Here is a 144,179-nt window from a genome sequence, read left to right on the forward strand (position 1 = left end):
GGAAGCAGTATGCTCCCTCCCATATTTGGGTATACCAGGCACTTTGACAAAACACACACACACGTACTTACACACACACACACACATACACACACACACACACACACACACACACACCAGTATATTTAAAAAAGGTTGCTTCAGCAAGTTCATCTATCCCAGGAATGAGTCATTCTGTACAGTATGAGCCTCTCTGTATATTATTAATTATAGGACAGCAGGGCTGTCTTAACACATGGGCCTGATGGGCACTTGCCCATGGGCCCCACAAGTACAGGGGCCCCATACTAATCAGTGTATGTCAACCCTTCAATGCCCCTTGTATCATATAAATACAGCATCGTATTTATTTCATTTTACTGCATTTTCAAATTAATACTAACATGCCAATAAAATGTTATTCAGAGGTATTTCACAAGAAGAATCCTCCACTCCTCTACTCACCATGGAATCCCTTATGCCACCAGGCTTGAAATTTTGGGCTTGGACAACCTGAAACTACACAGCCTGCAGTCCAATCTAAGCATAGTACACAAAATTGTCTGTAACAACATCCTACTTGCCAACGACTATTTCAGCTTCAATAATACACGGGGAAAACATTGATACAAACTCAAGGTAAACCACTCCAAACTCGATTGCAGAAAATGCGATTTCAGCAACAGAGGGGTCAACACCTGGAATGCTCTACCTGACTCTGTTGTTACATCCTCAACCCCCTACCCAACAGCTTCAATCTCAAACTGTCTACCGTGGACCTTACCCCTTTCCTGTAGGCACACCAGTGTGCCTACACTCCCTGTCCTACTGTCCCCATTTATCTTTATTTACTTCCTTTGTTCATGTTTATGTTCCTACCTCTACTTGTTATCTTGTACATGTTTGACAAACAAACAAACAAACAAATAAAATATGTTTAATTTTATCGACAATTTACATTTTTATTCCTGTGAGTTGTTGTTGTAGGGGTACACAGCTTTTGCCAGAGCCCATAATGCTGTCAAGACACACCTGTAGGCCAGGAGTGTGAACCATAATTTCTCTAACGGAGGGGAGGAAGAAGGAAAAAAAAGACCATCTCTGTTATTTATATAGGATGTTGCCAACATTCAACATCTAGGAAAGGAAGTGAAATTGTTGCATGGCAATTCTGCACTTTTGTATTGGTGCAAACAAGCTTTTCCTTCTCATTCAAGTGGTGATTACTCTTGTGATACACAAAAAAATAACACAGCAACCAGTGGGCTCTTATTATGTCCTCCTCCCACTCAAAAGCCTTACCAGTGCTCTTTGTATTGGGAAAATGTGTCGTTGAAGCACCAAAAGGGGGGAAAAAAACATTGGCTGCTGTGAAGAATCACAGGAAGAGCTAGATTTGGGTGGAAAAAGCACTTTTGAAGTCTGTGAAGGATGGGATGGGTGATTCATCACTTTTGGAGCTGGAAAGATTTGGTTGACGGTGGAAAGAAATAAGAGAATAGAATGGAATAGGAGTTAGAGTTTAGAATGGAAAGGAAAGGAATGGAACGGAACAGAACAAAACTGAACAGAACAGAACATAATAGAATAAGAGTTAGAGTTTGGAATGGAATGGAATAGAATGGAGCCTATCCATTCTGGTCATAACTCATGATCGTTGTAAAATGGGTCACCCATGTGACCGACCCAATTTTGTAAGCTTTTTGCAGCAGTCATTAAGTGAATACCCTGGTTATTAAGCAAACCAATGGCTTGCTATGGGTTGATTTTGCCTAAAACCAGGAAGTAAATGCTACTTTGGGGCAAAAATGTCATATAGAGTAGTTACGTGACCGTGAGATGTGCAAATGTTATATGTGTGGGCCAGTTGCCAAGTGACCAACATGTGGGCCATGGTGATGTGTTCTAACCCTCCTCGCCCCACACCAAAGCACGCCGAGCCAAAGATACTTTACGGAATTTATTAACAGACAGACAGGTCCTTGGCAGCAATCCAGCACAGACAAGCCTTGGCAGCAATCCAGCCTGCCAAGCTAACATTACAGTTCTCCAACATTAGTTAATGCATTGACTTCTGCAAAAGGGGCTTGTGCACAAGCATTCCTTTTATAGTCTGGAGAGGAACCTAATTACCACCAGATGAGTGCAATTACCTGCTGTAACTGCACAACTGTTCCTTACGCCTATTAGCTCTCCGGTGCCAGGCAACCAGGAAAAACTCCCTTGTCTCCTCCCCACTGGTCCAAGGCTCAAGCGCCTCCTGGTGGCCAACCAGCCTCTCTGCGCCCTGCTCGGAGTCAGAACCCTGTCCAGGGTCCTCCACATCCTCCAAAGCCGACTCATAGGGCCTCTCGCTGTTGGAGTCTGGTGGCAGCTCCAACAGCTCCTGCTGGGCCACAACAGTGATGTAAGGAAATGACCAGGCTGAGCTGGAGGGAGGGGTCAAAAACATCATCAGTTTGGAATTGCTTAGCTCCCACAAGAGACCTAGATCCAGATCTCCCTTGAATTGACCCTCTAGCATCAATCTGCCTTGACCATTAAAATAGATCAGAGTCTTGTGCATATGTAGTAGCCAGCAGAATTAGCATGCAATACTGCATTCTAACCACTGAGCCACCATGGCTCTTACTTAGCAGCACAGAAGATTTCTTCAGGTCTGCACACAAGAATATAGTTCAGTACTAAATTGTCACCAGATAACGGTCAACAGATTGAAGGATGGATTGGGCTTGGCCATTTGTGGCAATGTAATGACTCTGAACTGATGGTGCACTTAACTCCACACCCCAGTTCCACTTGCTCTTTTCCTGTGTACAGCAAGAATTCCTTAACTAAGGTAGAAATTTACCCTGGTTGAGATAAGTACAAATTGCTGGAAGAAGAAAAAGTGAACTCAAGCAAGGAGGTAGAACTTTGAGAAATATGACTGAATTTAAATTCTCTATATGGAAAGTTTTAATTTAATTTAACCATTGCCGTGTTAATAGCTTCCAGTTCCTATTGTATAAATACCATTGTACTTGCCTATTATTTGCATTCTAAATGTCACAAAGCAATGAAAAACAGAAAAGATGACAGCATTTGAAATAATTATACAAAATCCTGATCACTGACTAGGAAATACATACAAACTGTTATTGAAGGAAAACAATGAAGTGAAATAAATTAAAAACATCATGATATAGTGAATGTAAAATGAAAAATAATTACAGTACAGTAGCAGAAAAGAATTATAGAAAAATCATTAAAATGCAGTATGTTTTAATGATGTTTCTATAGTTTTTTGCCCACTGCTATACTGTAATTATTTTTGTTTTACATCCACTTTATCATAACGTTTTTAATTTATTCCACTTTATTGTTCTCCTTCAATAACAATTTGTATGAATGTCCTACATAAGCTGGGTTTTGTAAAAGCATTTCAAATGCTTATACAAAACATTTTTCAAAGCAATTTTCTCTGACTTACAGCTTGCAGTATAATTCAGAGACAATTGCTATAAAATGTTTTTTATTAAATGGTATATACCTCTCACCATCATTACTAGAATAGACGAATCATACAACAATAAGTGTTGGAAAATTTTGACCGTAATATATTGTATGAACTATAAGCCACCCGGAGTCATTGACTCATATGGGTGGCCATAGATATTGAACAAATGAATAAATGAGAAATGTTAAGACTGGTTCTAACATTGGGCAGAATCCAGATGTTGACTCTAGGAGATGACTCCAGGCACTGGGAACCTTCTGGAGGAACTAGAAAATGGATGTCTATGGAGATTCTCTGACATCCAGGTCATGGTTGTCCCCAAAGTATTTTTTTTTTACAGGCAACTGGACTTTCTGGTTGTTTTTTTCTTTGAAGATGTTTTGCTTCTCATCTGAAGAAGCTTCTTGGATGAAAATGTCTTCAGAGACAAACCAGAAAGTCCAGTTGTCTCTTGGGAAAAAAAACTTTAGAAAATGGATGGCCAGTAGTGAAATTGGCGCTGTCCACTTGCCAGTGCTGAAATGAAAGGAGGGACATTTTCTGGGCTCAGTAACTAACCAGGGTTGGGTCTATTGATCTATTCATTTGATTTATAAAGGAAGAGCAACTCTGGGGGAATGACTGCCTTTAAAATCACAATATGAACAACCTCAATCTATGTGTGAGCAACCCAACTAATCTCAATATTATCTTAATATTCCTATTCTATTCTACTCTATTCTTTCCTGTCCTGTTCTATTCTGTTCTCCTCTGCTCTATTCTACTCTACTATTTTCATATTCTCTGTTTCCCTATTCTATTCTATTCTATTCTATATTCTATTTCCATATTCTACTCTACTCTATTCCTATTCCATTTCCATATTCTATTCTACTCCTCTATTCTTATTCTATATTCTGTTTCCATATTCTATTCTATTCTACTCTATTCCTATATTTGATTTCCATATTCTATTCTACTCTATTCCTGATTATCCTATTCTGTTCTATTCTATTATTTTCTTTCCTGTTCTGTTCTATTCTATTCTGTTCTCCTCTGCTCTGCTCTATTCTATTCTACTCTACTCCATTCCTATTCTGTTTCCATATTCTATTCTATTCTATTCTATTTTATTCCTGTTCTTTTCTGTTCTGTTCTCCTCTACTCTATTCTATTCTACTCTACTATTTTCCTGTTCTCTGTTTCCATATTCTATTCTATTTCCATATTCTATTCTATTCAATTCTACTCTTCTCTATTCTTATTCTATATTGTTTCCATATTCTATTCTATTTTATTCTACTCTATTCCTATTCTACATTCTATTTCCATATTCTATTCTATTCTATTCTATTCTATTCCTATTCTATATTCTGTTTCCATATTCCATTCCATTCCATTCTATTCCTATTCCATATTCTATTCTATTCTATTCTATTCTATTCTATTCTATTCTATTCTACTCTATTCTCAAGTCAACCAAATGGACTTCAACAAATCACGTACCCAGTGACACGCTCAGGTCAAGCTGGGGCAGGATCAGAGCCACCTTAATCTCAGGAATAATGCTGTTTCAGATGACTGTCTTCATATTCCAAGTTCTTTTCTATTTTGCTTTGTTTTGTTTTATTGCCTCTGCTTTCGGCGCGTCTTTAAAAACACTCCCATTAAACGCCTGGGCAGCGTAGATCCCACTCCAGCAAGCGCCCCCTTCTTCCTCGATTCCCATTTGCTTCCCCGCCCGCAGGGCGTTCGACGCCGCGGCTCCGCCTTCCGCATCGCTTGAGCCCCGCCGCTCGCCGTCGCCCCCGTTGCTATGGCTACGTAAGCAGCGCGGCCTACTCTGCCGCGAAGCCTGGTTGAAGTTTACTCGACGAACCGAATCGGCCGACGGACTTGCAGCACGTCATTATGTCTTTCCGCGATCTCCGGAGTGAGTCGAACGGGGGGATGGGGGTGGGACGCTCCGATGTAGAATCCCAAGCGAGCCCCCTCTAATTTATTCCGTTATTTAATCACCCGAGCGGGGCGCTATGATTCCCACACCCACCCCATTACCAAAGACCTGAGGGCAGCGTATGTGACTGCCCCTCCCTCCGTTTTGATCCACACAACAACCCTGGCAGGTGGGAGTCCCAGGAGGGCAAGCTACCATAACCGGCCTGCAAGAATCATCCCGACCACAGATGGCAGCAAAGAAGCGCGAGGCAAATCCGCTTCACTGCTGCCATCTATGGGTCACCTGCAGGCATCCAGAATAACGAAAGGTGTTTTTCCCCTTGAAGCTTAAAGATAATGCCGAGTCCCATAGTCCCCAGCCAGCATGGTTGTCTGTGTGTGTGTGTGAGAGAGAGAGGGGGGGGGCAGAGAGATAGAAAGAGACAGAGAGGGGGGGGAGAGAAAGAGACAGACAGACAGACAGAGAAAGAGACAGAGAGAAAGAGAGAGGGAGAGGCAGACAGAGAGAGAGAGTATGGTCTCTAAAAGTATCCATAATAATGTGTAGAGTAGAGTAGAGTAAATAGAATAGAATAAAATTCTTAATTGGCCAAATGTGATTGGACACACAATAAAGATTGGTTATAGTGGCTTGCATCTGGACAAACAGAAATTCAGCAGATACATGGATGGGGTGGGATTTAATGCTAAGCTTAATATCGATCATTGCAACAACATAATTTTCTTCTGTGAAAGGACATCTCCTTGGGCCTGTCCATCAAAAAAAAAAAAAAAGCTGATTTGGTGGCTGGGTTTTTATAGCAGCAGTTAGACTTATATACCGCTTCATAGGGCTTTCAGCCCTCTCTAAGCGGTTTACAGAGTCAGCATATTGCCCCCAACAACAATCCGGGTCCTCACTTTACCCACCTCGGAAGGATGGAAGGCTGAGTCAACCCTGAGCCGGTGAGATTTGAACAGCCGAACTGCTGAACTGCAGTCAGCTGAAGTAGCCTGCAGTGATGCATTTAACCACTGCGCCACCTCGGCTCTTCTCTTTAACACATCATGTCAGATCTTGGTGTTTTGAATAAAATGACAAACCAGAACATGAATTCACTAACTGTGGTAAACTGTGGTTTATACCAATCATCAAAGCTGGAAACGAACAAGGCAGTAAAGGCAAAAAGGAAACAAACCACATTATGGATTAGTGTAGTGCGTGAACTCTGGGAAGACAGAACGGGAGGTAATGAACCTATAAAGGGATTTTCCCCCAAGGAAAGAGCAAAAGACACTTGATGAGGGCAGCAGCAGAGGCTTCACAGCATAAATCAGTCTTCATGCTATGCTTTGAAGCGGCATGCCAACAAATGGAAACGAAGTGAAGATAGCAGCAGGCTGGCGGCTGAATTCTGTATAATGAAAATAGAGTTTGTTAGAAAAGGTGACTCAGAATTAGTCATAAGCTTCAGCTTGAGTACCAGGAGTATGAAAAATAATACAGTGTGATGTGCTGTGGGCAGTTTTTGCCCATTTATGAAAAGCAGAATTATGTCAGCCTTTCGTTATGTTGTCTTAAGATGTGGATCATAAAATGTGGGCTGTGAAAGTATCTACAGACCCCTCACATCCTGGACATGAATTGTTTCAACTTCTACCCTCAAAACGATAAGGCACTGCACACCAGAACAACTAGACACAATGAGTTTTTCCCTTGAATGCCATCACTCTGCTAAACAACTAATCCCCACAACACTGTCAATAATTTACTGTATTATTGTATTACTGTATTACTATTATTCTCTTCCTTCCTAGTATCTAACTCTACCCACTTATGACTATAACCATGTTGCTTGTATCTATCAATTTATATTGTTTTTATTTGTTTCCTAGTACGATTTGATATTTGTTTCCTAGTACGATTTGATATCTTAGTAATCTTGACTATCACTAAGTGTTGCATCTTTCATTCTTGATGAATGTATCTTATTTTTCTTATGTACACTGTTAGCATAAGACAAATTCCTTGTGTGTCCAATGGTTCCACCACAAATCCGCAAAGCCCTTATCCGCGGAGACATAAGCGCGAAGACTAATTCGCGCTGTTCGAAGTGCTATGGAAAAACGCGACCCTACCGCGATGACATAATCGCGGAGGGCAAATCCGCGCATTCCCAAGCACTCAGCATCCTAAACCTAACCCTAAACCTAACCCTAAACCTAACCCTAACCCTAACCCTAAACCTAAACCTAACCCTAAAACAAACCCCTAAACCTAATCCTAACCCTTACCTTAATTTAAATCCGCTTTCTGTCGCCGCGCTGTTTTAAAGCGCCCTTCTGTCGCCGCGCTTTGTCGCGGCGGTGATGACACACGGTGATGACGTTGCGGCTTTAGCGACGTGATTTTATCACCGCTATTTTGACAAGCGCGGTTTTGTCGTGCCACGGTGTCCAATCACATACTAAAATATAAAACAAATAACATACAAGTAACCTCCTGGCGTTATCTCTGCCAAACACACTAAAATATAAAACAAACAACATACAAGTAACATTGTCTTCATACATTACTAATTATATATTCTTATTTTACCTAATATATTCATTTATATTCCCATATATTACAACACATTCTGTGTTCACAGATCCTAGTTATTTCTTGTTCCAACTCCCACCTCTTGTTTCCAACCACTGGTAAAACCTATTCCATATATCATAATATTCTGACTCTCCTTTGTTTTTTAATTCTAGTGCCAATTTATCCATTTCTGCGCAAACAAATATTTTCTTTATTATCTCCCTTTCCAAAGGTATATTTTGATTTTTCCATTGTTGAGTGTATACCATTCTCACTGCCATTACGATGTGTAGTATTAAATATACTGATCCTTTACTATAGTCTTCTGTTATGATTTCTAGTAAAAATAGTTCTGGTTTAAATTCTAATCTTTGTCCAATAATCAATAACTATAACCAGTCTTGAATAGACAAAGCCAATAACTTTACTGTCTACCGCCTACATTACAGAAGGGTGGTCGCTTGGATGGTTAGGACACTGGTTTGGAAGTTAGGAAACCCACGTTCGAGACCCAAGTGATGCTGACCGAATGAGCTCCCATCATTTGTTCCAGCTCCTTGAGGGGGATATGGAAGGAGTCACCCCGGGTGTCCCCCGGGCAATGGTGATGTTACTGACTAAGCCTTTCAACCCATAAACACTTAAAATGGTGTCCCCAACATGAAAAGCATGGTATTTATATTACAAAAATCTTTCAGAGTGCTTGTCTTCCCCTGGGAGATAAGACTTCATGGATCTTGGGGGAGGTCAAATTTATGTCGCTTGCAGCTATGCATTGATTCCAAGCTAGGCCCTCGTTTGATTCCTTCTTCCAAGCTACTGTGTTTCCCCGAAAATAAGCGGGTCTTATTTTCTTTTGACCCTCGAAATAAGCACTTGGCCTTACTTTCGGGGAGGTCTTATTATTTTTGAGGTGCAGGTGCAGTAGTGGGTTTCCATTTTTTTACTATCGGTTTGCTTGTGCGCGCGTGCAGCACTTCTGCGCGTGTGCAGAAGCATCCAAGTGGGCAGGCGGAGCCTCCCACTGCCGCACTACCATTTTGCCCAATCTGGCTGGAACGGGCAGAAATCCACCTCTGTGCAGGAGGTGGCGAGCGTGGTCACCCCATGGCTGCTGCCATATTTGGGGGAAGGGCTTATTTTTGGGGGAGGGCTTATTTTAGCACATGCACTCCAAAGTCTTAATTGGGCTTATTATCCGGGGAGGTCTTATTTTCAGGGAAACAGGGTAGTTGGCAGTTTCCAAGCATATGTGTGAATTTATTTATAGGTTTGTAGTCCATCTTTTTGTGTACATGTTCGTCCAGTGACCATTTGAAGATGCAACAGCACTGAAAAAAGTGACCTAGGGCTGTTTTGCACAGTTGTGACTGTTGCAGCATCTCCCCAGTTTCATAATCAAAATTTGGACGCTTGGTAATTGGCTCTTATTTATGACAATTGCAGCATCCTGGGGTCATCAAATAATCACTATTTGCAACCTTCTGACAAGCAAAATCATGGGGAAGCCAGATTCTCTTAACAACCGTGTTATTAACTTACAAACTGAAGTGATTCACTTAACAACTCTGGCAAGAAAGGATGTAAAATGGAGTGAAACTCACTTAACAACCATCTTGTTTTGCAATGGAATTTTTGGCCTCCATTGTGGTCGTAAGTCAAGGACTATCTGTACACTTCCTGAATATCTCTTAGTAGCAGAATATCAAGTGCAATTTTCCTATTCCAGCATAGAAGAAAGTTAAGATGTAATGTACTTGAATTTATTAAACGTTTTCTATTTATTTATTTTTTGCCAAAGATTTTACTGAGATGATGAGGGCACTGGGCTATCCACGGCTTATCTCAATGGAAAATTTTCGGACTCCAAATTTCATGCTGGTTTCAGAAATACTCCTTTGGCTGGTGAAAAGGTTGGTACTTAGTTTTAATTTGAAAATAAATATCAGCAACTGCACTCACAGTTCTGGTGAAATGCTTGGAGCTTTCTGAAAGAGCTTAAAATGGAAATGGAAGTATTCTGGAAGGTTTCCAGTTGGGGAGAAAAAAGGTTGCAACCAAAATATATTCAATGCTTTAAAAAATATTGATGCTTGATTGTCAGTTTAAACCATCTGTTATTTCTCTGTGGTAGTTCAAACATATTTTTGAGATTAAAATATCGTTCAATTTGTTTTGCATTTGAAATTAAACATCAGAGGAATTTTCCTCTAATAGATTAAAAAGACTTCGGTAAGATATATTGGGGGGAAAAAATCAGGGATCCTCAAACTACGGCCCTTGGGCCGGATACATGCAATGAATGCTTGTATTGCTGCAGAGTCTCCCCCTTTGGGGTCTTTTTGTGTGGGTCAGAGGGGGGCAGATATTTCGACTTGATGTCTGCTTCGGCATCCTGGTATGGGGCTTTGGGCGAAGGCTGGAGGGAAGCACTGCTGGTGGCGAAGAGCCGGAGGGCCTCATTCCAGTGGGACTGCATCATGGCCTGGAGCTGGCTGACCATTTCAGCCCACTGAGCCTCCAGGCGCCGGTACCTGGCCTTGCACTCCCGCAGGTCTTCCCTCTGCTTGGAAAGCCTCTGCTCGTAGTCCTCATTGAAGTGCTTCTGCTGAGCCTTCTTCTCGGTCAGATACAATTTGAACTGAGCTGTTTTGCCAATTCTTTCTCATAGTGGTTGCTTAGTTCCAACAACTGATTCCTATTGGGGCCCTAAGGAGCCCGGGTGGGCAGGCGAGGAGTGGCTGAGAAGGGAGGGGCGAGTAGAGGCTGGCGAGGCACCGCTCGATGTGAGTGACATTGAGTTGGCTACACCCACCCACTCACATGACCACCTAGCCATGCCCACCCACCTGGTCATTACTCACCACTAATATGTGGTCCGCGGGATTTAAAATCTATTAATTTAGTGGTCCCTGAGGTCCGAAAGGTTGGGGACCCCTGCTCCAAACCGCTTAAAGAGGGCTGTAAAGCACTGTGAAGTGGCATGTACGTCCAAGGGTTATTGCTATCACACCACTCAAAATCCAGTTGTGATCCTCAGCCCATAAAAAGTTGTATACTTCTGCCTTGAAGATTAAGCAAAAGAGTTTACTATGATTCAGCTTGGGAATTGTTCCAGTAAGAACTCAAAAATATGTCAAAAGAATTAGCTTTCTTTTAGAAAGACCTGTATTTTTTTTTTTGAAGAGCCAAGATAGTTTTGTGCTTTATTCAGTTCTGAGTTTAAAATAGTCTTCAGGTGACTGTTTCCTCCTGCCCCTCTGCGGTGATATTAAAGGTTATCATGAAAGTCTAAACTAAATATTAATAATAACATTAAACAATGAGTAATTAGATAATGAAAGAATATATTTCAACATAAGCATGTGTATTAAAAGTAGAATTACATGAATTGGATGAATGGAAGGAATATGAATAGATCTACACGCGGTGGCTCAGTGGCTAAGATGCTGAGCTTGTCAATCAGAAAGGTCGGCAGTTTGGCGGTTCAAATCCCTAGCACCACGTAACGTAGTGAGCTCCTGTTACTTGTTGCAGCTTCTGCCAACCTAGCAGTTCGAAAGCATGTAAAAATGCAAGTAGAAAAATAGGAACCATCTTTGGTGGGAAGGTAACAGCATTCCGTGCGCCTTCGGTGTTTAGTCATGCCGGCCACATGACCACAGAGACCTCTTCAGACAGCACTGGCTCTTTGGCTTTGAAACGGAGATAAGCACCTTCCCCTAGAGTTGGGAATTACTAGCACATATGTGCGAAGGGAACCTTTACATTTACTTATATGTTCAAATGATACTGTGATTTATATTAGAATTGTATATTGAAACACTGAACAATGAAAGAATGAAGGATGAAACTATACAGATGTGAAGAGTTAAATAAGGGAAATATGAATAATAAAGCAGGTGAAAGATGGAAGACAGAAATGAAACATCTTTGAATACAATGGTGACATGAATAAAAGTTAGAATAGAAATAGAAACAAGAGGGGAACAACAATATATATATGTATTCTAATATAACAAGATATTTATAATAATAAGAGGGAGGTTCAGAGATTGAATGGTGGTAGTATTAGATATGTTTAAACAATATGAAATGAAAATGAAATGTAATAACTATGAGTAATAATATTATGTTTATGAGTACTAGAATGTATGATACCCCAACAATCTGGATCCTCATTTTACCCACCTCTGAAGGATGGAAGGCTGAGTCCACCTTCAGTCAATCAGAATCGAACTGGAGTGAGCAGTGAGTTAGGATGCAATACTGCATTCTAATTACTGGGCCATCTTATATAGCATACAAAGAAAATACAAAAGTAAATCGTAGGGAAGGGAAAAGAGAAGGGGAGAGTGGGGGGAAGCAAGGGGAAAACAGAAAAAAAAAAAAAGAAATTGACTTCCGATGCAGCAAATTCACTTTTGTGCAGCAGAATATGGCATTAACATCCAACCTCAACTTTTTACTTTTACATAATGTTATAAACTAGCCATTCCTGTAACAACAAATCTATCAAATTGGTAAAACCCAAAACGCTTAGTTCTGTGTCTTATTTCCTTTTGCAGATATGAGCCTCAGACTGATATCCCTTCCGATGTTGAAACAGAGCAGGACCGAGTTTTTTTCATTAAGGCTGTTGCTCAGTTTATGGTGAGTTTTATTTATTTAATGTCCCTGAAGGGTCAAATACAGAATGTGAAATTTAATACCAGGGTACTCTCCAGTTAATTTTTGAATGAAAACACTTCAGATACACACGCACACAAACACACCCACACACATACACGGGAGGAGGGAGGAGAGGGAGGGAATTAAAATAGCCCTGTGGTTTGAAAATTGGATCTCAGTTCTCTGGCTGAAACGGAAGCTGATGATAAGCCCTGGGACTAATAATGCTGAAGAGTCTCTTAGTATAAGATGAGTTACATGGGAAGAGATGCAACGGATGTGTTGAATCTCTGATGACTGTCTGCTTGGGGTAGAGATTACATTCATCATCGCTCAGATAGGTAGGCTGGTAAATAGTACTGGGGAGAAGGAACATTTTCACCTCCTTCCCTATTGGCTTTTCCCAGGGATGTACATTCCTTGTTTAATTTCCAAAATATATTAGAAGTTTTAGTAATATATATAAAACCAACCTGAAGATGACAAATGAGACTTCATCGAAACATCGCCAAGACACTTCCAATTTTACGCGGGAGAAAACCCGAATAACCAAAGACCTACATACAAACACCCACGAAAACCTCAGAAAACACACACACACACATACACACACACACACACACACACACATACACACACACACACAGACATATATATGCCTTCAGAGTCAGACATCAGCGAGGCAGATGAACAGCTGGAGCGTGCCCCCAGTGTGCACATGCACAGAGTTGCCAGACAAAGGGAACAGCTAAAGAACAGGGGTTGGTGGACGATGAATGGCCCCTCCCAGAGGAAATAAAAGAGGAGCGAGAGGGGATTGGAGTTTGCAGGAGACAATTAGTTCGCTTATATATACTAGCTGATAAGCCAGCGTTGTCCGGGTTATTTATTTATAGGGGGGAAATGTCCAGACCAAACATAATTTGTAATGTTGGATTTTCCCCCTTACCAGAGGGAGCCCCCTTGTGGAGTACTATGGAGCCATTACCATGGCAACTCACTGCCCTGTATAGTAGAAGCCATTTTACGGTAGCACAGTTGAAGCCATTTGAAGGCACAACAGGTTGTATCGTAACAGAACACACACTCCGAAGGGTGTTAGGGGTGTCCTACTCCCACAGTATTTGTTTCCAGAGAACAAGTCATCTGTGTACCAGGTTTGGTTGAAATTGCTCGAGCCGTTCCAGAGTTATGCTGGAACATACATGTAGCTGTAGCTATAGCTATAGCTATAGCTATAGATATAGAAGAAAGAGACATTACGATCTCCGGAACTTTTAAAATATATTGCTCACTGAGCTTTTGTTAGCCACTGCTAACATCATCAGAGTGTAAAAGCCACTAAAGCGATACCTGCCTTTATACAATGTTAATCAATTTGACCATTGCGCGTGTGATAGGCCCATCCACCCGCTTCCCACCTGTAATTAGCTTTGTTGTTTTTACATCAGGCATGTGAATTGATGCTCCTATTCCTTCTTCCCTTATCAAACACAGCTTGGGCTCCTCGTCCCCATACATATAGACATAGATATAGATACACACACACCGGGGGGGGGGGGGGAGATGTTTGATTGGATTGACCTATGCCTTATAAACCAGGGAGTAAAACCCAAATAGAATAATCACACTTCAATGGATCTGGGTTGCATTGTGGATCTTGTAAGAGCTTTTGAAACAGCATAATCCTTTTCAAACAAGTGATCCCATTAACAACAAGAGTGCTGCAGGAAGCCACATGGTATGGGCAAAATTGATGTGCCAATTAACTGAAGATCTGATCAGCTGTAAATTTCACCCTTAGTGAACTAGAGCACTAAAGTTCCTCTGCAGAATTTCTGTTCTGGTTAATTAGGAACTGGCTGGTCCAGACGGCGTTTGCTAAGTTGGGATGAATCATTGCTCAAGCATGCTTTTTCTTGCCTGTGTTACTCTATTACAATTATAGGATCCTCGCTGAAATCTACTTCCGTTTTGGGATAAAACATTTTTGATGTATTGTTAGGGTATAGGACTGGAATCAGAGAAGCTGGATTTAGCCACAGAGATTATGGAAATTATGATTTCCAAAGCTGCTATAATATGATAGCTTAACTATAGGCCATATTAAAGCACAGGGTTCAAACACATATCACCAATAAAATCTTATACAAACAATTTAAGATAAGAGTATGGTAAAATAAAAATAGTTATAGGATAAGATACAATAGAATTTAATACACAAATATATAAAATAGCATTCCAAATATCATCCAAAATTAAATCAGAGTCCAAGGCAAAGCATTGCTCTAAGTTCCAATTTATTAAGAGAGACATGTTGGTACAAACTGTGGAATACCCGAATCTGAAAACTTCCTGGGGTTTCAATCCAGTTGAAAGTTCATGATCTTGCCCCCACACCCACAAGTCCATCTCATGGTCCTATCTTCCATTGCCACGCTGGCATCTCCACCCATCCACTTCCGGAGAGGTGCAGAGGTGCGGAGACAAAGAATGACCTTCAGCTTCTAGAAAGAAATGTTTTATTTTGACAACAACACATATACATTATATTCCTTACTATACCCCCTCCCAATTACCCCACTAATGAAACAACATAGTAAAATAACAGAGAGTGTGGCAGGCCAAAGATCCTAAAAGGAATATGACAAAATATGACTGCAGGCCTGACAATAGGATAAAAGGACATAAAATTATATTTCAGTGTCACACTTACAATCTATCCCAATCAGTCTCACGTATGGCGATCTCAACCAAGCCATTTTGCTTCCATCAAATGTTATTTTCAGGTTCCGACTGTACATAAAGTAAATTGTTTTGATGTGGGGCTCCCAATAGGTCCTTTGTTTGATATATGGACCAAGGCACCTGCCTCTCACCCTCTTATACAAGGCACAATCCAATAGGATGTGAGCCTGGCCTTCTACCTCTGCCGCTTTGCAAATGCAGAGATGCTCATTGGAGGGTATAGAATGGAATCTCCCATATCTGACCATTGTGTCCAGCGGTTCGAATCTCACTTGCACAAATATCTTCCTAAGATATTTTGGCCGTTGTAACTTCAGACAGCAGTCTACTTGAAAAGTGTGTTTGTACTTGCTCAGCCCCGTGATGGCAAACCTATGGCACACGTGCGAGGGGTGTCATGCAGAGCCTTCTCTGTGGGCAAGCCTGCCGTCACCAGCTGCTCATCTGGATAGCTATATCATTTTGTGCTTCTATATCCTTAATTCTTTGGGCAGCTCTTTTTTTGAATTGTTCCCCTGTTATGCAAGAGACAGGAAGGCCACAGCTTCTGTATGATTTCACTTCAACCTATCTCACAGGTTAGTTCATGCAGGAATAACATTGGAGAAAAGGTTGCCATGGATACTACCTCAACTTATCTGGAGAAAAGAAATAAATACATCAAGTGAAAATTGGCTCTTGCAAAACAATATTTGAAAGCAGCCTATAGATCCCAGTAATTGTAGCGCTTAGTCAGAAGGCACGTTGGGCGTAGAAAAATAGAGTTGGAGGGGGCATCTTCTTGTACAACCCCGTGCCCAGGGAGGAGAGCTGTCAGAGTTTGTTGCAAAAATCAAATCCAGAAAGCATACACAGATAACTGATGCAGCAGGATTCATTAACTCCTTTATATACATAATACTACATGAATAAATGTACAATACCAAAAGCAGATTCTTCCAACGTGGTAGAGAGAAGAGACTGGTTTCCAGTTTCAATTCAGAGAGCAGACAAGTCCAGACTAGTTTCATTTCAGAGTTCAGAGTTTAATACAGTTAAGCCACGCCCAGACTTCTACTTAAGTTTGTTTCCAAATAAGCCTCATTGACTGACCTCGTTACCATGTCTCTGCCAGTTCATGAATATTCTGACAAGACCCTATACCAGGGGTGTCAAACTCGATTTCATTGAGGACTGTATCAGGTTTATGTTTGACTTTGGGGGGCTGGGGTGGGCGTGGCCAGGGTGGGCGTGGCCAGCTTGATGTCACTTGTGTCAAGGGTGCCTATGGTGACCCAAGCGCTCTGTCAGTGAAAATGGGCTCCTGAGTTCCATTTTCGGCTGCGACAGCCTCCTGCAACCCTCTACCAGCAAAAACAGAACTCGGGATGCAGCCCTCCTGAGCTCAGTTTTCACTGGCAGAGGCACTGTGGGCCAGTCCTTCGCTGTTTCCAGGATGGCCTTGCGGGTCAGATCTAAGCATCCCATGGGTCACATCTGCCCCCAGGCCTTGAGTTTGACATCCCTGCCCTATACCATTCCAGACAAATGACCATCTTCCAGTGATTGAGTACCTGCAATGATATATTTTAATTTCCTGAGTCAGAAATCATTTGGGAAATAAATAGCTATGAACTGCTTCATCCTGAGATATAAACATATGCGGAGAGAGAGAGAGAGATGAGCATTCATTCCTTCATCCAACAGGCCACCAAAGCTCACATAAAACTCAACACCAAGAAGCTTTACCAAGCCGATGGCTATGCTGTGAAGGAGCTGCTGAAGATCACCACAGTGCTTTACAACGCCATGAAGAGCAAAGGGATGGAAACCACAGCTACGGGTGAAGAAGACGTTGGCAAATTCAAATTTGATCTGGGTTCCAGAGTAAGGGACTTTGAATTTCTTCTTTTATGCGCTGTCTCTCGCCTTTCCTCTTGAGGCTTAAAGCATCATTTAAGTGATACGTACTATATTTTTTGGAGTATAAGACGCACCTTTTCCCCCCCTAAAAGAGGGTGAAAATTTGGGTGCATCTTAAATACCAAATGTATTTGGCCTCTGCCTCCCAGCAATTTACCTCCTTGCATCAAACGGGGAAAATGGGGCTTGCAGAGGCTGCAATAGGCTATGGCAAACCCTGCAGCCTGAAACAGGTGATGATCGGGAGGCCCCTGCTGAAATTGAAAGTGAAACTTGCTGTTTGCTCCAGGAGGCAAATTGCTGGGAGGCAGAGGGAAATTTTTTTTTCTTGTGCTAATCAGGCTGTTTGCTGCAAGGAGGTAAGTCAGTAACTATAAATGCCTATAGAATGTTCAAATTATTAGACTTATTTTTTAAAGACTGCTTTATTGTTGTTCTAGACAACTTAACAAAATGAAGTAGCTTTTTAAAATAAATGCTTAATCTGAAGAGGCCCAGTGCTTTTAAATAGCAGAGAATAATGTATACTTCCAGAAAGCCCCATCAATTTTAACAGCATCTGTACAAGAATAGTCTGAAATGTAACACCACAAACAGTGTATATCTTCTGTACTGTTTGCTGTTTGTTGCAAGAAGGCAAATTAGCAATAGCAATAGCAATAGCAGTAGACTTATATACCGCTTCATAGGCCTTTCAGGCCTCTCTAAGCGGTTTACAGAGAGTCAGCATATTGCCCCCAACAATCTGGGTCCTCATTTTACCCACCTCGGAAGGATGGAAGGCTGAGTCAACCCTGAGCCGGTGAGATTTGAACCGCTGACCTGCTGATCTAGCAGTAGCCTGCAGTGCTGCATTTAACCACTGCGCCACCTTGCTGGGAGGCGGAGACAGATTTTTTCCCCCTTGTTTTCCTCCCCAAAAGCTAGGTGCGTCTTATACTTCGGCGTGTCTTTTACTCCAAAAAATATGATAAGTTCTTTTTAAAATGGATTGGGTCTTGCCCTATGTATAATCATTGAAGTACACATATCCTGCATCTCTACCCACCTAACCACAAGTTCACACAAACTTTGTTTAAAGAAGACACTGTTTTTGTTTTAAAAGGCTGATTTCCCCCCTCATTTGGAATAAAACAGCTCTGAATGCAATTGTGGAACTGCAAGGATGGGGGAAGATTCTGCTAGCAGAGCTACTGGCCAAATCCAGTAAACATACTGACCTGGGTTTATGCTTTGTTCTAAACATAGGTTATTGACTAAATCATGATTGCTTGAGTTTGGAATCAGGCTATATCATAAATAGTACTATATACCCACGATAAGCCAAATCTGAAAAAAAAAACCATTGTATTATATATCATGTTTCCCTTATTTGAAATAAGACCAGGTCTTACTATATTTTTCAAAGTATAAGACACACCTTTCCCCCCAAAAAAGAGGGTGAAAATCTGAGTGCGTCTTATACACTGAATACAGCATTTTTGGCCTACCAAAACCCCACCCCCTTTGCAAAAATGGATGTGCAGAGGGTTTGGAAGGCCTGTAGAGTGCTCCTGGGGGATGGGGAGGGCAAAAATGAGCAAAAAACAGGCTATTTTGCTTGTTTTTGCCCCTCCCCCAGCCCCCAGGATCACTCTACAAGCCTCCCAAAGCTCTGCATGCCCCCCCCTTTTTTTTTTTGCAAAAAAGAGGCGTGCAGAGTTCGGGAGTGCAAAAACTTTTTTTAAATGTACCTCTTGAAAATCATGGTGCATCTTATACTCCAGTGTGTCTTATAGTCCAAAAATACGATATATTATTTTTTGCTCCAAAAGAGGCCTTAGGGCTTATTTTCCAGTTAGGTCTTATTTTGGGGAAAATATGGTACTATGCATTTGCCTGACAAAATTAACTGGGGCTTATTTTTGGAGTAGGGCTTATATTACAAGCATCATGCTAGAGTTTATTTTCCAGTTGGGTCTTATTTTCGGAGAAACATGGTGGTTTGGTATGTTCAGCCTTCCTCCACCTGGTTGCCCTCCAGGTGGGGGGGACAACTCCTAGAATTCCTTAGTCTAGTGTGAATATTGCTGAGAATTCTGGGAGTGAGTTGGTTGGTTGGAAGTCTTCTTGGCTTGGAAAAACAGCAGGCATATCCAAAGATGTGTATATTAGGTAGATGTATGTTGACCTCTACAAGAAGAAAGTGACCTGGTTGGTGGAAACATCTGGGAAAGTTGTGAGAATTGGCCTGCAAGCATCCTTTCCTCACTGAGAAGGTCAATTGTGTTTTCTGTGAATGGTGTTATGTAGGGCAAATAGCATCTGGTGACCTTTGGTAAGAAAGGGATGGGGTCAAGGGTGGGATTCAGCTGGTTCAGGCAGGTTCGGGCAAATCGGATGTTAATTTTAATCTGGTTTGCCCAGTGGTGAAATCCTTTTTTTTTTTACTACCGGTTCTGTGGACATGGCTTGGTGGGCGTGGCAGGGGAAAGATACTGCAAAATCTCCATTCCCTCCCCACTTTGGGGCCAGCCAGAAGTGGTACTTGCCGGTTCTACGAACTACTCAAAATTTACGCACCGGTTCTCCAGAACCTGTCAGAACCTGCTGAATTTCACCCCTGGGTTCACTGAACCGGTAGTTACAAGGACCAGCTGACCCCACACACCCTCCCCTCCCCATCCAGGAGTCTCCACGCAGCCCATTTTGGATGCCAGGTAAGTGCATGACCCACACAGAGGCTCTGGGAGGGTGTAAAACGGGCCTACTGGAAGTACCAGAAGTCCAGAAACTGGCTCATTTCTGTCCTCCGGAGGCCAGGGGAGGCCGTTTTTGCCCTCCCAGAGGATCAAGGAAAGCCTCCAGAGTGTGGGGAGGGTGAAAACGCCCCCCCCCTCTACTTCCATGGTGCAAGAAACTTACCAGGCCACGCCCACCCAGCAACCGGGCAGAGAACCGGTCGATAAAAATTTTCAGTCCCACCCCTGATCCAGCCCAGGAGCACATTCCTGCTTGGAATTTTGTGCAGTTCAAAATTGAAAAGGTCAGTGAAAGTAACGTTAACGCCCAGCTTACTGCCTACTAACTCATGAACAAATAAATTATTCAGGTCCATTGAAGCCCACCTGCACAAATGATTGTGGTTATTAATCTACTTGGAGGAGAGGCGCTTGCAAAAAGACTGCCACCCTCAGTATACGGCTTTAGTTAGAAGCATTCCCTCTCCACTCCTCCCTATTAACCCCTTTTTGGAAAGGCAAACTCTGATTTCTCCCAATGTCCGTTTAGATCAGCGATTTGAAGACAGCCAGGCAGCTCGCTTCAGAAATCACTTCGAAAGGAGCGTCTCTGTACGACTTGTTGGGCAAAGAAGTGATGCTCAGGGTAAGTCCACAAAGAAACATTTGACTTTTTTTTATTTTTATTTTTTATTGAAAATTTTTAGAAAAAAAAACTTTTGCAAATGTTTACCTCCCCTCCCCTTGCCCTCCCCACTGAACCCCCCCCCCCACAACCTTCCCCCCCCCCGGACTTCCCAGAACAAATACAGGGTATAAATCTTTAACAAAGATGTTCTAAAATAAACTTAAAGTTAGTATCATTTTTCATTTGAGCTTTAACTCCTCTTTGTTAGGCTAACTTTAAACAGATTATATCATTCCTTGTTTCTTCAGTCATAAACTAACTCACAAAGAAACATTTGAACTGTCCCTTAAAAGTAAAGGTTCCACCCCACATGCATGCTAATCGTTCCCGACTGTAGGGGGCGGTGCTCTTCTTTGTTTCAAAGCTGAAGAGCCTGTGATTCAACACCGAAGATGCCCGGAACGCTGTTACCTTCCCATTAAAGTGGTCCCTATTTTTCTACTTGCATTTTTATATGTTTTCGAACTGCTAGGCTGGCAGAAGATGGGACAAGTAATGCAGGGGTGGGTTCCTGCCAGTTCTAACCTCTTCTGTAGAAGAGGTTCCACAAACCTACAGTGCCATTTAGAACTGGTTCCAGCTCCCTCCCCCCGCCCATCCACACATCATCAAGATGAAGAGCGAGAGGAGGAATTCTGGGAGTTGAAGTCCACGAGTCTTAAAGCTGTCAAGCTTGAACACCCCTGGTTTTTTTTTTCTAAAGGGTTAGGGATGCAAGGGTCTTGTAACTTGACAGCTTTAAGACTTGCACACTTCAATGCTAGAGTTTCTGAGCCAACATTTTGGTTGCTAAGCAAGAGCATTGTTAAGTGAATTTCACTACATTTTACAAGTTGGGCCATGCCCACCCAGTCACATGACCGCAAGCCGCTCCCACTCAGTCACATGGCCAGAAAGCCATTTCCACCCAGTCAAATGGCTGGCAAGCCACTCCCACAAAGCAGGCCACACCTACAGAAGAGGTTCTAAAGAAAAAATTGAAACCCATCACTGAAGTAATGGGAACTCACCCCGTTACGTGGCGCTAAGGATTCGAACTGCTGAACTGCCTCCCTTCTGATCGACAAGCTCAGCGTCTTAGCCACCGAGCCACCGTATCCCTTAATCTCTCCCTTAATTTGTCCCTTAAACTGCCCCTAAAGGAACTGTCCCTTACCTGCACCCAAAAACAGTTTTCTATTTTTAATATCTGCTTAGGCACACAATGCCCAAAACGTGGCTACTTTTCAGTAACAAATCGGGGAACATCAATTGTCCTTATGGTTGTCCCAAAGGTGCTTTTTCCAAAAGGCATTTTGGATTTTCTTGGTGTTTTCCTTTGAAAATGTTTCGCTTCTCATCCAAGAAGCTTCTTCAATTCTTCAGAAAGACTAGTGGTGACATGATAGCAGTGTTCCAATATTTAAGAAGCTGCCACAAAGAACAGGGGGGTGAACCAATTTTCAAAAGTACCAGAGGGCAGTACAAGAAGCCATGGATGGAAACCAATGAAAAAGAGAAGCAATCTAGAACAAAGGAAATTTTTCCTGACAGTTAGAACAATTAATCAGTGGAACAACATGCCTCCAGAAGTTGTAAATGCTCCAACACTGGAAGTTTTTAAGAAGATGTTGGATAACCATCTCTCTGAAATGGTATAGGGTTTCCTGCTTAAGCTGGGAGTTGGACTAGAAGACCTCCACTAGAAGACCTCCAATGTGGAAGAAGGGATGGCACATTCTACCATATTTGGTGGTCCTGTATTGAGGCCATGAAATACTGGAGAAGGATTCAAAACTGGCTAAAAGAGGTTACCGGGGCAAGTATGGAATGGAAACCTGAGACTTTTTTACTAAGCATAAAACCAGAAAACATGAGTAAATCTATATGGCATTTGAGCCTACATATAATTGTGGCCGCAAGAATAACCTATGTGCAATTTTGGAAATCTACCATACCATCGGAAGATGCCATAATTAAAAAGATTTATGAGCGTGCAGAAATGGACAGAATGATGGGTTGGCTGAGGGACAAAGAAGAAACGGAACATTATCTTAGCTGGAACCTATGGTATATGTGGGTGACAAAGAGAACAGCAGGGACTTAAAACTGGGAAAGTTAAATAGCAGTTGTTAACAATGGGAACTAAAAGTGAACGTGGGTATTGTAATAGATCACTGAATTTTGTAACAAGAAGATGCTGGTTAAGAGACTAAACAATGAGGAAGAAAAAAATGTTGGGCTGTGAATGACTGTCACGGGGGTGGGTGGGTGGGTGGGTGTTGTATGTTTAAAGCTGTATTTATATGTCTTATTTAAAAAAATGTATAACCAATAAATACTATTTTTTTTAAAAAAAAACCTCCAAGGTCCCTTCCAACTCTGTTATTCTGTTCAAGAAAAAGAACCAAGAAAATCCAGCTGCCTTTTGGAAAAAGCAGCTTTGGGACAACCATGAACTGGATGATTGAGACTCTCCATTGTTGTTGTTAGTTGCGAAGTTGTGTCTGACCCATTGCGACCCCATGGACAACATTCCTCTAGGCCTTTCCATCCTCTCCCATCCTCTGGAGTCCATTTAAACTCACGCCAACTGCTTCAGTGACTCCATCCAGCCATTCCATTCTCTGTCGTCCCCTTCTTCTTTTTGCCCTCCATCTTTCCCAGCATGAGGCTCTTCTCCATTGAGTCCTGCCTTCTCATTAGGTGGCCAAAGTCTTTGAGTTTCCTCTTCAGGATCTGTCCTTCTAAAGAGCAGCCAGGGTTGATCTCCTCCAGGACTAACCAGTTGGATGGCCTTGCAGTCCAAGGGACTCGCAGGAGTCTTCTCTAGCACCAGAGTTCAAAGGCCTCCATTCTTTGGCTCTCAGCCTTTATGGTCCAACTTTCACAGTCATCCATTGCAATTGAGAAAACCATAGCCTTGACTAGACGCACTTTTGTTGGCAGGGTGATGTCTCTCCATAAACTCTCCTTATTGTTCTGTGGCTTTCCACCTTTCTAGCTCTGTCCATTTTCAAACAACACGGCGTCCCTTCTGCCTCTCCTAAATTTCATCCTTCTCTCAGTCACATGCTGAAGAGTAGAGATGTAATGGCTGGGGAATTCTGGGGGTTGTAGTCCACACCTCTTAAAAGCTGTCAAGGCTGAGGAAACGCTACTCTGGCGGGAGAAGATCCACTTCTGTCTCAAGAAAACCAGAGTTCCTTCTGCCTCATTAGGGTCCACAGGACGTTTTGAAAGAAAAAAAGCCGACAGATCTGTTGTGTGAAAATCGCTGAGAAGGATTAAACAAGCTTTTTTAAAAAAATGTTCTCTTCCTAATGATCAGTGCCTTCCCCCACCCCTCCTTCTGCGTTCCAGGCAATTAATTAAAATGAAGATGTGGAGCTCCTACCAAGGCAGGGAATGTTCAAGCAGAGCTATTATTTCTCTCTGCTGAGCTTCTTTTACTGATCTAGTCTTCAGCAGCCTCAGGCATGGTTCTATGAAGAAAAAATCCATGGAATGCACCTTGGGGATAATCCTGTAAATATTAAAGACTTCCGACACATATACCCGTCTCATCATCCTTGTCAGGCAGTTCAAGAAGAGTTTTCCTACATTTTGCATTTCCTTGAGGAATAAATAACTTTCTTTCTCTTCTGGGGGAACAAAATTGATGTAGTTGGGGATAGTTCTCATTTTAGATGCAATCAACCTTGTCTTCCATCGGCGCTCCCAGATCATTAAAGTCTGGGGCTCTTATTTCTGTCTCCATTCGATGCCTTTGCATGTGAATTGATTTCCCGCAACAACAGACATTATGGAATAATAATGTAGTTAAATTGCCATTTTTCGTCTTGAGACAGCGCAAGGGTAGAATATTCAATGCCCTGATTTCAGATGTTTTGAAACCCACGGAGGACAGTTTGTTTCACACCAAGGTTTGATTGATTCTTATAAGACCTTAAAAGGTAAAGGTTCCCCTCGCACATAAGTGCTAGTTGTTCCTGACTCTAGGGGGCAGTGCTCATCTCTGTTTCAAAGCCGAAGAGCTAGCGCTATTCGAAGACATCTCCTTGGTCATGTGGCCAGCGAAGGCGCACGGAACGCTGTTACCTTCCCACCAAAGGTGGCACTTCTTTCCTCCTCCTTTATGTCCTATGGGAGGGGCCAATCAGCTCCAAACCTTACTCCCGAGTCATCCCTTCTGTTCTTGCCTTCTGGCAGCTCTGCGCATGCGGGCACTGGGAACAGGGAGAGCCTATTCCTCTGCCTCGCTGGGTAAAATGAGGACCCAGATTGTTGGGGGCAATAGGCTGTCTCTGTAAACCACTTAGAGAGGGCTGTAAAGCACTGTGAAGCAGCATGTAAGTCTAAGTGCTATTGCTCTTCCTTTTCTCCTTCCTTCCTTCCGTCCATCCGTCCTTCCACCATGCACAGTGATTAGAAAGCAGTATTGCAGGCTAATTCTGCCGACTGTCAGCAGTTCGATCCTGACCAGCTCAAGGTTGACTCAGCCTTCCACCCTTCTGAGGGCAGTAAAAGGGCTGTAAAATACCGTGAAGCCTAAGTGTTCTTGCTATTTACTATTATGACCGTTCAGTATTCCTTGGTTTTTAAAACGAACAGCCATTAAATTGGCCATTTAGGACATCAAACCTAAAACTGCTGCTGTACATAAGCATGAAATCTGGAAGAGCTTGAAAGAGGTGAATAAAATGTCAGATTCGGTTCTTAGGACGCACTGACAAGCCTTGAAATCCCATCAATCTTCCCTCCCAGGTCTTGTTTTCCACTCCGATGATCAATTTTATTTTTTCTCCTTCAAATTGGTCCCACGTTCCCCATATAGTTATCTTCAAACTTGGTGAGCTCCAGATGTGCTGGGAGTAGGAATTCCCTGTGGCCATGCTGGGTATCGATTCTGTTTCATTTGCTGTTAGCTTTCTTTCCTGAATGCGTAAAGGCCAATGGCATCTCTGCGGAATATTTTGAATTTATGTTAATTGCTTTAAAATGACTTTCTGCTTTCGCTCATCAGCATTAATTGCTACATTGATGCTCTCCTGGTTTCTAATGAGTGGATGTGGCAGAATAACGCAAACAGAAAGGAGCACTTAGCCTCCTTCAAAAAATACTGTTTTTCTAGGTTCTACATTTAGGCAAGAAAAACAAAATGCACAGGTACAGTATAGGTGGTACCTCCCTTATAGTAGTAAATGTGAATGGGATCTTGGAGTTCTAGTGGACAACCATTTAAATAGGAGCCAGCCGTGTGCTGCAGCTGCCCAAAAAGCCAACACAGTTCTAGGCTACATAAACAGAGGGATAGAATCATGATCCTGTGAAGGGTTAATACCACTTTATAAGGCCTTGGTAAGGCCACACTTGGAATCCTGAATCCAGTTTTGGTTGCCATGGTGTAAAAAAGATGTGGAGACTCTGGAAAGAGTGCAGAGAAGAGCAACCAAGATGTTTAGGGGATTAGAGGCTAAAACATATGAAGAACAGTTGCTGGAATTGGGTTTGTCTAGTCTGATGAAAAGAAGGATTAGGGGTGACGTGATAGCAGTCTTCCAATATCTCAGGGGTTGTCCCAAAGAAGAGGGAGTCAAGCTGTTCCCCAAAGCACCTGAAGGCAGGACAAGAAGCAATGAGTGGAAACTAATCAAGGAGAAAAGCAACTTAGAACTAAGGAGAAATTTCCTGACAGAACAATTAATCAGTGGAACAACTTGCCTCCATGAGTTGTGAATGCTCCAACGCTAGAAGTTTTTAAGAAGATGTTGGATAGCTATTTGTCTGAAGTGGTGTAGGGTTTCCTGTCTAGGCAGGGGGTTGGACTAGAAGACCTCCATGGTCCCTTTCAATTCTGCTATTCTATTCTATTTATTAATAGTAATAATCTCATTTTTGAGCATGGCTAATCCTTGATTTATAACCGTTCGTTTAATGAATATTTTTGCTCAACTCTCAAATTTCAGAAATGAATGCTACTGCCAGGGTAGAACTGAATAGGACTGCTATTCCCAACCATGGATCTGTCAGGAGTTTTAGTATAATTCTAATAACACTCCCCTAATTTGCTTGCAATGGGCATTTCCTGCAGATAAAAATGTTTTTTTCTTGCATCTGTGATACGCTAAGAAAGCATAGAAGATTTTGTATGTTCAAAGAGTGCCCTCTGCCCACTTGTGATTTGGCCAATCAAATTAAGATTCAGAAGCTGCAATCCTCCATTTATCATTCTGAAATTCTTGCTGCCCGTTGCTTTGAGCTCACTTGTCAGCTGGTGTTATTCTGCAGCGACTTTCAAAGAGAAAAATCCCTGCAGATGTAAACAGAGTTCATGACAAGAGTAAAATGAAATGTACTAACAAATAATGCCTCTTTACAGCCAATACAAGCAACACAAAATTCACTAGTCATTACACTCGAAGCAATGAGAGGCAGGATTTGATTGTGTGTTCTGCACTTCATTGATATATGTATTCATTCATCCGCTTACTGATTTCTCTTTTCTTTTTTTCCAATTTTTTTTTACAAATATATCAAATCAATGCGCGAACAGTGTGGCACCTGGGTGTCATATTCTCCTACAAATAAAACTAATAAAGTTAATGATAATTATTACATTCAATCAACTTATATATTTCTAATAATGATACATATATTAGGTGGCAATCTGTCATTATTCAATTATTCCATGTTTTCTCTTATTATTACTTTTATTTTATTATATGAAGATGTATTCACATATTCCCCCTTCTCTTATTTCTATCCCTTCTTCTAGCTTTTAATCGCATCACCCTTTACTAAAAGACTTTTCCTTTCTATCTTAGCTAACTTCCAATCATGTCACCTACCTAAAAAAAGAAAAGAGAAAAGGAAAAGCAAATCGGAACAACAAAAAAGAGAAATCATCAATCCATTGTCTCTTGCCTGTTTCAATACTTTAATTGCTATGCTTTTTTTGACTTGTCTCCCAGATTTCTCTCTTGAATCTTTATCTCTGTCTACATCTGTTTCTTCATTGTTCAGGCTCGGTTTTCTTCCACTGCTACCCTCTTCCACTGCCTAGGTTCCAAGATTTCTGGCTAGACCCCTCCTGTGCTTTCACTTATTGATTCTTCCTGTGGCCATCAATTCTCAATTCATCAATGCAAATTGGCAACCAAGGATGCTAATTCTGGACCGTACTCCAGAATCTAGTGCAAAGTGCCTGTGGGGAACAGCCAGGTTTTTGAGCCTTAAAAAAAGGACCAATAGGATTGGGGCCATCCAAAGCACATCAGGATGGGGACCAAGCTGTTCCACAACCACAACAGCGCAAACATTTGAAAAAGCCTTGAGATAGACATGTTTCACTTCACATCTAAGCTATGATCAACCATGTGTCAGAACTAATAACACACTGAGAAGGTGGCTTCTGGCAATCCTTCTCATATCCTCTTCTAGCTGGATCGCCTCCGTTTATCATTTTTAATACAGGCAACACGATTACATAGGCCAAATGGGGCACATTTAGGATTAAAATTGGCAACTTCCTCCATTAAACAGAAATTCCCTTTTCCTTCTTCATTTCTATCTCTCCAGCAGCAAGTTGGTGGGAAGGAGGCAGTTACCATATTTTTCAGAATATAAGACACACCTTCCCTCCCCCCAAAAAAGAGGGTGGAAATCTGGGTGTGTCTTATACACTGAATATTTTTGCTCTCCCGAAAACCTGCCCCGCGCATTCCAGTTTTCATAAAAATGGACACGCAGAGGGTTTGGGAGGCCTGTAGAGTGCTTCTAGGGCCTGGGGAGGGCAAAAATGAGTGAAAACGGGCCCGTTTTTCACAAAATTAGGATGTTTTTGCCCACCCAAGCCCCCAGGAGTACTTTGCAGGCCTCCCAAACCCTCTGCATGCCCCTTTTTTCACAAAAAAATGGGCATGCAGAGGGTTTGGGAGGCCTGCAGGGTGCTCCTGGGGGCCGAGGAGGGCAAAAACTTTTTTATATTTTAATTTACCTCTTCAAAATCTTGATGCGTCTCATACCCTGGTGCGTCTTATACTCTGAAAAATACGATAGCTTTTATTGGAAGTCTGATTTCAAAGGAAGTTTGAAGTTAAGCTAAGGCTGTGGATTGTCCACTTCTGCTTCTCCAAAGCACCAGAGAACAGGACAAGAAGCAATGGGGAGAAGATGATTAAAGTAGACTCAATCTAGAACTAAGGAGAAATTTCCTGACAGTGAGAACAATTACCATATTTTTCAGAGTATAAGATGCACCGGAGTATAAGAAGCACCAAGGTTTTGAAGAGGCAAATTAAAAAAAAAAGTTTTTGCACTCTTCAGACCTCCCGAAAACAGCCCATTTTTCATGAAAATGGCCCAGTTTTGTTCTCAAAAATAAAAAAATAAAAAATAAGGGCGTGAATAGCTTTTAGGAGGCTTGAATAGAGTGCTGGGGGGGGGGGGGCGCAAAAATGTGTCTTTGCTTTTAAAACTGTTACAAAGAGGTTTTCCCTTTCTCATCTGTTTTCTACATCATGCTATATTAGAGTAGAATAAAATAAAATAGGAGTTAGGGAATAGAATACAATACAGTACAATAACAACATTGGAAGGGACCTTAGAGATCTTCTAGTCCAACCGCCTGCTTAGGCAGGAAACCCTACACCAGACAAACGGTTCTCCAACATCTTCTTTAAAACTTCCAGTGTTGGAGCATTCACAAATTCTGGAGGCAAGTTGTTCAGGTAGTCCTTGACTTACGACCACAATTGAACCCAATTTTTTTACTGCTAAGCAAGACAGTTGCTAAGTGAATTTTGCCCCATTTTACGACCTTGCTTGCCACCGCTGTTACACAAATCACTTCAGTTTGCAAGTTAGTCTCTTTGTTAGTTGTGAAGGGAATCTGGCTTCCCCCTTAACTGTGCTTGTCAGTAGGTCGCAAAAGGGAATCACGTGACGCCAGGGCGCTTCAACCGTCATAAATATGAAACCAATTGCCAAGTGTCTGAATTTTGATTACCTGACGCTGCAACGGTCAGAAGAGTGACTCAATCACTTTCTTCAGTGCCACCGTGACTTCGAACGTTCACGAAATGACCTCTGTCGTAAGTCGAGGACTACCTGCAATGCTCCTAATAATGATGGAATTGCAGCTGTTATTGCTTTGATCAGTAAACCATTGTTAGTAAAACTGTGGCTTAATTAAGATGCATTCCCAACCGGTGACTTCTAAAACAATTCTCGACGTGACACATGAGCCTCCTCTGAAAGCCAGGGGAGCGTATATGTTACTCCTCGGTCTTTTGGCCCATCTCATTTTAATAAAGCATCATTTAAATGGATGTCGATGGATTAGATTTTTATCTGTTAACAAAGAGATTACACCAAAGAGGGTTGCCAGCTTGGAAGATGAACGATAGGAATTAAAGCAAATTCTCATTTCCTCCTCGCAAGGCTTCCTACATTTGGGAATCGATTCTCCTCCTAAATCCATAGTTACTGCCAAGAAAGGGGGGGAAAACCTATCTAATGTCCATAACAATATCTTTCTGGGTTTTGTCCTTGTTTGTGCTTTTGTTTCACTTTGTTTCTTTTTCTTGTTTTCCCCTCTCAGGAACTGAGAACAGAAGCAATTGGAAGACCTCTTGAGATCAACGAAACCGAGAAAGTGATGAGCGTTGCCATCAAAGACATTTTGGTAAGGATGAGGGGGTTTTCAGCGCAAAGGCTTTGTTAGTATTGTGACTTGCCAGTGGCCAAAACTGTTGTGGCCCACTTACAGTATAAAGCTTTTTTATTTTTTATTTTATCACACTGGAAAAAAAAATCGGAAGCCAACTACTTTTTTTCCCCTTCTTCCTTTTTTTTTCTGTGCCACTCTTCTTTTCCCTTACACTTTCTTACCTTTCGTTTCCATTCAACACTCACTTGGCAATGGATTCATATTTATGATGGGCGCAGTGACCCCTTTTGCGACCTTCTGACAAGCAAAGTCAATGGGGAAGCCAGATTCACTGCACAGCCGCGTTACTAATTTAACGACTGCCTTGATTCACTGAACAAATGGGGCAAGAAAAGTCGTAAAATGGGGTAAAAACTGTTGTGGCCCACTGGCGGACAGCCGAGCTGGCAGCAGAGTCGGGGAGGTTGGGGAGGCTCTGAGGAGGGCTCTGTGTTGGAGGCAGAGAGGGGGCCAGAGCTGTCTGGCAGTTCTCAGCTGCCTTCGGAGCTAGACAGCAGTGAGGCAGAGGATCAGCTGGAGCCTGTTCCCAGTGTGCACATGCGCAGAGTTGCCAGACGAAGGGAACAGCTAAGGAACAGGGGTCAACTTGGGAGTAAAGCCACAGGTGGACAGTGAATGGCCCCTCCCATAGGAAATAAAAGAGGAGCGAAAGGGGAGTGGGCTTTTTCAGGAAACAATTTGTTCCTTCGTTTCAGGAGTGTGAAGATCTGTCCGTGAATCTCAGAGACTCTGTGCCAAGTCTTTCCTTGCACAGCACAGTCTTTCCCAGCATGAGGCTCTTCTCCAGGAAGTCCTTCCTTCTCGTTAGGTGGCCAAAGTATTTGAGTTTCATCTTCAGGATCTGGCCTTCTAAAGAGCAGTCAGGGTTGTTGTCTGACAACACGAAGTTTATTAAGCACTAACAAAATGTAAACAATAGAAAATCAATAAAATCTTTTCTTTAAAGGTCCTTGAACATTAAACAGGGCAGTTTCAAAGGGTAAAATATGTTTGCTTTCTTTTGTTGCTAAGGAAAAGACTCACACACACAAAAAGGTGGGACAACTTTCCATCCTGACCCTCCTTTGCTTCGTTCACTCTTTGTTCCTCAAGACTCTCATTTGTTCAGCACAAACTGGTCAAGGAGTTCTGTAGAGGAACACTAAATGGAAATAAATTTCCCTCGAGGGTTAAATGCAAGTTTCGATTACCTTCGGGGATGACAAAACTGTTATAATTAAAGAGAAGAACCTATCTTTTGTGTTCACTTGGAAACCACTTCTGGACTTAGTACTTGAAAATGGTTGAAAAAAACCCGAATCCTTGATTTTAGGATTGGAAGGAGTAGAATGACTTTGTACTTATAGAAACGGCTTCAAACGTTTTGGAAATGTAAAGGCAAAGGTTGAAGTTGTAAGGTTGTTGTTGTTGTTGTTGTTGTTTTATATTTTATCCCACTGAAAAAAGTCGGAAGCCAACTACTTTTTTTTCCTCCTTCCTTTTTTTCTGCATCTCTCTTCTTTTCTCTTACACTTTCTCACCTTTTGTTTCCATTCAACACTCACTTGGCAATGGATTCATATTTATGACGGGTGCCGTGTCCTGAGGGGGTCGTGTGATCCTCCTTTTGCGACCTTCTGACAAGCAAAGTCAATGGGGAAGCCAGATTCACTTCACAGCTGCATTACTAATTTAACAACTGCCGTGATTCACTTAACAAATGGGGCAAGAAAAGTTGTAAAATGGGGCTAAACTGTTGTGGCTCGCCGGCGGACAGCAAAGCTGGCAGCAGAGTCGGACAGTGAGGCGGGGAGGAAAATGGGCCAGTCCCGGGGGTTGAAGAAAACTCAAAACGAGGGCTCTGCATTGTAGGCAGAGGGGGGAGTTAGACAGCAGTGAAGCAGAGGAACAGCTGGAGCCTGTTTCCCGTGTGCGCATGCGCAGAGCTGCCGGAAAACAAGAAGAACTAAAAAAGCAGGGTCGACTTGAGAGGTGATTGGCCCCTCCCATAGGAAACAAAAGAGGAATGAATGGGGAGTGGGCTTTTGCAGGAGACAGTTTGTTCATTCGGTCTGGAAAGTTCCGTTTGTGACTATAAGAGACTCTCTGCCAAGTTTTGTCTTGCCCTCTGTTTGGAAACTAGTTATCTGGGAGCACTCCAAGCGAGATAAGGTTCGTGTTGATAAACATTCCTTGGAAAGACTGCTAAAGCTTTGCTGACTGTGAATGAAAGGAATTCACAGTCATGTAAATAAAAGAGGTCAGGACCAAGGTTTTGCTTCTTGCTTTCTAAGGAAGCCTTGGTCAGAACAAAAACTTACTTAACAAATTTCTCACTTAACAACATAAATTCTGGGCTCAATTGTGTTTGTAAGTTGAGGATTTTTAAGATGGTTCTCCATATCTTCCTTCTCGAGTTTATATCAAGGAGCTTTTTCGTCTTTGTCCTTCTTACTCTCGCCCATCTCACACCCACCTACCTACTGTAGAGTCACAGGTGTCACTCTGGGTAGCCTACAATAGAATTGGTAGCTCACCTCACCTATGTGCGACTTCCGATATTTTTTTTTTTCAGGAGCAAGTCCAGAAAACCAATGACATGCTCAACAACGTGGCTGCCGATGAAGCCAGTTTGGAGGCCAAGATCGAAAAGAGGAAATCGGAGCTGGAGAGAAACCACAAGCGGTTGCAAACCCTGCAGAGTGTTCGGTAGGAGCCAAAGTCCTCTCGGTTCCTCCTAAAAGATAGAAGTTAGGTAGGGGTAGAGGTAGATTATAAAATATAGAGATGGATGGATGGATGGATGGATGGGAGGGTGGGTGGGTGGGTGGGTGGGGGTAGGTAGGTAGGTAGGTAGGTAGGTGTAGATTATAGAATAAAGAGATGGATGGATGGGTGGGTGGGTGTAGGTAGGTAGGTAGGGGTAGATTATAGACAGAATATAGATATAGATAGATGGATGGATCTCTATATCTATAATCTACCTCTACCTACCCACCCACCCATGGATATTAGATAGATAGATAGATAGGTAGGTAGGTAGGTAGGTAGGTAGGTAGGTAGGTAGGTAGGTAGGTAGGTAGATAGGTAGATAGGTAGATAGGTAGATAGGTAGATAGGTAGATAGGTAGATAGATGATAGATAGACAGACAGACAGACATGTTTGTTTGTTTGTGTATGTATAGCATATGTATATGATGTGCCTGTATGTTTGTTTGTGTATGAGTGTGTGTGTATGTATGTATGTATGTATGTATGTATGTATGTATGTATATATACACACATATACATATACATATATATATTCTTTTGAGAGCGGGCATCAGAATTAATGTGTGCCAGTGTGTTCTCAATAAAAGTGACAATAAAGGTTATCTCATCTCATCTCGCTTTATCTATCTTATCTCTTATCTCTTATCTTGTCTTTTATCCTGTCCTATCCTACCCTACCATCTTTCCAAATGAACTAGCATAGGCTGCTCAGAGCTTTACTCAATCGTTTTGGCTTAAGCTTTTCACTGTGACGATTTTTAAATCCACCACAAATTATTTATTTTTTTGTAAAAAAGGGGGGGGGATCGTTTCAGCAGGCAATTTGTTTTCAGCAACTGATGGTACCCCACAAACTCATTGAGGCATCAACTACAGACGTCATAGCCCCCAGGAATGCCAGCCATGTTTCCTGCCTTCGGGACAGATCAGCCTGATGTTGCACAGTGAAGAATTGGTGGCTGCTTGTCAGCCAGATTTTATATTTTGAGGGGTCCTTGTTGTTCTCTGAGCTGGTTGTTTTCTTGCAGACGTTTCATTACCCAAACCAGGTAAATGTCAGTGTTCCAAATATCATGCAGAATTAAATCAGAGTCAAAGGCAAAACTATCCTTAAAGTTCAAATTTAATAAGACAGGCATGTTGGCATCGTGCTATGGAATCCCAATTCTGGAAGTGACATCAGAATCCCACCCAGTTAAAAGTTCATGATCTTGTCCCCACACCCACAGTCCATCACATGGTCCAATCTTCTTCCACGCTAGCACCTACGCCCAACTGCTTCCGATCAGGTACAAAGGTGCGGAGACAAAAATGACCTTGAGCTTCTAGAAAGGAATTTTTTATTTTGAAAACAACACATTCTACCCCTTGCTATCCCCCCCCCCCTTAATGAGAGTGTGGCAGGCCAAAGATTCTTAAAGGAATCGCTGCAGGACTGACAGTAACATCATCAGTGCTCTAGGTCAAGGGTCCCAGACCCCCAGAACCAGGACATGATCTGTTTGGAACCAAGCCACACATGTGGTGGGTAAGCACATGTATGTACTCTACTTGCACAAATGCCTGCCACTCACACGGAACCATCCCCCCCATCCACCAAACCAGAAATGTTGGGGACTGCAGCTCTTAGATAACATAACAGAACCAATGATGTTACTTTGGGTAATGAAACATCTCCAAGCTACCGTATTTTTCAGAGTGTAAGATGCGCCTTAGTTTTGGGGGAGGAAAATGGGGGGATTCTGCCTACCTATGCATCTGTCTAGTGTCATTAGTCCTTAGCCAGGTTTGGAGCGTTTGGAGGCTGAAAATGCGAGGCGTGGAGCTCCAAAAATGCCATCCATTGTCTGTGGCAATCTCTACAGCCAGAAAGAGGACGACGGAGGCAGAAAAGTGGGGGCTGGGGTGTGAGCTACATTCGAAGTATAAGATGCACCCAAATGTTCAGCCTCTTGGGGGGGGGGAGTGCGTCTTACACTTTGAAAAATATGGTAGTTATAACCGATAAATCACGATTAAATAAATCATGGCTTACTGCAATGTTATCAACCCAGCTTTCCTTGTCCTTACCAGCCCAGCCTTTATGGACGAATATGAAAAAATTGAGGAGGAGTTGCAGAAACAATACAGCTGTTTTGTGGAGAAGTTTCGTAACTTGACTTACCTGGAACAGCAGCTGGATGACCAACACCGCATGGAGCAGGAGAGATTTGAGGTGAGCGTTTCTGCACTCAAACTGCTTTAGTCTGAATTCAATGGCGAAAAGAGTAAAGTTCTACATTTAGGCAAGAAAAACAAAATGCACAGGTACAATATAGGTGGTATCTTCCTCAATAGTAGTAACTGTGAGAGGGATCTTGGAGTACTAGTGGACAACCATTTAAATAGGAGCCAGCTGTGTGCAGCAGCTGCCAAAAAAGCCAACACAGTTCTAGGCTGCATAAACATAGGGATAGAATCAAAGTCACATGAAGTGTTAATACCACTTTATAATGCCTTGGTAAAGCCACACTTGGAATACTGCATTCAGTTTTGGTCGCCACGATGTAGAAAAGATGTGGAGACTCTGGATAAAGTGCAGAGAAGAGCAACAAAGATGATTAGGGGACTGGAGGCTAAAACATATGAAGAACAGTTGCAGGAACTGGGTATGTCTAGTTTAATGAAAATAAGGACTAGGGGAGACAGGATAGCAGTCTTCCAATATCTCAGGGGCTGCCCCAAAGAAGAGGGAGTCAAGCTAATTTCCAAAGCATCTGAAGGCAGGACAAGGAGCAATGGGTAGAAACTAATCAAGGAGCGAAGCAACTTAGAACTGAGGAGAAATTTCCTGACAGTTAGAACAATTAATCAGTGGAACAGTTTGCCTCCAGAAGTTGTGAATGCCCCAACACTGGAAGTCTTTAAGAAGATGTTGGATAGCCATCTGTCTGTGTTCTGTAATCCTCAAGATATTGATTTTCATTTTTTCCAGAAAACTGCCTTCTTGTTAAAGATTAGCCAAAGATCCATAAAAATAAAATTGTACGATACCTCTAAAAAAATCCCACCTGGGTGATGAGAGACACTGTGAATAAATGGAGTTACAGTAGAGTCATTTGTAATTATGAGCCCATTTTCCCCAGCATTATGGTAAAGTCCATCGACCCATGCACTGGACTCTAGTAACGTAATTCATCTTTTTTATTTAAAAAAAATGACTTACAGACATTTTAAGGAACTATAGAAATGCTTTGGGAATAGGTAGCTTAATTACTTTACCTGTCCAAGCCAATAGCTTGCTTTCTGCAGTGAGATACATCTTTGGCACATTAAACTTTACATAGTTGCATTTTAATTTCACAGCAATATAGTCCTTTATAAACTAAGGGAACTAATACTTTTAACCTTGCACTAGTGTGCATTATAGTTTCAACTTTCCAATTGGGAACCATAAATAGAAAACAAAATGCAGGCACAAAATACAGACATTAATATATTTATATTGTATTCTTACATAAACTTAGATATCCTTAATTCTTATTATAATTAGTTGGTCTATAATATTGTGCTTGTTTTCTTCAGTTGAGTTGTTTAAATTAACTTTACAAATTCTGTTCTTGTGGTTTTCTTCTATGTTAGTTGTAACTTTATAAATCAATACATTTATAGAAGAATGTATAGAATGAACCAATGCATTTATAGAAGAAATTTGCAATTAAAACTTCAGGTGCTTCCTTCAAAGAACTTAAAGGCACTTTGGAATCTTCATCCCAGTATGTCTTTAAAATGAGGTTAGATGGCCATGTGTTTGAAAAAATAGTTTTTTTTTTCCTTTTTGCTTTACTAATTGCTTACCTTTTCAGCATATTTTCCAGAATTTATTTACTGCCAATGCTGGGAAGTCATTTATTTCAGCACCTTTTTGGAACTGCACTACAGTCCTTTCTAATCATTCTCTCCTTCTTCATATTAACAAAGTAATTAGAAATTAAATTGCAATCTTTGTAATGGACCTTTGCTGGCATTCTGATTTGCCTTTTTTGCCAGTTTAGCAAACACTTTAGTAAACCTGGTGCAAAGAAAATATCCTCTGGCCTCTATTTCTTGAGAGGATCAAGATACTCGGTTATGTGTTTGTTTTCCTGGAGTGTTTATAAGAAATTGTACTTTTTTTCTCCTTGCCTAGGGGGAGAAATGAATGTTTATAAAGTGATCTAATCCCTAAAACTCTTGGCAAATACAATGTTTTGTGTTCTTTGCTCTTATACCACAGCTGGTGATATGGGATAGATTACATTTTTAATTGAAAAAGAAAATCAAAGATTGAGCAAATATTTTGTCATCTCACTGAGACCCTCTGGATTACACACAACAAGCTTTTGAAAAGTTTCTTTTCCCATTTATAAAAGCCAAGGAAAAGAAATTACATTTCAGTATCTAAGTGTGTAATCAGGCCTATTCTTTTTTTGGTCTCTGCAGATTTAAAAAACAACAACAGTGGTACAGTGGTTCTTGATTCACTTAACAACTGTGGTCATAAATGGAGAAAAACTCACTTAACAATGGTCTCATTTAGCAACAGATATATTGGGCTCAATTGGGGTTATAAATCAAGGACTACTTAGAGAATTGATATGGCCATCCACTCACTCTCACTGACTTACAGAAAATGATATTTTTCAGTCTATAAGATGCTCCGGACTATAAGACACATCTAGCTTTTGGGGAGGAAAACAAGAAAAAAAATCTGCCTCCCAGCATCCATTGGTATTCATTTGGCTAATGTCCTTACAGCAAACAACAAACAGCTTGGTCATCTTCAGCACGTTATCGCAGCCTGATTTAGCATGAGCAGCTGATTGGCGGTTGGATTGGTCTTCCAGAATACTGCCAATCAGCTCTTCCAGGCTGCTCGGATCACCACCACCCACTGCTGCTGCCACACGTCCCATTTTGGGCCTCTATAAGCCCCATTTTTGGCCTCCACACGTTCCGTTTTGGGTCCGTTCCAGGCCCCATAATGTTGCATTTGAAGGCTCTAATGCTTATGTCCATCTAGTCACCCCGGCTCTACCCTGAATTAAGGAATTGCAGGGTTACAAAAAGGGAGTTGCATGGAAGGCTCTGTGTTAGAACCAGTGGAAACAATGTGCATGAAATAAGATCTTGCAATTCCAGTGTTCCCAATTCCCTCTCCCGCCCTAACTCCTCATCGGCTTGTCCCAGATGCACATGTGTCGCTTCTGATATGCATGAAGACAACTGTGACATTCTAAGATAGTATGATTTCTCTTAGCTGGCTCTCCGAAGCCCCATCTGCTGAACAAAATCCTCTTGTCAGAATTAATTTGCCTGACAAACTTTTTAAGCATGGCAAAATGTTCCTGTGTGTTTTTATCCCACAGCGTATTCCTATAAAGCCTATGCATTCAACCAACTCGCCAAAGTAAACTAATGCACTAGAACTTTTGAACGCATCAGGAGAATAGCAAATGAGCTTTTATTAAATCATTACAATTCATACTTTTCACCCGCTCCAGAGAGAAAAGTAAGCAAATAAATAGGAGAACCTGTTGAAGTCATTTCGGATACAATGGAAGCATACTCGAATTTAATTGGAGATGTCCCCAATTGAAAAACTTTGCAAAGAGTGGGCCATTGAAGGAAAGGACTCATTATGAAGGAATGTACACTGGTAACACATCGCAGTCCCTTAACGATTCTTCTTCAAACAACAACAACCGAAAACAGTGTGGTTCCCTGATCTCGGTTTACCAGCATTTACATCTTGTTCCCATACCTCTTGGCCTTCTCTCCCAGACATAATTTTAAATGTAAAGCTCTTTGTGTCTTGATACATTATGTTCAAGCAAAAAAAAGGGATAAACTCTTGTGAGTTGGAATTTGACATTTCCGTTGTCTTCTTCCCTGGACCTCTGTGCTTGTCGCTGTTGAGTTCTTGCACAAGATTAATGTTTCTCGCTCTTGCATGTCAAATGAGGAAGGATTGTGAAAACTTAAAAGGCCCTTCTGGATTGAACTGTGAGGATACGAAGAGTAGCTCTGGAGTGTTTAGGGGAAGGGAAGCTTACCAGGGGTTGCAAAGAAGCAAGAAGTATCAGCTCTTCTGGTATACCTTATCTTTGACTATTTTGATGAAAGTGCTAAGGATGTTTTAAGGATAGAGTACAATAGAGCTGGAAGGCACCTTGGAGGTCTTCTAGTCCAACCTCCTGTTCAAGCAGGAGACCCTGTAGCATTCCAGATAAATGTTTGTCTCAGTTTCTTCTTAAAAACCCTCAGTGATGAAACACCCACAACTTCTGAAGGCAAGCTGTTCCACTAGTTAATTGTCCCCTTAGGAAGTTTCTTTTTAATTCCAGCTTGCTCCTCTCCTTGATTAATTTCCATTCATCGTTTCTTGTCATGCCTTCTAGTGCTTTGGAAAATAGATCAACCCCCTGTTCTTTGTGACAGTTCCTTAAATATTGGAATGCTGCTATCATGTTCCCGCTTAGTCCTTCTTTTTTCTAGTCTAGCCGTACCCAATTCCTGCAACCGTTCTTCATATGTTTCAGTCCCCAGGCCTTTAACGTTTAATTAAATGTTCTTTAATTAAAGAGCATTTAGATTAAATGTTTATGTTTAAGGATGTTTAAGGAATTTTTATTCCTTGAGGAAGAAGATGAAGTTTCCAAGCTTCTTGAATGAGAAGCGAAATTTTCTTCTTCTTCTTCTTCTTCTTCTTCTTCTTCTTCTTCTTCTTCTTCTTCTTCTTCTTCTTCTTCTTCTTCTTCTTCTTCTTCCTCCTCCTCCTCCTCCTCCTCCCCCCCTCCCCCTCCTCCTCTTCCTTCTCCTTCTTTTTCCTTCTTCCACTTCTTCTTCCTTCTTCCTCTTCTTCTTCTTCCTTCATTTTCCTCCTCCTCCTCCTTCTCCTCCAGAAAAATGCAGTCCAGCTGCCTTTTGAAAAAGCACTTTTGGTACCTCAGTCACTTAGCTTTGCCTGTTCAATCTTCCCAGTTGTATCTGCCCACTTTTGACATAGATAAAGCCAAGGATTGCAGAGCAAGTGGCAGTGTTCATCACAAATCTTTATGCCTAGGGATTGCCTCCTCTTTTACGAGTTCAAATATTTGGGGTTCCCTCAGCAAAGAAGCTCTTTTGGTGTCTAGTGAAGTCATCAGGCTACAAAACAGGGTACCATGAGTTCTAGCTCCACCTTAGGCTACAAGGATGACCTTGGGCAGTACCTCTGATTCAGCCGTAGGAAGAAGAAGGCAATGAAACCTTGTCAAGGAAACTGCAGGATAGTTTGCGGGAGAGGGCATCAGCTAAGACGTTCTTGCCCCCTGGTATATATATATTAATTGGAAGTTGACAAACTGACAAACTGTCAGGTTCCGAAGGGTTAATGAAACCAGCCAAACACAGAAACGGTTTGTAAATGCCGTTTGTATTCTTCCTTTGGCAGGAACTGACCAACAAAGCACTAAGGCAATGAATAAGTTCTCAGAGTTTCCCACCACTTTTTATAGCTACATTGGTAATTAAGATAAGCCGCACCCCCCATCACCTTGTGACCCAGAGCAAAACCACCCGGCAATTAATCATGGATTGTTAGCAGGAATTTCTTCAGTTTGTGTAGGTGGGACGGTGAGTCTTGGCAGCTGGCCCAGTCTCCCTGGAATGGCAGCTCCAATCCTCTGAGCTGGCCGGAGCTGACACAGGGACTTGTCCAGGAAGTCGCCAGGAGTCAACAAAGAGGCACACCCAAACACAAAACAAAAGGAAGGGGAACCACTCACCCTTACTGCCATGGCTTATAACATTGATTCAGACGTTAACTTTAGTTGTGTCAAGTAGGGTTCTAAGGAGAAGGTCAATTTCTTGTAGAGCAGAAGGAACACACAAGGGAGCCCAACTGGGAGAGGGATCTTGGAGTCTTAGTGGACAACCAGCCAGCTAAATATGAGCCAGCAGTGTGCAGCAGCAACCAAAAAAGCCAATGCAATCCTCAGTTGCCTTAACAGAGGGATACAATCAAGATCAAGGGAGGCACTAATACCACTCTATAAAGCCTTAGTAAGACCACACCTAGAATACTGCATCCAGTTTTGGTCACCACACTATAAAAAAGATGTTGATCCTCTAGAACAGTGTTTCTCAACCTTGACAACTTGAAGTCCACAGGACTTCAAGTTGCCAAGGTTGAGAAACACTGCTCTAGAAAAAGTGCAGAGAAGAGCAACAAAGATGATGAGGGGACTGGAGGCTAAAACATACGATGAATGGTTGAAGGAACTGGGCCTGGCTAGTCTAGGGAAGAGAAGCACCAGGGGAAACATGATAGCAATCTTCCAATATTTGAGGGGCTGCCACAGAGAGGAGGGGGTCAAGCTATTTTCCAAGGCACCTGAAGGCCAGATAAGGAAGAATGGATGGAATCTGGAAATGAGAGATTTTTCTGACAGTGAGAACAATCAACCAATGGAACAGAAGTTGCCTTTGGAAGTTGTGGGAAAGCTTCACCGGAAGCTTTCAAGAAGAGGCTGGACTGCCATCTGTCAGAAATGGTGTAGGGTCTCCTGCTTGGGCTGGGGGGGGGGTTGGACTAGATGACCTACAAGGTCCCTTCCAACTCTGTTAATCTGTCATCTGTAAGGAGCCACAGCTTCTGTACATTGGAAGAACAGAACAAGGCAATGCAGACTTTATGGATGTGTCCAGCAGTGACTTGAAGGCACCAGGACACCACTGCAGAATCACCAAAGTTGTGAAGGCAGCTTTGTAAAGAACCCTGTGGAATAAATAAGATCGTGCATTGCGGAGTGTTGGTGTTGATCAACCTCATTAACTGGTCTTTTTATTCTGCAGCTGCCTTTCTTTTCAGCTTTCCAACCTTCTTTGGGAGATAGCTATTCAAACTCCAGTCTAATCCAACTTCCAGGATCTGCATTCTCCTTTTATAATTTTCTGTAAAATGATTTATTACCTCAGCGCTTCCAAGAGTTTTTTTTTCTCCTCCCCCTCCTCAGCTTAAAGACTGAAGAGAAGAGGTCTAGGATATTAAACAGACTATTAATTAGTACATGATCAATAGAAATAAATGAACATTTTCATCCTGGCCCTGTCAACATTGATTGCTAAAGATCCTTTGGCTTCATCACCAGCTGGAAGCCTCCTGTGGTGCAAATTAAAGCAAGACCAAGATAGAAGGAAAACGGATAATATGATTTATACCAGAGACAACCTGAATTTCCCCCTTCAATATCTGGATCAGTTCTGCCCAGAACTTAAAGTTTGGGTTGTTAATTCTACAAAGCTGTGATCCCATCACTTTGCAGAATGTTAGGTTGGAAGCAGGGAGACAGATTTCAGGATATTTGTCGTCGTCCCGCGCCCCTGAGCTGTGACCCGTCAAAACCGCGGTCCACTAAAGCGCGCCCGATTAAAGCACGTACGTGATGTCATCAGCAGCGAGACAAATACAACCGCGGGAAAAAAAGGGCGCTTTAAAAAGCGCTTTTACAGCAAGCCGATTCACATAAAGGTAAGGGTTAGGTTTAGGGTTAGGGTAAGGGTTAGGTTAAGGGTTAGGGTTAGGTTTAGGGTTACGTTAAGCATTAGGGTTAGGTTTAGGGTTAGGTTAAGGGTTAGCGTTAGGTTTAGCGTTAGGTTAAGGGTTAGGTATAGGGTTAGGTTTAGGGTTAGGTTAAGGGTTAGGCTTAGGGTTAGGTTTAGGGTTAGGTTTGGGGGGGTTATGGTAAGGTTTTCGTGTTATTTTTAAGTTTCCCGCTCACAGCGTGCTGTTTTTGTCGCGCTGTGATGACGTCACGTACGCGCTTTCGCCAAGCGCGCTTTAGTCTACCGCGGTTTTGTGGTGGAACCCCCTGAGCAAAAATGGACTTGCCAAGGCAAATGCCTGTGATGTGTGGAGCAGAGAACACACCGTCCCACTCAGCTTTTTGTGCATCGTGTTTGTTTATTTGCATACCGTCGCCGTGCCATCTCAGATCAAAAGCTTGAACCGTGAGAACTATAGATCTGTTTTTCTTTTAAAAAAGAAAAGCTTCATGTGAATGCAATGGAGTCAAACATCCCCGTTTTATGTCAGTGTAATTTGATATATCGTCAACCTGTCGGGCAAAAAACACAGCCTCCTATAAGCCTTTTTGCTCAGCGGCTAAGATGCGGAGCTTGTCGATCAGAAGATCGGCAGTTCGAATCCCTAGCGTCGCTTAACTGAGTGAGCTCCTGTTACGGGAGGTCTGCCAACCTAGCAGTTTGAAAGCACGTAAGAAATGCAAGTAGAAAAATAGGGACCCTCTTTGGTGGGATGGTAACAGTGGTCCGTGCACCTTCGGCATTGAGTCATGTCGGGCACATGACCACAGAGGCGTCTTCGGACAGCGCTGGCTCTTCGGCTTTGAAAGGGAGATGAGCTCTGCCCCCTAGAGACAGGAACAACTAGAACATATGTGCAAGGGGAACCTTTACCTTTACCTTGTAAACCTTTTGCTAGGATCACATACCAAACCTTGGTAAAGCACAGAGAAGCAGTTGCAACCTTAAAAATTTGAATCTCCCTGGCAAAAATTCCTTGAATTTTTCCCTGTAAGTTTCCATTCCCACAGCTAGAAAATGTGGCATTTGACAGCCAGGTAGGTTTCTTTGCTTGCAGGAAGGATAAATTGTATTCTCAGTTAAGTCTCCCACTTTTCAGTCTAAGAGCTTACTTAGGTATTATACAGAGGCTAATCGATGTTAAGTGCCCATCTCTCTCAAACCGTAAACATGCTGCAAAGTGGATTTAATCGGTGATCAAAGATGAACAAGAGAAAACGGAGGCATACAAGATTTTTTTTAAAAAAGTTTGTTTTTCAGGCAAGAGAGGGATTTTTTTAGTGGTCTTCTACTCCAGGAGACTTATGAGACACATAGGGAGGAAAGGGAACTGCCTATCCCAGGGGTCAGCAACCCACAGCTCTGGAGCTGCATGTGGCTCTTTCATCCCTCTGCTGCGGCTCCCTGTCACCAGTCGGCTCCACAATTGATAGGGCTTTTGGTTAGGACAGGTAGAGGAAAAAGGATGCAGCGCTAGGAGGAGACTCTATGGTGGGGGAACCGGACTTCCGGTCGGCTCCAGAATTGAACAGGGGACTTCTGTTTACGACCTTTGAGTGTTTAAGGTTGCCGATCCCAGGCCTATCCTAATGAAGAGAAGGGTTAAGATACATGATAGGTATTTTCTGGTACTTGAGGGGCTGTCTCAGAGAAGAGGGGGTCGATCTCTTCTCCAAACCACCTGAGGCCAGGAGAAGAAGCTATGGTGGAAACTAATCAAGGAGAGATCCAACCTAGAACTAAGTAGCAATTTCCTGACATTGACATATCCTTCCATGTGTCTTTGTGTTTGACTGTGAATATGTGTGCGTTAAACACATAACTAAGACATATTTAATATGAAACTTCAGATCTGCATTACAGAGCACCATAAAGCTATTTTGGGGCTCTTTTTGAAATTCAATAATTTAAACATATTTCTTCCCTTTAAATGCTGGTGGTTATACTATTCGGTTAATCCCAAAGGCAATTATAATATTCTAGCCACAAAGATAAAATACTGTATTTTCTCAGGTATCCCTGAAATAATAAAAATGGGATTTAATTATGTCTCTAGTTTTTTCCCCCTTCTTCTTAGGCTTAGCCAACATGTTTTCCTCACTACATTTGTAAGGTGTTTTTTTTAAAAAAAATATTCTTTCTTACGGTGGAACCTGAGACTGCATATCAGTTCTCAATTTCTGGGCCTAAGCTGTCTTTCCAAAGCCTTTTCTCCCATCCTGGTTGTCTCCTAAGTCAAGGGATTCTCCAGCAGTGACTATCCTGGTTTTGATCTTCCCTTACAGGAAGCAGAAAATACCCTGCGGCTGATGCAAAATAAGCTGAAGGAGGAAGAGAAACGTTTGCTGAAGAGTGGAAGTAAGTTACGGATCCCGTTGCAACTGGTATGCTGCGCACAGGGCTGGATGTTCTAGTCAGGCAAGCACACTGCGCACACAGGCGCATGCCACCACCCTGCAACACCCAGCTGCTCGGTGGAGGTCGCGCATGCTTTGCGCGCCTGCGCAATTGGCACGGTTGCTTCAAAAACAGGCAAGGAATGCAGGTGGGCCAAACGAGCCACCGTTCCGGTACGGTGGCTGCTGCTCCCGGCTACCACCAGTATGGCCATACCGAGCCATACCGCCCAGAACCCACCACTGGTTCAGCGACTTCCAAGTAGTTTCTTTATTGTTGCTCGCTGAGAGACAGACTAAAACTATCTGCATAACTATAGACGAGCTCTATGAACTGCTAGGGAGTATCCATCTTTGCCTTCTTCCTGACTACCAGACAATCCAAGTTCCACTTCCTCTTTGCTCTCTGGAAAGCAGCCCTTCCCATCTGGGAATCCAGACTACATTCCATCACACCTGTGACACCCCTCCATCTATACCACCACCCTTGTTTCAACTAGCAGAAAGGCAATTAAATGAAACACGTTCATTGAACATTTTTCGCCTTCTCTCACATTGTTCTCAAATGACAAAAGTGTTGGCTTTTAAAGTGATTCTTTGGGCTTCCCTCAAAGTTTTTGAGGACCACAGGAAGCCCTGGGATTTCTGATGACACATTTGGCTTTTAATCCAATATACCTAGGTTGGAAATTTCAGCTTGCAGAAGATACGTCAGCAAGGAAATGTACAGTCATTGCTCGTTGAACAGATAGACCTCGATTGCACAATGGTTAGAGTGCAGTACTGCAGGCTACTTCTGCTGACTGCTGGCTCCCAGCAGTTTTCCAGTTCAAATTTCACCAGGCTCAAGGTTGACTCAGCCTTTCCATCCTTCCGAAGTGGGTAAAATGAGGACCCAGATTGTTGGGGGCGATAGGCTGACTCTGTAAACCGCTTAGAGAGGGCTGTGAAGCACTGTGAAGTGGTATATAAGTCTTAGTGCTATTTCTCTTCCTTTTCCTTCCCTCCCTCCCTCCCTTCCTTCCTTCCTTCCTTCCTTCCTACCTACCTACCCAGTGGTTAGAATGCAGTATTGCAGGCTAACTCTGCCCACTGCCAGCAGTTTGATCCTGATAGGCTCAAGGTTGACTCAGCCTTCCATCCTTCCAAGGTGGGTAAAATGAGAACCCAGATTGTTGGGGGCAAGAGGCTGACTCTGTAAACCACTTAGAGGGGGCTGTACAGCATTGTGAAGCCTATGTGCTATTGCTATATCTCACTTTCTGGATCTAGTCAGGATTGAACTTGACCTTTTAGTAACATTATTTCAGCTCATGTCAATTAATTAACCATTTAAGTAATCCAGGTTTATAGATGAGTCCACCAAAGTTGCTATTCTCACCACAAAGTTTATCAAGTCCTGTTTTTGCATGCCTAAACATTTGTGATCTAAAACACCACAGTGAAAAGCTGCATCTGTTAATTCTCATTCATTCCCTCAATCTTTGATTTGATTTATTTCCTGCAAGAGACACCTTAAAATCTGGAATGAAAAACGGATAATCCTCTTTCTTCCTTGTCACTCCTTGATCAAATCTGTCTGTTGGAACATATCCCTTCAAGCAGGATGCAATTAAGCTGGACATATTTATAATAAGTAACGGCATAAATTATTAACATAATAGCTTTTGACTGGAAAAAATTAGTGGTAGATTGGAATAATTTATCTGGGAGTTTTTCCAACCCTTTTGACTCATCTTAAATAAGACGTCAGCAAAGACCCTGCGGATAAATCACCTGGGCAATTTTAATATCTGCCAAGCAGAGTGAACTAGAATTGAACAGAAAGTCTCTAGGGGAGCAACTAAGGAAATTAAGACATATATTATAATTCTTGTTGATTTTCCATTGGCTTGTGGCTTTCCTCGGTTCCATGCCTTTTTTTTTCTATGATACAGAAACTAAAGTTTCTATGCTGATAGTATCAGGATTACCTGAAGTGATCACAATGCATCCAGGTTTGCTCGCCACGATGTAAAAAAAGATGTGGAGACTCTAGAAAGAGTGCAGAGAAGAGCAACAAAGAGGATTAGGGGACTGGAGGCTAAAACACAGGAAGAACAGTTGCAGGAACTGGGTATGGCTAGTTTAATGAAAAGAAGGACCAGGGGAGACGGATAGGAGTCTCCCCAATATCTCAGGGGTTGCCACAAAGAAGAGGCAGTCAAGCTATTCTCCAAAGCACCTGAGGGCAGGACAAGAAGCAATGGCTGGAAACTAATCAAGGAGAGAAGCAACCTAGAACTAAGGAGGAACTTCCTAACAATGAGAGTAGTATAGAATAGAATAGAATAGAATAGAATAGAATAGAATAGAATAGAATAATGGAATGAAGGATAGGATAGGAATAGGATAGGATAGAATAGAATATTAGAATGAAGAATAGAATGGAATAGAATAGTGGAATGAAGAAGAGGATAGGATAGGATATTGGAATGAATGGAATGGAATGGAATGGAATGGAATGGAATACAATACAATACAATACAATACAATACAATACAATACAATTCAATTCTTCATTGGCCAAGTGTGATTGAACACAGAAAGAATTTGTCTTTGGTGCAGATGCTCTCAGTGTACATAAAAAGACAAAATACATTCATCAAGAATCATAAGGTGCAACACTTAATGATAGTCATAGGATACAAATAAGCAATCATACTAGGAAACAATCAATATAAATCGTAAGGATATAAGCAACAAAGTTACAGTCACACAGTCATAAGTGGGAGGAGATGGGTGATAGGAATGATGAGAAGACTAATAGTAATAGCCATGCAGACTTAGTGAATAATTTGACAGTGTTGCCTCCAGTAGTTGTGGGTGTTCCATCACTGGAGGTTTTAAGAAGAGACTGGACAGTCATTTGTCCGGAATAGTCTAGGATCTTCTGCTTGAACAGGGGATTTGACTAGAAGACCTCAAGGTCCCTTCCAACTCTGTTGTTCTGTATTCTATTCTGTAAGTTACAGAACTAATGACCGGCTTCAAACTGGTTTGTTCGATCTAAATGGACAACTGTCCTGCACAATGAAGTCCAAAGGCCCTTTCCTCTTTGAAGCTTGATTTTAAATAGCAAAACCCTGGAAATATTGGCAGGGAAGCTGGAGATTGTAGCTCGGTGCATTCAGAGGGGCAACAGATTTTAAGGAATTTGATATATTTTAGATCAGGGGTATCCAACCTTGGCAACTTTAAGATCTGTAGACTTCAACTCCTAGAAGTCCTCAACCAACAAGTCCACAAGTGGTCCAAGTTGGACACCTCTGATAGAGATGAAATATTTCTTTTTTCAAATCTCAACCTGTTGCACGCACATAAATTTGGAAAATAAATATTCAATCTATATCAGAGGGTGTCCAACTTTGTCAAGTGATCTATTGCAAATGCACAAACATCTACCAAGTGAAGCTTCTGAATGTCTTAACTAAAGGTTTGAGGAAATATCCTTGAATTTGTGGGTGAATAGTTTCCTTCCTTGGAGCTGAGCTCTTCCCATTTCTTACCCCTCATTTCTTTAATATTTCTTTCACTGTAGCCTAGGGGTGTCAAACTGAAGGCTCTGGAAGCCAGATCCAGCCTGCCGGGTGCTTAGATCTGGCAGGGTGTGCTGGAAACAACAAAAGGACCAGCTCATGGTGCCTCTCCTAGCAAAAACAGAGTTTGGAGAGCTATGTGAGACCCTCCTTTCGCAGAGAGTAGCAGGAGGCCGTTGCAGCTGAAAACAGAGCTCAGGAGCCTGTTTTCAGCGGCAGAGCACTTGGCACCCCAACTCGAGTGACGCTGAACTGACCATGCCCACCTCAGCCCACCCAAGACCAAAGACAACCCTGATGTTGAGTTTGAAATGAAATTGAGTTTGACACCCCTGCTGTAGCCATTTTGGGTAGGCAAAGAAATAGTCTGCTTGGTTTACTTATATTTCTGCTGGGAAAAAAATCCTAAATGAAGAGCGCTAACAGGCCTAGGGGAGAAGAGGCAGATGGGAGACCCGTTCAGAGTTCTTGCATTTTAAGAAGGTTTGGCGGATTTCATTCCCATCGCCTTAGACTAACAGTCAAAAATTAGCATTTGCCTAAGGCCACGAAATAAGGCTCTGAGAGAAGTGCAAGGAAACCAGGCACATCAAGTGCCGGATTTGAAATTTTCCCCTGGTGCAATCATTATCTCGACTCCTGCACCGCTCCTTCTTATCACAGACATCCTTTTGGGTTGTTTATTTGTTAGCAAAATGCTGTAAGGATTGGGGCAGGGGGGGCTAAGTTCCAGAGTTGGCCATTCAAAGGAACGTCTCACAGATTTGAAGCTCCAGCAAAGAGCAGCATCGGAGTACCAGGGCACCGCCGTCCAAGGAAACAGGCAGGCTCTCTGGAGATGCAAAGCACATTTTGTTCTTTGCCAGAAGCAGAAAAAGGGGCATATAGAATAGAATTCTCTATTGGTCAAGTGTGATTGGATACACAAGGAATTTGTGTTCAGTGCACAAGCTCTCTCAGTGTACATAAAGCTATAAGTGATAAATCACGATCATAATCATCGTAAAAATACATTCATCATAAATCATAAGATACAACACTTAGTGATAGTCATAGGATACTAAATAAGCAATCAACATAAATCTAACCAGGAAACTAAATTAAACAATATAAATCATAAAGATACAAGCAACAAGGTTATAGAAGGAGATAAGTAAGAGGAAGCAGGAGAATAATAATATTAATACAGTCTTAGTAAATAGTTTGACAGTGTTGTAGGAATTAGTTGTTTAGCAGAATTTATGGCATTAGGGAAAAAGCTGTTCTTGTGCCTAGTTGTCTTGGTGGCAGTGCTCTATAGCATCATTTTGAGAGAAGGAGTTGAAACAATTTATCTCCAGGATGCGAAGGGTCTGTAGATATTTTCACAACCCTCTTTTTGATTCGTGTAGTATGCAGGTCCTCAATAGAAGGCAAGTTGGTAGCAATTGTTTTTTCTGAAGTTCTAATTATAAGGAGAGGGAGAAAGATGAGAGAGAGATGAGAAAGAAAGATGAGAGAGAAAAGAGAAAAGTGATAGATGAGAGAAAGAAGAGATGCAAAAGAGATGAGAGAGAAAAGAGATGAGAGATATGAGAGAGAGAAAAGAGAGATGAGAGAAAAGAGATAAGAGAGAAAAGAATGAGAGATGATGAGAAAGAAGATGAGAGAGAAAAGAGAAAAGTGATAGAGGGATGAGAGAAAAGAGATGAGAGAAAAAAGATAAGAGAGAAAAGAGAGATGGGAAAGAAAGAGATGAGAGAGAAAAGAGAGAAAAGTGATACAGAGATGAGAGAGAGAGAGATGAGAAAAGTGAGAGAAAAGAGAGAGAGAGAAAAGAGAGAGAAAAGATGAGAGAGAAAAGACAGAGATGAGAGAAATATGAGAAAGAAAGAGATGAGAAAGAAAGAGATGAGAGAAAAGAGAGAAAAATGTGAGAGAAAAGAGAGATGGGAAAGAGAGAAAAGAGATCGAGATGAGAGAAAGAGGTGAGAGAAAAAAGAAAGATGAGAAAGAGAAATGAGAAAGAAAGAGATGAGAGAGAAAAGAGAGAAAAGTGATAGATGAAAGAGAGAAGAGATGAGAGAAAAGAGATGAGAGAAAAGTGAGAGAAAAGAGAGAGAGAGAAAAGAGAGAGAAAAGATGAGAGAGAAAAGAGAGATGAGAGAAATATGAGAAAGAAAGAGATGAGAGAGAGAGAGAGATGAGAAAGAAAGAGATGAGAGAAAAAGAGAGAGAAAAGAAAGAGAGAAAAGAGAGATGGGAAAGAGAAAAGAGATCGAGATGAGAGAGAAAGAGATGAGAGAAAAAAAGAGATGAGAGAGAAAGAGAGATGAGAAAGAAAGAGATGAGAGAGAAAAGAGAGAAAAGAGATGAGAAAAGAGAGAAAAGTGGGAGAGAAAAGAGAGATGAGAAAGAGAGAGAAAAGAGATCGAGATAAGAGAGAAAGAGATGAGAGAAAAAAGAAAGAGATGAGAGAGAAGGAGAGAGAGATGAGAGATCCCGTGTTTTGTTTTCTGTGGGAAACGGTTCCATTTTGGCGTGTATAATTGAAAACCTGGGGATGAATAACCCTCCTGCTCGCGTAATAGGGGGCAGCCAGCGGTTCGTCAGGTCCCCTTAGGGTGCTTTGAGAAGGGCAAGAAAATGGATAGCATCGCTTATTTGCAAGGGAGGGAGGAGCAGCAATGGCTGGAGAGCTGCTTGGCTCTTCCCCAGGGGCTTCTTGGCAGACTAAACTAGACCTGTGTAAATGTGAATCAGCGAGTGAGACTACACAGGTCAGTTGACAGCAAATGCATCTGGGGTTTATCAAGGCTGACCTTCTGTTTTCGTGATGAACAACAGGCAGGCAAGAAGATGGCATGGTCTTTGCCCGCAAAGCTCCTGCTGGAATTTGTAAACATAATCAGTGCAAGATAGCGCGTGAAAAATGCCCGGCGTGATCTCACTCGTCCTGATACAGACAGGACAATTTGTCTGACATGTTCGTCATGTGGAGAAGAAGAAGAAGAAGAAAAAAAATCAAAAGTATCCAAAAAAGGAATTACACAACATTACTCAAAAGTTTTTAAAGGGAAAGTGAATTGAAACTTCAGGCTTCCCCCCCCCCCCCTCCTACTAGGAATTGTTCCAGAATAAATGAATTAAGAATATCATTGTAGGAGATGATCAGGCTGACGGTGAGGGAGGGGCCCAACACGTCATCAGTCTCGCGTCCCTTTGCGCCCACACGAAATCTAAGTCCAGCCCACCTTGAATTCCGTTGATCCTTATCTACTGCTAATTTGGTTTGGGGGTTTTTTTGCATTTTTTATTTTTAAACATAAGAAACAACATAAAAAAAATTCTCATCCATACATACTGTAGAAAGTGTATCAGTTGGTTATAAAAGGTTTTCATGCCTCTCTTGCACAGTCATCAAGCATAATTCATATTAACTCAAGTATTTTAACTCAAATATTTATACATGTTACCCTTATACCTCCATTTATGTTTGACTATAATTAAACGTCCTTCATCATAAATTATACCAAAATTTAATACATAACCACATACTGGCATTTCATTTAATATTTCTAAAATCCTCCAATAACACTGAATCCTTATGTCCTATTCTAGCTAAACACTTTTCTAATCCTCCTTTCTAATCCTCCTTTCCAAATCGCTGTTGGCAGTTTTCATCTAGTTTCCTTATATTATACTCATGTATATGTATATAAGTTGTCATCGTCATCCCTCCTTTATTTAACTATATCCTGTATCATAACATTTTACCCTTAATAATCAAAACTTAACTGTATCTAGCTTGATTCTTTTTTTAAATTGACTTTTGTATAAAATCCAAAGGGATTTCTAATCTTCCTTTCATGGGTATCATTCAATATTCATATCCAATTATTACTTATCATAACACTACACATTGTATACATTATTATCATTATCAATTATTTATTTAGTTATATCTATTATTACTAAGTTTCACTAAGTTTAACTCTGCTAATTTGTTTTTAACTGCCTGGGTTTCTTGATTTCCCCGTTTGACAATCACGGTTTAATAAGATACATGCTTTTTCTTTTTCATTATTATGATATAAAATACAAAATAAAAGGAAAAGAGAATGGGGAATTAAGGGAAGGGAAGGGAATGGGGAAAAGGGGGTGTGAAATTCAAGAGGGAAGAGAGAAAGAAAGAAAAGGGGGCATTGATTTCCAACCCTTCCTAGCTCAATACAAGATAAACACACTCCAGGCTCAACTTTTTGCTTTTCCACATTTAATACATAACTAGCCATTTCTATAACATCAAATTTTCTAGCCGACAAAATCAAGATCAGTTTCCTTTTTTTCTTCTTCACAAGCACAAGTTCCAGAAGTGATGTCCAAATACAAACATATTTTCCTCTTTAAATAAAGTAATCCATGTAAGCGTTCCTACTTCATCTGCCTTGCTATATAAATGGTATGTATTTCCATTTGCACCTAGAGATCTTTGTGAACCGTCGCCATTTTTATTTCCAAAATTTATTGCATTCTTTCACATTTTTTGATCTTACTGAAGAAGGAAAAATACCTTTAGTAAGATCTATGCTTTTTTCTGACTGCAAGGATAGCTTTGGCTCAGCACTGAAAAAGGGACAGTTTTGCCAAGACTGGGAAACTGGATTTTTGGGGAATATATAATAGCAATGGCAAAATTAACAGAATTCATCCCGTTGATATACCTGGGGTGGGTTTTTTTGAACCTTTTGCATTGTGTGCAATCTTCCATTCGCCCTTGTTTTACAATCTGAGAAGGTCATCCTCGATTACAAATTCAAAAAAGCCGTGGCTTTCTTTTCTTGCTACAGTTAGTCCTCAGCATGCAACCGTTTGTTTAGTGACTGTCCAGAGTTACAACAGCACTGAAAAAAAGGGACTTGCTTCCGTGTTCCTTATCACCGCGCAGCAGCCTCTTAGTGGCCGGCAGTCTCTTTTGTTCTTTCAAAGGGTGACACCCTCATCCTGCCTCTCTGGCAGATAATAACTTTAACAGATTACCAGGGTTGGAAGGGACCTTGTGGGTCATCTAGTCCAGCCCCCTGCCCAGGCAGGAGACCCTACACCATTGAAGTTGAATCTCTCGATCAGTTTCCATCCATCATTCCTTGTCTGGCCTTCAGATGCTTTGAAAATAGCCTGATGCCCTCCTCTCTGTGGCAGCCCCTCAAATATTGGAAGACTGCTATCCTGTCTCCCTGGTCCTTCTCTTTCCTAGACTAGCCATGCCCAGTTCCCGCAACTGTTCATCGTATGTTTCAGCCTCCACTCCCCTCATCATCCTGGTTGCTCTTCTCTGCACTCTTTCTAGAGTCTCAGTATCCTTTACAGATTAACAGAGTTGGAAGGGACCTTGTGGGTCATCTAGTCCAATACACACATACCCGCCCAAGCTGGAGACCCTCCACCATTTCTGACAGATGACAGTCCAGTCTCTTCTTGAAAGCCTTCAGTGACGAAACTCCCACAACTTCTGAACATTCTGTGGGTTGATTGTTCTCACTGTCAGAAAATGTCTCCTTATTTCCAGGTTGAATCTCTCCTTGATCAGTTTCCATCCATTGTTCCTTGTCTGGCCTTCGGGTACTTTGGAAAATAGCTTGACCCCCTCCTCTCTGTGGCAGCCCCTCAAATATTGGAAGGCTGCTCTCCTGTCTCCCCTTGTCCTTCTCTTCCCTAGACTAGCCATGCCCAGTTCCTACAACCGTTCTTCATATGTTTTGAACTCAAAGGGATTCTCGTTTTTATGCAGGTCACGATGACTCAGACATGGAGATTCATGAGGACGAAGGATCGGACAGTGACCTGGAAGACCGGCAGCTGATCAAGCAACACACAGCCATGGAGATGTTGATGCACGGTGGGTCCATCTGCTCCTCTGTCCCCTTCCCAAACGGCTTTCAAAAAATGGTTTTGAACAGATAAAGCAATGTCAGTTTGTACCAGCGTAAAAAAAAGAAAGGCTTTCCAGATTTAAAATGCTAAAGAGTGCCTTATTCCAGAGGTGATTTTAGACACAGCTGGCCTTTCTCCAAATTCCAGATGAAATCCAAAAGGAAGAGAATTTACAGGGATTAAAAATGTGTCCTTTGCTGTCAGCCTTTTGAGAACGAGCGAGGAAAACAAACTCTACAAGAAATACGATAAAACTCTTTATTTATTATTATAGAGGCTACATTGACCGTATTTTGGAAAGCCTGACAGTTTCTTGTTTCAATAGAAGAGAATATTTGTTGCTCAGGGTTGAACTCTGGTGTCCTTGGTGCTCTCTGAGCTGGGTTGTTTTCATGAGGACGTTTCATTACCCAGCTACGTAATATCATCAGTGTTAGAAAGCTATGGGAGTTTCCTCTCTGTTAATATACAAGTTTGGTGCATTCCTTTCCTTACCTAGTTGGATAATGACACGCCTGCGAGTAAACAACCGAGCTCAGAGAACATCAAGGGCTCCACAGTTTCTTTTTCTCTTAGGTCAAGAAGAGTTAAGCCAAGATATTCTTGAGCATCTTTCTCACCCCAAAGCTGGTGTGTGTGTGTGTGTGTGTGTGTGTGTGTGTGTGTGTGTGTGTGTGTGTGTGTGTGTGTGTGTAAAACCTGTGGCATTCTTTCACATGCTCCCCCCACCAACAACTGTTCAGGAATAAAACACCCATTCCCTGTTTCCTGGTGGAAGGACCCACAACCTCAGATGCTAACAGTGAAAACTTTTTGAAAGTAGACGACCAACAGTCTTAGACCAAGTCAGTTTCCTTCAGTTTAAGCCCATCTTACCAAATTCAACCTGAGCCAAAGGAAAAGGTGCTCCTTTGGAGGGGCAGAATCCCACCAAAAAGGTGCCCATTCTGACAGGTGTGAACATTTCTACCTTGGATAGCTCTACTGACAATGGAAACATCTATGTCAGTGATGGCTAACCTTTTTGTTGTCAGGTGCCCATACCCATAATGCAATGGAGCCTCCCCGCGCATGCGCGCATGCACGCACACCCCCTGTGCATGCACGTGTGTGCCCCCCCACGCCCCATTTTGGACCTGGAAGGCCTCCTGCACCTGGAAGCCAAAACGGGGCATGAGGCTGCAAAATGCAATGCAAGCGCCCCCCAGTGCATGCGCCTCACCCACCCCCTATGGATGCGCGGCAGAGACCCCAAGACAAGCTGGCCGGAGGGAGGCGCACGCACATGCCCAGTGGAGCTGAGCTGGGGCGATGGCTGGCACGCCTGCAGAGAGGGCTCTGCACGCCACCTGCAGTACCTGTTTATTTATCGATGGTCCTGCCGGAGCTTGGCTTAATATTTTCGTTACACTTCCTGACAAATAATTGTGTGTTTCAGGGCGGCCGAGCAAGCGGCTTGTTGGAACCATGCACGGGGGAGACACGGAGGACGAGGTAAGTCGTGGCTGTGGCTGAAATCCCACGCTAACGTTGAAACATGAGTTCCCGTGCACTTTTTTTTTTGCAAATTAGAAGCAAAGGTTATTTTAATGGTTTCCCTGTGTGAAGGAAAGCGGGAAAAGGTTTCCGCTCATTTCCCACCACTGCAGTTTTGCGTTTATTTATCCTTAAACCAAAACCCATTTCTTATGCACATAGTTACTACCGGGTTTAAAGTAACCATTATTTAATGAACTTTTGAATGTTGGCTTTTCAGTGTCTCTTGTTTAAAATGTATATATCGTATTTTTCGGACTATAAGATGCACCTTCTCCCCTCCCCTCAAAGGGTGTGGAAATGTTGGTGCATCTTATACTATGAATACAGCCATTTTTGGTCTCTCGAAGCCATTTTTCGCAAAAATGGAGGCGTTCCCCCCCCCCCTTCAGCCCCCAGAAGGACTCTGCAGGCTTCCCCAGGGCTGGGGGAAGGGGGAAATGCCCCCGTTTTTGCCTTCCCCCTGCCCTGCTGAAGCCTGCGAAGTGCTTCTGGGGGCCAGAGAGGCCAAAACATTTTTTTCTTACTTACCTCTTTGAAATCTTGGTGCGCTTTATACACCGGTGCGTCTTATAGTCCGAAAAATACGGTAGTTGTTTTTATGTTTGACTGTTTTATTTGTACACCCACCGAGTCCCTCTCTAAGGCAGGTGGGTGGTTTCTAAATTGGATTCATTAATTACTTAAATTGGGCAAGGTTGAACCTTCTTATTTAAATCAGAGGCTGGGGAGGGTAAACTAGGATTGCGAACAATCTGAAGACAGTGTGTTCCACTATAAATCTTATGATTTCTGTAGCTGATGCTTCATCTGTATAGCACAGTAGTCCTCAACTTACAATGATTCGCTTAGTGACCGTTCAAAGTTACAACGGCACTGATGAAGGTGACTGATGGCCGTTGTTCACAGTTACGACTTGTGCAGAGGCTTGGCAACCGGTTCATATTTATGATGGCTGCAGCGTCCCAGGGTCACACATTCCCCCGTTGCGACCTTCTGACAAGCGAAGTCCATGGGGATAGCCAGATTCACTTAACAATCGTGTTACTACTCTAACGACAGCAGCGAGCCACTTAACAACCGTGACAAGAAAGGTTGTAAAATGGGGCGACCCTCCTTGAAAAAAAATGTCTCGCTTAACAACAGAAAGGTTGGGCTCAATTGTGGTCGTAAGTCGAGGACTACCTGTCTATTCAAAATAAATGTGTGTTCCGCATACTAAAAGCATCTGGGATTGTGAATGAACTTTGGGATGATTTATATAATTCGCTCTGATTAAAAGTGCTCATGAATACTGAGAATAAACTGCTTTTGCAGTATAATATCTTCAGACACCACTAACTACCTATTTCCCAGAATTAATAGCATGGGCCTGAATTTATTTAAATACTTAAATTTTGCAATTTACTCCTTAGTCCCATGGCTTTTATTTTGCTCCAGGCATTCAGGATTGGGCTGAATTTTTATATTTATACCAATTTATATTTGTATAAGATGCCCTTTTGACTCCAGTGTGAATAGAAATGAGAAACATGGCCCTTATCATTGGCTGCTCTACAATACGGAAAGTCCTTGCAACCAATCCATTAGCGGCTGTTCACAGTTACAACAGGACTAAAAAAAAGGGACTTACATCCAGTCCTCCCACTTAAAACCATCACTCCATCTCTGTGGTCACAAGATCCGAATTCAGGCATTCAGCAACCAACAAGTATTTGTGACGGTTGCAATACTCCAAAGTTTAAATGTGAGCCAGCCGTGTGCAGCAGCTGCCAAAAAAGCCAACACAGTTCCAGGATGAATAAACAGAGGGATACAATTAAGGTCACGTGAAGTGCTAATACCACTTTATAATGCCTTGGTAAGGCCACACTTGGAATACGGCATCCAGTTTTGGTCACCACGATGTATAAATGATGTGGAGACTCTAGAAAGAGTGCAGAGAAGAGCAACAAAGATGATTAGGGGACTGGAGGCTAAAACATATGAAGAATGGTTACAGGAACTGGGTATGTCTAGTTTGATGAAAAGAAGGACCAGGGGAGACATGATAGCAGTCTTCCAATATCTCAGGGGTTGCCGCAAAGAAGAGGGAGTCAAGCTAATTTCCAAAGCATCTGAAGGCAGGACAAGGAGCAATGGATGGAAACTAATCAAGGAGAGAAGCAACTTAGAACTAAGGAGAAATTTCCTGACAGTTAGAACAATTAATCAGTGGAACAACTGTGAATGCCCCAACACTGGAAGTCTTTAAAAAGATGTTGGATATCCATTTGTCTGAAGTGGTGTAGGGTTTCCTCCCTAGGCAGGGGGTTGGACTAGAAGACCTCCATGGTCCCTTCCAACTGTATTATTCTATTCTATTCCCTTCATCACCGAGAAGCAGTCAATGGGGGAAGCCAGATCTGCTTAACGATCGCCTGATTCACTTAAAAACTGCAGTGATTCATTTAACAAGCATGGCAAAAAAAATATGCGTAGAATTGGCTGCGGTTCTCCGCTTTGCTTAGCAAGCACAGGTCTGTAATATCAGCAACTACCCACAAATAGACTCCGCAGAAACAGGGGTCTCAAACTCAAGATTCTGGGGCTGGATCCGGCCCCTGGGATGCTAAGATCTGGCCCGCGGGACCTCCCTGGGAACAGCAAATGATCAGCCGAGGTGCCTCTGCCAGCAAAAATGGAGGTGGGAGAGATGAAGGGAGAGTGGGAAGTGGAGTGGAGGAGGGGAGAAAGGCCTAGGGAAGAGGAGAAGGAAGGAGACAGAAGAGGGAAGCAGAAAGAGGAAAGGAGAGAGGGGAGTGAAGGAGTAGGAGAAAGGGAAGGATAGGGAAGTGGAGAAGAGGACAGGAAAAAGGAGGGGAGAGAAGTAAAGAGGGGAGAGGAGGAGAGGGGAGGGGAGGAGAGGAGAGGAGAAGGAAGGAGACAGAAGAGGGAAGCAGAGAGGGGAGTGGAGGAGTGGAAGAAAGGGAAGGAGAAGGAAGTGGAGGAGAGGAAAAGGGAAAGGAGGGAAGTAGAGAGGGGAGAGGAGAGTGGAGGAGAAGGAAGGAGACAGAAGAGGGAAGCAGAGAGGGGAAAGGAGAGAGGGGAGTGCAGGAGTAGGAGAAAGGGAAGGAGAGGGAAGTGGAGAAGAGAGGAAAAGGGAGGGGAGAGAAGTAGAGAGGGGAGAGGAGAGGAGGGGAGGAGAGGAGAAGGAAGGAGACAGAAGAGGGAAGCAGAGAGGGGAGTGGAGGAGTGGGAAAAGGGAAGGAGAGGGAAGTGAAGAGGAGAGGAAAAGGGAGGGGAGGGGAGAGAAGTAGAGAGGGAGAGTGGAGGAGAGGAGAGGAGAAGAAAGGAGACAGAAGAGGGAAGCAGAGAGGGGAGTGGATGAGTGGGAGAAAGGGAAGGAGAGGGAAGTGGAAAGAGAGGGGATAGAAGGAGAGGAAAAGAGGGGAAGGAAGTAGGGAGGGGAGAGGAGAAGGAGAGGGGAGAAGAGGAGAAGAAAGGAGACAGAAGAGGGAAGCAGAGAGGGGAGTGGAGGAGTAGGAGAAAGAGAAGGAGAGGGAAGTGGAGGAGAGGGGAGAGGAGAAGAAAAGGGAGGGAAGTAGGGAGAGGAGAAGGAGAGAGTGGAGGGAAGGGGAGGAGAGGAGAAGGAAGGAGACAAGAGGGATGCAGAGAGGGGAAAGGAGAGAGGGGAGGAGTAGGAGAAAGGGAAGGAGAGGGGAGTGGAGAAGAGGGGAGAGGAGAGGAAAAAGGAGGGGAGAGAAGTAGGGGAGGGGAGGGAAGTAGGGAGGAGAGAGGAGGAGGAGGGAGGAGAGGAGAGGAGGAGGGAAGTGGAGGGGAGAAGGAAAGAGATGAAAGAGATGGACATAAAATTGAAAATGTGCTGTCGTATAATGGAAAATGTATAATAAAAACATTGTTAAAAATGGAGCTTGGGAGAACCGCGCCTGGCCCTCCCGACCTCTGTTTTCAGCAATGACAGCCTCCTGCAACTCTCCCCCAGCGAAAACGGAGCTCGGTTTTCGTTGGCAGTGCGCTTGGGCCACCACAGGTGCCTGATACGAGTGACGTCGAGCTGGCCATGCCCACCCTGGCTCCCCTGAGGTCAAACACAACCCTGATGTGGCCCTCAATGAAATCGAGTTTGACACCCATGCCCTAGAGCTTGGTCCCGTCCTGCTTGAGCCAATCACTCTGCTAAAGCTGTCTCCTCCCGCCTTGTTCGGATGTGAATTCTCTTTTCTATTTGCTGCCTTTTGCACTCACACTTTTTTTTAACCCTCTCTGGTGTCGTTCCTCTTAATTTCTTCCTACCTCCATCTTGCGTGGCCTCGCATTCTGCTGCTCCCAAAGATCGGGGCAGCCCAAGCCCGAACCAAAATGCGCAAAGCTTCCCGAGTCAAGGCGAAGGTGCGTTGTCTTTCCGGCCTGTCACCCCCCCCCGTGCCTCCTCCTCCTCCTCCTCCTCCTCCTCCTCCTCCTCCTCCTCCTCCTCCTCCTCCTCCTCCTCCCTTGCCCACAATACCCCTTGCCTCTCTTCTCTGCTCCTGGGGTCCTGGCTCACCATCAGAAGCCCTTGGCGATGGGAGGACAGGGATGAAGGTAAGACGCGAGAGCTGGCATCCCGTCTGCTAGGGATGGAGGCCAGCCACAGCAACTTCTCCCCAACTTCACCTTGTGTCTGGAGACCACCAGCAAGGGAGGTAGTGGTGGTGGTGGGTTTGGATCTAATGCAGTGTGTTTCAACCTTGGCAAACTTGCAAGATGAGTGGACTTCAACTCCCAGAATTCTATTGCTATTAGATCTATTGATCGAATGCTATTGCTATTAAATCAAAGTGTCTCAATCTTGGTGAGCTGAAGTTGGGTGGACTTCTGGGAGTTGAAGTCCACCCATCTTCAGCTCACCAAGATTGAGACACTTTGATCTAATAGCAATAGCCCTTAGACTTCTACACCGCTTCACAGTGCTTCCCAGCCTTCTCTAAGCAGTTTACAGAGTCAGCCTCTTGCCCCCAACAATCTGGGTCCTCATTTTACCCACCTCGGCTGAATAAACCTTGAGCCGGTCAGGATTGAACTGCTGGCAATGGTCAGTTAGCCTGAAATGCTGCATTCTAACCACTGTGCACCATGGGAGGGAAGGAAGGAAGGAAGGAAGGAAGGAAGGAAGGAAGGAAGGAAGGAAGGAAGGAAGGAAGGAAGGAAGGAAGGAAGGAAGGAAGGGGAAAAGAGCAATAGCACTTAGACTTATATACCGCTTCACAGTGCTTTACACCCCTCTACAGCACGGTTTAGAGTCAGCATATTTGCCCCCAACAATCTGGCTCCTCGTTTTAATCCACCTCGGAAGGATAGAAGGCTGAGTCAACCTTGAGTCTGGTGAGATTTGAACTGCCAAATTGCAGGCAGCCAGCAGGCATCAGAAATAGCCTGCAGTACTGCACTCTAACCACTGTGCCACTGGGGCTCATGAAAGGAAGTCATCCCAGAACTAAGAAGCAAATGTACTTTCTCGGGAGTACTTCTGTCAAACCATATTTAGCCCTAATTTTCTGGGTTGTCGCAACCTATGAAGGTTTCAATTGTGTTTTGGTGAAACCCACTAGAGCCAGGGGTGTCAAAACTCAAGGCCCCGTGAGCCAAATCTGGCCTGTGGAATGCTTAGATCTGGCCCGTGGGGCCACCCTGGGATCAGTGAAGGATCCTCCCGAGGTGCCTCTGCCAGTGAAAATGGAGCCATTTTTGGTTGCTCCAGCCTCGTGCAGCCCTCTGCCAATAAAAATGGAGCTCCATTTTTGCTGGCAGAGTGCTCGGGCCAACACAGGTGCCCCTGACACAAGCTGGCCACGCCCCCACATGCTCCCCAAGGTCAAGCACAACCCTGATGCGGCCCTCAATAAAATCAAGTTTGACACCCTTGTACTAGAGGATGTGAGAATCAGGAAGTATAATATTCCTGTTTCTGGGTTTGTTTGTTTTTAATGGAAAGGCAAGTTTGGCAGTATAAATCTGTTTCTTTCCCATCAAAAGCTTCCTTTTTTCATTGTACTTCCCCGTAGAAATATAATTTTCAGAGGATGGCAAGGTTGCCTTAGAGGGGACAAGGATCGTCCTCCAGGCCTCGCTGTGTCCCTCTCAAACACATCAACAGAGCGCTACATTCCTTAAAATTGCAGCTTTTATTCCCAATGAACTAAAGCGACCATAGATTATTTAACTGGGTAGCAACTGTGTTCATTCATTCTTAATGGATAAATATTATCTATATTAATTCTTCAAGACCAGGGCGTGTATTTTTTTAAATATCAGATAACCCAAGCACACTTTTTCCTACAGGAAGACTCAGAGGAAAGTGAAATTGACCTGGATGATGATGACGATGATGACGATGATGATTTGGAAGATGACAGCATGGACATCTCCCCCACCAAGGCCAATCGGAGGGTCAGGAAGCCGGAGCCACTGGAGGAGAGCGATAATGATTTCTGAGGAACCTCAACCGGGATGACGAATGACAACTTGCCCATGACTATCCGTGTGATGAGGCTATGTTGAGGCAGGGCAAGCTGTCCAAGAGAGTGATGAGATATATATATATATATATATGTATTGTGTCACAAACCCTGGTATACCTAAATATGGGAGGGAGCATACTGCTTCCCTTTTCTGTCTATCGGCTCACCCTAGGAGCCATCCAGGCAGAAAGCCAGTTTTTTATGTTGCCTTGTTGCCTTATCAGCCCAAATGCAACACACACACACACACACACACCATGGAAGTCCCTTCTAGAAACAGTCTAGAAACAAAATTTTGTATCAAAGAGCAGTTTAGGATGACTTAGGATGAACCTGAATTTGTCTCTACTTTACAGATTGCAGTTGAGCCCTCAAGAAGCCAACTGTCCGGGACAGATGAAAAATAATACTTATTATTTTTTGGTCAAAAGATCAAGGCAAAATTGTCAGTTGAGCTAAGTGGAGAAAACTCCTTACGAGGAGGAGAAGCTGAAGGGTTTTGAGCTTCTCCAGTTGTTTGAACTCCCATTTGTCCTTGAAGCTAATTGATACATCCAATTCCAAGTTGGTCCATTGAGGAAACTCTCATCAGAGAGAGAGGGAAAATAGCTCTAGGAAAAACAAAGAGTTTATTTTAACTGAATTAATCATATACAATTCTAATCCCATCCCTGGTCCGTCTGTAGAAGCGTCTCTCTTCAGATTCATGGAAGCATTTGATAGACCATTTTGCTCAAGCCAGGAAGTGTGAACTTTGTTCTGTACTGACATCTGCCTTGATTCGCAACTCTTAGATTGGCAATGACCATCTTCTTTCCTTCTGATTTTGACTGTAACGTTCCTGTATTTTGCCAGTAAATGCTCTTCACTTCCTCTCCCTTGTCTTTACTCTGTTATCTTTGCACCCAGTTGACAAAGTCAAGAAAACGTACCGTATTTTTCAGACTGTAAGATACACCAAGATTTTGAAGAGGCAATTTTTTAAAAAACTGTGTTTGCACTCTGCAGACTCTCCAAACTCTCTGCACGCCTCGTTTTTTTTTTGTGTGAAAAATGGGACATGCAGAGAGTTTGAGAGGCCTGCAAAGTGCTCCGGGGGGGGGGGGGGGGGGCAAAAAAAGAGCAAAAAATTGCCCATTTTTTGCACACACAAAAAAAAGGGCATGCATAGGCTTTGGGAGGCTTGTAGAGTGCTTCTGGAGGCTGAAGGGTGGTGGTGGCAAAAACGATCAAAAAATATAAGACACACCCAGATTTTCACCCTCTTTTTTTGGGGGGGGAGGTGCATCTTATACTCTGAAAAATACCATAATTCCAAAATCAATCTACCGGCCTCTCTCAAATCAGCTTTGGTCATGCTGCTTCATCCAAGCATCCTCCTCAAGAGCAAAAAATCAAGGATGCTCCTGATTGGTTGAGAGTGAGTCGGGCTTCTCTTTGATCTCAGTTTCATGGCTGCATCTCCCCTTCAGGTCTATCCCGGGCCTTCAAGGACACCCATCCTTTCACCATGCCCTCAGTCAAATGGGCACAGGGAAGGTGTCCATCCAGGCACGCGAAACGCCACCTTCTTCCTCCAACGTAGTCCCAATGGTGCTTTATATCTCCACCACGCAGCTAGGGGTTTTGGCTCGGATGGCCTCGGAAATCACCTTCGCTCCCGACTCGCCGATTTTATTTCCCAGTAAGCTGTGGGAGAAACAAAAAAGAAGGAAGCTTTAGAGGGGGCCACTTCAACACAAAAACTTCCTTTAGACTGACCAGCTAGCCAATTGCATCAGGTTGGGATGAGGTGTGGGTTGTACCTTCAGTGCTTAGTTTCTGCCATTGGTTGTCATTCAGTCCCTTCTGCCCCATCTTGACCAAACCCATCATTTCAGAAAGCCTAACAGCTGCTTGGAGCTCCTGCTTGGATCATCAGTGGCAACGGTTGGCCACCTTGCTTTCTGTTGATTTCTTTTTCAAGTGCCTTTGATTTTTCCAAGCACTGCGGTCTTCTTGGTTGACACTTACCTGTGCATTAGAGGTCCAGAATGTCTAAGCTTATAGGCCCATGTTGGCAAACCTATAGCACATGTGCCAGAGGCAGCACACAGAGCCCTCTCTGTGGGCACACACACCGTTGTGCATCTTACAGCGTGCATCTTCACTGGTGCCGGAGCACCGGAAAATGGCCAAAAACAGACCATTTTTAGGGCCTTTGGGGGGGGGTCATTTTTCAGCTGTTTTCTGGCTGTTTTTCAGCCATTTTGGAGTCAAAAACAGCCAGAAAACACCGTCACTATTATAGGCAAGTATGCTAGCTAAGGCACACCTGTATGGCCTTAATGATTATGCTGGTGAGTCTAAAAAAACCAAACTCCACATGACCTTCACTTCACCATAAGCATGGCAGTAGGGACTTCTGGAGCTTCTGGACCAACCTCTCCACTAGGGACCCCCTTGGGGAAAGGCTGTTCTAGTTCACCAAAGGTACTTACTTGATGTAGGTGAGGTTGTGTCTTCCTGTCAGTGCCGTGGCAATGCAGATCGCCCCATCCATGCCCAAGGAGTTCTCCTGGAGGCTGAACAAGAACCGGGAAACATCTGGCTCTTGTCTATGCACAGGTAGGAAGTTCTAACACGGTTTGGGTCTTGCTCAGCATGCGGAGAGAACCCATGTCTTGCCATTTTCTAGTTGTGTTTGGGTCTTTGATCTGACACGTAGCTTTATTTTCTAAGAAAGATCCCGAGGAGCACCAAACCAATACTAAGAACTGATCAAGACTTACGCCTGAAGGAAAGTCTAATGCAACTCTAAAGCCGTGTTTGAAAAAATCACCAATGCACCAGTCCTGTTTTGCATTTCCTTGAGCTTAAAGTGTTTCTTTCAGCTTAAGGCACTTCCTTAAGCTTAAGACATTTCAAGGCAGCCAGTTGGTTTAGGAGCAAAGATACGACACTCTTGAAATATTGATAAGTCTTGTACTTTACAAATGTAACAACTTCCTGATGATAGGTACCTTATTGGTTAGAGTAGGCTCTGTCTGCTTCTTTGTCTGGATAATAAATGCAAAACCATTTCAGTCTGACCCAAGCAGAATATATATAGGTAAAGGTAAAGGTTCCCCTTGTACATATGTGCTAGTCATTCCTGACACTAGGGGATAGTATTCATCTCTGTTTCAAAGCCGAAGAGCCAACGCTGTCCGAAGGCATCTCCGTGGTCATGTGGCCACATGACTAAACGCCGAAGGCGCACGCAGAAGCTGGGACAAGTAATGGGAGCTCACTCCGTTATGCAGTGCTATGGATTCGAACTGCCAAACTGCTGGCCTTTCAAGTGACAAGTTCAGTGTCTTTAGCCACTGAGTCACTGTGTCCCTAATAGAATAGATAGATAGATGATGGATGGATGGATGGATGGATGGATGGATGGATGGATGGATGGATGGATGGATGGATAGATAGATAGATAGATAGATAGATAGATAGATAGATAGATAGATAGATAGATAGATAGATAGATAGATATGAGATATAGAAATACAGATAGAGAGACAGAGAGATAGAGATATATAGAGATATTGATATATATAGAGATACATACATACATACATGTATGTATGTATGTATGTATGTAAGTATATTATGTCACAACCCCTAGTATGCCCAAATATGGGAAGAAGCATACTGCTTCCTTTCTCTGTCTATCGGCTCACCCCAGGAGACCATTCAGACAGAAAGCCATATATGCAACACATATTATATATATGTGTGTGTGTGTGTGTGTGTGTGTGTGTGTGTGTGTGTGTGTTTGTGCTGATCACTCTTGTGACGAGCCGATTGATAGATGATGGAAGCAGTTAGCTTCCTCCCATAATTGGGGCTTACCAGGGGTTGTGACTCTAAAGAAAGAAAGAAAGATAGATAGATAGATAGATAGATAGATAGATAGATAGATAGATAGATAGATAGATAGATAGATAGATGATAGATAGATAGATAGATAGATAGATAGATAGATAGATAGATAGATAGAGGCAGAGACAGAGACAGACAGACAGACAGACAGACAGACAGACTTTGCAATCCCCGGCACTTAAAATATATTATCCACTTAGCTTTCATTAGCCTCCATTCACATTGTCAGAGTGTAAAAACTGCCATTGAAGAGATATTTGTCTTTTCAATGGTAGTTTTTACACGATGTTAAAGAGAAGCTAATTAAAACCGGAGTCCTTCGGGATTGGGCGGCATAGAAATTTAATAAATTCAATTCAATTCAATTCAAAACTAAGTGGATAATATATTTTAAGTTCCAGAAATAGCAATGTCTGTCTCTTCCTTTATAGCTACACCTGGAACTCATATTCTTAGGATACACACCCTAAACATTAGCAGCTGAAACTTGCCATCAAAGCTAGGAAACCAATTCTTTGAGATACATAAGAGGTTGCTTCCATTTTGAGCAATAGCATACACCAAGAGTGTCCCAGCTTGGCAATATGAAGACTTGTGGACTTCATCACCCAGAATTCCCCAGCCAGCCATGCTGGTGGGGAATTCTGGGAGTTGAAACTCACAAGTCATCAGTCTTAAAAATTCTGGAATTCCGGAAGTTGAAATCCCTAATTCTTTAAAGTTGCCAAGGGTTGGACACCCCTCGCCTACAGTAAGTATTCTTCACAAGCAGCCTTTCCCACATGTGCTACTTACTTCAACCTGCGGAGGGTGCTGTTAACTTTCAAGGCGTGGGCCATGGCCTTGGCTCCCATCAAACCAATGGAGTTTCCTCTAAGGCTGAAATCAGAAGTAAGGAAGAACCGTGAGGAGGAGGAGGAAGAGGCTACAGCTCGATGGAGCAATTCACCCATCTCTGAGATAGAAAGGGAGAGTGAGAGACACCATCCCCATAATCCAGGCAGGGAATGATCCCCTTCCCCAATGTTCCCAGGTGGTATCCAAGAAACACCATTAAATATATATGAATGAATAAATGAATGAATCTAGTGAGAAGTTAGGACAGCTGAAATCTAAATAGGTTTCAGAGATTTTCGGAGGATTCTAAGACTGAACTCTTGAATTGGGCAAGGCTGGCACAGACTCTAGTGGTGTGCCTCAGCAATTTTAAGATACGTGGACTTCAACTCCCAGGATTCCTCACCCACCTTAAAATTTGCTGAGGTTGAGAAACCTGGTTCTCTCTTAAGGGTACTTCCAAAGAATGCTCAGCCATCTCAGCAATTCCCAGTTGGATGATGGGAACTGCAACACATCACATTTGGGTGAGCGGCAGATTGGTGAAGATGGACTCAGCCAACCTGTTAAGGCTGTGATGAGTGCCCTTTGTGGGCATGCGCGCCATTGCCAATTGCTCTTCGGGTTCCTGGCGCACACATGCACACTGGCCAGTTTTTGGTCTTTGCGGGTGCTGGAGCCCGAAAAAGTGCCGATTTCTGGGTCCTTTTCTGGCCAAAACCAGCCTGGAAAAATGGCCAAAAAACAGGCATTCTGATTTGGGCACTCAGAAAGGTTTGCCATCACTGTGCTAGGGTCTGAGATATATGAGTGGAATCCCCCATTCCCACTTTGGACCTTATTGAAATCAAGCAGATTTTTAGATCGAGTCAAGGAGATGGTCACTACACCTCAAAGAGCACAAATAAAAAGATGGAAACTTCATGTTCAACATCTTCATCATTGGCTAGAACAACACAAGGAGTTGCCTGGAGATTCGAAGGAAGTTTGGAGATGTTTAGAGCACTGGTTTGGCTAGAAATAAAGACCCTATGGAAAAAAATAGGGGTCTCTCCCTATTAACTGTGAATGACGGCACCCATTCAAACAACTCTCTGTCTTTTTCACTAATAGCAATAGCAGTTAGACTTATATACCGCTTCATAGGGCTTTCAGCCCTCTCTAAGCGGTTTACAGAGTCAGCATATCGCCCCCAACAATCTGGGTCCTTATTTTACCCACCTCGGAAGGATGGAAGGCTGAGTCAACCTTGACCCGGTGAGATTAGAACCGCTGAACTGCAGCTAACAGTCAGCTGAAGTAGCCTGCAGTGCTGCACTCTAACCACTGCGCCACCTCGGCTCTAACATGCACACCGAACACGCACCCTCGGACCAACATGCACACCGAAGGTCACGCTGGCGGGACATATCTCCTGCCATGAACGTTTTTAATCTTTTAAAATTGAAATTACCGTATTTTTCAGAGGTTAAGACGCACCTTAGTTTTGGGGGAGGAAAATAATAAGAAGAAAAATTCTACCTCTGCCTACCAGCATCCATGGTGTTCAGCTGACACATGGTCAACAGCGTGACCCGTCAAAACCGCGGTAGACAAAACCGCGCTCGCCGAAAGTGCGTACCTGACATCAGCAGCGCGACGAAAAAAATTAAAAATAAATTAAATTGAAATTAAAATAAAATTAAAGCAAGCCGATTCACATAAAGGTAAGGGTTAGGTTTAGGGTTAGGTTTAGGTTTAGGGTTAGGGTTAGGTTAAGGGTTAGGGTTAGGTTTAGGGTTACGTTAAGCGTTAGGGTTAGGTTTAGCGTTAGGTTAAGGGTTAGCGTTAGGTTTAGCGTTAGGTTTAGCGTTAGGTTAAGGGTTAGGTTTAGGGTTAGGTTAAGGGTTAGGTTTAGGGTTAGGTTTAGGGTTAGGTTTGGGGGGTTAGGGTAAGGTTTTCCCTTTAATTTTAAATTTACCACTCACAGCGCGATGTTTTTGTCGCGCTGTGATGACGTCACGTACGCGCTTTCATCAAGCGCGCTTTTGTCTACCGCGGTTTTGTGGTGGAACCGGTCAACAGATCAGCCAACAAATAGGCAGAGCAGCTAAGTCAGCCAATGGGAGCTATATGGACTCTGAAATTTGCAACAAGGGGACAGGATGGAGCCTGGCTTAGCTGAGAACTGAAAGTGAAACTGCTTGTGTTTTGCTTGTATTGACTTCTACCATGGAAAACCTATATGGTATATTGTTCTGACCCCCCCTTCTCTGTCCAGGAACGAAAGCCAAAACAGACGTACGAAAGAATGTTTTAATCAGTTCAGACTCTTGTTGGCTGCAAGCCCAAAATAAACAAAGAGATAATCACTCTGGCAAAAAGTCCTATAAACATACGTCGCACTGCAAACAGGCTTCTCACAGCAAACCTACTTCTCCAAGTTGGTTTCTCTTAATTCGTTAACATGAACGAGAACGTTGACTCCTGCAACCAGGGCATGGCACAAACAGTCCCTTTTATAATCAGGAGAGGATCTTAATCAGCATCAGCTAAGCACAATCATCTCCTACAATTACGCAGTTGTTTCTTCCCTCGAGTAACCCTTTGACGGGGTGCATCCTGAAACAACTCACAAGTGTTTTCCTGAACACTCCCTCTGATCCATTGCTCTGCCGCCACCTGGTGGCCAACCAGTCTCTCCTCACCCTGCTCAGAGTCGACACCCTGTCCAGGGTCCTCCACCTCCTCCAAGGCCGACTCATAAGACCCCTCGCTGTTGGAGTCTGGCAGCAACTCCAATGGCTCCTGCCGGGCCACAACAGTATATTATTATTATTTTGAATCCTTCTGAATCAGTTACTTGTGTGTGCTTTCTGAATGTGATTGCTGCTGTAAACTCTGAGCAAGCCAGGTCAGCTTCAGCACTTATTGTAGCCTGATTCAACACAACGGATTGGTGGGTGGATCGTATTTGTTCCCCTTCCCTTGGTTTTTGTTCAGCCGCCCTGAGTCCCTTCGGGGAATAGGGCGGCTTACAAATCGAATAAATCCAATCCAATCCAATACTCCCCCAATCAGCTGTTCCAGGCTCCAGGGATTGCCACAGACCATTGCTGCCTCCATGCCTCCTGTTTTTGGCTTCTGGTGGGGGTGGGTGGGGCTACATTCAGCACCCAAATTTTCACCCCCTTTTGGGGGGGAGGGGGAAGGTGCGTCTTATACTCCAAAAATACAGTAATAATTTCCTCCTTTCTAGTTCCTGCGTTGTTCACACAAGATGAGATCCCTCCTTGTGGGAAATAACATGAGATTACTTACTCCAAGATGGCAAGGTTCTTGTTAACGACCAATGCTTCGGCCAAGGCTGTGGCTCCACTCACCCCGATTGCCGCCACCTGCAGGCTGCAAACAAATCAGCACCTTTTAAGAGGGCTCGAACTATGCCAGCCTGCCATTTGGCAAAGTACCAATTCAGTATAAGAGAAGATTTGTAGCTCAGGGTTGAGACAAGGGGTCCTTGGTGTTCCCTGAGCTTGGTCGTTGGCTTGAAGATGTTGCATTACCAAATTAGGTAATGTTGTCAGTATGAGAAAGCACGGGTTGGTGGAGATATGCCGGGTCAAGCTGTTGTATATAAACAAGGGGAAACCCCAAACTCCCTAGTATGATGATGTTACCTAGTTGGGTAAGGAAACATCTTCAGGAAAACAATCAAGATCAGAGAGTGCCAAGGTTCTACCTTTCATCAGAGCATCCAGGAACTCAGGTGGGATCAATGGTCAAAAGAACAAAATGAAACACATAGGAGAAGCTTGTGAGATCAAAACTGTTCCTGGCTGGTTCTTTCACTTATAAAATTCCTGCAGAAAATGAAAGCACCATTCAAAAGATAATAGAATTAGATTCAATAGATAATTAAATTAGACTTGTCTGAAATTGTGTAGGGTTTCCTGCCTAAGCAGGGGGTTGGACTAGAAGTCCTCTGAAGTCCCTTCCAACTCTGTTATTCTATTCTATTCTAATATTTTAATGTGATGTTTTTCCACTCACAAAAGAACTGCCAGTTTTCTGGGATTTGATGACCTCAAGTTTAGAGAAGGAATCTAATTGTAGTTCATTAAACTCTTCTGGTGTTGGAAATAACAAAATAACAGATAAATCATCATCCTGTTCTAACCCCAACCATGAAACAGACTCCTTGTCCCAACAAAACCCCTTTTTATTAAGCTACTGTGAATTCCTTATCTGGCTTGGAGAGCTGCCAGCCGATATCTTCAAAATGCAATGCTATACTTGGCAAGAAGTCTTTTAGACTCACGAACCAATTAAGCAAACTATTTGTCTCCTGCAAACTCCACTCCCCTTTTGCTCCTCTTTATTCCCTATGGGAGGGGCCATTCACTGTCCACCTCGGCCCTTGTTCTTTAACTGTTCCCTTCTCCTGGCAGCTCTGTGCATGCGTACCTCGGGAACAGGCTCCAGCTGTTCTTCTGCCCTATTGATCTCCGACTCCAAAGGCAGCTGATAACTGTTGGATGGCCCTGGCCCCCTCTCTGCCTCCAACACAGAGCCCTCATCAAAGCCTTCCCCAGAATCCAGGATTGTCCCATGTTCCTCCCCAACCTCCTCACTGTCTGAGTCTGCTGCCAGCTCTGCTGGCCGCTGGCGGGCCACAACACAGCCATTAAACATACAAGGAGTCCTTGAATGAAGACCACAATTGAGCCCAGAAGTTGGGCCATCAGGAGCTGATCTCATCCACCCAATGCTTCCGCCTGCCTCTCTTTTAACTGATGTGCTGCCCTCCTAGGTAGCAAAGAAACTTACTAAAGAGCTTCCAGCGTTGAGTTCACCCGTAGGGCAGAGGCCAAAGCAACCGTTCCTTCATCCCCAATGGCATTTTCTTGCAAACTGAGAGACAATAAATGCAAAATGTTTATTGGAATGTAATTATCAATACCAGCAATATTAAATAAAGTGTGCTCAGACGCTGAAATACACCATGCAAATTAATTGGAGAGAGTGGAAAGGAGAAAAGTAGAGGCAAGGAGGAAGAGAGGGGATAGGAGAGGGGGAAATAAAAGGGGGAGGAGAAGTAGGAGAGAAAGAAGGAGTGGAAAGAGGAGACAGAGAGGAAGGGGAAGTAGAGAAGAGAGGGAAGGCAGAGGGAAGAAAGGAGGTAGGGAAGAAGAAGGGATAGGAGAGAGGGAAATAGAAGAGGGAGGAGAAGTAGGAGAGAAAGAAGGAGTGGAAAGAGGAGAGAGAGAGGAAGGAGAAGAGAAGGATGGCAGAGGGAAGAAAGGAGGTAGGGAGGAGAAGAGAGGGAGAGGAGATAGGGCGGCAATGAAATCGGGTATAATATAGTGCATGGAAAGCAGAAGAGCAAATGATAGCTGTTGTGGGTTGATGGCAAGAGGGAATGATATAATACGGAATAATGCAAAATCATCTTTGGTTAAATGTAATGGCATACTTGTGGTTAGATATATGAAATTAAAAAAAAACTTTTTCAAATGCAAAGGACTAGTTTACGTCACAGCTCAGGGGTGGTGGGGATTCGACTTATTATAGGCTCAAAAGTTTGATAATACCCGCAATGGAAGAACAGTTTTGAAGCAGATGAAGATTGCGACGATGACTTCTTTTGGATTAGAGGAAAAAACGCTACGTTGAGGGTTGACTGGAAACTATTTTTGCATAAAGTATGCGTATGGGAGAGTCCATATGTACTTACCTGGCCAGCCAAAAATTCTTTTGAACCAAATCAAATCCACTTCTGTTCATTTCTGTTCAACGGAGGCCTTTGGTGAGGATTCAACGTGGAAGCACCAACTTAGTTGACAGTTACCCAGACTCATTCATGCTCTAATGGCTGCCTTCACACCAAGCTGAACTTGATGAGTTTTAACCTTGGCTAGTTTGCTTTGTGGATTAATTTGCTATGCAACCCCCTGCCTGTTTCATTGGTTTATGGTTGGGTGTATTGACTCAGTCCAGATGAGGCTTTCTCAATGTGGAAAAGATGGTTGCAGGCTTGAATGTGGCATTGATGGCATATGTAATATTTAATACTAGCTGGATACCTGTGCTTTGCAATGAAACTTTGTGATCAGGCTATACAGGAGAAATTTGGTTCACAATCCGTTGGCTCAGGGATGGTTGGTGAAACATATAAGGGAATATTGCTCTCGCCGCCTTGAGTTCGGAAGCAGTTCCATAGGTGGAAGGCATGGACATTTTGATGAGGTATCGACGTTTAGTACTGTAAGGAGCCCCAGACCGCTCCTGAGTGAAGGAGTGGAATGTTTGCCAGTTTGAACTGAGGTAACAGAATGTGAGGCAACTGGCAGTTGGAACAGAGTTCTTTTCAGGTGGGGAGGGGGAGTAGAATTTCTAACTCCTTAGCATTAGAGCATGTTAATATAAGGCAACTGGCAGTTGGAACAGAGTTCTTTTCAGGTAGGAAGGGGGGGAGTAGAACTCCTTAGCATCAGAGAGTGTTAATTACCGTATTAGATACACTAATGATCTGATGGTCATTTCAAAAAATCCTTTCTTAGCGAGCACCTAGAAGCCAAGAGGAACATACGTGCCAAATTTCAAGTTTGTAGGCTTTATGGTTCTGGAGATTTTGTGTTGAGTGAGTGTTACTTGGCTTTTATATAGAGATTAAAAATAGTAAATATGTAATTAAAGCAGAGTCATCGCAAAGTATCCTGCAGCAACCCAGTTCTCACATGTCTACATCAATCCCGATATTTTAGAAAAGTGGATTCCCACCCACCCCGCCCACCCCAGTCATTGCAAAAATGGTTCATTTGGATTTAGATGAAAACTTACTCCAAGATGGTCAGGCTCCTGTTGCATTGCAAAGCTAGATTCAGGGCCTTAGCAGCTTTGGCCTGGATGAAATTCCACTGCAAGCTAAAAGAAGAGAGAAAAATCAGAACGAAGGCAAATTCTGGAGCGTATCAGTTCAGAATAGGGATGCTGTGGGTCTGAATTGGTCCCCTGGCATGGAAAGGGAAAGGGTAACTGTCCCATATTTTTTTCTAAAGTCCTTTCCCCAAATTCTCCCTTGAGTGAAGTTTGGAATTACAGTTAGTTAAAACGAAGGAAATATTGTTTTTTTTTGGGGGGGGGGGGGGTATTACAGCCAAAACAACTTTTTGTCTCTTAACCAATGTTCCTTGGACTGTTGTGGGCCACCAGTAGCCAGTGGATCTGGCAGCAGATTCTGACAGTGAGGAGGTTGGGGAGGAACAGGGGCCAGTCCTGGAGTCTGGGGAAGGCTCTGATGAGGGCTCTGTGTCGGAGGCAGAGGGGGCCAGGGCCGTCTGACAGTTATCAGCTGCTTTCAGACTCAGGCATCAGTGAGGCAGAAGAACAGCTGGAGCCTATTCCAAGTGTATCCCTGTGCAGAGCTGCCAGACAAAGGGAACAGCTAAAGAACAGGGGTCGACTTGGGAGTAAGGCCACAGATGGAAGGTAAATGGCCCCTCCCAGAGGAAATAAAAGAGATTGCCACCAACAATGGCTTGTGTTTTTGGACTCTGCTCATTGCGTTTTCAGCCTCCAAATGCTCGACGCACAGTGCCCAAAATGGCTACCTGGAACAGCTGCTGCCTTCTCTTACCCCTTCCCCGCTTTGCCTACTTTAGTCTCTGGAGCTCCCTCAGAGGATCAATGGCAGTAATTTACAATTTGGAACATGGAGCAATTTTCAGAAGAGGAAACTTTAATTTTGCAAAAGATTTGGGATGCAATTCAAAAGTTATTGGAGGTAACTTGGAGAATTGGCAAGAAGATAGAGTTTATACCAGAAAAAAATGAGGGAGATGGAGCTCCAAAAACTGAAGAGAAAAATGAACACAAAGATAAGAAAACTAATGATTTGATTTCTGAAATGAAAGTGGTTGAAAGCGAAAAAATGGGAGTTTGGAGGGGTGAATTTGATGGTCCGGAGCTCTGCCCCAAATTTCAAGGCACAAAAGAAGAAAAAAAGAGAAAAAATGGTTTTAAAGAGAAAAGTTTTATCAGAAACATATATGAAAAATGATAATAAAAAAATAGCTGTTTGATGATCAGTAAGTAGGAATTTAGTAATTTTTAGATTGCTTGCTTAAATAAATAGTTGATAATGGTAACAAGGTATAATTTCTATGTTGGCTGGAGGTGAGGAAGCTGGATATAAGTAATAAATGATTTCGTTAACAAATATTAATGATAACAATAATAATGAAATGATAAGAGATATAGTTAACAACATATATATGTACTGGTTTAATATAAGGAATTTGGATATAAATTGCAAACAATGATTTGGGAAAAAAGGTTTAAAAATTTAATTAATTAATTCTTACTTTGAATATGTTATAAAGGTGTAATGTTATTGGATATATGAAAGTAGATAACAAAAAAATTAACTAAGTTTTATAATTAGTAAATAGTAATTTAGTAACTTATAGATGGTTATGTTAAATAAATAATTGATAAGGGCAATAAGGTATACATATATGTTGGTTTGATGAGAAGAAAATAGGTATAACAGTAAAGGATTTTTTGTTAACCAATATTAATTATAACAACTAACAATGGAATGATAAGGATAAAGGATACAGTTAAATATATGTGTGTGTGTGTGTGTGTGTGTGTGTGTGTACTACCATAACAAAAGGAACCTGGACACAAATTGTAAACAGTGATTTGTGGGGGGGGGAAAGGGCTTAGAAATTTTGTCAACTAATTTTTGTTTAGAATATGTTGTAAAGGTTTAAAGCTATTGGATGACTCTGTAATAATTAATGAAATGCCATTAGGTGGTTGTGTTTTTAACTATGGATTATTCTGGGCAAAAGGACACTAAAACAATTTCAGTCAAATGAGAACTATGATATGTTGAAAGTAAGACTCATCAAGAACTTTGACATTTGATATGAATGTAAGTAATGACTGTGGAAGAGATGCATGAGATGTGTGTATTTGTTTAGTAAAAATAAAAAAATTGTAATAAAAGAGGATCAGCTGTGCTTTTGAAGCTGTTTTTCAGCCCAAACACTGATCTTCTCTGCTTTGCCTGCTTTTCTAATTGCTGCTCCCTCTGACAATCAGCTGTGCTTTATTTTAATTTTTTTGTAAAACTTTTTATTTTTATATCAGCTGTGCTTTAGACGGACAGCCCCCATCACCCCCAACCTCAAAACCAGCGAGTGAATTAATGTGCTGAAGCTGACCAGGCCAAGGACTAGCCAGATGAATACCTGGTAGGCAGGATCCCCCCCCCCCCCGCCCTATTTTCCTTCCCCAAAACTAAGGTGCATCTTATACTCCGAAAGATGCTGTGTTTTTTTAATCAGGCAACCTGTTCTACCCAAATATGGGACGGAGCAAATATGGAGCCGAGGTGGCGCAGTGGTTAGGGTGCAATACTGCAGGCCACTTCAGCTGACTGTTATCTGCAGTTCAGCAGTTCTAATCTCACCGGCTCAAGGTTGACTCAGCCTTCCATCCTTCCGAGGTGGGTAAAATGAGGACCCGGATTGTTGTTGGGGGCGATATGCTGACTCTGTAAACCGCTTAGAGAGGGCTGAAAGCCCTATGAAGCGGTATATAAGTCTAACTGCTATTGCTATTGCTATAGCATATTGCTTCCGCTTTTGAGCCCCAATCCAGGAGCCTTCACAAGCAGTCGCTTTCACAACAAACTATTTTGAGGAAGCAACTTTGCAAGTGGGCAACGAGCTTCAAACTGCAAGAGATTAGGGATAACTCCCACCCTTTTGTAATAGGCAGAGATTATGCTGTGGATCTCATCCCCACCGCACTATTTGTATACTCCCCTGGAGTAGGAAACTCAAGAGCTGCTCGGGGGCTTCCATCCCTGCTTGATGTCCTGCACTTGGCTTTTTCATTTCGGAAGATGCCAAGGCCCTGAAAGCCAGGATGAGGCCAGGCCAAGAAAGACCGCAAATGCCACCCCGGCATAAATGCCACAACTCACTGCAGAGAAGTGAGGGCTTGGTTCTCCTTCAACGCCTGGGCAATGGCGTGGATCCCCTCGTCATGAAGCAAGTTGGCTGCCAAGCTGGAAGGAACGCCCAAAGAAAGGAGGGTTAGAAAGGTGTACGGATCCCATTGAAGATTTAGCTTCATGGGGGTTATTTCAAAATAATGTAATATGGCTTCCTGGTTTCTAGCCCCATGCCTTTAATTGCAACACCAGCATGGCTCTCAAAACTATAGTAGAAAGTTAGCACCCACGCCTCTCCTAGAAGAATGAAATATTTTGAGAAATAATTTTTAAAAGGCAGAATATTATATTTCACTGAATGAGAAATAGATAAACATGCCCTTGGAGACAGAAAGCAGACCCCTTGATGGCCCTCAGCAGATGCCAGCACTAAAGAGAGAAAGTGCTTATTGAGATCTGGGTAGTTCTATTCATAAGCAACGTCCCTGCAGCAGGGTCTGAACGAAGGTAGGGTTAGCCCACTGCCACAATAGGAATTGCCTCTTTCATTGCATCAGCCAAACTTCAATCAAATTTAGCTCAGACAAACTCCTAGGTTTGTGCATGGCCCTATGGGAATCTGACAACAGTCAATAGAATACACGTTCTTGCACAGGAACAGGAAGCTCAAGTGCAAAGCCCAGGAGAAGGTATAAATACCCCTCCACTCAACTCCATGTGGCCAGCTGCCCCAGAGCCACAAACGTGGTTCTGTTTCCTCAATAAATAATGGACCCTCTTTCCAATCAACCTCCAGCCTCCATTTTGTCTCCAATATCTTTCTCCCGGCTTGGAACTGAACCAGACAGATATTTCTTCCAACACTATCAAAGTAATCATTAAATAGCCAGCATCCAAAAGTTTTAATATGGTGCTGTTACAAAAGGTTTTGCTCTTTGCATTTGGGCCCACAATAGAACTTTTTGAGCAATGTCTCCCCCTAAGATCAAGTGTCCCAATAAGCCAATAAAACACATCCTCAGTACAAATAGCGAGTTACGGTGCACAGAATAGGACAACTCACCATGGCCAACTTTCTACAGCCAACTCGCCATGGCCAACTTTCTACAGCCAACTCACTGTGACCAACTTTCTACAACCAACTCGCCATGGCCAGCTTTCTACAGCCAACTCGCCATGGCCAGCTTTCTACAACCAACTCGCCATGGCCAGCTTTCTACAGCCAACTCACTATGGCCAACTTTCTACAGCCAACTCGCCATGGCCAGCTTTCTACAGCCAACTCACTGTGGCCAACTTTCTACAGCCAACTCGCCATGGCCAACTTTCTACAGCCAACTCGCCATGGCCAGCTTTCTACAACCAACTCACCATGGCCAACTTTCTACAGCCAACTCACTGTGGCCAACTTTCTACAGCCAACTCGCCATGGCCAACTTTCTACAGCCAACTCGCCATGGCCAGCTTTCTACAACCAACTCACCATGGCCAACTTTCTACAGCCAACTCGCCATGGCCAGCTTTCTACAGCCAACTCACTATGGCCAACTTTCTACAGCCAACTCGCCATGGCCAGCTTTCTACAGCCAACTCACTGTGGCCAACTTTCTACAGCCAACTCGCCATGGCCAGCTTTCTACAACCAACTCACCATGGCCAACTTTCTACAGCCAACTCGCCATGGCCAACTTTCTACAGCCAACTCACTATGGCCAACTTTCTACAGCCAACTTGCCATGGCCAGCTTTCTACAGCCAACTCACTGTGGCCAACTTTCTACAGCCAACTCGCCATGGCCAACTTTCTACAGCCAACTCGCCATGGCCAGCTTTCTACAACCAACTCACCATGGCCAACTTTCTACAGCCAACTCGCCATGGCCAACTTTCTACAGCCAACTCGCCATGGCCAGCTTTCTACAACCAACTCGCCATGGCCAACTCGCTGCAGGATAACTCACAGCCAACTTCTCATGGGACAACTCGCTGGAGGACAATTCTACAATTCAATTTAATTATTTAAAATAAATAAAATGAGCGATGTGGTGACTTAGAGGTGGAGCTCTCGCCTCACAATCAGGGGGACTGTGAGTTCAATCCTAGATACAGGCAGATATTTCTCTCTCTGGGCACAATGAGAATATATATGCTGAATAAAACTCCGCATTGGTGACAGGAAAGGCATCTGGCCAGTAAACACTCCGCTCCATTCAGTTGCCCAGACTCCACCCCGATGCAAGGGCTTATGGGGTCATTAAAAGGAGAATTAAAATAAATAAAATACTATTTTAATTTCTGCCATTCACATTTCATTCTGTTCCTTCTTTGTGTCCTTTCTTTAATGATTCTATTCCGCCATTTCTCTGATATTAGTGTAACTCTTATTGCGCAGTGAGTTGGATGTAACCTTCATTACAAATAGACATGTAAAGTTGAACATGGAAGGAACTCACTCCAGATTCTTCAGGGTACAATTAGTCCTCAGAGCATGGGCAATGGCTTGCGCTCCCTCTTGGCTTATGGAGTTTTCCCGCAGACTGTTTTAAAAAATGGAAGAGAAAACCATTATTACCTCCGTTTGGTATGACACTCCAGTCTGACTTAAGAACATAGAAGAGGATGGGGAAATCTGCATCCTTACGATTCCCTTTTGTGATGATTTAAAAGCTAATTGTTTTATTTACACGCCCCCAACAAGGGTATGAAGAAGTAGGCATGAATCATCCAGATATCCTGAGCATCTGATAATCTCCTAGAATACTTTAGTGTCACTGTAACAGGGGTGGGTTCCTGCCAGTTCTAACCTCTTCTATAGAAGAGGTTCCACAAATCTACAGTGCCGTTTAGAACCAGTTCCAGCTCCCTCCCCCCGCCCGTCCACACATCATCAAGATGAAGAGCGAGAGGAGGAATTCTGGGAGTTGAAGACCACAAGTCTTAAAGCTGTCAAGTTTGTACACCCCTGGGGTTTTTTTTCCCAAAGAGTTAGGGGTGCAAGCGTCTTGTAACTTGACAGCTTTAAGACTTGCACACTTCAATGCCAGAGTTCCTGAGCCAACATGACTGGAGGAGGAATTCTGGGAGTTGAAATCCACAAGTCTTAAAGCTGTCAAGTTTGAACATCCCTGGGGTACTTTTTCTAAAGGGTTAGGGGTGCGAGGGTCTTGTAACTGGACAGCTTTAAAACTTGTGTGCTTCAAATGCCAGAGTTTCTAAGTCAACATTTTGGTTGCTAAGCAAGAGCGTTGTTACGTGAGTTTCACCACATTTTACAAGTTGGCCATGCCCAACCAGTCACATGACTGCCAAGCCACTCCCACTCAGTCACATGGCCAGCAAGCCACTCCCACAAAGCCTTCTACAGAAGAGGTTCTAAAAAAAATTGAAACCCACCACTACACTGTATGTATATACACCTGAGATGGGTTCCTACCGATTCGGACTGGTTCGGCTGAATAGGTAGTAACTCGGCTAGATACACACACACACACACACACACACACACACACAAACCGGTTCTATCGGCAGCCCCATAGACGCCGCCATCTTGGTTTTTGCTACTGTGCATGTGTACACAAAGCGAACCGGGAGTAACACAACCCAGAATCCACCCCTGATATACACCTTATACCCATACAACAAAATACACATAATGCCCAGAGACCAGGCCCAACACACATGACAATCCCCCCACCATACACACACACCAAAAATTCCCCACCCCTCTCTTTGGGAAGGTATAATATTATACCGTATATACTCGAGTATAGGCCGACCCGAATATAAGCTGAGGCACCTAATTTTACCACAAAAAACTGGAAAAGTTATTGACTCGAGTATAAGCCTAGGGTGGGAAATGCAGCAGCTGCCGGTAAATTTCAAAAATAAAAATAGATACCAATAATGTTTTTGAATATTTATTTCAAAGAAAAACAGTAAACTAGCGGTGTATTCAATGAAATACTTCACTCACCTCATGATGCTGATGTCCCGCTGTGATGATGATGTCCCGTGCAGCCGCGGGAGCGATGTCCCGCCTCCTATGACACACGGCACAGTGATTCCTATCATTGGATCACTGTACCAGAGGAGGTGGGACATCGCTATGTGGCTGCTTGCCATAACAAGGAGGAGGTGGGACATCGTTGCAGAGCGGCAGGAGGGGGAGGAAGGGGAATCGTAAGACAGCCCTGTATTACATTAGAACGTGAGGAGGGGGGATGGTGCGGTGCGCGCTGCGCGGCAAACTGACACAGAGGGAGGGGAAACTCACAGGGGCACTGGGCCATTCACGAGTGTCACCCAGCGGCATGGCCCTGCCCCTTTTTCTCCTCCATTTCGGGCAAATTTTTCACTGACTCGAGTATAAGCCGAGGCGGCTTTTTTCAGCCCAAAAAGTGGGCTGAAAAACTAGGCTTATACTCGAGTATATACAGTAAGTGTAAGTGTGCCAAAAGAAGAGAAGATTTATAGTTCAGGATTGAACTGTGGGGTCTTTGGTGCTCTCTGAGTTTGGTGGTTTTCTTGCAGACGTTTCATTACCAAGCTCGCTAACATCATCAGGGCCCATCAAACGCAGAGAGCACCAAGGACCTCACAAATGCATCACTGCTGGCTTGGACCAATGTGGTAAACAGTCAGAGCCAGTGGTATATTCTAAATATCCCTCCTTTTAGAATTGTAGGCAAAGGTCAGAAGGCTTCATGGGAGCTAGAGATGGGCGCATCCCAGTATGGACCTACTTGAGGCTGGTGAGACCTTGGTTGCAGCAGAGAGCCCGTGTGAGGGCTGTCACTCCGGTGTCGCTGATGGAATTGCTCTGGAGGCTGAAATAGACACGAATCATGGGAAAATGTTCTGACTAGGCTTCCCCAGCAGCATGAAGCCGAGTCCTCATCCTGATAAACCCCTTTTATTTCATTTACAACGAATTCCTCTCCAGCAAAGTCCTTTCCTCAGTCTTTCAAGATAGTTCACAATTACTGACTTTTATCAGGCTTGGAAAGCGGCCAGGCTGATATCTTTCAGATGCCGTAATACTTGACAAGAGTGCAGGAATGAACTAATGGTCTCCTGCAAACTCCACTCCCCTTTCGCTCCTCTTTTATTTCCTCTGGGAGGGGCCATTCACCGTCCACCTGTGGCTTTACTCCCAAGTCGACCCCTGTTTTTTAGCTGTTCCCTTCGTCTGGCAATTATGCACATGCGCACACTGGGAACTGGCTCCAGCTGTTCGTCTGCCTCACTGATCTCTGACTCCGAAGGCAGCTGATAACTGGCATACGGTCCTGGCCTCCTCTCTGCCTCCGACACAGAGCCCTCATCAGAGCCTTTCCCCAGACTCCAGGACTGGCCCATGCTCCTCCCCAACCTCCTCACTGTCTGAATCTGCTGCCAGTTCCACTGGCGTGCCACAACAGAAAATGAGAAAGGTGTGCTAGCTAGATCACTTCTTACTCGCATTCTTCATGTTCTACTTGATGTTTTTTTCACCTAACAACTGCAGGGATTAATAAACCTGGCAAAAGGAGGGGGCTTAAAATTGAGCATGTTTCACTGCAGCCTTGCTTAGCAATGGAAATTCTAGTCCCAATTATATATATATTTATTGATATCCCACCTTTATTTTTACAAACAACCTGAAGTGGCAAACGTATTCAACACATCTTCCTCTTCCTATTTTCCCCACAACAACAACAATCCTGTGAGGTGAGTTGGGATGAGAGAGAATGACTGACCTGAAATCACCCATCTGGCTTTCATGGCTAAGGTGGAACTAGAACTCCCGGTCTCCTGGTAATTACCCCAAACTCACTAAGCTGGCTTTCAGGGATAAGGTGGGACTAGAACTCCTGGTCTCCTGGTGATTGGCCCAAAATCACCCAGCTGGCTTTCATGGCTAAGGTGGGACTAGAACTCCCGGTCGCCTGGTGATTGGCCCAAAGTCACCCAGTTGGCTTTCAGGGCTAAGGTGGGACTACAACGCCCAACCTCCTGGTGATTGGCCCAAAGTCACCCTGTTGGCTTTCATGGCTAAGATGGGACTAGAACTCCCAGTCGCCTGGCGATTGTCCTAAAGTCACCCAGCTGGATTTCATGGCAAAGGTGGGACTACAATGCCCAGTCTCCTGGTGATCGGCCCAAAATTATCTAGCTGGCTTTCATGGCTAAGGTGGGACTAGAACTCACTGTCTCCTGCTTTCTAGGTTGGTGCCTTAACCACTAGACAAAACTGTAGTCTCTTTCCAAGCCAGAGAAAAAGTCACCCCACCAGGTAGAAACCCCACCATGGCTAAAGTGGGACTAGAACTCCTGGTTGCCTGGTGACTGGCCCAAAGTCACCCTGTTGACTTTCATGGCTAATGTGGGACTAGAACTCCTGGTCGCCTGGCGATTGGCCCAAAATCACCCAGATGGCTTTCATGGCTAAGATAGGACTAGAACTCACTGTCTCCTGCTTTGTAGGTTGGTGCCTTAACCACTAGACAAAACTGTAGTCTCTTTCCAAGCCAGAGAAAAATGTCACCCCATCAGATAGAGACCAGCAGGGCGAACCACTTACTCCAAGGTTAGAAGGGTGTGATTCAACCTTAGTCCTTCAGCCAAAGCCGCCGCACCCAGGTCGCCAACACAATTTCCCGACAAACTATAAAAGAAGAGCAATGAATGGAAGCTAATATGTCACCGGTTGATTTAAACCTGTAGGAGGACACTTTAAAAAACGATTATAAATTTAAGTTCTCATAGACTTGATTTTTCCATTCCATCTGATGGATAGAGTTATCCTCCCGCAAAGGGAGAAAGGGATTGATTGATTTAAGAAAACGTATACGGCTGCCCAACTAACTCTTAGTATCTCCGGGCAGCTTGCAAAGATAAAAACTCAATAAAAATACAATTTAAAAAACCAACAACCCACCCCCAACCCCTTCGGCAACAACAATCAATCAAATAAGGCACTCGATGGGCTCCATCCCTCCTTGGAGTCCCCAGGTATGTTGACAGCTAGCATGTATACATATATATTCCTGTTAAGGTAATGATGATTTAATAGCTGCTGTAAGGCTGTAAAATGAGATGATGCAGTGAGAATGAGTCAGCAGGGTTACTGTCACTTTAAGAAGCTGTCTATATAAGAGAGGCCCTGTCTCTCTCTCCATGTGTGCTTCCGTGTTATAGTTGAAGATTGATTTTGCCTAGTATGTGTATGTATACACACACACACACACACACACACACACCCCAGAAGTGGGTTGCTCCTGGTTCGGCCCAGATTGAGCGGACCAGTAGTAGTGGCGCCAGAAGGCTCCACCCACCCACCCGGACACTTCTGTGCATGAAGCGTCACACGAGCACACGTGCCCACACACAAGTGAACTGGTAGTAAAAAAAATTGGAAACCCACCACTGACACACACAAGCATGTAGAGCCATGGCTTCAGGGCCTGTGAAAGAGTGTGAAAATGGGGGGCAATCTTTTCTCCACAGGGAGGATGTTCCACAGGGAGGGAGCCACTACGGAGAAGGCCCTTCCTCTTGGTCCTATGAGAGGGGCCTGCTTAGGAAAAGGGATCTGTGGTATTCCCTGCTTCCCTGCTCCAGTGAGTTGGGTAGATTTGACCAGCAAAAGGCAGAAGATGGTGCTCAACTGAGTGGATTCAATCTCAGCACATCCTGTTTCCAAAACACAGCCCTTCTGATGTCTTCATGTGTGGTCTGATTCCTACAACAGGTGTGTGATGTCCTGATCCCCATCAAAGGCATCTGTCATGATTTTCTCCCTCTACAAATCCCCATGGACCAGTCGGCCATCTTACAAATGGCCGACATCTATGCTTAACTACCCCCGACCCTCTTGCCACATCCATGGCTGAGGGGAAGCATTTTGTTTCTCACTCCTCACTTGAGGTCCTTGAGCCCCCAGTTCCTCTTCAGGGCTTCGGCCAGCTGCTTTGAGCCTTGCGGTCCTACCTCGTTCTTCTGGAGGCTGGGAAAGGAAAAGGAGAACACCGTGAATGGATCCAGAGATGGGGCACTGTCCTAAATAGGGACTCTCTACATCAGAAGAGGGCCAATTTGAAGGGAGGGCCATGGATATTTAGGGTCACGAGGGGGTCTTTTCTAATTTGAGGAGGGCATGTCATCAACTCTGTTTCTCTCTTGCTTTCACTCTATCATTTCTCTGTCTGTCTGTCTGTCTGTCTGTCTGTCTCTATCTGTCGGTCCGTCCATGCATCCTTTCACCCACCCACCCACCTCTAAATAGCTAGCTATCCATCTATCCCTTCTATTTATCTGTCATCTATATGTCTGTTTCTGTCTGTCTATCCATCTCTATCTATCAATAGAATAGAATAGAATAGAATAGAATAAAGAATCAGGAATAGAATAAAGAATCAGGAATAGAATAGAATATTAGAATAAAGAATCAGGAATAGAATAGAATAGAATATTAGAATAAAGAATCAGGAATAGAATATCGGAATGAAGAATAGAATAGAGTAGAATAGAATAGAATAGAATAGAATAAAGAATCAGGAATAGAATAAAGAATCAGGAATAGAATAGAATATTAGAAAAAAGAATCAGGAATAGAATAGAATATTGGAATGAAGAATAGAATAGAATAGAATAGAATAGAATAGAATAGAATAGAATAGAATAAAGAATCAGGAATAGAATAAAGAATCAGGAATAGAATAGAATAGAATAGAATATTGGAATGAAGAATAGAATAGAATAGAATAAAGAATCAGGAATAGAATAGAATATTGGAATGAAGAATAGAATAGAATACAATAAAGAATCAGGAATAGAATAAAGAATCAGGAATAGAATAGAATAGAATAGCAGAGTTGGAAGAGACCTTGGAGGTCTCCTAGTCCTACCCCCTGCTGAGGCAAGAAACCCTACAGCATTTCAGACAAATGGTTATCCATCTATCTCTTCTATTTATCTGTCTATCATCTATATATTTCTGTCTGTCAGTCCATCCATCCATCCCTATGCATTTATTTGCATCCCAGTTTTATTATTTTTCCACTAACATACCTAACCCTCCATCCTCCTATTTTCCCTACAACAGCAAACCGGTGAAGTGGCTCTGGCCGAGAGGGAGAGAATGGCCCAAAGTCATCTAACCTACCTAACCACCTTTCATGGTCTCTCGCTTTCTAGCCTGCTGCCTTAAACCATTAGACCAAAACCGGCTCTTTCAACATGGTGTCAAGGAGGAGAAAAGCAGATTAAGGGGCCTCTCTGCAGAATTGCTGCTTTGGGATAGCAACAAGCAGCCCAGCCAGTTAACGTCATTCGTCCATCACTGCCAGAAAGAGCCAGAGGGGGAATCAGGACCTCTCAGCCCTACTTCAGAGCAGGGGACTTTACAACTTGTGGACTTCAACTCCCAGAATTCCTCAGCCAACGCATGTTGCCCAGGAAGGGACAGGGTGGGAACGATGCCATGGGGTCAACGATGGGACAAACTCACTGCAGCGTTGTCAGTGTTTGGTTGCTGGCGAGCACCTCGGCCAGGCCTGCTGCTCCTTTGTCCTTGATCATGTTGCTTTGGAGGCTGGAGGAAGAGAACGGCCTGGTTAGAAGGTCAAGGATCGAAGTAGCCCTCAACACACAGCCATTCAGTGGTATAGGTTCTCCTGCTCGAGCAGGGGGCTGGACTAGAAAACCTCCAAGGTCCCTTCCAGCTCTATTCTAAATTCTAAATTAGATAAAGGTAAAGGTTCCCCTCACACATATGTGCTGGTTGTTCCTAACTCTAGGGGGCAGTGCTCATCTCCGTTTCAAAGCCGAAGAGCCAGCGCTGTCTGAAGACATCTCCGTGGTCATGTGGCCGGCATGACTAAATGCCGAAGGGCCACGGAACGCTGTGACCTTCCCACCAAAGGTGGTCCCTATTTTTCTACTTGCATTTTTTAAAGTCCTTTCGAACTGCTAGGTTGGCAGAAGCTGGGACAAGTCACGGGAGCTCACTCCATTATATGGCGCATCGGATTCGAACTGCTGAACTGCTGACCTTCTGATCAACGAGCATCAGCATCTTAGCCACTGAGCCACCGCGTCCCCTCTAAATTCTAAATTAGGAACCATGCAAAGTCACAACTCTGCTGAAAAGAGTGGCTTATGACCAGGGGTGGGTTTCTTGCCCCGTTCCAACTGGTTCGGTTGGAATGGGGCCGGCAGCGTCCTCGTGCACATGCGCAGTGCACGCATGCGTACTAGCGTCTGTGCGATGCTCCAGCTGCCCCTGGAGGATCGCGCAGGCGCTGTATGCGTCCTGCGCATGCGTGGAAGTGCAGAACTCGTCAAAACTGGGTAAGGAGCGCGGGCGGGCGGGTGGGCCCTTTACCGTTCCTGGAAGTTACTTACTTCCGGGTTCGCCGACCAACGGTTCGCAGGGACCGCCGCGAACCGGTTGAAACCCACCCCTGCTTATGACCAGTCCTCCCACCTACAACCGTCATGGAGCTGTGAAGCTGTGGTGGCACAGTATTGCAGGCTAACTCACTGCTCGCTGTCAGCAGTTCGATCCTGACTGGCTCAAGGTTGACTCAGCCTTCCATCCTTCCAAGGTGGATAAAATGGAGGACTCAGATCGTTGAGGTCGATGTGCTGACTCTGTAAACTGCTTAGAGAGGGCTGGTAAAGCACTGTGAAGCGGTATATAAGTCTAAGAGCTATTGCTATAGCCTCCCCATGGTCCTCCAATCAAACCAGACAACCAGCCTCTATTTTTGATGGTTGCCACATCCTCCTGGGGTCACGTCATTTGTGACCTTCCCAGCCCGCAGCTCCCGACAAGCAAAGTCAAGGGAGCAAGTTGGATTCACTTAACAACTGAAGGATTCACAACAACCATGGCACAAAAAAATAAAAAATTGGGCATCCTCATTTAACATCTGTCTTGGTTGGCAATGGAAATTCTGCTCCCAGATGTGGTCATATGTTGAGGACCGCCTACTCAAGGCTTGAGGGTTCAAGGCCAAGAAAATAGGAGTTGACCTTACTTTAGGGAAAGCAAGTGTTGGTTGTTTTTCAAGGCGTCAGCCAGCGCCTTCGCTCCGTTGGGCCCGATGGCGTTGCTCCGGAGACTAACAGAGGGAAAGAGAGGAAAATTAGCGGCGCACACTGATCATCTCCGGACTCTGCTATCATCTTGGAAGCACTGTTCCCTCTAAGGTGCGCGGCTGCATGGCCGCGCACGTGGCAAGAAAGCACCACACAGCAGTTTCTAACTGCCACGCAGTGATTTCTGTCACAGGCTCCGGAAGCTGAGGAGCCTCAGAAAATCGAGGGTTACCACAGGCGTGGGGATGGTGGCAGGAGCTTACACGGCACAGCTGGTCTCCTAGGACCTCCTAGGCTCCGGCTGCGCTGCTTATTACCGTCAGTCGCCCCATGTTCAGCAAAGCAAACGCGGGGAAGTCCTTTGCAGGCGGCTAGAACTGGCCGCCCGCAAAGGACCTCCCCAGACTTGCTTTGCTGAACACGGAGCGACTGACGGTAGTTTGCGCTGGCCACGGCCGCTCAAACTGGCATCAGTCGCCCCGTGTTCAGCAAAGCAAGTCCGGGGAGGTCCTTTGTGGGCGGCCAATCCTAGCCCGGCGCTGCAGCTGAAATGAACCCCCAAAGCCCCCGCCGCCACCAGAATATCTGCTGCCTCCTCCTCCTCCTCCTCCAACAGCACTGCTGGATTTGCCGCTGAGGTGAAGCCACCAAAGCTCCCGCCAGCACCCCCGCACGTGGCAGTGGTGCCTCCCCCTCCACGCGGAGCACCTGAGCTGGGCCCCGCATTATCCCTCCCCCTTCCTCCTCCGCCATGCTTTTGAGGAGCCATGAGGCTGTGGGAGCTAGTAGGAAGGCGGTAAAGGGGGCGGGAGCAGGAAAAAAAGGCCTTATGGCTTCTCAAAAGCACGGCGGAGGTGGAGGCAGCGTCAGGGGTAACGCAGAGCCCAGCTAAGGTACTCCGAACCGAGGGGGAGGCACCACCGTCACTGCCATGGGCGGGGGCACCAGCGGGAGCTTTGGCGGCTTCACCTCAGCTGCAGCGCCGGGCAGCAAATGTGGTGGTGCTGTTGGAGGAGGAGGAGGAGGCAGCAACAGTTATTCTAGTGGTGGCGGGGGCTCGTTGGCATCTTCAGCGGCAGCCCTGCCCCCGAAGATGGAGCAGATCCACACAGATGACATCGCCACAACATGACTGGAGGAGGAATTCTGGGAGTTGAAGTCCACAAGTCTTAAAGCTGTCAGGTTTGAAGACCCCTGGGGTTTTTTTTCCCTAAAGGGTTAGGGGTGCAAGGCTCTTGTGATAACAGCTTTAAGACTTTTGTGCTTCAAATGCCAGAGTTTCTGAGCCAACATTTTGGTTGCTAAGCAGGAGCGTTGTTAAGTGATACTGATATTATATAACACAAGCAGGTACCTTGAATAAACATAACTTTGAGTTTCAAATAATACTGATTTCATTGTTGTCTTAGGTGACATCTGTGAAAAAAATTCAGGTGCTCAGGCATGAAAATGTGCCGCTCAAACACTATACTTTTCTGCTCACACTGAAAACAAAATTAGAGGGAACATTGCTTGGAAGCAAGACTTTTTAAAATACTTTAAAAAAAATATGACAAATATTAAGCAGGGACAGAGGTTTCCCTGTTGAATGGTGTGGTGGCCTAGAGGTGGAGCTCTCCCCTCACAATCAGGGGGGCTGTGAGTTCGATCCTAGTTAGAGGCAGATATTTCTCTCTCTCTGGGCACAATGGGAATATATCTGCTGAATGAAACTCCGCATTGGTGACAGGGAAGGGCATCCAGCCAGTAAACACTCAGCTCCATTCAGTTGCCCAGATTTTGCCCTGCGAGGGATTATGGTGATGATAGAGGTTTCTCTGTTGGGGCAGGCTCAACTCAATGGCAGCCAGTTGCCGACCCCTCATAGCACCACGGTGTTTTTTTAATCCCACCAAATACTTACTCCAGAGCTAAAAGGCTCCTGTTGACCTTCAGGGATTTAGCCAGAGCTTTGGCTCCTTTGGTACCAATCTGGTTTTCTGCTAAGCTGTGAAAAAACAAGTAATTTAAAACATAGTTAAAATCCCTTTAACTAGTGAACTGGTGATATATTATATATAATATATCCAATATATTTATTATTGTGTCACAACCCCTGGTATGCCCAAATATGGGAGGAAGCATACTGCTTCCTTTCTCTGTCTATCGGCTCATCGCAAGAGACCATCCAGACAGAAAGCCATTATTTTTAATGTTGCCTTTTTTGTTACATTTGTGTTGTATTTGTGCTGATAAATAAAGAGTGGCTAACACAACTGCCTAATATGTAATACAGCCCAGGTTCAAATCCCAGTAAGGGTGTGGCTAGCTGATGAGAGCTAAATAGCTTGAAATAGATCTATACTAGTCTCCCTTTATTTATTTATCAGCACAAATGCAACACACACACACACACACACACACACACACACTTTAACTAGTGAACTGGTTAGATAGATAGATAGATAGATAGATAGATAGATAGATAGATAGATAGATAGATAGATGGATGTAGAGATATAGATATAGATATAGATATAGATATAGATATAGATATAGATATAGATATAGATATAGATATAGATATAGATATAGATATAGATATAGATATAGATATAGATATAGGGATAGGGATAGGGATAGGGATAGGGATAGGGATAGGGATAGGGATAGGGATAGGGATAGGGATAGGGATAGGGATAGGGATAGGGATAGGGATAGGGATATAAAGATATAGATATAGATATAGATATAGATATAGATATAGATGATATAGATATAGATATAGATATAGATATAGATATAGATATAGATATAGATATAGATATAGATATAGATATAGATATAGATATAGATATAGATATAGATATAGATATAGATATAGATATAGATATAGATATAGATATAGATATAGATATAGATATAGATATATAGATATATAGATATATAGATATATAGATATATAGATATATAGATATATAGATATATAGATATATATATAGATATATAGATATATAGATATATAGATATAGGTATAGATATAGGGATAGGGATAGGGATAGGGATAGGGATAGGGATAGGGGTATAGGGATAGGTATAGGTATAGGGATAGGGATAGGGATAGGGATAGGGATAGGTATAGGTATAGGTATATAGATGATATAGATGATATAGATATAGATATAGATATAGATATAGATATAGATATAGATATAGATATAGATATAGATATAGATATAGATATAGATATAGATATAGATATAGATATAGATATAGATATAGATATAGATATAGATATAGATATAGATATAGATATAGATATAGATATAGATATAGATATAGATATAGATATAGATATAGATAGATATAGGGATAGGGATAGGGATAGGGATAGGGATATAAAGATATAGATATAGATTAGATATAGATATAGATATAGATATAGATATAGATATAGATATAGATATAGATATAGATATAGATATAGATATAGATATAGGGATAGGGATAGGGATAGGGATAGGGATAGGGATAGGGATAGGGATAGGGATAGGGATAGGGATAGGGATAGGGATAGGGATAGGGATAGGGATATAAAGATATAGATATAGATATAGATATAGATATAGATATAGATATAGATATAGATGATATAGATATAGATATAGATATAGATATAGATATAGATATAGATATAGATATAGATATAGATATAGATATAGATATAGATATAGATATAGATATAGATATAGATATAGATATAGATATAGATATAGATATAGATATAGATCACCAGTTGACTAGTGAAGGCCAAATAGAGCTTTTTAGTCTGGTGCCTAGGCATGCATATTTTCCAATGAGACAAATCAGGGCAGGAAAATCATTTTATTACAATTTATCAGAATATTCAGACAAAAGGATTCCTCTCGTGCAAAGAGGGAACCCCGATTCTTAGCTTAAATTCCCTTTTATAGTTAATGTAAAAAAGAAAAGAAAAAAATGCAAGAGGAAAGTTGATAGAATAGAATGATATAGAACAACAGACTCAGAAGGGACCTTGGAGGTCTTCCAGCCCAACCCCCTGCTTAGGCAGGAAACCCTACACCACTTCAGACAAATGGTTATCCTCCCCCCAAGCAGATATTTTGTGCCCATTAAGAAAGAGTGTGCCAGCCTATCTACAAAACAAAAGATCTTCGGCCATAGGCCTTCAGGGCATAATAGCATTAGCCCACTACCGTTTTGCAGAAGATACAGAGCTCACTACATTGCGCAATCTGCAAAGGGCATTTCAGTCATTGCATCACCCACAGAAACATCAACCAAACTTAGCTCAGACAAAAACACCTGGGCTTTGTACTTTGCCTATAGAGTCAGCTATGACCTCTACATAACCCCTGCATGGCCCCATGGGAGTTTGTCAACAGCCAATAGAATGTGTGTTCTTGCACAGGAACAGGAAGCTCAAGTGCAAAAGCCAAGAGAAGGTACAAAACCCCTCGCACTCTCAACTCCCTGTGGTCAGCTGCCCAGAATCTGCTTCATCAATAAATGGACCCAATTTCCAATCATCTTTTACCCTCCATTTTGTCTCCAAGGCCTTTTCTCCCAGCTTGGAATGGAACCAGTTGGATATTTCTTCCCACCCCATCTAAAAGAATGTCGCCCTCAGTTGAGGCAACTGCAACACAATCGTTTGCAAGTCATTTTCGATCCCCCATCGCTCGGTCCCATCTATAAGAAATTATTCCTAAAAATATAGTCTTCTCCTTCAAATTATCATGTCAGAGGAGATATCAATAGTCATCAATCATAAGGAAACTGCATTATTAAATATTTGTTCTTTATTGTCTTACAAGTAATAAAAACCTTGGAACATCAAGAAAAGTGACAGCCGCAAAAAATGTGTCCTTTCTCAATTTGACACTGCTAGAAATCAACAGAGATGGGATCTCTGAAAGACCAAGGAAGGAGAAGCAGAAACGATCCATCTCCTCCATCTCTGTTATGAGGTTGCAGTCTTATTGTCAGATGTTGGGGGGGGGGGGGTGAGACTATGATTTTTTTCATCCCAAAACAAGGATAATTTCTTCCCCACGAAGGGGATAATTCTGACAGCTGCTAATAATTTCCAAGAATGGAAACAGAAATATAAAATGCTCGTGTTCAATCTGTAAAGAGAATGGGGGGGGAGAAAGGATGAGAGAGAAAGAGAGAGAAAGAGAAAAAGAAGGAGAAGGGAGGAGAAGGAGAAAGAGGAAGAGAGAGAATGAGAGAGAGAAAGAGAAGGAGGAGAAGGAGAAAGGAAGGGAGAAGGAGAAAGGAAGAGAAAGAATGAGAGAGAGAGAAAGAAAAGAGAACAAGAAGGAAAGAAAAAGAAGGGAGCAGAAGGAGAAAGAGAAAGGAAGAGAAAAAATGAGAGAGAAGGAAAGAAAGGATGAGAAAGAGAAAAGAAGGAGAAGGAGAAGGAGAAAGAGAAGAGAAAGAGAGAGAGAAAGAGAAAAGAAGGAGGAGAAAGAGAAAGGAAGAGAAAGAATGAGAAAGAGAGAGAGAAAGAGAAAAAGGAGAAGGGAGGAGGAGAAAGAGAGAGAATGAGAGAGAAGGAAAGAGAGAGAGAAAGAAAAAGAAGGAGAAGGGAGGAGAAGGAGAAAGGAAGATAAAGAATGAGAAAGAGAGAGAAAGAGAGAGAAAGAGAAAGAGAAAAAGAAGAAGGGAGGAGAAGGAGAAAGAGAGAGGGAGACAGAGAGAAAATTGTCCTCTTGATGAGAAATACCTGATTCTCTGAATTTGACAGTCTTTAACACTCAGCATGCTGCTGAGAAGGTCCATGTCACGGTCCTTCAACTGGTTGCAATCCAACCTTGGCAGGGAGGGAAAAAAAGGGGGGGGGGACCAAAGCATTTTTCATTAATCCAAAGTGGGGAGAAGAAAGAAATGGGTGGGTTATTTAAGCATGGATGGAGAAATGGTGGAGTGTTCCCAGTAGCTGTGAGAACATTTGACCAAAGGGGGCTGGGTGGGTGTGAGCCAGAGGTGGTATTCAGCAGGTTCTGACCAGTTCTGGAGAATCAGTAGTGGAAATTTTGAGTAGTTTGGAGAACCAGTAAATACCACCCCTGGCTGGCACCGCCACCATCTATTCTCTGCCTCCCAAGTCCCAGCTGATCGGGATGGAATGGGGATTTTGCAGTATCCTTCCCCTGGACTTAGGAGGGAATGGGGATTTTGCAGTATCCTTCCCCTGGAGTTGGGAGGGAATGGGGATTTTGCAGTATCCTTCCCCTGGAGTGGGGAGGGAATGGGGATTTTGCAGTATCCTTTCCCTGGAGTGGGGAGGGAATGGGGATTTTGCAGTATCCTTTCCCTGGAGTGGGGAGGAAATGGGGATTTTGCAGTATCCTTTCCCTGGAGTGGGGAGGGAATGGGGATTTTGCAGTATCCTTTCCCTGGAGTGGGGAGGGAATGGGGATTTTGCAGTATCCTTTCCCTGGAGTGGGGAGGAAATGGGGATTTTGCAGTATCCTTTCCCTGGAGTGGGGAGGGAATGGGGATTTTGCAGTATCCTTTCCCTGGAGTGGGGAGGGAATGGGGATTTTGCAGTATCCTTCCCCTGGAGTGGGGAGGAAATGGGGATTTTGCAGTATCCTTTCCCTGGAGTGGGGAGGGAATGGGGATTTTGCAGTATCCTTTCCCTGGAGTGGGGAGGGAATGGGGATTTTGCAGTATCCTTCCCCTGGAGTGGGGAGGGAATGGGGATTTTGCAGTATCCTTTCCCTGGAGTGGGGAGGGAATGGGGATTTTGCAGTATCCTTTCCCTGGAGTTGGGAGGGAATGGGGATTTTGCTGTATCCTTCCCCTTGAGTGGAGTGAGAATGAAGATTTTGCAGTATCCTTCCCTTGGAATGGGGAGGGAATTGGAATTTTGCAGTATCCTTCCCTGCCATTCCCATCAAGCCATGAATGCCACACAATGCCCACAGAACTGGCAGTAAAAAAACTTTGATTCCCACCACTGGTGTGAACCCAGGCAATAATCTGTCTTGAACCTATCTTGAATTGTTGGTTTGAAAAGGAAGATGAAGACTGGACAGAGCAGGGAGATTGAAATTCTAGTTGCCTTCAGCCAGATGCCTACAGAGATTCTCCATCATCCAGACCATGGTTGTCCCAAATATTTCCCACCCGCCCCCGAAAAGGTAACTAGACTCTCTTAGTTTTTTTAATCTGAAAATGTTTCGCTTCTTATACAAGAAGCTACTTCTGAACTAAGAAACCAAAGCAGCTTCTTGGGTGAGAAGTGAAACGTTTTCAAGCAAAAAAAAACAAAAAAAAACAAGCAAGTCCAGTTCTCTTTTGGAAAAAAAAACACCTTTTGGACCCGAGCTATCGAAATTCCCAGAAACAATCCAAGAAGCTGTCAGCCCTGAAGCGAACCTGGATAAGGCCATCTTTGCGGCTTCAGGGTTGCCCTTAGATGGGAGGGGTGAGGGAAACTGTTAACTGGGGATTTGCAGTCAAAGCAAAAGAGTTTCTTGTGGGAACCAAGGTCATTCGAACAGGTGGCTGGGGAGAGGAAGAACAAAGTATCCAAGCAACCGCCCAGCAGTTCCATTGAACCATGCGACCGAGGACTTGGAAGGGGGGAGGGGAAACTTTCACTTTTGAATTGGGTGAAAACCGTGGGAACCTTCAGAGGAGGTTTTCACCAATTGCGCCAAAATGATGTATCCCATAAATTGTTCTTTGAGGAATTTCCTTGCCTCGGAGTTCTGCTTTCAATTGGATGCATCACTTGGAACACTGACAGCGTTATGGGGAAGGGGATAAAGTACTGAATGAGAAGAGGGGAGGTCCAAGTTCTAATTCACCCCAACCATGGAAGGTCCATGGGGGATGTTGGGCCATTTCCATTGTGATGGTGTCGTGGTGAAGGTTCTGTCAGGCCTCCAGTCATATTCCTTTTAGGATCTTTGGCCTGCCACACTTTCTATGCTGCTTCATTAGTGGGGAATAGGGCGGGGGGAATAGTAAGGAGCAGAATGTGTTGCTGTCAAAATAAAACATTCCTTTCTAGAAGCCCAAGGTCATCTTTTGTCTCCGCACCTCTGCACCTGACCGGAACTAGATAGGTGGAAATGCCAGCGTGGCAGAGGAAGATTGGACCATGTGATGGACTTGTGGGTGCAGGGGCAAGGTCTTGAACTTTGAACTGGGTGGAAAACCCAGGAAGCTTTCAGATTCGGGTTTCCACAGTTTGTACCAACATGTCTCTCTTATTAAATTGGAACTTTGATGAAAGCTATGCCTTGAATTCTGTTTTGATTCTGGATGGTATTTGGAATGCTGACAGGTTTCTGTTGTGGGAGAAAACACAAGGTGGGGGGGAGAACTTTGTGCAACCACCATGGACTCCTGAATGAAAAACAGGATGTGCCTCTTATTTACAGGGCTGGGATCCTACTGGTTTAACAACTGGTTTGCTGAGCATGCGCTTTGCATGCACAGTGTAGAGAAGACTTAACTTCCAGATTACTGTTTGGGAAAGAAAACAGCTGAGGCGTGGCAATCTACTCTTCCGTGCAATGCAGCTAAGAAGATATGTAAAATGTTCCCCTTGCACATATGTGCTAGTCATTTCTGACTGTAGGGGGTAGTGCTCATCTCCATTTCAAAGCAGAAGAGCCAGTGCTGTCTGAAGACATCTCCGTGGTCATGTGGCCGGCATGACTCAAGACCAAAGATGTACGGAACGTTGTTGCCTTCCCACCAAAGGTGGTCCCTGTTTTTCTACTTGCATTTTTACATGCTTTCAAACTGCTAGGTTGGCAGAAGCTGGGACAAGTAATGGGAGCTCACTCTGTTACGTGGCGCTAGGGATTCGAACTGCTGAACTGCCAACCTTTCTGATCGACAAGCTCAGCATCTTAGCCCCTGAGCCACCCCATCCCTAGACAGTTGAGAAGATAAAGGTAGGTAAAGTGCAGGGCAGGCAGACAGATGGTTGAGCCCACGCTCATGGGAGCAAACCAGTTCGCTCCCAGTGGATCTTCGGAGCTACCAGTTTGCCCGAACCAGGCTGAACCGGCAGAATCCCACCCCTGATTTCTAATAACTGTCTAAATAATCAAGCTCTGGGTGAGCCTCGTCTCATTTCAAACCCTGGATAAGACCTACCTGAGACTGCGACAGTAAAGCAGCTGGGAGAGAAGACTTTGCAAGATGTGATAAGTGAGACAATTGGAGAGATTGGCTTCTTCCACACACGCCTCTGATGTCTGGAGAACATAAGCCAAAGCGGAACAATTCATTGGGGTCAACATTCCAGCTAGGTTCTCAGTTTTCATGGCCTCCTCAATGTTGGCAGCTACCTCTGTGTATTGAAGCTCGTGTAAGCACCGCACGAGGTTCACAGTCCTGCAGGAGACAACTTGGTCCACGGCCAGGAAATTCTGAAAGAGGCCCACCACATGACTCTGGTAGCTGTGGTGTTCATCCCTCACCAGAAACCAATCGGACAAGACTTTGTTTACCGGCGAGGAAAGGAGACCAACAAGGAAGCGTATAAAAATGTCCAGGTGCCCATCCTCGGATTGCAAGGATCTCTGGATGGCATTTTTAACATGGTTGACAAAGCCCAGCTTGGGCCAAGACATGCCACTTTCAACAAAGAGGTCAAAGAGGGCACGCTTGGCCACGGAATAATAATAAGTAGCCGCTAGATATTCCTGAAACGTTAAGTGGGAGAAATAGTAGATGCTAGAAAATGGGGTCTCTTCCTTAAGCAGGACCCTACTGGATAAGCTGAAGTGAAGGGAAGAGAGGTCAACTCCATAAGCTTTCATGTCCTGCTCAACAAACATGTACTTTCTCTTGATCAGACTGTAGAAGGCCAATCGCCCCAGCCCATTCATCATCTTCTTGCCATTGTTCACCATTGGTTCAATCCGGAGGACTTCCTTCTGTTTCCCTTGCCAATCAGTGCACAGCAATATTTTAAGGTAATAGGAATAGATTTCTGACAACGTCTTAGGGATGGCTGAAGTTTCTGGAGGCCGATCAGCAGCACTTGTTAGGAAATAGCCCATCGACGAGCCGCAGATGCAGCAAAACGCTGGCACAGTGCAGAGGGCATACAAGGACTTGTTGCTTTTGAGATGTTGCATCACACCGTCCGCTAAGCTTTGGTTTTCACCGAACATGTGACCTAAATAGTTTTTTATTTCAGTCTCTCCGAAACCTTGCATCTCAGTCAACCGGTCCACCAGACCCCCCGGGATTTGGCTGGTTGCCGTTGGCCGGGAAGTAATCCAGATGGACATCTTTTGCAACAGGTGGCCTCGGATGATGTTGGTGAGTAGGTTGTCCACTTGGACCTCCTTCTGGGGGTCCGTGCAAACCGCTGCATTGGAAAAATCCAGGAGGGTCTTGAATTCGTCTAGTCCATCCAGGATCAGAAGGACTCTGGCACTGCTCATGGGAAGAAGGCTGAGGTCCATTAAGTGGGGGGCTGCCAGCCTGACCAGCTTCTCGGCCGAGAGCTTTTCGTAAGCGTTCAGTTCCCGAAAAGTGAGAGGCAAAACAAACGTGAACTTTTTGCTTATCTCTCTCTTGGCCCAAGCGTGGACAAATAATTTGACCAAGGTGCTCTTGCCGATCCCCGCCACACCAATTGTCATCGAGACCCGTGGAGGCATGCTGAGCTTGGAGAGAGGCAGGAAGAGCTTCTCTAGGGAGATCTTTTTGGAGATGTTCCTCAAGCCGTTGGTGGTTTCGATCTGGATGAAATCATGTTGCTTCTGCTGGAGATCGCTCAGCCCTTCCACGAGGAGGAGATCGGTCACCCTCTCCAAAGGGATAAGTTCTGGATTAGTGCCACACCAGGTCTGAAGACCCTCAGTGTGCTTTTGGACCATTGGTTCTGTGAAGAAAGAAGGAAGAAGATGATCAAGTGACCAGAGATTCAGGAATGTCATGTCAGGATTTGGAGTATTTGTCTAATTGGCCACAAATGACCTTCCCTATAGTTGAAAACCTTCCCTATAGTTCCATGGTGATGAACGTATGGCACGACTGCCAGAGGTGGCACGCAGAGCCTTCTCTATGGGCACACTGATCTTCTGGTTTCCACACGCACACCAGGCAGCTGGTCTTCACTGGACATGGAAAATGGCATGAAAATGGCCCGAAGAATGCCCACAAAACTGGTTTTTTTCAGGCCATTTTTGGAGCATTTTCCGGGCATTTTCCGGGCTATTTTCAGGCCTCTTTCGGGTTGTTTTCTGGACCATTTTCCCAGATGTTTCCGGGCCTGAAAAATGGCCAAGAAACAGGCATGCCCACAGTGGCCAGCTGGTCTTCAAGATTCTGGCATTCTAGCAATAGCAATAGCAGTTAGATGTATATACCGCTTCATAGGGCTTTCAGCCCTCTCTAAGCGGTTTACAGAGTCAGCATATCGCCCCCAACAACAATCCGGGTCCTCATTTTACCCACCTCGGAAGGATGGAAGGCTGAGTCAACCCTGAGCCGGTGAGATTTGAACAGCCGAACTGCAGAACTGCAGTCAGCTGAAGTAGCCTGCAGTGCTGTATTTAACCACTGCGCCACCTCGGCTCTGGCGCACGCATATGCACAAGCATGCAGGCATTTTTCTGATTTGGACACTCGGAACAGAAAAGATTTGCCATCACTGCTATAGTTCAATAAGGCTCAAGGAGAGTGCTCTCTTCTAAATGCATTCCTTCTTTTTTATGGATCAAATAGCATGATGCTCAGCACTGAAAGATGCAGAGTAAGTCACTTGATATTTAAGGCTTTGAAAGGTGTAATAGTAAGGTAAAGGTAAAGGTTCCCCTGGCACATATGTGCTAGTCATTCCTGACTCTAGGGGGTGCTGCTCATCTCTGTTTCAAAGCCGAAGAGCCAGTGCTATCCGTAGACATCTCCATGGTCATGTGGCCGCCATGACTCAATGCCAAAGACTCATGGAACGCTGTTACCTTCCCACCAAAGGTGGTCCCTGTTTTTCTACTTGCATTTTTTACATGCTTTTGAACTGCTAGGTTGGCAGAAGCTGGGACAAGTAACAGGAGCTCACTCTGTTATGCAGCACTAGGGATTTGAACCACCAAACTGCTGACTTTCTGATGGACAAGCTCAGTGTCTTAGCCACTGAGCCACCATGTTCCAAGTATAATAGTAATCCCGTCCAAAATTCTGAACTGAAGGGACTGAAGACAATTGTATCAGTGTTGGCTTCAAAGGGAAATGAAAGTTCTGGTTATTTTTTTTATATATATATTTAGAATCTCCCATATGGGGAAGAACCCTAAACCAATATCCATACAAGGCCAGGAGTGGTTGAAGCATCTTGAATGTGGTCCATGGAGTAAAGTCTTTTCCTTTTTTTTTTTTGCTAAAAGTTGTTCAGATGAAAACTGTCCAGATGACTCATATACAAAAGTATTTTTTCATAACAGGCAGAGGAGGAGGAGGAGGAGCAGTGGTGGGATTCAAATAATTTAACAATGCCCTAATGATTTCTTCCAATGATCAGTTCACCAAACTGTTCAGAAAGTTAACAACCGGTTCTCCCGAAGTGGTGTGAACTGGCTGAATCCCACCACTGAGGAGGAGGGAGAAGGAAGGAGAAGGAGAAAGAGAAGGAGAAGGAGAAAGGGAAGAGGAGGAGGAGGAGGAGGAGGAGGAGGAGGAGGAGGAGGAGGATTCCAAGCTGTTTTTTTGCAATTGACAAAATCCTGTTAGTCAATTACAAAAGGCAGCTTTATCTGGAACAGCTCATGTCCTGCGAGGATACCTTTAACACCATCAAAAACTTCTGCCTATCCCAGATCTTTGGGGAAAACTCAACAATTGGGCAAAAATGCCAAATCCAGCCTAAACATCTGGCCGACTGTGCACCCAACTGTAATAAAATAGAGCAAGACTGCATCCTCTGGTAAGACTATCTACTCACCATCCATCAGGGATTTGCTGGGATCATTAGCTGCAATAGAGTGTTGACTGCATGTAGCAGACAAATTCCATCATGTTCACCCTTCAAAACTGTCTACTTGATGGATCCTGTGGGAAGTCTTACTTTATCCATGATTCTGAAGGAGGAAAAAAAAAGATTATTGCTAAGGCAGGAGGGAAAACAATCAACCTTTTCAATACATCACCATTTCTTCTCTCTATTTTTATAAAGGCTGGGCGCCAAAGAATGGAGGCCTTTGAACTCTGGTGTTGGTGAAGACTCTTGCGAGTCCCTTGGACTGCAAGGTGATCCAACCGGTCAGTCCTAGACGAGATCAACCCCAACTGCTCTTTAGAAAGCCAGATCCTGAAGAGGAAACTCAAAGACTTTGGCCACCTAATGAGAAGGAAGGACTCACTGGAGAAGAGCCTCATGCTGGGAACGATGGAGGGCAAACGAAGAAGGACGACAGAGAATGAGGAGGCTGGATGGAGTCACCGAAGCAGTCAGCATGAGCTTAAATGGACTCCAGAGGATGCTAGAGGACAGGAAGGCCTGGATGAACGTTGTCCATGGGGTCGCGATGGGTTGGGCATGACTTTGCAACTAACAACATTTCTATTGTTGTATGTCCTACTGTTGTCCTAATAGCAGCACCCAAATTTATCACCTGGGTGGTGTTTTATGGGAAGAAATCAAAACATTGAGAGAACAAAAGGACTTGATCAATCCCAGCTCCCCATCTTTATCTATCAAGGTTGCCTCCAGGAACAAAGACAAGAGTATGTATGTCAGCTAACTCTGGTCCTTACTCATGAGATGGAGAAATACTCAGGATTGCCATCTTCATACTAAAACAACCTTGTCCAGAAACCTAATGCTCGGCAATTGCTGACGCAACATCCTCATTGCTCTGCTTAGTTGTGGGACACCTATGTTGAGAAGTTGGATTATTTTAAATCATTACCCTGTTGGACAATAAATTGGCAAATGCTCCACTGAGCAGAATTGGCTGGAAAACACCTTTCATTTTTCCTCCCAATGACCTTACTTGTTTTTCTAATCACCTCCCATTGTTTCATACCAATTTCCACTCCTTCCCTGTCTCCTAAACTCACATTTGCCATCTCTAGTAAACAATAGTTTTCAGGCCATTTCCCTTCATCTGGACGTAACGTTTCAGAGAACCGGGGAACCAGGAGCATTAACTCAGGTGATCCTCAGTACAAAGATAAACCTCCAAGTGCTTCAAGGACCCTCTAAAACAGTATTTTCTCAACCTTGGCAACTTGAAGATGTCTGGAATTCAACTCCCAGAATTCCCCAGCCAGCGAATGCTGGCTGGGGGATTCTGGTAGTTGAAGTCCAGACATCTTCAAGTTGCCAAGGTTGAGAAACACTGCTCTAAAAGGATGCAAATGACCAGCTGTCTGCAAGGAGAATAAATCCTTCCATTCCTCCCTATCTTTTAAAGCTGAAAAAGCTTCTTGGATGAGAAGTGAAATGTCTTCAAAGAAAAAAACAGGGAAAGTTTAGTTGCCTCTTGAAAAAAAAGCCCCTCTGGGACAACAATCTCTAATATTTCAAGCAAAGCAAAATGCTTCCGTCACTAGTGGCTCGGGAGAGTGAAAGGAAAAAGAAAAATGAGCTATTGAAAATTAATATAGTGTGTTGTTTCTCTTTTTTTTTTTTTCATTTTGTTGCAATGTCCCTCTTTTCTGCATCGGTCCTCTGCGTGCTTTGCTATCATCTTGAAAAATGGCCTGAATGTGTAGGATTAAACTTTCCTACGAAAGAGGGGGGGGGGGGAAACCCACGTCTGCAAAAGGATGATGACTCAGATAGTCCCATCTCTTCCTGGGGGGGGGGATTAAAAATAAAAACTCCTCCACTGAGAAGCTCTGCCCGTCAACCCAAATGGTGGCAGGACAGGATTCAGATCTCCCCAAACGAAAACGGATTTGCATTTTTGTATCATAAACACCGTTACCGATTCTCGTTCTCCATTTTGTGAGGCTTCCCCAGGATTTGATTCTTGTGATGCTGAGTCAAAGCCACGAAGGTTTCCTGGCAAACATCTTTCAGCCACTTCCCTTGCTGTCGTATGACATTCAAAACCTAACAAAAGTGTCCCTCACTGGTTGTCCATCCCATGGGTCCCATCTGCACATCAGGGGCCACAAGATACTACGGTGTGACTGCTGTCAGAAGATGCACAACTGTTTTAAGCTTTGAAGGAACAGGCCAAGTCTTGGCTACACTGTTGTCAGGCCTAGCTTCTTCTTCTTGTGACTTTTGGCTACCTTATCAGCAGACAAATTTAAAATAGTTTTTGCTTCCTCCTGTTCTTTTCTTTAAAAACCCATCTCCAAAATACAGGTTATGACCACGAATGACCACGAAATTTCTGTTGTTAAGTGAGACGCTCATTAAGTTTAGGTTTAGGTTTATTAGATTTATATGCCGCCCTTCTCCCAAGGACTCAGGGCTGCGTACAACATTAAAAGAAACACATAATACAAAAGTTAAAAAAAATTAAATAGAATATCCCAAACCCAATTAAAATTGACAATGACATTTTTTTTAAAAAAAAAATTCGAATTAAAATTAACAGTGATCAATAATTTATTTTGTTTTGTTCAGGCCAGGCTGGCTTGCTGGAAAAGCCAACTTTTTAGGGCACGTCGGAAGGACCGGAGGTCGGGGATTATACGAAGCTCCGGGGGCAGCTCATTCCAGAGGGAAGGCGCTCCCACAGAGAAGGCTCTCCCCCTGGGGGTCGCTAGTCGACACTATCTGGCCGACGGCACCCTGAGAATCTTGCCTCATTTTACCACCATTCCTGGCTACAGTTGTTAAGTGAAAAACACGGCAGTTGTTAAGTTGGTGACACAGTTGTTAAATGAATCTGGCTTCCCCATTGACTTGGATTGTCAGAAGGTCGCAAAAGGAGACCATGACCCCCGGGATGTTGCAACCATCATTAATATGAGTCAGTGGCCAAGCTTCTGCATTTTGATCCCATGATTAATGGGGATGCTGCAACCATCCTGTGTGTGAAGAATGATCATAAAACTGGTCTACTTTTTTCAGTGCTGTTGTAGCTTTGAATGGTCGTTAAATGAAATGTCGTAAATTGAGGACTACCAGTACATATAGGCACAGACACTTAATTTCCCATTCTCTGTAAATACTTACATTTCTTGAAGTTCCTCTGGGACTCCCCGAAACTTTCATTTTAAATCCAACTTCCAGCTTATGGAGAGCCAAACTTCTGTATTTTGAGTGCTTCACTTTTGCATACAAGTTCCTTGTTTAGAAGATCTGGTTTTGAACAGAGATATCTTGTCTGGATCAGCGGCTTCCAACGGCCGAGAGTTTTTATGATAAAAGGTAGATCCAGGTCTCTTTTGGGATGTTCTCGGTCCAAGAATAAAATTACGATGAGGCTAACTTGTGTTGCAAATGACAGCTTTTCTTGTCACTGGATTGCCGACATGATTCCAGCAACGTTGCATTATCTCTTTTTAATGATTTTTTTATTTTTTTGGTTCAGTTCAGAGTTTCACTCTTCTTCACCTCTTCCTGTGCTGCGGGGTCTAATTCGATCTTCCTTCCTGTTTGCTGCATAGGCTACAAGACAACCTGGTGCAGTGAGGTGGCTACCGAAGGAGCAACGTGACAGAGAGCGAACCACAAGTCTGTATTGGTGGATGCTACCAGACCGTGGCATAAAACAAAACAAAAAAATAAAAAGAGAAGAGAAACCATCTTTTTTTAAAAATGTGAAAAATCAACCTCCAATCAATTGAAACAGAGTCATGATTCCCATAGCAGAGAATATTTGTGGCTCAGAATTGAATGGGGAGGTCTTCAGCCACACTGGGAATCCTGCATTCAGTTTTGGTCGCCACGATGTAAAAAAAAGATGTTGAGACTCTAGAAAGAGCGCAGAGAAGAGCAACCAAGAGGATTAGGGGCTAAAACATATGAAGAACGGTTGCAGGAACTAGGTATGTCGAGTGTGATGAAAAGAAGGATGAGGGGAGACATGATAGCAGTCTTTCAATATCTCAAGGGCTGCCACAAAGAAGAGGGAGTCAAGCTAGTCTCCAAAGCACCTGAGGGCAGGACAAGAAGCAATGGGTGGAAACTAATCAAGGAGAGAAGCAACCTAGAACAAAGGAGACATTTCTTGACAGTGAGAACAATTAATCAGTGGAACAACTTGCCTCCAGAAGTTGTGAATGCCCCAACACTGGAAGTCTTTAAGAAGATGTTGGATAGCCATTTGTCTGAAGTGGTGTAGGGTTTCCTGCCTAAGCAGGGGGTTGGACTAGAAGACCTCCAAGGTCCCTTCCAATTCTGTCATTCTGTAGTGCTCTCCAGAATTGGTGGTTTTCTTCTTTTTTAAAATATATTTTTATTGTATGATTTTCTTGGCTACGTATAAAATCTCTATATTCACAATAACAGTATACTGTCTGGGTACAATCTCAACAATCACTATTGAATACAGATAAGAGGCGTGTTGCAAATCCCGATGCTATTGGTTCTCTCATGCTTGTGTGGGTGTGTGGGCAGAGCCTCCTGCCACCGCCACTGCTGGTTCGCCCGTTCCGGGCTGAACCAGAAGCAACGCACCTCTGATACAGATAATAAATCTTATATACACAAGAGTTGTGACTATTATTCTCAATACCTATTCATCTTCATCTTCCCTTATCCTTGTTGAAAATGTTGCATTATTTGATTAAGCCCTCTGTTCGGTTTTATCTATAATCTATTAATAATATTTAACATTGCAAACATCAAGGAAACATCAGATTTGCAGCCATTAATTTTCAAATAATTATACAGTTTACTTATCTTACTTATTTAATGTTCCTTACTCAATTACACAAATTATTTCATCTTTGTTTATACATCTAGATTTCTAACTTCTGCTGCTATTTTATACCCATTTTAGAATAGTTCCCAAGTTAAGAAAGTAATCTTTTCCCCATTTCTGATTTCTATCTTTTACCTATTCATCTTCATCTTCACTTATTAAGAATTTTACATTGTTTGATTGGGTCCTTTGTTCACTTTTATCTATCATCCATTGATAATATCAAATTGGTGGTTTTCCTGCAGACATTTCACTCTCCAACTAGGTAACATCATCAGCGCTAGAGAGAGTGAGGTTTGTTCTCTGTTTATATACAGTACCAGTGCCCATAGGAGAGAATATTTTTAACTCAAGGCTGAACTCTGGAATCCTTGATGCTCTCTGAGCTTGGTGGTTTTCTTGCAGATGTTTCATTACCCAAATATGTAACATCATCAGTGTGGCGCATCATTCATTTTGAAGGGGTCTTGCTCAATTATTATTTTTTAAAATATTATTTTGGCACAGCTTACACCCATTTCATATTTGCAAGAGCATTTCCAGTGGTTTTGACACATGCAGGTCAAGACATTTTACTCTTAATAAAAACAACCCTCTATTATTTGAAACAGGTTCTTTTTTCCATTTATGGAAAGGATCTTAGGAAGTTGGTAAGCACGCTGTTATCTTTATCTAGGGACGCAGTGGCTCGGTGGCTAAGACGCTGAACTTGTCAGTCAGAAAGGCTGGCAGTTCGGCAGTTCGAATCCCTAGCACCACGTAATGGAGTGAGCTCCTATGACTTGTCCCAGCTTCTGCCAACCTAGCAGTTTGAAAGCACGTAAAAAAGGCAAGTAGAAAAATAGGAACCACCTTTGGTGGGAAGGGAACAGCGACCTGTGCGCCTTCGGTGTTGAGTCATGGCCGCCACATGACCATGGAGACATCTTCGGACAGCACTGGCTCTTCGGCTTTGAAACAGAGATGAGTATCGCCCCCTAGAGTCAGGAACAATCAACACCAATGTGTGAGGGGAACCTTTATCTTTATCTATCTAATAGGTTGGAAATACTATTTTTTTTCTTGAATATTTCATGCCAAAGTTTTTTTGTTTTTAATTTTATCCAGTTTCCTTTTTTTCATTTCACAACCGTATCCATCCAGAGCGAGTTAGTATGGTGAAACCAGTCCCAGTTGGTCTTCTTTTGGAACAAGGAAAAAATCATCTCCTCCATGGGCTGAAAACTATTCAATTCCTTTCAGGTTGGTATAATGAATGGATGGCTATCTGGTTAAGAGCCGAGGTGGCGCAGTGGTTAGGGTGCAGTACTGCAGGCCACTTCAGCTGACTGCTATCTGCAGTTCGGCGGTTCAAATCTCACCGGCTCAAGGTTAACTCAGCCTTCCATCCTTCCAAGGTGGGTAAAATGAGGACCCAGACTGTGGGGGCGATATGCTGACTCTGTAAACCGCTTAGAGAGGGCTGAAAGCCTTATGAAGCTGTATATAAGTCTAACTGCTATTGCTATTATTTTAAAATTCACATTTTTTTAAGGAATTGGTGACCCCAGGTTCAGACACAGAAGGCCAATCAGTTTGGCCTGATGATGCATAATTGTGCAGGAACCAGATGTTACCAACAAGATGTTGAAGTTCAGCTACATGGTTTGGCTACCCCAACCTAACCTCTACTTTCCTGTTTGGTAATTATCAGCCATGCTTCAGAGAAATACTCTGCTTCCCCAAAAATAAGACCTCCCTGGATAATAAGCCCAATCGGGCTTTTGAGTGCATGTGCTAAAATAAGCCCTCCCCTGAAGATAAGCCCTCCCCTAAAATATTTAAACACTTGCGCAGCTGGTCCCAGCTACACTGTATTGCCAAAAGTATTCGCTCCGCTGCCTTTACTCGCATATGAACTTACTGTAAGTGACATCCCATTCCTAATCCATAGGGTTCAATATGACATTGGTCCACCCTTGGCAGCTATAAGAGCTTCAACTCTTCTGGGAAGGTTGTCCACAAGGTTCGGGAATGTGTTTATGGGAATTTTTGACCATTCTTCCAGGAGCGCATTTGTGAAGTCACACACTGATGTTGGAGGAGTTTACATGGCCTACTCCTTCGTGGCTGAGTTGCTGTTGTTCCCAAACACTTCCACGTTCTTATAATACAGCTGACAGTTGACTGTGGAATATTAAGAAGTGAGGAAATTTCACGACTGAATTTGTTGCACAGGTGGCATTCTATCACAGTTCCACGCTGGGATTCACTGAGCTCCTGAGAGCGACCCATTCTTTCACAAATGTTTGTAAAAACAGTCTGCATACCTAGGTACTTGATTTTATACACCTGTGGCCATGGAAGTGATTGGAACACCTGATTCTGATTATTTCGATGGGTGAGCAAATACTTTTGGCAATATGGTGTATTTCCTGCAGGGGAAAGGGGTGGGAACATGCTTCATGCGCCCCACATGCACCTGCCATCCATCTCACATAGGCCACTACCACAAACCCTACTTACTGCACCCCTTCTCTTAGTGGAGCCCACAAAAAGAGCAGCAGGCCCAGCACTGCTAGGGCTGGCAAGAGTGTGCCAGAAACAGAGACAGAACTTCCAGCCCTCTCTGGATCAGCTGATCTGCGGGCCGAGGTTAAGAGGGCTCCTGCACCTGAAAAATAATAATACCCTGCCTTATTTTCGGGGAAACACAGTAAGTATTAGACATTGGGTATTTGATCAGCAACTCAAAGACTTTGGCCATCTAATGAGAAGGAAGGACTCCCTGGGGAAGAGCCTCATGCTGGGAACAATGGAGGGCAAAAGAAGAAGGGACGGCAGAGAATGAGGTGGCTGGATGGAGTCACTGAAGCAGTTGGTGTGAGCTTAAATGGACTCCAGAGGATGGCAGAGGACAGGAAGCCTCCTGGAGGAATGTTGTCCATGGGGTCGCGATGGGTCAGACATGACTTTGCGACTAATAACGTTCAATCGGCTTCCTTGAGCCGAGGTGGCGCAGTGGTTAAATGCAGCACTGCAGGCTACTTCAGCTGACTGCAGTTCTGCAGTTTGGCTGTTCAAATCTCACCGGCTCAGGGTTGACTCAGCCTCCATCCTTCCGAGGTGGGTAAAATGAGGACCCGGATTGTTGTTGGGGGCAATATGCTGACTCTATAAACCGCTTAGAGAGGGCTGAAAGCCCTATGAAGCGGTATATAAGTCTAACTGCTATTGCTATTGCTATCCTCTTCTTGGCATTCTCCAGATGTGCTAGTGCTTCAATATCCATTGATAGGAATGCTAGAAATTTTATTTATTTATTCTGCAACTGTATATGGCCACCCCTTTAACCAAATAATTCTGGGCACAACCAGGGTGTCAATCTTTGGTCAGCAATTGTTGAAGGCCACAAAGTAGATGAAGCTACGTCTCCCAAGAGGGTGAAGTAGTTTATTTGGTTTTTTCTAAAAAAAATATGGCTGTAAATTGATTTTAGAACTTATGCTGTGGTTTCCACCGTCCTTCTTGTTTTAAAATGGCTTCTTCCGTTTTCAACAGTGAGAATGCATTCATATGTGGAAAAAAAGGGGAGTTTGTAGCATGCCCAGTCCTCAATTGAACTGATAAACATCACTCAATTTAAGGCTAGCATTGAGCATTAAAAAGCAATGCGTTTGAAGTCAAATTATGTTGAATATTGTGTACTCTGAAAATGTTTGCTCATCCTAGGACTCTTTCTCTCACTTTCTTTTAATCCTTTCTTTCTTTATCCTTCCTGCCTTCCTTCCTCCTTCTTTTTTTCTCTTCCTTCCTTCCTTCCTTCTTTTCTTTTTCTTATCCATCTGTCCTTTCTTTTTCTTATCCCACCCTTTCTTTCTTTCTTTCATTTTCTTTTTCTTACCCTCCCTCCTTTTTCTCATCTATCCCTCCCTCCCTTTTTTCTTTTTATTTCTTCTTATCTCTCCCTCCTTCCTTTCATCTATCCCTCCCTCCTCCTTTCTTTTTCTTTCTTATTCCTCCCTCCTTCCTTCTTTTTCTTATCCCTCCCTCCTTCTCTTTCTTTCTTTTACTTATCTAACCCTCCCTTCTTCTTTCTTTCTTTCTTTCTTTTCTTTTCTTTCTCTTTTTCCCATCCATCCATGCAGCCTACGTCAACTATCTTCTGTCTCCTTGTCACTTTGCTCAGATGGTTACAGACTTGTGGCATGAGAGTCCTTGCATCAAATCAGCCTGCAGACAGGATGCAGAAAACCACATTCAAAGAAGAAGAAGAAGAAGAAGGGGGAGGCACGGACATTTTATGACATGTCAATTCTATAAGCAAGCAAGGGGTAGGGGGGAAAAAAACCCTGAATACTTCAAATCAGCCACCCAATTTGATTCATCTGAGCTTAGGAAAGGTAAGAAATGAAGTGTCATTGACAAGGTCTCCAATCAGGTAAACTGACAGCTGCCAGTTAGAAAAACCTTAACAACATGCCAAGTGTGGTATCTCTAAAAATTAGGACTGTTGTGAATGTGGGGAGAACCCAAACAACTCAGATATTAGAAGGGTGAAAATAGATTTAGCTGTTCGATGTGCAGGCGCTGGAGGCTGTTGCGGCCAGCCAGCAATCAGTGGATCTGGCAGCAGATTCAGACAGTGAGGAGGTTGTGGGGGAACCTGGGCCAGTCCTGGAGTCTGGGGAAGGCTCTGATGAAGGCTCTGCGTCAGAGGCAGAGATGGGGCCAAGGCCGTTCGACAGTTATCAGCTGCCTTCAGAGTCGGAGATCAGTGGGGCAGATGAACAGCTGGAGCCTGTTCCCACTGTGCGCATGCGCAGAGCTGACAGGAAAAGGGAACAGTTAAAGAGCAGGGGTCAACTTGGGAGTAAAGGCACAGGTGGACAGTGAATAGGGGATCCCCTCCCATAGGGGATTAAAGAGCAGCGAAAGGGGAGGGGAGTTTGCAGGAGACAATTCAATTCATTAGGGTGAAGATCTATTCCTGGCTCCTTGCCAAGTAATTGCTGCTACAGCCTGGAGTTTGGAAGATATCGGCCTGGCAGCTCTCCAAGCCTGATCACAGCCTGCATTTGTGAAATCTCTCGAAAGACTGTTTGCTGGGACTTTGCTGGAGAGGAATTCACTTGAAACTAAATAAAAGGGTTTTTATCAGGACGAGGAGTCGGCTTCATGCTTTTGGGAAGCCTAGGTCAGAATAGAGGCTTGGGGGAAAAAAACCATGGAGTAAACCAAGAGTGTGGGTTTTCTTCTCTTTTTTTGGGGGGGGAGGGTGGATTACAAGAGAAAGCAGTTGTCAATCCCACTAGAGCAGTGTTTCTCAACCTTGGCAACTTGAAGATGTCCGGACTTCAACTCCCAGAATTCCCCAGCCAGCATTCGCTGGCTGGGGAATTCTGGGAGTTGAAGTCCGGACATCTTCAAGTTGCCAAGGTTGAGAAACACTGCACTAGAGGGACCAGGCAGGTGGGGGTTTCAGCTGCTGCTACTGCTAGTTCGCTTAGGGATGCGCCACGCGCACATGCGCAGTACTAAAAAAATGCTTCTGGCATGCGCAAATGCCAAAAACAAGATAGCAGCGCCTATGGCACCAAAAGAACCAGTTTGCGGGCATGGCAGACCAGGGTCGCTGCAGATTCCAGCGACACAGGCCACCAAGTTACTACCGATTTGGCTGCGGTGGCTCAGAGGCTAAGACGTTCAGCTTATCAATCAAAAAGTTGTCAGTTTTTCCCGGGGGTTAGAGAATAATAAGGATTAATAGTAAAAGTAGTTATCTAAAGTATAGAAAATGTATTAATAGTCAATATAACTAATAGATTTTAAAAATTACCATGGGATTATTATATTAGACTTTAAGGAATTGGAAATTAAGCTAAAATGAGATTAAATTATGAGTAATATTGTATATTTGAATGTTGGCACAAAATATGTATACCCAGACGACACACTGGTTAATGGAAAATGGATTGTTTAGATAAAAATAAAATAAAAAAAATTAATTTAAAAAAGTCGGCAGTTCAGCAGTTCAAAACCCTAGCACCGTGTAATGGAGTGAGCTCCCGTTACTTGTCTCAGCTTCTGCCAACCTAGCAGTTCGAAAGCACATAAAAATGCAAGTAGAAAAATAGGGACCACCTTTGGTGGGGAGGTAACAGTGTTCCGTGCGCCTTCGGCATTTAGTCATGCTGGCCACATGACCACGGAGACGTCTTCAGACAGTGGTGGCTCTTTGGCTTTGAAACGTAGATGAGCACTGCCCTCTAGAGTCGGGAACGACTGGCACATATGTTCGATGGGAACCTTTACCTTTACCTTATATACCATATTTTTTGGAGTATAAGACGCACCTTTTTCCCCTCAAAAGAGAGGCTGAAAATCTGGGTGTGTCTTATACACTGAATACAGCATTTTTGGCCTCCCAAAACTCTGCCTTCACCAAAATGGCCGTGCATAGCTTGTAGGAAGCTTTCAGAGAGCTCCTGGGGGTTGGGGTGGGCAGAAATGAGCAAAAAATGGGGGCGTGTTTTGCTCAATTTTGCCCCCCCCCCAGCCCCCAGGAGCACTCTATAAGCTTCTTAATGCCCTTTTTTAAAATTAAAAACGGGCTTTTTTCTCGATTTTGACACCACCACCCCAGGAAAACTCTACAAGCCTCCTAAAGGCTATTCATGCCCCTTTTTTTGGGGGGGGGAAATGGGCCATTTTTGGGAGATTTGCAGAGTGCCAAAACTTTTTTTAAAAATTTTGCCTCTTCAAAACCTTGGTGCGTCTTATACTCCAAAAATACGGTATACTATGCTATTTTCCCCCCAGTGACTGGATGAACAAGGTCATCAGCAAACAAAGCTCTATAAATTTTGGTTGCTTGCCATAAATATAACAGGTCATTTGATACTTGTCACAATTAGCATTGTGTCTTTGTTTATCAGGTCAAGTCCAGCCAACCATGGTCTATCCAGGAAACTATTGAGAAGTCAAGACTAGGGTGAAGGTCACATGTTATGTCTCCATATCTGGGCTGATCAGAACAATCTTTACATTACTACCTTTTCAAATATATTTATTATGTAATAAGACATTGCAGGCCACATAGGGCTATGATAAGGCATATTAAAACTAAGAATGCCACTTTTGTACTTGGTAGACATTATAGAGGCTTGAATGCCACCTGCTGGAACGCTAGAGAGCAATTTTTGCTGCTGCAAATCACTGACACATCGGATCTCGAGATGCCTTGAGCTGTTCTAAGTCATCTCTAGCCAAGAAGGCCAAGGGGCACACTAGAAATCCAATATACCACACTTGGGCATTAAAGGACTGGCGGGCACCGAGTTAAAGAGCTCAAGTGAACTTTCAAATGGCTGTGTTTGTATGTGTGTATATTCCAGCATAAGTATGGAATGCCTCGAGCAATTTCAACCAAACTTGGTAAACAGATGTTTTACCCTTTTGAAACAAATACTGTGGGGGGTAAGACACCCTAACACCCCTCGGGGGGGCATGTTATGTTAAGATACAGCCTGTTGTGCCTTAAAACGGCTTCTATTGTACTGCGGTAAAATGGCTTCTACTGTGCAGTACAGTGGAGTTACCATGGTAATGACTTCACAGTATTCCACAAGGGGGAAAATTCAACATTAGAAATTATGTTTGGTCCAGACATTTTCCCCCTATAAATAAATACCCGGGCAACACCGGGTTATCAGCTAGTGTCCAATATTTCTTAGGTGAATTATATTCTATTTCTTGTCTAGTCTGTTTCCCCATCCTTTGGATTTAAAGTAGGAGACTGTGATGGAACATCCAAATGTGAGGAGTAGCCTGGTCAATCCAGAATCCCAAACTCAAAGGACTCTGGATCAGATTTCATCTGATGAGAGGCTTCCTTTTATAATAGACACCACTTTGGTTCCTTGTGTGTCTGTTCTGACTTAGGCTTCACCAAATCACGAAGCAGAATCCGTGTCCTGACAAAACCCCTTTTTTATTAAGCTAATGTGAATTCCTCTCATTCACATCCAGCAAAGTCCCGGCAAACAGTCTTTCAAGGATGAATTTACAACCACAGACCTTATCAGGCTTGGAGAGGTGCCAGGCTGATATCTTCCAAACACAACCCTGTACAAGAGTCTCGGACAAATCTTCACACTAATTAAGCAAACTAATTGCCTCCTGCAAACTCCACTCCCCTTTTGCTCCTCTTTTATTTCTTCTGGGAGGGGCCATTCATCGTCCACCTGTGGCCTTACTCCCAAGTTGACCCTTGTTCCTTAGCTGTTTCCTTTGTCTGGCAACTCTGCACATGCACACACTGGGAACAGGCTCCAGCTGTCCGTCTGCCTCACTGATGTCTGACTCTGAAGGCAGCTGATAACTGTCAGACGGCCCTGGCCCCATCCCTGCCTTGGCTGCAAAGCCCTCATCAGAGCCTTCCCCAGACTCCAGGACTGGCCCATGTTCCTCCCCAACCTCCTCACTGTCTGAATCTGCTGTCAGATCCACTGGCCACAACACCCAGAATGTTGAATACAGATTCTTGCATTAAACAAGAGGATTATAGTTGATGACATACATTCTATGAACTTTAGAGATTCTTATTGTAAGTACATTTACGCCAATTTTTATTACACCTTCTTAGAGTTTAAAGGGAATGTTACACTATGCTGTTTCTGGAACTTCGTAATAACAGTGACTCAGTAGTTTAAAACACAAAATGAAACCCAGCAAGTATTCAGTGTTTACTTCCATATGAACACACTTAGTTGGTAATTTTAGGAAACTGGTGCCCTTAAACCCTTGATCGAATGCGTAGTAACAGCAGCTGATGAAGCCCAGACAAAAATTTTGGCTCGTTTGACAAATCAGTCCGATTCCATTACGTGAAATGGTTTAAAAAATTGATTGCCTTGTTTGGAATATCTAAATCAGCCCCAATCTCATCTGGACAAAACAAGCGAGTCACCATAATCAAGACGAACCAATCTGCTCGGAATATTGCCCAAATCAATTCGGAGCACTGGTTATTTTCAGGAGCCTTGTAGTAAATACGTAGTATGGAGCCGTGAGAAGATCACTGGGGCCAAAGATCAAGAGCTGCTAATGCAGAGTTTAGCAGACCTGGGCGATGCCCGTGATGAGCAACAATACAAAGGAAAGGATTCCTTTTCAAACAGAATTTAATTGAAACTTAACATGCCAGGATGCTTGCCAATCTAATGGAAGTGGAATGATTAATTCATCCTCTGAACAAAAGAAAAGCACATAAAGCTTGTGTTAGGTGTGTGTGTTTCGGCAGGAACCAAGATAAGTGGAATTTTTATGTTTTTCAGCTGAAGTGGTAGCTTTCTCCTTCCAATCTACTTCCAACTCTCAAAACTCTTTTTATATGGATCCGACCTTGGCGACTTTTAAAACCTGTGGACTTCAACTCCCAGAATTCCCCTGCAAGCTATGCTGGCTGGGGAGTTCTGAGAGTTGAAGTTCATAGATCTTCAAGTCGCCAAGGACGGAGAGCTCTAATACAATGTTCTACGTCAGGGGTCAGCAACCTTAAACACTCAAAGAGCCACAAATGTCCTAACTGGAAGCTCCCTATTCAATTCTGGAGGCAACCGGAAGTCTGGTTTCCCCACCATAGTGTCTCCTCCTCGTGTGGCATCCTTTTTCCTCTGCTGACTGGAGGTCTGGTTCCCCCACCAGAGTCTCCTCCTAGTGTGGCATCCTTTTTCCTCTACCTGTCCTAACCAAAAGTTCTATCAATTGTGGAGCCAACCAGTGACAGGGAGCCACAGCAGAGGAATGAAAGAGCCACATGCGGCTCCAGAGCCACCAGTTGCTGACCCCCGTTCTATGTGGTACGGCAGACCAACAGCCCATTTTAACAGCTGGTCTTTGTTATAACACAACACAAATACTGAGCCAGCCTTCTACCAAGTGGTCATTGTTAGGAATATAATCTAACGGTTGGGTTGGCAATATATAAATCATGTAACAATGCTACACCTGTTTCTTTAAATCATACTTTAAAATGTGATTGGTTGCTGTTTTCCTCAATCGGCCATAAGAGGGAGCCAGAATGACTGTTAGCTGTCTGTAATGTTAGATGCTGGTCTGATCTGATTTGAGTGTTTTGGAAGCTGGCTGTTAGAAAGTGCTGTGAGCTATTGTAAGTTTTGCAACTGCTAGCAAACTAGTACCGGACTGTTTGTATGATTATGGACTATGTTATTTGGATTATCCCTTAACTGAAAGATGTTGATGACTGACTGACTTATCTATGTATGAGTTGGACTGTTTGATGGACTCTGATACCTCTATTTCCACGAAAGTAAAAGCCTATTTAAACTGCAGTGTCTCTGTGTGCTGGTTTGTGTGTTCTCCAACCCAACTCTCACAACACTTCTCTGAACGTACTCGCTCTACCAATTGGGAGCTTACTTAACAGTCACAATTCAGGAATGTGTAAATACAAAGAGAGCATCTTATGGGCTAGAGACACTCATCGTATGTGCTTTGGCGCATTACTCTTACTCTGTGCTGATGCCATTAGGGCTTTTGTTTTTCCCAAGACGTTTTGAACATCGATGTAACCCTCAAATAGATCACTGACCACGCCAAGCCACAAAGGTAAGCTTTTAATGTGAATCAGACTGGCAGGACATCAGCACTTGAATTACATCTTTGTCACTAAGACCAAAACTCCTCAAAAGACATGGGGAGGGGGAGGACATGAGGGGGAGGGGAAGGGGAAAGTGCTGTTACAGATCAAACTGCTCAAATACCGAAGATAAAAATCCTGAGGTGGGTGGGGTGGAGGATTCCTAATGCTTTGTACATTTAACGTGATTTGTCTTGCCGGTTTCCTTCCTGGACCCATCAACCTTTCCGGGGGGGGGGGGGGTGCATTTTAAGATTTTAAAAAATCCCAATGGCATTGGGGGAAAAAAAAATATTTTAAAAAATCCCAATGGCATCTCTCTGTGGCTCTGGGAGCCTTTCATCAGAGGTGGAGGCCCTCTCCGCACAGTCGATCCACCTCTGCTTGCTGCTTCTTGTATCCGATCGATACGCTATGCACGAAGAAGATCCACGCGTGGGTGGCTCTATCAGGAAAAAGCGGCAGCGACAGCAAAATAAAACTCTAAATTGTGCATTAGGGTTAGGAGAATCCCGTTTCATCTCTGCAATTTTGGGGGGGAAGCCAAAAAAAAGGGGCGAAGGGGAGGAGGTACAGAAATGGAACACACATTTTCCCCAGTTGACCAGGGGGCGACTGCTTATTAACTTTTCTCTGCTTGCAGTGGTCATTTGTCAAAATTCAAGTGTTTGTAACTCTCAAGCAGAGCAGAGCGATAGATTATGGTCCATTATCCCACCGATTTATTCCAACCAACGCTTAAATTTATCATGGAAAAGCGCAGCTCCTAAGTTGTAGCACTACACAATTTGTTCACCAATTGAATACATTTCTGGGGGGAGGGGGGGAATCCCCTGCCCAGCGAGGGCACCTCTTGACAGGGCCATGGATGAGGCTCTCCTTGTTAAGTGACAAATTAGGACACACAAATCGAATTCAGTAAGCGAACAGGCTGAAACGTAGGCAAGCTGAGAAAACTACACCAAAGAACAGCGCAGGGGGCAAAACCATCCAGTTAAAGGTTCAATTAAATTAGAATGCCATGTTATAACTTCACCAGACTAGATATAGAATAACCCCAAAACCAAAGCCTTATCCAGCTGGGAGCAATTGCCCCTCAAATGACAAAGGGTGCATGCCCATTAAACCGCTGACTTATTTACAGAGAGGTGGGATGTTTGAAATACAGGAGTGGAGGTCCCCCAAATGAAGGGGTTTTGGAAGAGAGGCCAAAGGCACCACCATTTCTGAGGGTCTTTCAATTTGAGTATAAACTTAAAACTTTGCAACAGAAATGCAAGTGATGCTTTAAAGTGAGCAGGTACATTCCCCCCCCCCCTTTAAAAGCAGACCGCAATCCTTCTGATAGGATCGCTTCCCAGCAGCAGCTGCGTTCTGCTTAAAGTATTAATCTGGATGGACCCCCTCCTGGCTGCTGGGTTTGTTTATAGGCTTAATAAAAACAAAGCTTCGGTCAATGGCAGGGAACTGTCATTGCTAGCTGCGGAAACGATAGAAATTCAGAACTACAAAAAGGATGTGCTGTCTTCCGTTAATATAAATGAGAGATTTTGGGCTGTGTAGAATGCTTCTCCAAGACTATTTACAGTACAAGAAGGGAAATTCAGATCTCGCCGGCTTCCCTCTCCTCCGACCTCTTGGAGTGAGATTTGCCATTGGTGCTCTCGTGCCGCCGTTCAGACGCGCTCTTCTCTTTCTTCTCCCGGTCCCGCGATTTCTCTCTGGAAGACCGATCCCTGGAGGATCTGAAGTACAAAGCGAGCAACGTCATAAAAGGATCCGCTACAAAGGCAATGCAGTTCAATCTAAATATATACCAAAGGTGGCCAAGAGAAGGGGCTGTAGATTTCTCTGTCCATTCTCCTTTCTGGATCTGGCTAGTTGAGGGGGAGGGAGGGGGGGAAATCACATTTTTATGGACAGGTGGGAAGGGGTGATGAATCCATAGTGAGCACACAAGCTATGTAAATTGGTCTCAAAAGGATGTAGGAATCCAAAGGCTGGTTTTGTAGCGCATCATCCCCAAAGGAATGGCCAAGCAACGCAAAAGAATAGGTGAATCATAGAAGAACGCTCCCAATATAATTCAGGCTCTCTACATTTGGTCGGCTTTTGTGCATCAACAAGGATGCCTCAAAATCAAGATTTAAGAGGACGCCACTCAGAGGGTGTTGGCCTCGATTTATTGGGCTATAAATTAACCCAACTTTGTAGCCATGGATGGAGTCAAAAGCAATTTCTTTATTTCGGGAAGTCAAAAGCAAATTCCTTAAAACCTTCACTGAAAAGTTAAGACATAAATCTTATTTTGCTTTTATCAAGGAACCAGTCACTGTCCAGGAAATTTAAAAAACTGGCGATAAGGAGAAGCATGAAAAAAAAAAAAAAAGAATCTGAACAGAAGGGAGCATCATAATCCTTTCCAAAGTGAGATTTGGCAATTAATGTTGTTCCCAAGACTGTTGGGACTACCAGCCAGCCTTGCTGAAGAACTAAACACAATTCAATCTTGTTTTAATTCATTCATATCCTAAGATTTGATGGCGATTTTAGCACCAAGGAGATTCCCTCCCCCTTTCTCTGCATCACATCAAACAGAGGAATGTTATGAAGTTCTATACATTATGACCCATTCTTCAACTTCTCTGGTCCCAACCATACTATAATTTGTTCTTTGCTACCACATTTTAGATTCCGTTTCTGTTCAATCTGTACCAGACACTGTCTCAAAGGTGCCCTTTTTTGGGGGGGGGGGGGTGTTTCAAAAGGCAACTGGACTGTTTTTTGAGGAAGGCGTTTCGCTTTTCATCCAAGAAGCTTCATCAGTTCAACTGAAGCTTTCTGGATGAAAAGCGAAATATTGTCCTATTCCTCAAAAACACAGTCCAGTTGCCTTTTGAAGACCAAAAAAAAAGAGAGACACCTTTGTGGCAACTAGGACCTGCATCAGGGGTCTCCAACCTTGGCAACTTTAAGACTTGTGGATTTCAACTCCCAGAATTCTTGGAGTGGAAGTCAACAAGTCTTAAAGTTACCAGGTTGGAGACCCCTGGATGACTGAGAATCTCCATAGTGAGACACTGTTCTCCTTCAACCTCCTGTTGAAGGTTCCTGTTCTCCATAGAAATTCAGCAGGTTCTGACCAGTTCTGGAGAACTGGTAGCGGAAATTTTGACTAGTTTGGAGAACCGGCAAATACCGTCTCTGGCTGGCCCTACCCCCATCTATACTCTGCCTCCCAAGTCCCAGGTGATTGGGAGGAAATGGGGATTTTACAGTATCCTTCCCCTGCCACGCCCACCAAGCCATGCCTACAGAATCGGTAGTAAAAGAAATTGGATTTTACCACTGAACCAGTGCTATACTATAGATAAGCAGCTTCCCCCTCTTGACCCTAAAGCCCAGCTTACCAAAGGAGCTCTCCAAGGTTGGCTCGGTCAAGGAATAGTTAGGTAAGCCACTTTTATGAATGGCCCAACCTCTCTCTCTCCCCCCTTACGATAATAAAGCCACTTGCCCTCTCCTTCTGAGTCCAATCCATACTGCCACCCAGAGAAAAGCACAATGATGTTAGTGTTCAAATAGAGGAAGGGGGGGAGGAGGGAACAACAGGAAGAAAAATAATTCCGAAGGTGGTTAAGATTCCTCTTCAGCCGATGTGAATTGGCTAACGGCTAGCGCTGGCTGACTTCAATGCCGGCTACAGTTTCAATCGATAGGAGAAGCAGATGATAAAACCTGGATCAGGGGTGTCAAACTCGATTTCATTGAGGACCGCATCAGGGTTGTGTTTGACCTTGGGGCGGGGTGGGCATGGCTAGGGTGGGCATGGCCAGCTTGACGTTACTTGTGTTGGGGGTTCCTGTGGTGGCCCAAGCGCTCTGCCAGCGAAAACGGGCTCATGAGCTTCGTTTTCGGCCATGACGGCCTCCTACAGCCAGTGAAAACGGAGCTCCGCGGGCCAGTCCTTCGCTGTTTACAGGATGACGGCCCTGGGCCGGATCTAAGCACCCCAGAGGCTGGATCCGGCCCCCGGGCCTTGAGTCGGACACCCCTGACCTGGACTGATTCCATGAACCTCACCCAAGTCAGCAATCTCCCTTTTCTCTCAACCCTGGCTTACCCCTTGGGATTGGAATGTGCCACCTGTCCACTGCTAAAAGATGGGTAAGGGTTCCCCTTGCATATATGTGCTAGTAGCTCCCGACTCTAGGGGGCGGTGCTCATCTCTGTTTCAAAGCCGAAAAGCCAGCGCTGTCCGAAGACGTCTCCGTGGCCATGTGGCCGGCATGACTAAACGCCGAAGGCACATGGAACGCTGTTACCTTCCCACCAAAGATGGCCCCTATTTTTCTACTTGCATTTTTTACGTGCTTTCGAACTGCTAGGTTGGCAGAAGCTGGGACAAGTAATGGGAGCTCACTCCGTTATGCGGCGCTAGGGATTCGAACCACTGAACTGCCTTTCTGATCAACAAAATCAGCATCTTAGCCACTGAGCCACCGCGTCCCTCTAAAAGGTGGGAGGACACAAAGTATGAAGTTACAGGTAGTCTTCAACTTACGACAACCACTGGAGCCAGGTTTTCCACTGCTAAGTAAGGTGGCCATTAAGTGAGCCATACCCAATATTACAACCACAGTTCTACAAAGTTTTTTAACAAATCACTGCAGTTGCTAAGTGAATCGCGGGGGTGTTAAGCAAATCCAACTTCCCCCATTGGCTTTGCTTGTCGGAAAGTGTCTGATACGGTCACAGGTTATCACGTGATCCTGGGCTGCTGCTGCCACCTTTGGAAACGCATCCTGCTTGCCAAGGGCACCAATTTGGATCACAGGACTTGGGGGGGGGGGATGTTGACACTCCGAGGAGTCCCTCTTTTGAGTGCTGGGTTGTTAAATGGAGGATTACTTCAAGTGGAAATTGTTCCTTTGTGACTGCAGGCCAATAGTCTTAATTCAAAGATCATCGATGACTTCTTCAGCAGGATGGGTCTCCAAATGAATTAGGATAAATCCCATCGTTTCTAGTTAGCATATGAAGGTATCTAAAAGGGGCCTAGAGGTGGAGCTCTCCCCTCACAATCAGGAGGCTGTGAGTTCAATCCTAGGTAGAGGCAGATTCTTTCTCTCTCTGGGCACAATGAGAATATATTTGCTGAATACAACTCTGCATTGGTGACAGGAAGGGCATCTGGCCAGTAAGCACTCAGCTCCACTCAGTTGCCCAGACTCCACTCCGATGCAAGGGATGATGGGGTCCTTAAAAGATGATGATATGAAGGTATCTAAAGGGGAAGATGACCTTACAGGATACAGAATTCTCACACGTTTTGAATTATTCCAGTGTCTCTCATTACATGGAAACTGTTATGGATCTAAGCTGAAAACAAAGGTATTCTGCTCTCAAAGCTTTACCTGAAAAGCAGTCTTTAAGACTTGGGCATAACTTTGTCCCATAAAATTAAAACAAAGTTCTCCTCCTCCCGACAAACAACTCCAGTCCTTGACTAAAGCTTTTCGGATTCTGGAATGCAAAATCGACTTACATCTCTATTGCAAAAGCAAAAAAAGGACATGAACAGTTCCACATCCATAAATATAATGATTTATATACATATACTTTTGCATCTGCCAGATACTGTTTCTTTCGAAGATGCTGAATTTTTAAGAAATTGGAGCAGATGATTATTTAGAAGAAACAGAGAGTATTTGCAATCTGTTATTTTCTCTCCAGGTTTCTGGCATTTCCCATTTTTTTCAGAAAATATTCTCCATGCAATTCTTCTTTATGAGCTATAGTACATTCATGTTTTCTGAAGTCTTCCCTTACCTGCTCTTTAGAGTAATAGTAATTACAGGGTCTTCCTCATTTCCTAATTGTCCAAACTTCTTTTCTTTATTGTTCATGTTTAAGACAGATTTAAAAAATGAATTTAGTATCTCAACCACGAGTTAACCGTTTCCACACATTTTATAATATCCCTAGTTTTCAATCCTCCTTTCCTGTGCAAAGAAAAGGGATATAAATACCCTATATTTTCACTCACGCTTCTAATGGGTGAGGTTATAAATCCACTTTATCATTAAAGGTCAACAAGGAGTGGAGTTAACTTGTATGCTGGGAAATAAATTACTTCTCTTAAACTTTTCCTTCTGTTAAGGGATAGAATGGTAAGTATTAAACGGAATTATTAGAAGCAAACTACAAACTAGATTCTTTCCAACATTATCTCTAAAAACAATAGGTAAAGGTTCCTATTTTTCTACTTTCCAAAGACATCTCATGTGGTCATGTGGCCAGCATGACTGACTGCCGAAGGTGCACTGAGTGCTGTTACCTTCCCACCAAAGTGGTCCCTATTTTTCTACTTGCATTTTTTACGTGCTTTCGAACTGCTAGGTTGGCAGAAGCTGGGACAAGTAACGGGAGCTCACTCCATTACGCAGCACTAGGGATTCCAAAACCCCAACCTTTCTAATCGACAAGCTCACCGTCTTAGCTACTGAGGCACCCTGTCCCTCTCAAAATATGAGAATCTCTTTTTGTTCCTAATTTGGATTAAACTTTGGATTATCAAATCAGTAGCGTCTTTCTGTGCAAGAGACCGCCAATTTGGGCTACTTTTGTGCATCCATGTACATGCCTCTCTGAACATTTTTAGAAATGCATATTGCAATTATCTTCCCATTGCAATATGTCAATTATTCCCTAAGTGAGCAGCATGCCATTAGCAGAAGCAAAAGTGGTTGGGAGAACCAGGGAAATCTTCCCTTACACTGGGGAAAACAGGACTTGCAGGACTTCCAAAAGAGTTCAAAATGGCTGCTGGAGTTTGCAGTCTTTGAAGTGGATGGAATCTCGTTCTGTTCTGTTCTATTCATTCCAATATCCTATCCTATCCTATCCTATCCTTCATTCCAATATTCTATTCTATTCTATTCACGAAGGAAAGAAACAAGAGCCCGTCCTTTCCTGCTTCTTTGCAACCTATTCCATGGAGGGCGTTGGAAACTGGCACTATTATTTCTAAATGTATCCTGGTTTCCTTTCAGCTTTAAAGTGTTTCCTCTAGCTAAACTCCAAGCGAAACAAGCCTCCCCAGAAAAAAGCAGCAGTAAGTAATGCTGGCCATACTTATGCTTGGAGCTCCGGTCTCTGGATCCACGTCGGTGACCCCGACTGTGACTTCCGGAACGGCTGCGGTGGCGCCGGTGCCTCTCACGTTCCCGAGACTTAGAACGGGATTTTCGCTTCTCGCGGGAAAGGGAGCGGGAACGTCGTCGCCTCCGCTCTCGGGATCGCGATCTGCAGCGGGAAGATTGGGGGAGGGGGGGAGATGTAAATCCACCCACATCAGTTTTCCATTAAGAGCGACCGGAGGACCTCAGTTTCTTTTCATATACAGTGCACATATTATTTATAACCAAGGGGTGGTATTCAGTTACCTTCCCTACCAGTTTGCAAATGTGAGCGTGCACACCACCTCCACGCAGCCTTCCACGCATTGGCTTTTGTCTAAAAAAGGGCCTGAATGGGATGCCACAGACCCAGGGCGGATAGGCAGGACCACCCACAATTTCCGCTACAGGTTTAGGCGAACTCGTTGCTTATGCCTGAGTTTTCCTCTAACAAGTGCTTGCCTGTATTTTATCACACAAGGAACTAAGTCAATGTTGTACATTGTGTACCAAAGCACCAAGTACAGTGGTGCCTTGGTACTCAACGGCTTTGGAATGCATTGAGTATGGTATTCAACACATTTTGTCCTGGTACTCGTTGTTTGGTACTCAACACAAAAGCAAGATCTTGATGGTGTTGACTGCCTTGTGACTCCCTACATTATTCCTTATGAGAAAAAAATTGTTTGGTACAAATGGAAATGAAGGACCATCACCTTAATATATGTATGTATATATGTGTGTGTGTGTGTGTGTGTGTGCATGTACACACACACACACATATACACACACACACGCACACACACATATACATACCCTTCACTCATACACATACAAGCTCTCTTACCTTCTGCGATCTCGATTTCTTGATCCAGATCTAGAAAAAAAGAAGCAACACTGATTTTAAAAAAAGGGGCTGGAGGAAGTATGCAAGCAGGATTCTTTACTCTAAAAAGCATCAAACACTCTTAAGACCCCAGAAGGTAACACATTGAAAAAGGTTGAGAATGAATTTGGCAAAGGATAGCAATAGCATAGGATTTAGACTTAAATACTGCTTCATAGTGCTTTACAGCCCTCTCTAGGTGGTTTCAGAATCAGCCTCTTACCCCCAACAATCTGGATCTTCATTTTACCCACCTCGGAAGGATGGCTCAGTCAACCTTGAGCCTGGTGAGATTTCGAGCTGCCAAACTGCAGGCAGCTGGCAGTCAGCAGAAGTAGCCTGCAGTACTGCACTCTAACCACTGCGCCACCGAGGCTCTTATGATAATAGTGAATTATCATGATAAAGTAAATTCTAAATAGCGGAGAAAGACATGTTTAATCAATACTTTTCATTTTCTATTAAGCAGCCCTATTACTTCTATCAACATTTTCTGTCAAGCAGATGTTACTTTTGACATCTGCTTGAACTTTTATGTTCTTCCTTCTACTTTCAAATTCTAATGATTTCATAGGGCCAAAGGTTCCAACATAGATCTGCACTGCCTGGGGACCAAACATAGCTCATTTTCTACTGTGTTGCTTCTTTGAGTTCTTAGCACAGCAGAAGACCTCTTTCTTATGAAGAAGGGTTCATATGAAGAACGGTTGCAGGAACTGGGTATGTCTAGTTTAATGAAAAGAAGGACTAGGGGAGACATGATAGCAGTGTTCCAATATTTCAGGGATTGCCACAAAGAAGAGGGAGTCAAGCTATTCTCCAAAGCACCTGAGGGCAGGACAAGAAGCAATGGGTGGAAACTAATCAAGGAGAGAAGCAACCTAGAACTGAGGAGAAACTTCCTGACAGTGAGAACAATTAATCAGTGGAACAGAAGTTGCCTCCAGAAGTTGTGAATGCTCCAACACTGGAAGTTTTTAAGAAGATGTTGGATAGCCATTTGTCTGAAACGGTATAGGGTTTCCTGCTTAGGCAGGGGGTTGGACTAGAAGACCTCCAAGGTCCCTTCCAACTCTGCTATTTTATTGTATTATTTCACTGTGTCAGGAAGCTGCATGCTTCTCCTGTGAGTTCCCTCACCGTTGTCCCACACGTTCTTCTCGGTCTCTTTCTTCTCTCCTTCTCAACCGGTCTTGATTCCTCTTCTCCTGTTTTTCAGCTACGGTTTTCTAGAACGAGACAAGAAACGTTGTCAAATGTTTCCCACAGATAGCAAGGAGGAGTCATTCCAAGACAATTGGTGACATCATCCTCTGTCCCCCAAATAATAAGTGACTCATTAAACTTAAAAGCAGTAGCAAAAGGACGGGTTAGAAAAATAATCCAGCTACTTAAAAATAGCACCAAAAATTAGTATGTAAAAACTATTTAAGATTGCTCCCTGAATGCACATCATTATCTCAGTACATTGCGACATTATTATATCCTGATGTATTTCTAATATATTGAGTCCATAAATCTCAATAAGTAAGATAATGTTCTCATCAACACCTTCAGACTAACACCTTTACCTAACAACCAATAAGCAAATTAGGAGAGTTGCCAAGATTAATTTGAAAACGGCAACGTATTAATATCAAGGCAGGAAGTAATGGGAGAAAAAAAGCACCCATGTGAGAATAATTTGCCAAAATATCAAATACTCAAGCATGAAGAAAATGACCCATGAAAAACTCCTCAGTTTTTGAGGCACCAAAAAACTTCAGAATCCTCTGCTAGAGACTAGCATTTTGATACCAACATTAATGTAACCTTGATTAATCTTTAATTTCTTTACCAAGAAAGAACATAATGCGTCTCATTCTCCGCTTGTAGAGTCCAAAACTGGAGGCAAAACAGTGACAGAAGCATCAACCACACACTGATTTTACAAGTTTATTGCCTGACAAAGGGTTGGTATAATATACAGTACCTTAAAAGCATCCCCTCAAAATGAGACGAACCGTAAGTGTTTATTTAGAATAATAGATAAGACTTCCCTGTTGATAATGATAAAGATTCTGATTTCAACCTACAGATTTATCCCATGGAAAAAGGCAACAATAATTAAACAGGAGGGACAAATTCGCTAATTCCAATAAACAGCTCTGACTCACCTATTTACTTGATGACAACCATGGAACTACAAAGAGCATCTCACATCAATGAGGTCAATTCACACATACGTTACAGCAGTGTTTCTCAACCTTGGCCACTTGAAGATGTCTGGACTTCAACTCTCAGAATTCCCCAGCCAGCATTCGCTGGCTGGGGAATTCTGGGAGTTGAAGTCCAGACATCTTCAAGTAGCCAAGGTTGAGAAACACTGCATTACAGTATTAAAAAAAAAATGGAGGGTCGTATAACTAGTTAGCATGCCAGAGTCTCGTTCGCTATCGGAATTAACCAGACAAATCGCTCCATCAACGAAGAACGGCCATGCATCACCACAGAATTGAGAAAGAGCTATCGATCTGTCCGTTACAGTATTAAGAATTTTACTTGGCAGAGAAAAATCAAGGTACACACCCGTGAACTTAATCTTGTGTACGCAAAATTCTCCCTACTCTGTAGGATTGTCTGGCATGGGCTAGTCAGCCATTGTAAGTTTTAAAGAAATTATTGAGTGTCATCTGCACCTCTATAATTGCCTGGTTTGGTTCTGCAACCAAACAAGACAGACACAGACTTCAGAGAATAATCAGAACTGCAGAAAAAACTACCAAACTGCCCTCCATTGAGAATCTGTACACTGCAGGAGTCAAAAAGAGGGTTGTGAAAATATTTACAGACCCCTCACATCCTGGACATAAATTGTTTCAACTCCTACCCTCAAAACGACGCTATAGGGCATTGCACACCAGAACTAGACACAAGGACAGTTTTTCCCCAAATGCCATCACTCTGCTAAACAACTAATTCCCTCAACACTGTCAAACTATTTACTAAGTCTGCATTACTATTAATCTTATCATCGTTCCTATCACCCATCTCCACCCACATGATTGTAGCTTTGTGGCTTGTATCCTTTCGATTTATATTGATACTGATTGCTTCCTGATTGCTTATTTGTACCCTCTGACTATCATTAAGTGTTGCACCTTATGATTTTTGACGAATGTATCTTGTCTCTTATGTACACGGAGAGCATCTGCACCAAAGACAAATTCCTTGTGTGTCCAATCACACTTGGCCAATAAAGAATTCTATTATTAAGACAGTAAGTTTTAAAGAGCAAAAGAAAGCTCAAGCATTGATTTACCTAGACCAATATTGTGTCCACCCAATTGTTAAAACGGAAACTGTCCAGAGTGATATTAAGACACTTTTCATAGAAGAGTACTTTACTCCTGAGCAACTACGGCCCTTACCCGCAACTGGTCCAATTTCTCACGGATCTGAATGAAGCCCAAATGCAATTTGCCCCCAAAATGATCGGCAAGGCGACGGTCGTTGTCATGGAGACCAAGGTATGCGGAGCAGACCTCACAAACACGCAGTTTCTGTTGCTGGAAACTGGAGGCAGGCATAGAATTGCGGTATTCCTCCTATTGAAGATCAGAAAGAGGTCAAAATGAAAACTCGCATCGCTCACCTTTCTGTCTTCCTTCCCCGACAACTCATCATTACCTTGCCTAATGGCAACGCGTCGCAAATAATACTAGTGATGCTAATCTAATCTAGGAAGCTGCATTAGTCACAAAGAAGTTAAAGGTTCCCCTCGCACACGCCTGCTAGTCATTCCCGACTCTAGGGGGCAGTGCTCATCTCTGTTTCAAAGCTAAAGAGCCAGCGCTGTCTGAAAATGTCTCCGTGGTCATGTGGCTGGCATGACTCCACACCAAAGGCACATGGAACGCTGTTACCTTCCCACCAAAGGTGGTTCCTGTTTTCCTACTTGTATTTTTTATGTACTTTCAAACTGCTAGGTTGGCAGAAGCTGGGACAAGTAACGGGAGCTCACTCCATTAAATGGCGCTAGGGATTCGAACCGCCAAACTGCCAACCTTTCTGATCGACAAGCTCAGCGTCTCAGCCACTGAGCCGCCGCTTTGTCACAAGGAAGATAAACATTTAACAATTTCTCTCTCTGTTTTTCGACAGAGATAATAAACCTGTCAGGTCCCAGATTTTTCTACTGGGACGCCAGCATTCTGGTGGGAGGGAAGGAGGACTGGAGAGAACTCTATACAAAGTTTCTGTTTCCTGTATTGCTGTACTGTGGGAGGGGTTTGGTTAGCACTGCTTTAAATTGCTGTTTTTAAGTGGGAAGCTTTAGTTCCTGCCTAGATCTCTTGCTATCACAAGCCTTTCAATAAAAATTCCTTTTGGAACGACTTCAGTTTCAAGAGTTCTGCTTTCTTGGGAATATTGGAGAGGCAAAGCCTGACAAAACCCGTTCTGCTTGGCTAGTTATATCCTAGGTTTTCTTGGGCTAAACAAAGCCGTAAATCCAAGCAGTAAACCTGCACGTTCAGTCCAGAAAGAACAAACCTCCGCTTCTTTCTTCTTTGCGCGGACTTTGTCCACTTCCATCAGGATCTTCTGGGACTCATCCACATTCCCTTCAGCTCCTAACTGCTCAGCTTTAGCCAGGAGCTTCCCAATGTCTTCGTTGAGTTCGTGCACTTTCTCTGCCTAAAGAACAGGACAGGAGTTTGGGGTCATTTATTTGATTGAAGAAAATTTATGTGACTCACTCTCAAGTGATTCCAGGCCCAACAATATAAAACAATAAAAAAGCAATCTCATCAAGGAATGAATTTCTAGAGGAAAAATTCCACAATACAGGAACCAGGAGCACTACTAAGGTGACGCTGAGGACACAGATAAACCTCCAAGTGGCCTCAACGTCCCTCTAAAAGGATGCAAATGACCAGCTGTCTGCAAGGAATATAAATCCTTCCATTCCCCACTATCCAGTCAGAGCTAAAGAAGCTTCTTGGATGAGAAGCGAAACGTCTTCAAAAGAAAAAAACAGAAAGTCCAGTTGCCTCCTGGAAAAGCACCTTTGGGACAATAAGCAAGTTTTTTTTTTTTAAACTTATCCAAGGTGAGATATATCCCCTTTTTAGGACTCAGTGCCATTCCCAAACCTGGAATGCCATGCCAGAGGATCCATATTGAAATAATAGGTGTCAAAGAAATCAAATCAAACCAATTTTTAGTTTTAAGTTGAACAAAAATCCAATTAATTTATCTTAAATGTGATTCTTAACATCACACCCTATTGGGGTTAATAACAATTTTCCTCATTTTGTCACATTAAGGAGCTTGATCCGACTGCAACTTTGAAAGGAGTCTGGGCAGCATCAGACATCCCACGTGGAAGGAGTTTTATTTTTTGAAGTCCTGGCACGAAAACAGGTTGAAGAGAAACCATGTTCATTTTTAATCTCCTGATTCAACCATGACATCTTTGGTTTTGTAATGAATTTTAGCACTGGGAGAAATCCATGAGACAAAGGTTAACTAGTAAGTGAAGCCATTATATATAATGTAAAAAATACATTATATAATGCTTGGTTTATTTATTTAGCACGTGAAGCATGAATAGAACAGATAAGCAATTCTCCACACAATCTCTTGAATAAACTAATGTTACTCCCAATGAAAACACTGAACAGGCAGCTATGTTCTTCAGTTGACCTTTAAATCTAGATTCTATTTTTCTTAAAGGGATTTCAAAAGGGCTTGAAGGAGGACTTCATGCTTACATCATCTGTGCTCTTAGTTATCTCAGATGTTTTCACACAGATGTTAAGCCTAGATTGCCACTGAAGCAACCACCCTAAGACCACCCAAATGGTTTTGCCCAATCAATTGTATAGACCAGGGATCAGCAACCTGCAGCTCTGGAGCCGCATGTGGCTCTTTCATCCCTCTGCTGAGCCTGCCTGTCGCCAGTTGGCTCCACAATTGATAGAGCTTTTGGTTAGGACAGGTAGAGGGAAAAGTACGCTGTGCTAGGAGATTCTATGGTGGGGATAGGTGGTGGGTACCAGACTTCTGATTGGCAGAGGAAAAAGGACACCGTGCTAGGAGAAGACTCTGTGGTGGGGGAACCGGACTTCAGTCGGCTCCAGAATTGATCGGGGGGCTTCCGGTTAGGATCTTTGTGGCTCTTTGAGTGTTTAAGGTTGAGGACCCCTGGTACAGACAATCACCAGAAGACGACCACCTTATGCAACAGTCAGTTAAGAGACGGTGAATTTCAAGAGTCTGGCCATTTCACCAAGAGCACAACGGCACCCCAGAAATACCTTTGCAGCCACTTCAGCGCTGATCTCCTCTTGGGTTTCGGCAAGTCGTTTTTTAGCCAGCTCTGTTCTTCTATCACACTCAGCAATGAAAGATTCCAAGTGGTCCATTGCCTGATTGTATAGAAACAGTCAGTGCTAATGTTAGAAAGCCATTCTTGACATGTCCTTATTTCAGTGATAAAAAAAATCAAAGGATGAAGGCAGCATGAAAGGCCCATGTGAAATTGATTCTCTTCAACGCAGAGCCTTATTTCTCTTTACTTCTTGTTGTCACTTCAAAAAAGAAAGGTAATTCAAGAGATGGAAAACAAGAGATTTTCTTCTGAAGAACAGGAAACGTTACGTATAAAACTTTTAACCTAACAATGTTGCAGCACCCTTATCACAACTTTATAATATCGGTTAAGGACTGACTGAACACAGCAACAATAGAAAGATGAAAAACAGTGAAACAAATAAAAGGGAATAATAAATAAAATAACATAATAAAATACCACCACCACTCCCAGTGACAACGTATCACATGAGCCATTTAATGGGCTGCATCCCACTCTGTGTTTAGTTGTAAAGGACTACTTTTTTTATTCATCTCATTACAATAAAGTGTGTAACATTAAGTAACCATCTAGCAGCCACAGATCTGCCTAGCTATGAACGTGCTAAGTGTTTTGCACAGGCAACACAATAGCACTTATGCCTACTGCAATAATGCTACATAACAGAGATATCAAACGGCTGCCCGTCCTTGTATCTGTTTATTATTATCAAAATGGAGAGCACTTACATCCAGCTCAAAGAACAGGTCCCTCTCTTTGCTTGCAATCTCGTAATCTGCTCTCAGGGCCAAATCGTGAATCTTTGTGCACTCTCCAAGGTCCATACGCTATTGAAGAAGAAGAAAAAAAGGATAGGAGACAATATCATCTGAAAATCCATCGTACCACCACATGCAAAAGATACAACCACTCGTGATTAGCAAAGGAATCAATCAGCTGCTCAATTTGTTTCATCTTCCAAAGAGTATCGTACAGAAAGGGTATCCCACTACAAAAGAACCATAAACATATTGGGAATCTTAATACTTCAGAAATGTTTTTCTACACAAACTAGGGGACTGTAATTTCAACCAAAATACAGGATCATAGAGCTCAATAATTTTATAGAGTTCCTTTGGGATGTATACTTCTCATTTTTGATCATCTAATTAGAGTACTGGATGATATATATATCCTATATATCCATATATATCCATATATATCCATATATATATATATGTCATACCAGGAAGTGTGACCTTCCTCCCATATTTGGGCATACCAGGGGTTGTGACTTTAAATACATACATACATACATACATACATACATACATACATACATACACACACACACACACACACAGTAAAAATATTGGGTTTCTGTCGTGATGGACTCTTGTGACGAGCCGATTGACAGATGATGGAAGCAGTTAGCTTCCTCCCATAATTGGGGCTTACCGGGGTTGTAAAAATTTAATAGATACTTCACCCTGGCTTCGCTGATAACGAATAAGAGCCTGTGGCCTAATGGCTAAGATCTCTGCCTAGTATGTAATATAGCCCAGGTTCAAATCCCAGTAAGGGTATGGCTAGCTGATAAGAGCTAAATAGCTTGAAATAGATCTATACTAGTCTCCCTTTATTTATTTATCAGCACAAATAAAAAAAACAACAACATACATATACATATATATACATATATATACATACACACACACACACACACACACACATATATATATATACACACAAACACACAAACACACACACATACATACATATGTATATGTATATACACAAACACTTTTGAAAATGACTCCGAAGCTTCATGTAACCCAAACAAACAGCATCGTATTACAAAGGGCTGGTTCTCTCTTCTGGGTTGCAGTTCACTTGATATGATTTGAGCTCCTGCCTCTTAAAAGGACACTTCTTTCTCTATCAGCAGCAGCAACAAATTATTTTTTTTTGTACATTTTCTCAAATTGTGATGGCCTATTATATTTTTATTGCCTTTTAGAAATGTTTTAATATTGTCACACCACATTCGATCGCCATTGTAATACATACATATTTTAAAGTTAGTACTTTAAAGTATGAAAGTTAAATAAAGTTGAACATGTTTAAAAGTTCGTATTTCTCAGATATCAGAGCTTGCAACGGGACAGCAATTTCTCTTTTGATTTAGGGACACAGTTCTGCATATTCCAAGTGTGAAACCAATCGCTTCTTCCAACTTTGTGCCCTCCAGAAATTATTGACTTTGAGTCCTATACAGCAGTGGTCTCCAACCTTGGCAACTTTAAGACCTGTGGACTTCAACTCCCAGAGTTCCTCAGCCAGCTTTGCTGGCTGAGGAACTCTGGGAGTTGAAGTCCAACAGGTCTTAAAGTTGCTAAGGTTGGAGACCACTGCTATACAGGTACTCCTCAACTTACAACAGTTTGTTTTAGAGACTGTTCAAGGTTAGAACACTTGGGGGGAAAGTGACATGACCATTTTTTACACTTACGACTGTTGTAGCATCTGCATGGTCATGCGATCAAAATTTGGACACTTGGCAATTGGTTCTTCTTATTTTATGACATCTGCAGTATCCCGGGGTTATGTGATTTTTTTTTTTTTTTTGCCGACCCTTCTGACGAGTAAAGTCAATGGGGAAACCATATTCACTTACCTGTGGCAAGAGAAGTCATAAAATGGGGCAAAACTCAACTGTCTCACTTAGAAACAGCGGGCTCAATTGTGGTCCTAAGTCGAGGACTACCTGTGCCTCTATCCATCACGGCCACTAACCACAACAACTGGGAAATCTCGGGAGTGGCAACTGAATACTCTGTCAAGGACCTGGGAGTCCTCATTTCTAATGATCTAAGTGGCCAGAGCAGCATTGCCAAAAAGGCATTAAGAGTTGTTAACCTAATTTTGTGAAGCTGCTTCTCTGGTCACATGGTATTGCTAACTAGAGCATACAAAACCTTTGCCAGTCCAATTCTTGAATACAGCTAGTTCGCCTGGAACCCACACTGTATATCAGACATTAACATGATTGAGTGGGTTCAGAGGTATTTCACGGGAAGAGTCCTCCATTCCTCTACTCACAATAGAATTCCCTATGCCACCAGGCTTGAAAGTTTGGGCTTGGACAATCTGGAACTACGCCATCTACGGTCCAATCTAAGCATAGTCTGCTACAACGTCTTGCCTGTCAATAATTTCTTCAGTTTCAACCACAATAATACACAGGCAAATAATCGATACAAACTCAAGGTAAAGTGCTCCAAACTCGATTGCAAAATATACGACTTCAGCAACAGAGTGGTCAGTCCCTGGAATGCTATACCTGACTTCATCGTTACATCCTCAAACCCTCACAGCTTCAACCTCAAACTGTCTACCATGGACCTCACCCCATTCTTTTAAAAGGGCCGTAAAGGGGGCGTGCATAAGCCCACCAGTGTGCCTACCGTCCCTATCTTACTGTCCCCATTTATCTGTATTTACTTCCTTTGTTCATCTTCATGTTCATACCTATACTTGTTGTCTTGTACCTGTTTGACAAACGAACTAACAGATATAGCGAAAGGAGCAGGCTGAGGAATGCTGACATAAAACAGTGAGCAAAACGAGTGTGGTGAGAAAGAGGACTTACCGTCCCTGCTAAAATATCGTGAGGGCAACAGTCTAGAAGATGGCTCTTGCAGACCCGTTCATCTGTAAACTTCACCCTTTGTCTGGTTTCATCTCCTGAAATTCATTTTGGGTTATAAATATGAAATATTGTTACACGTTGACGAAGCCGAGTAAATTACGGTACGTTTCATTTTGCTTCATTATGCAGATACAATTCATTCACGAACCCCAGAACTGATCGGAAAATTATAAAGGGTTAAGTTATAGGTTTTCTTTTTTACTTTTTCTTTCAACAGCTGAGAATCAAACTAGGCACAGCATTTCATATCACGTGCACCGCTAAAAACGGTGCTGACCATAATTACATCGACAGTCACGATATTTACATTTAAAAAACAAAAACACACACACACAATCTTGGGTCCAGACCACGGAAGATCTTTTCTACAGAGAAAACAAAAGTTCGGAAAACCAAAACCCATTCTAGCTGAAGGCCGTGAATCACACCCAGAAATTTTACTAGGCAGCCATTTATGAATCATGTGTCTTTTTTATTAAATACCAATGATTCATACGTATTAACACATATTGAATGTCTAAAGGCTACCGGACTTTTCTCTAAAAAGTGATAATTGTCTTATGCCTCCCTTTTTCCCACCCTCATTTGGGAGCCATTTAAAACAAGCAAAAAAAAAAAAATTAGTTGATACACACTGCGAGCTCCAACACATACAATACCCATCTGCATTCTTCAAGACCTCAGCTGCAGAATTTTATGCCCGCTGTTGAAAAGTTTTAAAGGAAAAGTTTTCTTGCCCAAACCTGCAGTAAGGAAGTCAGGGGAATGATACATAAAAAGTAAAGGCAAAGTGGTAATGGTATGTGACAATTGTTCTTAAAAAGCTAGTCTGTGTATGATTATAGATCAGGATTTGCAAGCATCCGGTTGTGTCTACTGAAAATGTTTTTTTCTCTCTCTCTCTTTCCTTCTTTTCTAAACTATACTTTTAAAGTTACTTGTGAAAAAAAGCAGCAAACACTTTTTTTTTGTTATAACAGCTTTAAAAATTGGTTGTGACTCACGGCTCGATGAACATGAGGCTTTTCTGCAACTCCCTTGCAGATTGAGGTAGGCAGGCAAAGATACACTGAACCTTTATAAATAAAATAGAGGGGCCACAATTGTTCAGTTTGTATGAAATAAAAATATGGGAAGCAATTAAAAAAAACAACTCAAATTACACAAAGAAAGAACGAGCACTTTATTCATTTACGAAACCAAGTGCAAAAAGTTATCTGTAGGATTTTTGCAAAGGTGCCAGACTTTCAGTGGCTGATTTCCAGTAGGGAAGCAAATACAAACTTTGTCAGTAATGCACAGCTTTTCAAGGGAAATATATATACATTATATATATATATATATTTCTGGGGCACATATTAAAGCCCTGTTTCCATGCAGAACAGGCCTACCTTCGTGTTTTGTTTTTTACACACGAAGCCTTAGGTCTACAGGCGAGTCTACAAAAGAAAAGCCTCACCACGTAAAACCAGAAGTCGGGCTTTTAACTCATGGCGTAGAGTTCCAGCCGACGTATCTGGGGTGTATAAAGCCTTATGTCTTATAGGCAGTTTCAATGGTCCAAGTTATAAAAAATCAGCGTTAATATGTATTCCCTGCCAACCCTTTCCAGAAAGCCCTATAAAACATACAGCGTACACCAAATCCCATGTCATTTCTAAAGCCCAATTGTCCCCCTTCATACCATCTGTACCCATGTTTTATATCCCTGAGCAGATGTTTCCAGGCATCAGATGTTACATCAAGAACCCCACCACCTGCTTGAGCAGGTAGCTGGACTCAGGTAGCAAGAAGATGGGATGACGCAGGTGCCAGGGGGGACCTGTCTATCCTGCTTGAGCACCTGTCACCAGGAGCCGAGCTGAAACCCATTTTGCCACCCATGTTACTAGGACTAATGCCACCTACACTGGCCAGGCTGCTACACTGACAAACCGGCCTGACTGGTTTGCCATTCAAAAGCTGCCTTTGTTTTGCTCTCATGTTTAGTTTCCTTTTGGCTGAAGATGGGCTGCATAAACCCAAACAAGAACTTTGCCAAAGGCTAAAGTCCATTTCTGGGCATTTGGTTGCTACCACAATGCCTGTTGGAAAGCGCATTGGAAGAGCACCGAAAACAGCAGCTCTCCCTGATCTTTCTTCCCCCTCCAACCATTCTAAATTACAGGCAGTCCTCGACTTACGACCATTCGTTTACTGGCTGTTCGGAGCCACAATGGCCCTTACGACTTAGAACCATTTTTTTCACACTTTTATTACCGCTCCAGAATCCCCGCGCAGTCACGTGATCAAAACTCACAATGCTTGGTGACTGGCTCATATTTATGACGGCTGCCATATGCCTGGGTCACGGGATCCCCATTTGCGACCTCCTGACAGGCAGAGTCAATGGGGAAGGCCAGATTCACTTCACAACCGTGCGGCTAACTTAACGACGGCAGTGATTTCACTTAAGAAGCACAGCAAGAAAGGTTGCCAAAAGGGCAGACCCTTATTTAACAACTGCCTTGCTTAGCAAGGGAAACATGCTCCACTGTGGTCGTAAGTCGAGGACTACACTGACACTGTGGATTTGGAAGCTCTGCTAAGCTGGCATACTTAATACCACCAACTCAAGTAGAAGGGGTCCTTCTCTTTTCAAGTGACATTCCCCTACCTGCAGCAACAGGGGGCCTTTAATGGGTGGCTGGACAGAGGGATTACATTTTTATACCACCCATCTTTCCTATGAGGTGACGCTGGCTGCTTTCCCTATTTCCAGAGCCTTTCTCATTTATTTATTTATTTAAATTTATTTCTTGGATTTAGATAGCTGGGTAGGCAGATCAAACCCCAGGCTGGCATTTTAGGCTGAGGGGGGTGTGTGTGTTTCCCCTCCCCTCAACCTCCCAGGCAGAACCAACCCAAGGGCTCCAGCCAGGTAACCTGTGTTAATCACAAAATCCCCCTCCCCAATTAAAATAAATAAAAAATAAATGTCTTTTCTAATTTTTTTTTAAAGGGAAGCTCTTGATCCTCCACACAGCCTTCTCCAGCCCTGGAATGCCTTCAGGGGTTCACCCTCAGGGGAACCCCAAAATCAACAGCACGGGTATTATTTGGGGGGGGATTTCTATCTATCTATCATCTATATAATGAAGGTAGCTAGATAGGCTAGATAGAATAGATAAGATAAAGATAGATTAGATAAGATAGCTAGATAGATATAGATGCTATAGATTTAGATAGCTGGATATAGATAGCTAGATATATAGATGATATAGATAGCTAGATTAGATATAGATGATATAGAGATATAGATGATATAAATGAGATAGATTAGATGTAGATGATATAGATTTAGAGATAGATTAGATATAGATAAATATATATACATACATAGAGGTGAATATTTAGACAGACGATAGATAGATAAGATATCGATATATATAGAGATATAGATATTAATGATATATATAGATGGATATAGATTAGATACAGATGATATAGATTTTGAGATAGATGATAGATAGATATGAGATATAGATACATAGATAAGAGATAGTTACATATAGACAGACGGTACATAGATAGATGATAGATAGATGGGAGGGGGTTGTATAGAGAAGCAATGGCTGCCTGTCCCTGACAAGGGGAGGAAATACTTCGTCGGACCAAGCAGGGAAGCCCAGCAAAGGCGGACAGCGACCGGGGAGGGGGGGGGATGTCGGGGGAACGAGAAGCGCGACCAAAAGGAGCTGGGGGAGGGGAGAGGCGGCGGCGGCGGGTCGCCTCATCCGGGCCTCGCCTCGAAAGCGTCCACGGCGGAGCCGGAGGGCGCGGCCTTCCATCTTTGCTTTCCTTCCTTCCTTCCTGCAGGCCCCCGCCTCGCCCGCCACAACTCACCGTCCCGGGCCGTGCCCATCAGCTGGTCGAGCAGCGCTCGCATCTGGGCCTGGGCCGACATGGCGGCGGCGGCGGCGAAGGGACTCGCGTCTCCTTGGTAACGGCGGGAGGGGGGAGAGAGAGTGGGGGAAGAAAGGGAGGGAGGCCCCGGGCGCGAGCGGCTCTTAACGGCCTCCTGGCGTCGCCTTGCCGCCGCAAAGCACGACGGGAGATAGGAAGAAGAAGAACAAGAAGAAGAAGCAAAAAAAAAGAGGGCGGAGCGGCAGAGGGGACGCGAGAGAAAGGAAGCCGGAAGGCGGCGGTGATGACGTCACCGCGCTCGTCCGCTTCCGTTCCCGGCCAACGTCGACGCCGCCTGGAGGCCAAGATGGCGGCCTTCCTTTGGCAGAGGCTTTCGGGAGTTGTAGTTTCGGCCCTGCCCGAGTTCATGCAGGGCCGGGGAATTGTGGAGTTGAAGTCCACATAGCTTAAAATTGTGAATTTAGTGTGCTTTGTGAAGGCAGACTTCATAAATCATAATAAACACAAACTATAGTTAAGTTTAGATTGAATTGGCCAGAAGTACTTGGTTTTTTTTAATACTTTAAAAATATATTTATTTCTTAATGTGTGCATTTTGGGCAATCACTTTTGCCTCTCAATGCATGTGCATATTTTGACCTGTATAAACACATTTTATATCTCCAAAAATACTGCACATTGAGCGTATCGTTAGCCCAGTTTTTTCTTGTAGGAGACATTTTTTGTGTGCGTTTAGTTGTTTATTGTATTTAGAAATTGCCCATTTCCTGATTCTGGGTGTATGTTTTAAGCTTCAAAAAATAACTCACAAAATTGTATTACAATTGTCTCCAACACAAAATTATATTTTATTGCATTGGTATACTTGGCTTATACATTTGAGAAATACTGTAAAGAGATTTATTTATTTATTTATTTATTATTTCGTTCAAGCATGTATTAAGACAACATATACATGTATAAAGATGATTTTGTATACATGAAATGGATACGAATAAAAAGAAACATTGGGACAAGGATGGTAGGCAGTACATGGGAAAGTGTGTGTGTGTGTGTTGTTGTTTTTTAAAGAATTGTGCTGTAGGAATGCAACCAAGAATCAACTTCTTGGTTGTGTGGGAAGTTATCATCCAGCCCTCTCCCAGAAAAATGAAATATCCTAGGAAATATTGAAAAGGCAGAATATTTCTCTGGATATGAAAAGAAAGAAACATGTTTTAAAAAACAGAATAGTTGCCTGTAGCTTCCTGCCCATCCCCATTGTTAATGGGCCATTAAGAAGGCCAAGCTAGTCCCCTTTACATAATAAAGACTTCTCCACTGCAGCCCCAGGGGGGATGGGAGTAAAGGCATGATAATATTGGTCCTTTACTCAACTGACCACATGGCATCTGAGAACTCAACTAAACCTGGATTCAAAACACAGCCCAGAGCGTTGCCCCTGCATGGCCCTATGGGAGTCTGACAACCAATCAGAATACATTTCTTACATAGGAACAGGAAACAGAGAGGTGGGACTGAACAGGTTATAAAAAGCCTAGCAAGCCCCTCCCTCAGCCCTTCTCTTCTCCACCAACATTGAAGCATGTGATCACCTTTTCTGTTCAGGGCTCAAGCCATGTGGTCCTGTCCACCAATAAACCATCTTTCCAAGCAGCCTCCATGTCTCCAGTGTCTTTTTCCCCCACTTGGAGCTGAACCCAGAAGGACATTTCTTTCATCAGTTGATTTCATGCAACAGATGTACATTTGCTGGAAGAAGCGTAAAAAAAGATAAATTTCTATTCTATCGAGCAAAGGAAATGGCAGCCCATGCAAAGGGGTGAGGCCACTCCAGTTGCGCTAGTATAAATAATCCTCGACTTACATGATGGGCTGGCTGCTAAAGCAAGGTCATGGCACACACTTGAATTTAAATCAGGAAGACTGTAATTCTGGGGGTCTGTCTGGCAAGAACAAAGAATGCTTATCAACAAGAAATATCCCTGTGTAAAGCTTGTAGCAATTATGGGTAGCTAGAAAGCTGATAAAAATTAATAACGATTGGACAACTTGCAGACCTCAGCCAAAAGTTAGCAATGGAGATGGCCTGCAGCAAATGAAATGTCTATTAGATAATTCCTGGAGCATTCATTAGCCAAGGCTTAGGAATGGGACAGCTGTAGACCAATAGAACAAATTGTAGAATTATTACGAAAATGTTTATTAGATGATATTCCTTATTATTTCACCTTGTCCCACCTTCTCCTTTGGTGAAAATGTATAAATCTTTCTTAATCCTTTGTTCTGGGTTCTTGGCCTTTTGACCAAGAACCCTTTTCATTGGAGAACTCCAATAAAAAGCAACCAGAAAACCTGCACCTCGTGTCTGGCTTCTATCATTGGCTTCGGCACCCGGCTCAGACCCGAATTGGGGACAACACTGGATGTATGTTTTAAGCTTCAAAAACAACTCCAACACATTTTATTGCATTGGTATACTTGCTTGATTATACATTTGGGAAATACTGTAAGAGATTTATTGTTTATTTATTTATTTCATCAAGCATGTATTAGACTATATAATTTCTTCTAAGAAAGAAAGAAAGTAAGAAGGAAAGAAGGAAAGAAGGAAGGAAGGAAGGAAGGAAGGAAAGAAAGAAAGGAAAGAAAGAAAGAAAGAAAGAAAGAAAGAAAGAAAGAAAGAAAGAAAGAAAGAAAGAAAGAAAGAAAGACCTCCCTTTCTAGCACCTTAAAGTTTACAGGACATGAAATTAATTTTGAAGGAACCAGGTTAATCTCCAAAACAGAACACTTCAATAAGAGAATAATTATGGAAGCCATCGAAATAGAGAAACACCCCCACAACATGAATAAACGTGAAGATACCACCCACCTACCAGACATTTGGAAACCAGCCCTAGTCAACAAACGAGCCCCACCCACCACCCAGGCCGTTACAACACGAAACAACAACAGACGAGCAGTCCTCGACTTACAGCAGTTCATTTGGTTACTGTTCAAAGTTACAATGGCACTGAAAAGAACAACATGTCCATTTTTCACACTTACGACCATTGCCGCATTCCCCATAAATCAAAATTCAGATGTTGGCAACTGACTCGTATTTATGACAGTTGCCATGTCCACGCTGATCCCCTTTTTGCGACCTTCTGGAAAAAAAACTCAGTGTGGAAGCCAGATTTATTTAACAACTGTGTTTACTAAACTTAACAAACTGCAGCGATTCACTTAACAACTCTGGCAAGAAAAGTTGTAAAATGGGGCAAAAACTCACTGAACAAATGTCTCACTTAGCAACAAAAATTGTGCTCAATTGTGGTCGTAAGTCGAGAACTGCCTGAAAATTCCTGCTTGCTGGACTGGTGATAGGATCTCCTAAACTCATACCTTAAAATGTGTAGCTCTGATCTTAGACAGCAGAGGTCAGTAAGCATTTACGATGCTCCAAGCCTCCTTTAGCCGTCAGCGAGGACAAATGAACACTTATTACAGCATAAACTTTCTGCAAACTGTCCGAAATCCCCGCTGGGGGTTGTGGAAAATCATTCACAGTTTATAAAAATCTAAGATAGCCTTCTCTAACCCAGAGTTTCCCAGATCAGCACCTCTTCACTAAGATGAACCTGGAACTATGGACCCAACTGGTTGGGGATGATGGAGACTGTAATCTAATGGGTGGTGGATAGACTGAAATAATGAAATGAGGGAGGGAGTCTCAGATATTGCTAACCCAGATTTTTGGAAGGGGATCTTTTTTGAAGAGCAACCAAGATTATTAAGGGACTGGAGGCTAAAACATACGATGAAGGGTTGCAGGAACTGGGCATGGCTAGTCTAGTGAAGAGAAGGACCAGGGGAGACAGGATAGCAGTCTTCCAATACTTGAGGGACTGCCACAGAGAGGAAGGGGTCAAGCTAATTATTGGAGGCAAGATGCTGACTCTGTAAACCGCTTAGAGAGGGCTGTAGAGCACTGTGAAGCGGTATATAAGTGCTCTTGCTATCCTTCAGCAATATCTATAGTATCTATAGCTTCTTTTTCTAGGTATGTCTAGTCTAATGAAGAGAAAGACTAGAGGTGACATGATAGCACTCTTCCAATATCTGAGGGGCTCCCACAGAGAAGAGGGAGGTCAACTTGATGATGAAGATGTGGAGACTCTAGAAAGAGTGCAGAGAAGAGCAACAAAGATGGTGAGGGGACTGGAGGCTAAAACATGTGATGAATGATTGTAGGAACAGGGCATGGCTAGTCTAGTGAAGAGAAGGACCAGGGGAGACATGATAGCAGTCTTCCAATATTTGAGGGGCTGCCACAGAGAGGAGGGGGGTCAAACTATTTTCCAAAGCACCTGAAGGCCAGACAAGGAATAATGGATGGAAACTGCACAAGGAGAGATTCAATGTGGAATTAAGGAGAAATTTGGCAGAGACTGGATGGCCATCTGTCAGAAATGGTGTTGGATCTCCTGCTTGGGTGGTGGTTGGACTACATGGTCCCTTCCAACTCTGCTAATCTGTATCTCTACCTCTGAGGATGACCTGAGCTGTTTGTGTATGTTCCTGTCCAGGTAGCTCTCTTTCTTCTTCGATTTTTCACATTGTCCATCTTTTAAGCCATCTTAAAAGATCATCATTTTGAGTCATCTTAAAAGATCACCAGAAAACCAAATACAAGCTCGGCAGATATGACCTCGTAGAGGACCCTCACTCAGTCAATGATCTAGGAGTACTGATCTCAAACATTTAAACCCCAGAGCTCACTGTAATAGCATTGCAAGAAAAGATTTAAAAGTTGTTAACCTAGTTTTGTGAAGCTTCTTCTCTGGTAACATTGTACTGCAAACTAGGACATTCAAAACCTTTGCCGGACCAATTCTCGAATACAGCTCGTCTGCTTGGAATCCACGCTATATCGGACATTAATACAATCGAGTGAGTCCAGAGCAGTTGCAGGCAGTACACCCCGTACGGGCATACCAGTACCTGCCCAGAGCACTGGGTACCGTTCTGGTACGGTGCTCCAGAGGGCCCACCAGCCTGCCCGTCGTCCTTACCTGTCAGTGGTGGGTTCTGGATCCTGTTGCAACCGGTAGGGTTGCAACGGGGCCCAGCGTCCACTATATGAACGTATGCAGTAAGCTCGCAGCACACATGCAAACACGTGCATGCGTCTTTACTTCATC

At 43.3% G+C, this 144,179-nt stretch overlaps 3 protein-coding genes across 7 annotated transcripts; 1 reads left to right on the top strand and 2 right to left on the bottom strand.

Moving 5' to 3' along the window:
• Positions 1-5,253: 5,253 nt before the first annotated feature.
• On the top strand, positions 5,254-63,576 carry IFT38 (intraflagellar transport 38). Of its 2 annotated transcripts, XM_087728687.1 has the most exons (13): positions 5,254-5,390; positions 9,781-9,892; positions 12,548-12,632; positions 17,085-17,264; positions 20,571-20,666; positions 30,292-30,375; positions 32,975-33,108; positions 35,246-35,387; positions 45,064-45,136; positions 54,523-54,630; positions 56,104-56,159; positions 60,537-60,593; positions 62,523-63,576. In XM_087728687.1, exons 1-13 carry the CDS (start codon positions 5,369-5,371, stop codon positions 62,673-62,675), a joined length of 1,302 nt encoding a protein of 433 aa, XP_087584813.1. In that variant the 5' UTR covers positions 5,254-5,368; the 3' UTR covers positions 62,676-63,576. The 2 variants fall into 2 exon arrangements, with proteins under 2 accessions (XP_087584813.1, XP_087584814.1); XM_087728688.1 differs by lacking the exon at positions 60,537-60,593.
• Positions 63,577-63,859: 283 nt separating this feature from the next.
• NLRC3 (NLR family CARD domain containing 3) lies at positions 63,860-105,509 on the bottom strand. The gene is made up of 18 exons (XM_087728928.1): positions 104,631-105,509; positions 101,433-101,568; positions 97,631-99,374; positions 94,230-94,316; positions 90,381-90,464; positions 88,417-88,500; positions 86,883-86,966; positions 85,296-85,379; positions 83,955-84,038; positions 82,135-82,218; positions 79,846-79,929; positions 77,424-77,507; positions 74,264-74,347; positions 72,251-72,334; positions 70,742-70,825; positions 67,400-67,483; positions 65,182-65,265; positions 63,860-64,390 (listed from the first exon to the last, which is right to left on the bottom strand). Exons 2-18 carry the CDS (start codon positions 101,437-101,439, stop codon positions 64,300-64,302), a joined length of 3,021 nt encoding a protein of 1,006 aa, XP_087585054.1. The 5' UTR covers positions 101,440-101,568; positions 104,631-105,509; the 3' UTR covers positions 63,860-64,299.
• Positions 105,510-116,928: 11,419 nt separating this feature from the next.
• On the bottom strand, positions 116,929-139,236 carry LUC7L (LUC7 like). Of its 4 annotated transcripts, none has more exons than XM_087728721.1 (11): positions 138,970-139,129; positions 136,089-136,159; positions 135,025-135,119; positions 132,122-132,220; positions 131,338-131,448; positions 129,569-129,712; positions 128,446-128,622; positions 126,176-126,264; positions 124,997-125,026; positions 124,106-124,276; positions 116,929-118,713 (listed from the first exon to the last, which is right to left on the bottom strand). In XM_087728721.1, the coding sequence occupies exons 4-11, from the start codon at positions 132,215-132,217 to the stop codon at positions 118,572-118,574; spliced, it is 960 nt and encodes a 319-aa protein (XP_087584847.1). In that variant the 5' UTR covers positions 132,218-132,220; positions 135,025-135,119; positions 136,089-136,159; positions 138,970-139,129; the 3' UTR covers positions 116,929-118,571. The 4 variants fall into 4 exon arrangements, with proteins under 4 accessions (XP_087584847.1, XP_087584843.1, XP_087584846.1 ...); XM_087728719.1 differs by lacking the exon at positions 136,089-136,159 and adding an exon at positions 122,801-122,864 and having other exon boundaries at positions 118,486-118,713; positions 138,970-139,236; XM_087728717.1 differs by lacking the exon at positions 136,089-136,159 and having other exon boundaries at positions 138,970-139,234.
• Positions 139,237-144,179: the final 4,943 nt, after the last annotated feature.

Source organism: Thamnophis sirtalis, unplaced genomic scaffold, assembly GCF_051295495.1.
Source record: "Thamnophis sirtalis isolate CommonGarterSnake01/CBP01778 unplaced genomic scaffold, rThaSir2_p1.2 scaffold_14, whole genome shotgun sequence".
In the NCBI taxonomy this organism is placed as follows: Eukaryota; Metazoa; Chordata; class Lepidosauria; order Squamata; family Natricidae; genus Thamnophis; species Thamnophis sirtalis.

Bases quoted from the DNA above. Each gene is read 5' to 3' on its own strand.
- IFT38 (XM_087728687.1), top strand. From the start codon at position 5,369: ATGTCTTTCCGCGATCTCCGGA. The intron at 9,893-12,547 runs GTTGGTACTTAG...TTCCTTTTGCAG, and splicing joins CTCCTTTGGCTGGTGAAAAG to ATATGAGCCTCAGACTGATA. The intron at 30,376-32,974 runs GTAAGGATGAGG...TTTTTTTTTCAG, and splicing joins TTGCCATCAAAGACATTTTG to GAGCAAGTCCAGAAAACCAA.
- NLRC3 (XM_087728928.1), bottom strand. The intron at 82,219-83,954 runs GTAAGTGGTTCG...TGTCTATTTCAG, and splicing joins CACACCCTTCTAACCTTGGA to CCTCCAGAGCAATTCCATCA. The intron at 67,484-70,741 runs GTAAGTAATCTC...TTCTGATTTCAG, and splicing joins AAGAACCTTGCCATCTTGGA to CCTTAGAGGAAACTCCATTG.
- LUC7L (XM_087728717.1), bottom strand. From the start codon at position 139,030: ATGTCGGCCCAGGCCCAGATGCGAGCGCTGCTCGACCAGCTGATGGGC. The intron at 135,120-138,969 runs GTGAGTTGTGGC...AATGAATTTCAG, and splicing joins GATGGGCACGGCCCGGGACG to GAGATGAAACCAGACAAAGG. The intron at 124,277-124,996 runs GTAAGAGAGCTT...TTCCCGCTGCAG, and splicing joins AGAAATCGAGATCGCAGAAG to ATCGCGATCCCGAGAGCGGA.